The 140172-nt window shown below is 46.0% G+C and overlaps 1 protein-coding gene across 1 annotated transcript; it reads left to right on the top strand.

Moving 5' to 3' along the window:
• The first annotated feature begins 18533 nt into the window (after positions 1-18533).
• Positions 18534-135128, top strand: LOC149348800 (uncharacterized). Its single transcript, XM_089588346.1, has 5 exons — positions 18534-19653; positions 125222-125627; positions 128257-128437; positions 129542-131608; positions 133014-135128. The coding sequence occupies exons 2-5, from the start codon at positions 125348-125350 to the stop codon at positions 133561-133563; spliced, it is 3078 nt and encodes a 1025-aa protein (XP_089444472.1). The 5' UTR covers positions 18534-19653; positions 125222-125347; the 3' UTR covers positions 133564-135128.
• Positions 135129-140172: the final 5044 nt, after the last annotated feature.

The raw sequence follows: 140172 nt of genomic DNA, 5'->3' as shown, positions 1-140172 counted from the left end.
CAACTAATGAATACGCTGAAAAGCCACAAACTTTAAATTTTCAGTCACTATTTTTCTTTTCCATTCATGCACAGTTTATAATTGTCTTCTAAATCTCAGCTTGCCAGCAGCAGCAGGGCACGCTGATTCCAGGCCTCTCAGAGCACAGGCTTCTTTTTCATTTTTTTTTTCTTGAGACACTGTCTCTTTTTTATGACTGTTTTTAGCATGCGCCTTGATAACAAGCAACCAAGGGAAAATCCTACCGATATGTGATATCAGTACTAACGGGCTTTCGCTGATTAGACGTCCTCTTATTCAGTCGTAAATACGAGGCTTGTTAAATTTTTTATCAGATTAAATGTATTTCGTTATATTTGTGTAATGCACAGCTAAATTATCATGTATTAAGGTGACAAAGTGAATACCCAGAGTAAAGAAATGTAGAAACGGTAGCCAAGAACCAGGCTGGGAGGGGAGGCTAGGAATAAAATAGAGGGTCGACACCTGCGCAAGGATCAGCTAATATAAGCTACGTAGGGAATTATTTCATGCCCGTCTCAGTTTTATTATGAAGCTCCCTCCCATGATTATTATGGTAATAAATGCAAAGGCATTTCAGATGCAACACTACGATATTAGATATGTGGTGTACACGCGATATAACACAATATGGGCCTAGAAAAAAATCAAAGGATAAATAGATGATATCCTCAGTATATTTCATGGAACTTCTAGTGTAGCTAGTGTCTTAATGTGAATATCATTATAATAGTTATTATTAACCTAAATTACGTCTTCTACAAGACAAAGGCCCCTCCGACAGGTCTCCAATTTTCCCAGCCGCTGTTCTTTCCCAGCCACTTTTACGTCCCAACAGGCCATCTTTTTGAACTGCTCCTCTCTGTACTATTTTTCCTGCAGGGTCCATCGGCAGCCTGTGTTTTCAGCTAGAATAATATTACCACCCATGTATTGCCTAATTGGCGCTGCTCTCCGTCTTTCGCTTAATGTTGTCTTTTTCTATTACTCCGTAGAGCTGAAGCTGCCGAACCCTAGCGCAAGCTTCCCGAAAATTTACCGGTGACACCAATGTCCTTCCTGCGCTGAAACCGCTCTTTGATCATGGTGGACATCAAGTCATCTCTCGCTCTCTGCAATACTAGTCAGTTTCTTGCACCTACGATTATAGTTCAAAAGTGAAGGCAGGCTTCGCACGACCTTATGTGACTCGTATTTGAAAACGCAGAGGAAAAGTTCAAGTGTATGACGTAAAGTTTCTCAGCCTAGTCATTTTTATGCGACATCATTAGGAGGGCCGCGAAGGCAAAACTGTCCGGCAGTGGCGTCTGTGTTGTGTTGGGTTTAGGAGCACATAAGCATCTAGGGTTATCATGCGCCAAACACAAGCTATTGAAAATTGTTTTGTGCAGGATTTTACAAAATGAGTAAAACCGTGGTGGTGTAAAGTGCCTGAAAAGTTATTCCGTGCCACCTAGTGAAGATAAAGGGAAAAAAAATTGGCTGCGGTTTGACCAATGGCCATCCCTATAGAATTGCGGAAGCAACGGCGCGGCAATCGCCGCGGCGACGGCACCTCTTGGTCACCCGCTCAGCGGAGGAGTCGGCGGCGGCTCCGCGCTGCTCTGACGTCACTCGCTCCTCGCGCATGCGCAGCTGGGGCTCTCCGGGGCTCCGCGCAATCGCTCACACCTAGCATAGTGTTGCTTCCACAATAATAAATTGAAATGGCTAATGGTAGAAGTTTTGGTTTGGTTTGGTTTGGTTTGGTTTTATTGGGTTTAACGTCCCAAAGCGACTGAGGCTATGGGAGACGCCGTAGTGAAGGGCTCCGGAGATTTCGACCACCTGGGGTTGTTTAACGTGCACTGACATCGCACAGTACACGGGCCTCTAGAATTTCTCCTCCAAAGAAATTCGACCGCCGCGGCCGGGATCGAACCCGCTTTTTTCGGATCAGCAGCCGAGCACCATAACCACTGAGCCACCACGGCGGTTTGGTAGAAGTTTTAAAAGAAGGTCAGGTAACCTCAGTGGCCATCCTTGGCTGGGCAAGAATTTTGAGGCTCCCAACCAATGCGTCGGCGTCTGTGTTAAGCATCCACCTGCCATACATGTTATTGTGGAGAGTAGGAGAATTTCTCTCTCTTCCAGCCACTTGCCAGCCGTCCCCACCTCCGCTTTCTCTTTCTCACTTCCTCCTCTCCGCTTGTATAAAAAAGGACGGAGACAACGGAAAAAGATGGTTTGGTTTGGTTTGGTTTGGTTTGTTGGGGTTTAACGTCCCAAAGCGACTGAGGCTATGAGGGACGCCGTAGTGAAGGGCTCCGGAAATTTCGACCACCTGGGGTTCTTTAGCGTGCACTGACATCGCACAGCACACGGGCCTCTGGAATTTCGCCTTCATCGAAATTCAGCCAAAAAAGAATGGCTCAGCAAAAATGAAAAGGACCGAACAAAATGACTCGGACAACAGCAGGCTACGTGCGAAAGAGAGAGCCTTGCGAAGAACTGTCTGGGCAAAAACTATGCTTATGGGAACTGCTGTTCCTCACATTGCTCGTGAAGAGCAACCTGAATTGCACTCAGATTTAGAAGAGAATCCTAATTGGAATAGATTAGTGCGAGTGGAAGAAGAATGCTACCGTATTTCCTCCGCATCTATCCATTTTATCGCACCTTAATTTTTCATTCACGAACTGCGGTTTTCAGATGTTGAGGCGCAGCCTTCCAAAAAGCCTCCATAATTACTTTCTAACCAAGAAATAGTGGCGGCGTATATGGCCAAAGAAGAAATTACATATTTTTTCCTTTCCTAAACCACATTTTACAGTTTCCCAGTAAATTAGCGAATCCTTAGATCTTCGGTGTCCTCCGCTTCAGAATGTCTCCAGTGTTTCCTTTCAGCTCTGTATGCCGACAATTTGTCGTTGAGATGGGTCAACCGAATTTTCTTTGATGGAGGTTTCACCCCGTCTCACTAGTCACATCTTTTATTGGTGTCATACTTATACTGGGAGATAAACTCGAACTTGAGCTAAGGTATGGTACCTGTGCTACATGTTACAGCTATACGGCACAGCCAGGCAGCTGTCACAGATACGCACGTTAACAATGCCAAGAAATTAAAGGAATAAAACTGCAAAAAATGCAGCGGCAGCGATATGAAACCAATTGGGTGGTAACGAGAAAGTATCCGCCGAATAGGAGCGAAGAAAGGTGCACGTGATTTATGGCGCGAAATCATCTCTCGCGCCATTTAGTGGCGCCCCTACGCTTTCGGTTCGACTTGTGAAGAAGGAGCGGCGATTCTCGCGCTACTACTAGCGCCCTCTTGAGACGCGCGTTTGCGCTGTCAGATGGAAAGTAGCGATTGAATGCGTAGTCTCTCGTGAACAGGGCATTGACCGAGAGTTGTACCGGAACAGTGTAAACACGCCGTCTGGAACAAAGGGCTGGGCGCCGGGCTCAAAGCCAGCGACGTGGGTCAAAAGATTGAGCTTATGCTCATTAAGGTGTTCTAGTTCGTGCTGTGGAAGGAAATAGTTTATTCTGGAAAGACGTCCAAAAAGCTTAGAATCGTATTAGAATCTCTCAGGAGAATTACAGATGTCTAGATCGTAGCATTCATTCATTCATTCATTCATTCATTCATTCATTCATTCATTCATTCATTCATTCATTCATTCATTCATTCATTCATTCATTCATTCATTCATTCATTCATTCATTCATCATCAGCCTAACTACGCCCACTGCAGGGCAGATGCCTCTCCCATAGCTCTCCATTTAACCCTGTCCTTTGCCAGTTGCGGCCACTGTATCCCCGCAAACTTCTTAATATCATCCGGCCTCCTGACTTCCTGCTACCCCTGCTAGGCTTTCGTTCCCTTGAGATCCCGTTCGTTACCCATAAGGACCAGCGGTTATCTCGCCTTCGCATTGCATGCCCTGCCCAAGCACATCTCTTCATTTTTGATTCCGACTAGAATGTTATTATTCCGCTTTTGTTCCCTGACACATTCTGCTATCTTCCTCTCTCTAAGCGTTACACCTATCACTTTTCTTCTCATGGCCAGTTCCGCTGTCCTTAGTTTAAGTGTAACTTTTTTTCGTTAGCCTCCACGCTACCGGCCCATAGCCCAATACCGGTAAGATACAGTCGTTATATGCCTTCTTCTCGAAAAATACTCTTAAAGTGCTGTTCATGGCAAATTTTAATATAGAAAATACAGATAGACATGGAAAGCGATGGTTGCTACTGCTGTAAAAATGGGTTCTCAGTGATTTCTCATATACGCCTCAAGATTGCTTTGGGATATCTAACTCTTTCTCTTGTCTCCTGGGTACTTTTCCGACTTCTTTGTGTTCCTTTTTTTCGTGATCTCTTTAATAACACAGATAAACGGTTTACAAGATGGCACATCTAGTGTACGCTGTTCCTGGTAGTATATTACCGTACGCGTCTTCAAAGGCATTGAATGTATCCTATCTGCTAAAAAATTAAATCATGTCCTACAATAATTGTTAGCTCCTCTTTCTGCTAATTTGTAACGTCCGCAGCTAATGTGCGAAGCAATTACATTTATGTACAGCCTTTTAGAAGTGGTGTACAAATTTTAAGGACAATTGCCGTAAAATGCAAAACCCAAAGGCAGCTGACGTCGGCAAATGGGTGATGCGTGAAGCCTGTCTTCCAGCATAGAAGGCGCTGCATTTTTTTTTTTTAATGCAAGAGCCTTTAATGCCTCGTCGTTGTCGACAGAAGGTTGTCAGCAGAGGTGTCACGCTTTTCGGTTGGTCGAAATGTTCATTACGGCGCGGATTCGAAATAATGAGGTCACCCACGGATGCCTGACGCCTCCTTTTGGAGCAGACGACAACTAATAAAATAGTTGTAGTCCGCTTCGACAGAGGGCGTAAGGCGTCCGTGGGTGACCACATTACATGCCTCATTACTGCGAACAGAGCCATGGATACAACCGAACTCATCGAAGCAGAGAGGGAGTCGTGCTAAAGAAGCAGTCAAAGTGTGTAGTTGTAATGTGTAATCAAAGTGTGTATGTAGTAAAATAAAGCACTAGTACAGCACAAACAGTCTGGCAGTCAGTACCAAACAGTGCGCCAGGAAAGGCTTTCGCCTTGCGGCACTTTAGAGAGCCAAAGTGCCCCTGAATTTTTTTCAGGAGAGAGGAAAGGAGCGGTGCATTCGCTGGGGTTCTTCAAAGTTCGCTGAGATCATAGAGCCCGCAGACGTTTTTGGAATTTTGCCTCGATGAAATCGCGACCGCCATGGCAGGGCTTCAATATGGCGACCTCCGTATGACTAGACATACTCCAAAGCCAGAGAACCTCCGTGCCGGTAAAAGTAATTGTGCTGTCGCACGGCGGTGCACTAATGCAGTCCTTACTCCTAAATGGTCCTACGAACAACCACTCACGAAAGAGCAGAACCTCCGTCATTCACTAATGCAATCCGTACTTCTCGGTAGACAACAAACAACACTCACGGAAGAACAGAACCTCTCTAACCCAGAGAGGCATAGTAAGGTTTTTGTTTCTCTTATCTTGTGTTTTTTTTTTTTCAGATACGCGCTGCTCCAGGAAATTGCATGCAGACCATCGCCGGTCTCCTCCTAATAGCGGTAGCCACATCCGTAGAGCTCAGGCTTTGTCCGCACGGAAAACGCGAGGTAAAGGCTGGGTCTTTTTATAGGGATTTCATTCGAATGTCCAAAGGAATATTATCCCTTACATGTGTTGAAAGATACTGGCGGAGGAAATTTTTTTTAATGCCCCGTCACTCGTCGTCGAGGGTAAGGAGAAAGGAAAGGAATGACAGTAAACGTGTAAAATGAACCGAGAAATAGATTGAGAAGAAATGAAGGCAAGGAGGCTAACCAGGCACAATTTCCTGTTGGCTACCCGACACCCTGGGAGGGGGATAAGAACGAAAAGAGAGAAAAAAACATGTCGGTCTGTTTTGTCTAAAGAAAGGGAAAAATATATAATTAGCCTATAGGCAACAGCTAAACTCTGTGGCTTCTAATAGAGAGAGAGAGAAGAAGAGGAAGAAGGGACGTTGATTGATCACAAGACGGCTAGGTTGGCTTTCCCTCACTGGAAAAATCGGAGAAAGGATATAAAGGATAGAAGGAGCCGAAATTAGCAACGATAAAGATTCTCGATACTGCAAACGCACAGCCAAGCTACGATGCGATGTCGCTCGTCGAGAGGTGCGACCTTTGGTGACCAAACTCAAGCACAACGCGTTCCCCGTGTAACTGGCTCAAGACAGCATCCAGCAACGCCACTCTTCATCCTCCTTACTGTCACCCTTCCACCGTCTCCATCGCTCACCCCCCCCCCCCCCCCCCCCTCTTCTAGTCATCAGCAATGATCACCACTGAATCCCAGAAAATGTCTCAGCAGCTGCGCTGTAAGGTCACAAGTGGCTTCGAAATTCAGTTGTTCCGTGTGAAGTCGCGTCTCCGCTGTTAACTTGGCGAGCGTCTTTTCATGTCGCCACGCTTTTGGAGAATTGACCATTTCTTTCCGCCAATGCATGTTTCATATAGCTCGCAACAACTGTCACCAATGACTATCGTTCTCCAATCTGCACAATCGTCATCTTCGCCTCTGTCATTTTTTTCTGTCTTATGTCTGCCCCGTGAAGACGTACGTACACCAGTTACAAATGCAAATAACAATTATTTGAGCACCTCTTGCATGTGCTAGGTCCGGATCTCGGGAGTTTTATGCGAAGCATACTACTTTAGCTACCACTTCAGCCCTTCACCGTGGTTGTGCGCCTCCAAATCACGTGACACGATGATGCCACACCACGTGACACGATGAAGTCACGACAGTGGAGAAACGGGGGCCCACCTCACGCCGTCGCTGTGGTTGTGCGCCTCCAAATCACGTGATACATGACGTCACACCACGTGACACGATGACGTCACGACAGTGGAGAAACGGGGGCCCACCTCGCGCCGTCGCTGTGGTTGTGCGCCTCCAAATTAGAGGACACGATGATGCTTCGCATTCTCCAGGCTTAACCAAGTTAAGCCTCAGCCATTTTTTGATGCCCAATCACAGTCGTTCCTAGTCGCGCCGCCCCTCTTCTTCCACCACCATCACCTCATACCCCGCATATTTCCTTACTCTCTTCCTCCGCTTTCCTCCTCACGCGCTTAAGGCTACAGCTTGACCATCAACGACGCAACACCTGGGAACCGGGCATTAAATCTCGAGCTTAAAAAGTAAGGAGAAGGACTTCATTAAAAGACATGCATTCCTTGAAAGAAAAGCAGGTGTGCAAGCTTGATAAATTCTGGTCGCCCAGGCGCTCGAAATGCTCGGCCTGTAAATTATGGTTGATTAACAGTCTTTTACTACTACTACTACTAAAATGGAAATGTCTTGCAAATATCGAAACCCCCAGAAAAGACACGTTTGAAAGAGACTAGGAAAAAACAATGGTTCGCTTTAATAGAAGCACGCATGTATCCGCGTAGCTGAGCTAGAAGCCCCCCCACCCTTCGAGCGTAACCTGATGCAGCGAATCCTGGAAGAGGCGGCGTTGATCAATAGCGAGGCATGAGTACGCGCACCGCCGCTCCTTGGCTCGCAGGTAATCTCGCCGTCCGTGATGTGAATGCATACTTGGCGTGATTAGAAATACCATTCTCTAATAGCCCGCTCTTCGAGAGGGAAACCGAGCAACCTGAACGCGGCGTTACTGGGCCGGGTTGCATCTCTTTGATGAAGCGTGTAGCGGTTCTGAATCTAGCTTCTTTCATTAAAAAAAAACAGTTCATTTCATGAAACGCTCTAAAGAAATGCAAGTAAAGCTAGTGCTTGTAAACAAGCACAATTTCGTGTAGAAATGTAAGACGGCAAACAAAAAGTGCTTTAATACCACAATGGGTTAGTATTTAAAAAAAAGCAACAAACTTTAGACCAAAAACAACGCTTCGAACTTATGGGTCCTGTAGAAATGTACAGGGTGTATCACCGAATATTTTACAAAATTTTTAAAAACGGGCTTCTTACGTTAGAAGAACGCTTTTTTCGGCATAGCGTTGTGAGTGGTGTTGCACATCAGAATACAGTTAAGACGTGCTAACTTGTAGGCTGGTTAACTAATACTGAGTATAACTTGCGAGTATGCTTTTGCAGGCTAGTTGGTGCCTAAGCATTCTGGGTTTTTTTTTTGCGCAAAAGACACGACACAAAAGAAACGAGGTAGACAGGACAAGCGCTTGTCCTGTCTACCTCGTTTCTTTTGTGTCGTGTCTTTTGCGCAAAAAAACCCAGAATAATACTGAGTAGTTAACTTTTCATCTATTAACGTTAGGCTCTTTAATTATCAACAGGCATGTATGCTATTCCTTGTTATTCTTTTCACATGTCGGAATTCAAACGTAACATTATGTTGAAACCTAAGGGCCCGATACGCTAAGAAATCAGCTCGTGTTTTTTATTCTTTAACAGTCCCTAAAAGTTAAGTATGCCGATTATTCTGTTTTTATTGCGAAACGTGCACTTTCACGCCGTTGCGTGCCGCGGCCGGTGGCCACCATCGCGCCGTGGCGGTGACCACCATTGACCTTCATTTGACCTTGATTGCTTTACATTGGATTAGATTGAATCAGATTGGATTAGATTGGATTGGATTGGATTAGATTGTATTGGACTGGACTGGACTGGGCTGGATTAGATTAGATTAGATTACATTGGTTTGGATTGGATAGGAGTGGATTGGATTGGAGTGGATTGGATTGGAATGGATTGCACTGGATTGGAGTGGATTGAATTGCATTGGATTGGAATGGATTGGAATGGATTTGACTGGATTGGAGTGGATTTAATTGGATTGGAGTGGATTGAATTGCATTACATTGAATTAGAATGGATTCCATTGCATTGCATTGGATTGGTTTGGATTGCATTGGATTGAATTGGATTGGGTTGTATAACCGATGCATCACCACAAGTCTAATCACAAGCACCACCACCAGCTACACTACCAGCTGTACCATGGCGTACGTACGGATATTGCTTTCGCAATTACCGGGCTTAACCAAGCTAAGCCACAGATTTTGATTTCATTATTTTGTGAGATAATTAACAAAGACACGAATGAGTTTTCTAAATCCGGGAAATGACGTACACGCAACCTGGAAAGAGAACAACTGCGAACATAACAAATGAAAAGAGAACAAATGTGAACAAGAGAGGAACGTGGAACAATGGACGATGAATTTGAATTCCCTGATTAGTAGCTCCTTGTTTCCTTCCTACTCTTGAGGATATAACTGCCAACGCACAATGGTTCGCCAAATTTCGGCAAGCGTAGGAGAGGCGGAGGGAAGGGATAGAAAGGGGAGAGGCTGCATTTAGAACGATGCACACAAAGGAACTGAGGACCCTACAGTGGGGAGGAGCTGAGGGTTCGGTGAGCCAATCTCATTAAAGTGCGGTAAATGCTCGGCCCTGACGTCCGCATCCCACGCAATTATGCCTCCCACTTTTCCCGCCTTCATCCCGCCACCTACCGACCAAACTCTTCCGGCGTGCCGAGCGCAATCCTTCAAAGCAAGACATCCCGTCTGTTTCCACGTTTCGTTCGTACGATTAAATACAGCAAACCCCTTCTTGACAGACACCTTCGACGAGTTTTCCCAACTAACAAAGGCCAAATTACGGTGGGGTGGAGGGACCGTCTGTACGTTCAAAGTTAATTTAACCTTTCATTCTCAAGGCGTCCTGAGTCAGCGGGTGTTCGGTGCGCACGCTTTAATTCGCTTGTTTGTTCTCTCTGTTCAAGCCCATTCACGTGAGGTTTTGTTTAGTGTGAAGGAGACTTTGTGTCGATCATTACACAGTATAATCAAATTTACCTCCTATTTGTGTCGGGTGCCAGCGTTTTCAAACTAAGCGCACGGTGGCGTGGCTTAATTTGGCAAATATTGATCTTTCATCGATGGCCCAAAGAGCAATGTGCTTGTGCTTTATGTTCTTCAAGCCGGTCCTGATTAGAGCATACTCCATCAATTACGTCAAGAAGATTCCGTGTGCAAGTAAATATCATAACTATCACCAAAGGATGGCTGAATTTAAGTGAGTTTTATTTTGATTTCTGTACAGTAAAGTAATTGAACCTGGGTAAGAGAGGCGTTACTCACACTTGGTAAAGCCAGAACAAAAAACGGCAAGACAACCATAGCTAACAAACATGTGTTGTACAGCAACGAAACGTCTAGTTACACGTTTACACAACAGGATACATAGAAAATGACACTAGAAAATTGAAAGGGAGCAATAAAGAAATAACAACAAAAAGTCGACACAAATATCACCCAACTCGAGAACCGAAGAGGAGCTGAAAACGAACTGGCCATGATTTTTTAGAAATACTTGAAAGCGTTTTATTCAACGCCAGGAAACAAAGGCTTAAATACATAAAAATGGCACGAATGATTAATATCTTGTAGACAACGAACAGTAGGAGAGAATTATCTCACCAGCGAAGCATGAATGTTGTTAAAGATTTCTTGCTATGAATTGCCACTGCTAGTGTAAGTCAGGGTAAAGATTTTTATTTTGCAGTATATCGTATTATCTTTCCTGAAAACTGCAATTGGTACGAGGTTTTTAACTTTAATAAATCTGGTGGTGGCAGTTATAAACTGCTTTAATTTTTAAGTATTTCTCTTTGAAGTCAAGTTTCCTGGAGTAATATTTTCTAGTCACTTAAGGTACAAATAGCTCCGAGCCTATCGATTTACGTTCGCTCAGTAGGCATAACATTAGTTCTTGCGTTAAGCCGTGATTGCTTGGTGAAGTTTAATGTTTAAAATTAAGCCGGGAGGGTTTCTACGTGCGAAAATCAGTGATGTAAAAAAAAAAAACTACTTTTCCGAGTCCTCGCTGAAGCACCCACCTTGTCATTCGTCGCACTGACGCGAATCCAGGGACGACAGGCGCACTTCACTTCCCACTTGAAGCGCCTGGCGAGGAAAATTAGACCTTCCTCCCAAGCGCGTCTGATTAACGGCTTTAGGTCGTTTTTATTTTCCCGTCACACTGTCAGCGGCTCTTTCACGAAACCTTTTATACGGAAAGTAGGCGAGATTAAACCAACTGCAGCGCACGTAAGTTTCTGTGTGTATGCCTTGAAGGGGCTCCTGGCGTTTCAGAATCAAGGAGCGTAAAGTGATGCGGGAGAATGCCCTTCCGCCCCGTTTCCCTCACTCTCGCTGTAAACTTCTTTCCTGCGATGCAAGAGGGTGTCTGAGGAACAGATTACATTGTTTTATAGAAAATTCGCTTAAAAATTGCGAGGACACTTTGGCAAATAAAGTGTTGAGAGGCGCAAGCCGAAGACACTATGCCGTGACGACTTCCGGTGGATATGACGTCACACCGTTCCCGTGACTATATCGCTACCCAAATTATACATCTTTCGGGGATCTTGAGTATTAATTGCGCTTAATTACACATTTTTCCATCTGATTTGACACAAATCCGACGTTTTTCCGACCATTCTGCGACAATTTTTATTACGCCGTGAGGACTTCCGGTGGATATGACGTCACACCGTTTTCGTGGCTATATCGGCGTCCGCGCTATTTCGACGCAATGTCGATATGTTTGCCTATAATTAATAAACTAATTAATCTACAGTCATCAAAACTGGCTTCTAGGTTCATTTTTCCCTCCTCTATTTGAAGCAACCACTGGTTTTCTTCTATTTTTTTAGTTCCTGAGTTAAACGCGTGTGACACGCTTTGTTAACGGACGAATGTATGAGCCGTTAAAGGCTTTCGCCTTAATAGGCCTAGTCTTATTGGAAGGAGAGGAAAAGGAAGTGGTGGGGTCAACTGCATGTTGGAGAATACAATGAATCTATTGTTAAAATTTTCAGATTTAAACTAAGTTTAAATTTGCCTAAGTAAATAGCCAAAGCGCCTCTCAGTATTAGAGATTTGGCTCTACCGACGGTTCAAGGAATAGCTCAAAGACAAGGTACGAGTAGCGTTGCTGAATGTTCAGAGTGTGGCAATACGCGTTTGGCTCTTGACAATCGACAATTAAGGGAGGCAAATGCGCATCCTGTACGCTACAGCTGACGAAGAGCGTTCGTTTCAAATAAGAGGACTGACAAAGGCAGGGCAATGTGAGTGCGTAGCATTGCACTCACTTCAGAAAAACGAGGCCTTTGATTTGTACAAGTGTACTACAATGCTCATGTCTCAACGGAATAGCGTTGTCACAGTCTGAGTACAGTGTATTTGTCGATTGTTTTTTTAACGTTAGACCCGGAGAGCATTTTTATGTTGGCATGTATCATTGGTTACGTTCCTCTTGTCCAACACACTTATGTTAATGATTTGAGCCTGTGTGTGTGTCCGTCGGTTGTCGTGACATTTTTTTTTTATTTATCAAATACTGCCGGCTGCCCTTCAGCGGCCAAGGCAGGAGGGGGTACAAACAAAAGATAAAAAAAGTACACTCTTGGCGTTCACATGAAGTTACAAAATGAACACTTCATAATCAAAAGAACAACATCAAAAGAAGTTAAGCAATACATGGCATATATGCTGTGCGGAGAGCAGATATGAGCAGCAAGAATTGTGATGACGCACGAAGAATACACATGCACAAAAAAAGACAAAAGGTTGCTTCTATTATCAACTGTGTTTTTGTGCTCATGACACAAAACTGTGAGAACGTCCTTTCAGAAGTTAGTTTGCAAATTTGACGCTAATTTGAGGGCATTCGTAATCTTTGTTTGTGATTTGTGTTTGGAAACTTGTGTTGGACTCTATCTCATTAGGGATCTAGCGAGTGTTCTGCGTTCTGTGAGTGAACACACCCGTTTTGCAAAGAGATGAACAGGAATAGTGCACAAGCCCTTTCCTATGCTATCAGAGCCGTTGCTGCCAAGCATAGGCGGTGATTACCACGTTACAAAGTTCATTTTGCCGTTTTGGACGTAGGTCACTGCAAATGCGGCTGCAAAAATAAACCTGCAAAAAGCGCGAGAACTGATTCGACACCGGATCCTTTTTTTTTCCTTTCGAACTGCGCGCGTGGTTGCTTCCACTCCAATCGAGTGTTGTTTTGAACTTTTTCCGAGTCGACGGCAAGCGCTGCCAACCGTTAACATGCCCTCGCTCCATCTGCTCACTTCTTCGGCCGCGCATGAGTGTGATGCATCGACGACAGCCAAGCTCAATAAAGCGAACTTACGCGACATGACTCACTCCGCGTATTGGAAAAAGCCACTTACTATATATTATGATCGAAGCTTTGTGCCAATATTGTCTACATACACCGGTTGTTTCACAAACTCTTAGTCTCTTCAAATATAACCACGTAATTAAACCGATTCCAAAAATAAAATCGCACCCGCTAAGATATAAAACATAATTTAATGTTTGAATAGTCTTCGCTTCGAAAATAAACAGGTATGTTATGTTCATAGTCCGAGTTTTAGTTTTGTTTCTTTCCACGCTCTGTATTTCACCGGTGCAAAGGTTTTGATTCCTATTTTGGGAGCATTTTCTGATTGATCTGCCAATCGTCCATCAACATTTCCATCTCCTTTCTGTGTTCACTTTCAAAAATCTTTAAAAGCTGCTGCTTATGTTGTACCTCGAATGTTCTTACAAGCATTGTTTGTTTTAAGCTGCGCAACTACTCGACATGCTTGAAATACAGGCCACACTGTCATGACGACATGGCCTTTCAAAGTACGTATCTGGCTATCTACACTGCTCCACAAAACATTTTTGTACGATATTTCTAGCTGAATGTTTGCAACAAAATATAAACTGACATCGTCTGGAACACCTGCGCACCAAACACTACAACGTTCTTATTTGCCGTGCACCTGGAACTAATAAACACTTATGAATTTACCGTATCGATCTAGAGCTATACGTGTTTAAACAACGCATTGCATGAAAATTCTGTTAGCTTTTCTCTTACTGCAAGAAATTTCTCATTTTTTCGCAGAAAGGCACTAAACAGGTTCCGCAGCGCAGGGTCAAGTACAAAGAGACTTCGACAGAAGAAATGCTGTACAGCAAATAAAGTGCGAGTCCTCCATCTCGCTCATACCTTCGCTTTCTCAGTACGGTTGCCTTATTTGCGTAGCAGGGGGCGGCAGAAAGTCAGGTGTCCGGGTGAGATTGAGAAGTCTGCGGAGACACGGTGGGCGCTGCTGGCAAAGGACAGGGTTAATTGGAGAGACATGAGAGAGGCCTTTGCCCTGCAGTGGATGTAGTCAGGCTGATGATGATGATGTGTATGCTGAGGCGTTTTCAGTTCCAGCAGCGCGTACAGCAAACCTTAAAAATTTTCTGTGTTCTGCTCAGAAAAATGTTAAGCCAAAAAAAAAGTGAGAAGGCAATTGAGAAAGAAGTAATCAGACTTCAGAGGATTGAGTTACCCAAAAGAGCAAATGTACGAATGGGCTCATTTACGGCTGCAGTGCTTTATGGGATTAGGGATGTGGAAGACCGATAGAGATTTCATCGCAGAGTGTTGGGTAACTTAAAACGAAGCTAGATTCGCCCCTTGTGCCAATATACAGCCTTTATTGGAAATAAAGAGTCCAAGTGATTTGCTTCTAAGCCGTCTAGAGGAGATCGTGTAGCATCCGTCGAATTCCTAGCTTTCAAAGAAGTGAGAGAGTTCCTCTCACCTTGAAGATATCTGGAACGCTGGCGACGCGTAAAGAGCAACACACCATTTCATAGAAGTAAAGCACTTGGACTATGCACTTTCGACAAGGCCTGTATAATCCACAGCGAGAACGAAGCGTGGACGCAGTGACCGTGGTCTAAAAGTGCTCCGAACCATTGTGCAGGGGATGTCAGTTAGCCTAATAAAAAAAAAAAAACGTAAAGCGTGAACGGCGCTACGCGCTCGCAGATCAGCTGCGCCCTCTATGAGCCCAGAGGAGCTGCAATTTTGCGTAGTCACCGAGAGATGGCGCCGCATGTCGGGGGCAGTGATGCTTGCTCGCATGCGGAGGTAATTCCCCTCCCGGAATGAACGCATAGCGTTTATGGAAATAAAAAATAAAAGAGCCAAAATCGAGGCAGGAGGGCAGGAGAGGAAAAAAGGGGGGAAGCCAAGGGGCGCAGCCGTCGCGGCCTGGAGGGATTCACTCCGAGGATCCTCTCCTGCTTTCCCCACATCCTTCCTCCTCCTTTATGCGCGATCTCCGGGGCCACACTCCGTTCTGCTCCCCAACTTCGAGCGCCCTTCCTGAGCTGTCGCAGTCACTCGCTCGGCTCTACTCTTTCGAGAACCGTCAAAACAGGTTTTGATGTGTTACCAGCGACTCCGGAAGGATATTTGAGTGGTGGCCTAGTCTAGGAAACCTCCTCCCTCTACCGCCGCCTGGGAGAGGAGTACAACGGACCCTTTTTTCTTTTCTGAGGGAGACAGTTTGGAAGAGAGCAGCCGCGGCTTGCCTCGGCAAAGTCTTTCTCTCTCTATCTATCTCTCTGCGAAGAACATCGTGTTGCTCAAAAAAAAATTGTGACTGGATGGAAGTTGGCAAGCATGTTAACCAAACCTTGTTCTCATTTTGTACACAGCATGCTGATAAAAGCCACTAAGAAAGGAAAAGTGCATCTGAATGGTCTGCACGATTCTGCTCAATATAAATGGCAGCCTTGACAGCAAAGAAATAGAATGTTAAAGCCGCCGCGGTGACTCAGTGGTTATCGTGCTCGGCTGCTGACCCGAAAGACGCGGGTTCGATCCCGGCCGCGGCGGCCGAATTTCGATGGAGGCGAAATGTTAGAGGCCCGTGTACTGTGCGCTGTCAGTTCACGTTAAAGAACCCCAGGTGGTCGAAATTTCCGGAGACCTCCACTACGGCGTCTCTCACAGCCTCAGTCGCTTTGAGACGTTAAACCCCATAAACCAAACCAAAAAGAATGTTAAGAAATTAATACAAAAAATTACTGCAAACTTTAGTGTTTAATGAGAAAGGAAAAGAAAACATACTCCTTTCTTCATTAATTTCACTGTTTTATTTTTGTTTAAATTCTTCCTTACGTGCTGCAAAGGAAATGATGACACCTTCGTATTCTTAGCACATGTCTATTCCACACTATGAAATATTTCTACGTAGAATGTTTTTCTCCTTATGAAATACTTCAGCTATTTTTTTTTTTGCGCTTGCGTTATCAGCGATGGGCTTTATCGCACTGTGTGCAGCAGTTTATCCCACTGCCTTCATATTTTCTCCTTCCATATTAGAACAACAGAAATTTTCGCTCGAGAAAACAAATCGATGAACATAAAAAGCACTATTGTACAGCCCTGTTAGCTTTTGCTTCGTTATAACGTTGGAAAGCGCGCAATGTCTGCATTGTTCAGACTTGCGAATGGACTCGAAAAAGGAAAATTAATAATGCCGCTCGGGTTTGATGACAAATGCGCGGGTGTGAATAACGACGCGTCATCCTTTTTTAAAGTAGAGCGCATTTATTATGGCCACTTTTTATTCTCCTTTTCGGTGCGTGAGCCCGCCTTAGCTGTTTCTATTCAGAAATGTGTTCAGCACGAGGCACATTGTTGCGCCTAATGCTCATGAATACGACTTCCAGCTCGAAACACTTAACTGTTTCTCGCGCATTCATCATAGCTAAGTTCTGTTATTTAGTTGCAGTTGTTGCCACTATACCTCGTCCAGTCTTTTAGACGTTTGTGAGCAGGTTAGTAATATATAAAAGCATAAAAAGAGACTAAACAACTCCGGAAAGAAAGGCTGTTTACCAGGAGGAACAGGAGTGAATTAAACTTAGCGAACACCTCTAGCTCATAATCAAAGGAAAGCAAACTAGTACAATAGAAGCAGCCAGGGCAGCTCACAAAATTTTTTCACCTACTTTTTTTTCTCACATCGACCGGGTGCTGTTTGCGAGTTATCTCTGCGGGAAAATGTTCAATTGAACGGGAGGCATCCGTCATCGTGACAACCACATACCGCAACATGTGTCTTGCCTGGCAAATAGTCGTCTCGCTTTATATTAAACCGATTCGACTGTCTTTCAGTATCGCGTATTATTTTGGGCGTGTGGGATAAACCGTATAATTAACAGACTAATTTTAACTAGCAGCTACACGTCATCCTAGCCTCTGTAGACAACCGACTTCCCTCTCGAGTGGTCATCTTACGCTTCTCATCCGGCTTACGACGCTTAAGGCCAGTGATAAAGGCCGCTGTAGGTATTAGACACCGACAAGCTTGAATTGCCGCCAGAGATGAATGTGTTTACTATTCTTCATCACTTTCATCAAGTGTAAATGCGCACATGCCTATTTACAGGAGACAGAAGGTACATGACCAGTTCCCTTCTAATAAACGATGGATGTTTTATGACGAGATAAGATTTGAACTCATGACACCTTCAATGATTCGTTTAAAAATGGTACATTTACTTTCATTTTATGACATTTAGCATTCAAAATTTGGTCAGGCTGTGGAGAGCTCCACCGCAGTGGAGAGCTCCGAATGATTTCGACCACATGGAGCTCTTAACCATACAGTTACATCGCGCAGTACACGGGCCTCTAACACTTCGCCTCCTTAGAAATGCCACCTCCACGGCCGGGATCCAACCTCGTCTTTCGAATAAGCAGCCGAGTGCGCCAACAAGTGAGCCGCCGCGGCGGTTGGGTACATTTAATACAAATGATATGACTCGCAGAACAGGATGCTTATTAAAAAAAACACCCTGTCCCCTTTTCGAAGTTTTCAGAAGGTATTGGCAAGCATATGCGAAAAGTCCGTACACAGAAGCTTTACGCGCATAAATTTTGCTTAAATGCACAATCATCACGTTTGCTTCTGTCAAACTTGCTGTATGCGAGACCTTTAAACAGTGAGCATATTGGTTCTAGTTATAGTCAGTAGCCGTATTCTCTTTAAGTCCTTTATGAAAGCTGAGGTGTTGCATTTCAGGCATCCAAATCGCCTATGAGCAATGCGGCGCGACTGCGGCATCTACATCTGCCTTTTCAAGGGCTTTGCAGCATGTCATCGTTCTAGTTCATAACCTTGTAGTTTTCATCATTCATCTCTCTATCTGTCGAAATGGGCCAGCTTCCGTGAAACCTTCCACTGCGCCCGTCACTGCTACGAGCTGCGCTTCCTCTTTCTCTCCTCCGTTTCCCTCGCTCCCAGCGCTCCGCTTCTAGCAGCCGAGGGAGCATCCTCGATCCTCGGCACTCGTCCCACTCACTCTAAGGCAGCGAGGGCGGCAAAGTCCCGTATCGGTCCCACGCAAAAGCGGGAAGGTGGAGAGGGTGATACGGATAGAGGAAGAGAGAGAAGGGTCGCAGCGCGAGGACGATCTCCCGATTGAGGAAGGAAAGCAAAGAAGGTAGGAGGAGAGGGGTGAACAGCCAGCGCCCTCTCTCGGCGTCGCTTCGAAGCAGGCAGCGCTCCGGAGTCCGGCGCCGGGGAGCCCCAGAACGCTCTTGATGCGGCGGTCGCGCCAGCCTCTCGCAATCAATGTGCCGGCTCGGAAGCCCCCTGACTGCGGCTGAGCGCCGCCGCGTGCCATGGCCGTGTCCCTGCCGGGATTGTTGCCGCCGCTGCTGCAGCAGGAGAAGCGCGTGGCGCCGCAACAGGAACTAACTTCCGCCGCTCGCACCGGAAGCGACGGAACGCAGGATTTCGGGCGCGTCGCTGGTGCCATCGACGTTGCACGGAGCACGGGTATTGAGAAGCAGGATAGCGCGTGAGCGCCACTCACGTGATGAGGTGCGTCGCCTGCGTTTCCTCGGTAGCAGCATACGAAGGGCATGGGAAGGAAGTGGTAGGCGGAAGCTTTCTACGCTGTTTTTTCTGAACCGTTTTGAAGCAACTGTCTGCAACTGACTTCCGGTAGCGTGCGGCTCAAGACTCATTTTTCAAGTGTGGCGTCCCGTGCGTTTCCGTCGTCCCGTAACATGCTGGTGTTTTCGGCAGCGGAAATAACGCTGGTGTGATTCGTCTTTGTGACTTGGGTGTGCATCGATCTGACGAGTAATTTGTTCGTGCCACAGACTTCGACCTACCAACGCAGTTATCGGCAGATAACGTCACCCAGACGTCGTCCAGCTCCCTGCGCGAACGTTTATTGCAAGTCGCACGATTGCAAGTACGTGCAACCCTGTTTACGCTTGAGCGAAGGAAGTGGCCGGAGTGAATCAGAAGTTACTTCCGCTTTTCTTCCACGCTTCGCATTCAGGCGATTATCCAGCGACTATTTCCAAGTGAGTGCACAGTGACGCCGGATGCGGCCCGGAAGCAACAGTTAAACGTTTCCGGTTCCTCTGTGGCGTCGTCCAACAGGTACACAGGAGAGTGGAGTGCCTCAGCGGCTGAAACAATCTAAATAGCATTTCATCCGAACGCTTCTTTTCTTTTTGTGTGTCTGTGGACTTTGGGAGCTTTTGGGAACTCAACGTATCCTGGGCAGCGTATTCAGTCTTGCTCAAGTTATTCGGTCGTTCGAAACGCCTAAGAAAACGCATCAGTGATTCGACGGTAGCGCCATCTCAGCAAGCAAGGCTCGTGCATCTTCTGGTGGATTACTGGCGAAGCATTTTTTCCAGCACAACGGGGTAAGTTGTTTTTACGAACCTCTCGTACGTCATTTGCTCTCGATGGCGCCAAAAAATTCAACCCTTCAATCCAGTTATAAAACTATTATTATTTCACTAACCATCACTTACAATACAAATCGTAGACAACAGAATGAAAAGAGGTACTCTTTATGACATACATGATGGAAGCCAAGTTACCAAACCCATGGAGCGTAAGGGATTTTTTTTTTAATTTGTGGTTTTCAGCGGAAATTTGAATGTCGTGGGTTCCGATTCTACCGGCGGCATGTGGTTGTTTTTTCTTCTGTTTTTATTAAGCTCCAGCTGATGAAAACCACAAATTAAAAAAAGACATCCCCTATGCTCCTTAGTTTTGGTGAGTGTTGGATTCCGTGATGTTATGCAATTTGCAGTAGTATGAAAAAAAAATGTCTGGTGGTCAATCAAAAGTCAACGCTACATGTTGGACGCTTGAAGTCTTCTGCACTTAATAAGGGAGGAATTTCTGGAAGAATTTTGGTGTTTCTTCTATGCTTTCTCCCGTCGACTTTGTCTACACAGCGCGATGGGCCAAAATGACCTCATGTGCAGTTTTTCCAGCAGTGGACACTTAACTTAAAAACTAAAAACTGGTTTCATTTCTTGCTGGTGCAGGCAGGGGCTTATTATTTTTATTTCCTTTTTCGGTTACCCAACCTATACTTTGTCCCTATCTATACTTTGTAGGCATCCGAGTGCTTACTTTTTTTTTTTTTACAAAACCTCATGAACATACATGTCTTAACGCAAACAACTACAGAACATGGTTTTACGTCGAGCCAAGCCCATTCCCTACGTTCGAGAAGTACACATGCTGTACAAAGCCTCTCTCAAGAAATCACAGTATACGCTATCCCTGATACGAAAGCTGGTTCCCGCGTCTATGTGTTCCACGAGATCCAAGACTACAGGCACAAAATCCAGCGTTAGCTCAAGCTGCCAGCAGTGCACGCGTTTTGGAACAATGAATACAAAAAAAAAGCGACCCGGAAATGCAATCATCCCTGCTTACATGCAGTGCACTCTGCGTCTCAAGCGCTCAAAGAAACGCAGCCTTGCTTTAACCAAACATTGCCGGTCGGTTGGAAGCTGCAGACAATTCCAAGGCGCATTTGTACAGAGTTTGTACGGAGGCTTAGAAAGACGCCGGGCATCCGGGGTCTCCGTGCCCATGAAGCCTTTTTTTTGTTTGTTTTTTTTTTGCATAAGTCTGGAATTGTACTAGACTAGGGGCCGCCGCTGTTAGACCGCGTTAGAGGTGAGACCATCGCTGTTAGTTCAGAAAAAAAAAAAACATGGAACGCATTATTTGAAGTCTGTTCTAGGATACTACACTGCAAGCAATTGTGACAGGAAAGAATAAACTAAAACTTAAAAATGAGCTCATACGAAAAGGAAAAACAAGAAACAAAAAATGACGTTTCGGCTTCCGCATGGGAGCCTAAAGGTCGTTTTTTTCTTTCTTGTTTTTACTTTCGGTATGCCTTCATTTTTAAGCTTTAGCATGATTGTCTCCGACCAGACGAGATGGCGTCCAACTCTCGACTTCAGGAAAGAATAAAGAAATGCAATAAATGAATCGGGCTGCCGGACAAAAGGCAACGATGATATAGTACTTAAAATGCTTTAATAGTAGTGCATGACTAAACATTTCAATAGAATTATTTTTTCTTTTTTTTTATTGGACGTCTCCCCTTCTATTTTTAGGGTAGGGTCATCGTTTTATCTTCGCAGCAAGAAACTGAACCACGGCAAAAAGGCAGAAAATAAAAATAAACAAACATAGAAAAAATTTATCGAAATAGATGATTGGCAGGCTGATTTTTCTTTCTTTCGCAGATTCTGCGAACGTTCTGAATATTTAGTTCTAAACAGGTTTTTGATAAAAGGCAAAAATAATAACGATCTTGCATAAAGTTGTAGCCTATGTATGTGTCGTCGTGGTCTGTGTCTGTTTGCGCTAGACCGTTTTGGTATAAGCCCACTCGCCCATAATAAGTTTTAACAAAAGCAACAAATTTACAAACTCAAGGGAGCTGTTTTTGCCGTCTGCATAAACGAGGCGTGCTAAAATGGGAACGCAGCAGTCGTCTGTTTTTAATGCGTTGCTAGGCGTGCATTACGGAAAATATTTATTGCGTAAGTGGAACTGGGCGTCGACGATAATCAACTGGTCTAATTTCTTTGAACTCGGCCGTAATCGATGTTCCGGTCCTTTTCTGACAAACCTGCGATACAGCTTTCATTCAAAAGGAACATAAAAGTATCCATGAGATCAGAGTGCCGGTGCTTCCTTATAATTATTACAACAGCGCTGAATTACGCAATTGCTGCACACCTCGCAGAAACCGATTTAATGTGTGCGAATAAAAAGCGGCGATTTTCATGACGTCATATCTACCCAACATGAACACCCGGCCGTTTCCAGTTTGTGGCGATTTGTCTATATATCCGCAGACTGGATCGATATTAGCGACGAAATTTAGAAAATGTTCTTCCGGTTTCATGAGAGCGATTCGTTGGAGACGTCTGCCTGCTGAACATAATCTAATAGAGAAACGTGCCGCAGGCAACGATTCTAACCTTTATAATCCAGCTAACATCATGCTATACAGCACCTATCACACCGGCCGCCATTTATTCAGTTAAAAAAAGTGCTGTAAAAAGAAGACAAAGGTACACTTTTTAGTGTACTTATTCCCTTTCACGGTACACACGCCTTTGCGACTGGGTACATTGCATATATGTTACAGAGCAAGCAGATGCTAATGATGCCCTATAGAAAATGCAAGGAGTAAATTGAGTTCGACAGTAAACGCCACTCGGAGGTCAGACAACCGCTTCTATACTTTTGCAAGACAGCGGACTTCAAGAGAGCACAAACCCATTCGGGACAGGCAGAAGGAAAGATTGGGAAGTCACACACGGTTTATTGTGTTGGTGTCTGGAACAAGACGGTGGTAATTAAGGCCAGTGGGAAAGCAATTTGTCGTTCAGTCGACCCGTTCGGGCTGATAGTTCGTTTATTTACTTAAAATATAGCTAGTGTGATTGTGAGACCATAATAGGTAGGAAATCATCACAAGTCTAAGCTCGGACAATCCGCCGTGGTGGGTGAGTGGTTATGGCGTTCAGCTGCTCAATCAAAACACGAGGGTTCGATCCCGACCTCTGCGGCCGAATTTCGATGGAGGCGAAATTCTAGAGGCCCCTGTATACTGTGCGATGTCAGTGCACGTTTAAGAACCCCAGATGGTCAAAATTTCCAAAGCCCTTCACTACGGCGTCTCTCATACCGTGGGTCGCTTTGGGACGTTAAACCCCATAAGCTTCGCAGCTCAGAGCAAAGTGCACAATAGGTGTATCTTACCGGTACTCACCCACGGGGAAGAAACGGGGAGGCTAACAGAGAGGGCTCCGCTTCAGTTAAGGACAAGGCAGTGAGCTATGGAAAGAAAAATGATAGGTGTAACGTCAAGAGATCGGAAGCGGGTGGAGTAGGGGAGGGAACAAACTCGGGTTAATGACATCCTACTCAAAATCGAGAGGAAAAAGTGGGCTTGGGCAGGGCATGTAATGCGAAGGCAAGATAACCGCTGGTCCTTAAGGGTAACGGAGTGGATTCCAAGAGAAGGCAAGCGTAGTAGGTGGCGCCGGAAAGTTAGTTCTAAGAGAAGGCGAGCGTAGCAGGTGGCGCCGGAAAGTTAGGTGGGCGCATGAAATCACGAAGTTTGCGGGGATACGGTGGCTGCAGCTGGCAAAGGACAGGGTTAATTGGAGAGACATGGGAGAGGCCTTTTCCCTGCAGGGGGCCTAGTCAAGCTGATGATGATGATGATTATGAAATAAAAATGCATAACAAACACCTTTAAATGAACCAGTAGAGAATTATGACGGTTATTCTGTGAGTATTTTGTAACTCGACACATGCTGTAAAAAAAAACTGCCGCTTCGAAACAGTTAAATTAAGCAACAGGCGCTATCACACACACAGACTGTTCTTACTCTGCCAGATGGGTTTCGCAAAGCGTCAGAGCCGTTTTCAATTCTTTTTTTCTTCCAAACGACAGGCGCTACCGAAACGTTCGGTACTGCCTTCGTGCATTGCAACAATCGTTTCTTCCCAAAAATATAGAGGCCGCCTCAGTGCCGTTTAAGGCTCTCCTTCAAAGCGCCTCTTGCGAAAGACGCGCAGCCATTAAAACAGCCGCGAAAGTGGCCCTATAGACTACCCGGTTATAGTTACTCGTGACGAAACGCGTGCTTAGGTTCGAACCCGAGGCTTTTCGCCTGAGAACCCATTCGATAAACGATGCGAAGCAGCTTATTTTGGCTTCAGTCTTCATACTTGCGAAACGGAGAGGAAGCGCAATAGAGGCTGACCGCCTGTTAAAGCAAAGACTCGCTGGTCATGTCGTTAGAGCCAGTGTAGAAAGCGTTAGCGCAACTTCAAGGTTCCGAGTTCTTCGTCTAGACGGCTGTTCAATGCCAACTGTGTATTTCAAGAAATGTACCCGACAATTTCTAAAAACACATTTTTGAGCGAGAAAACCGCTTATGAAAGCATTTTATATATATATATATATATTTAACTAAAACAATATATCTGCAAACCACCCGAAGAATTTCATGCATGTTTTTTCCGTTAACGTTTTTTATATCGTTAACAGCGTTCCGCATTGGTCTTTATGGCAGTCTTAACTGTTCGATTCGATCGGTGGAAACACCCTAAAAGAAAATTTTCATACAGATCAGACGAATGGACAATTATTTTCAATACTTCTATAACAGTATTGTACAATTTTTCAATTTTAAAAATTTTTGCCCGATAGTTTTGGACATGCTTACGAGGGAGTTATAGAACAGCAGCAAAGAAAAAGAAATTGGGGACACTTAAGCTCCGCCAAAGCGAGTGACGCAACAGCGTTAATGGTTATTTGCCGCTTTCTTTGTTAATTAGTTTCTCTTTTTAATTATACATACTCATCATCAGCCTGACTACACCCACTGCAGGGCAAAGGCCTCTCCCATTTCTCTCCAATTAACCCTGTCCTTTGCTAGTTGCCGCCACTGTATCCCCGCAAACTTCTTAATCTCATCCGCCCACCTAACTTTCTGCCGTCCCCTGCTACGCTTGCTTTCTCTTGGAATCCACTCCGTTACCCTTAAGGACCAGCGGTTATCTCGCATTCGCATTACATGCCCTGCCCAAGCCCACTTCTTCCTCTTGATTTCGACTAGGATGTCATTAACCCGCGTCTGTTCCCTCACCCACTCTGCCCTCTTCCGATCTCTTAACGCTACACCTATCATTTTCCTTTCCATAGCTCGCTGCGTTGTTCTTAACTTAAGCTGAACCCTCTTTGTTAGCCTCCACGTTTCTGCCCCATAGGTGAGTACCGGTAGGATACAGCTGTTATATACTTTTCTCTTCATGGATATTGGCAAGCTACCATTCATGACCTGAGAGAACCTGCCATACGCGCTCCACCCCATTCTTATTCTTCTAGTTATTTCCCTCTCATGATCCGGATCTGCGGTCACTACCTGCCCTAAGTAGACATATTCTCTTACTACTTCTAGCACCTCGCTACCAATTGCGAACTGCTGTTCCCTTGCAAGGCTATTGAACATTACTTTGGTTTTCTGCATGTTAATTCTTAGCCCCACCGTTCTACTCTGCCTGTCTAGCTGATTGATCATGTTTTGCAGTTCTTGTCCTGAGTGGCTTAGCAAGGCAATGTCATCCGCGAATCGCAAATTACTCAGGTATTCTCCATTAACTCTTATCCCAACATACTCATTAGCAAACATCAGTAGGCTTACAAGGTCACGTGATGTACAACAATACACAAAAGGCCTCCCTTTCGCAAAGTCTAACAAACTTATCTCAGTGACCAGATGGTAACGTGTCTGAGTGCTAACCCAAGGATCGAACTCCCGATCTAATATCCCAATTCTCTCTTCAGCGTAATTTATTATTTTACGTCCTACATGCAATAACGACATTTGAGGCGTGATACGACCTCATAACCGCAATTTAATTTAAGATTTAACAGTTTTCACTCCACAGCTCAACCTGTTACCCCCTAGATCGATGAGGACTTTCTCGACGTGAAGCCGCCAAAAACTACGGCGGTTTCTTCGCTGAACTGGAGCTTAACGCTGTCCGGTAAGGCGATCGTTAGACTTTTCAAGATAATTTGAATGCGATTAGAACCAGCTAGTTTGCTAAACCTTGCAGCTGCTTGCTTTCTTTTTTAATTCTCATTCCGAACATTCTGTCTGTCCTTGCGCTGACGTTGTAAGTAGCCCTGCAAACACAAGTCGGTGACAAAGGGAAGTACACCACCGATCACTGCTACTGTGCATGTTTCGGCTCCCAATTTGGGAGTCTTCTTCGCAGTGAAAACGTTCAACGTGTTCAGATTTGAAACTTCAGCTTCAAACATGACTGGTCGAATTTTCTGTTTTCTTTCCTGCTGTATCCACCCAGCCACGCAGTATTCACTGAAATCATCTGCTTCCCCAGACATATTCTTGAAAGAACGCTTGAGTTTAAGCCTACGAGTGTAATATCCATCGGTCTACGTACTGATCACGACTCTTATCACGACTCGCCACTGAGATGTCCGTCCAGACATCGCGTGCAGTACACTATAACCAACAAATGCACTGATGCTCACACCGATTATTGTAAATGTAAAGTTCAGTTAAATGAGTGCTCGGTTTTCGCTAACAAGCCTGCATACTTATCCGATATTATTACACTTCTTGAAAATAATTTCTTCCTACTCTCGAAGCTGGCCTACAATTTTCTAGAAAAGCAACCCCCCCCCCCCCCATCCCGCACAACTAATGTACAATGACACGAAAATGAACACCCAGTCATTACGATGACTAAACTAGTAAGTAATTGTGAGTAAGGAAAGTTTCCGTAATTCACATGCCCCTGTCAATATTGGGCGATTCTGCCGTAGGACACATTTTTCCTGACCTCTGATGCGAATAACTGCTTGCAATGAGTTTTCAACACTGTGCTTAAAAATCTGAACATTTACATAAGGAATATGGTAATTAGCTGCGTTACATGATATGGCATCCCAAAAGCCAATTTAGCTTAAATAGTAAAAACATTGTGGGCTTTCATTTTGCAACTGTTACGAATGTCCGTTTATAAATCTGTTCCTAGCATTAAGTCGATTGACGTTTGCATGGATAATCCGGTAATTATCTTATTTATATTGCACGACATCTTTATATTGCCTAATTAGTAAAATCACGGAGGCACTGCATTGCATATGCGCACCGAGCACCGCTTTGTAGAAAAAAAAAAACTACTCGGAGAGCTTTCTCTATAGAATTGTTCCCTTGTATTCTGCACTGTGTTTTGTACCGCACTGGCGCTGCCCATTAACGCCCAAACACCTACACGTAACCGTATTCTGTCTTTTATCGCCGTTTTCGATCACTTTCAAAACGACCCACAACCAACTAGTCCTTATTTCATTTCATTTCATTTTAATACCTTAAAGACCCACTGGGGGTATTACATAAGGGGTGGGTACAAACAGTCAAATGAACAAGTGTTATGTTGAAAAATGGTTGGTAACAGCTTCGGCGAATGTGGATGGGCATGAGATGGTAGCGATGTCATTGGAGAGGTCGTTCCAGTCTACAGAAACACGGTGAAAAAAAAAGAAGCGGCACAGGTAACAGTACGGGCACGTGGGCGAAACACTTGGAAAGGATGACATTACAAGCTGACATTAAGCTGACATTACAAGAAATCAGTCTTGAAACCGCGGTCAAGTGCCCGAATGCTTCACTTTATACCTGGAAGAGAGGATCTTTCGCCAAGGAGGTACTTCCGCAAAAAACTCCTCTAGACTCATTCCTACACATGTCATGGGGTTTTCTCGGTTCCCTTACTGCTATGTGGCAAAGCTTCACCACCTCTCCTCAGATTTAGACCCTCCAGCTCCCCGTTCTTAATGTTTCAATCCAAGTCATGCCGACAGCGCTGCCCAGTTATTCCGTTACGAAGATCGCCGTATTATATTATCAAAAATTACCTTGCCATGTTTTATGGCTGTAGGAACCAGATGGTATTTAACTGCTACTTCTGAACACCAGCAGAACCGAAAAGCACCAGACATCCAAGAAGAAAACATCGCAGTTCGTACGGTATTCTTGTTTGTTTTTTTTGTCAAGTTGCACGTGATCTAAAAACGCCTACTGCTTGTCAAAAGCTTACTATCTCAAATTTAAATATTAAAGCAAAAATGAATGCACAAAGACCGACAAGTTGGTCTTAAGGTACTTCGCTAACGAACCTTTCTGAAGAAAAAGATTTCGACAATATCTGAAACGGGATGCCCAGAAAACCGCATCTCACTACTGAAGAAAAGCCGCAACAATTTATCCGACGGTTTGAGATTTTGCCCATGCAAGGGCTCTTTCACTCATAATTGCGCAATTTCTGCAGTCTGTCTTAAAGGTACGGTGTTCGGATGCCCGGAATAAGTAGGGCCCGATCTCTGCCAACGTTTAGTGGATTATAGGATCAAAATTTTTTTCCCCATTGTTTTTCTTGAAGGGGCACAACCCTTCCGAGTTAGTGCATGCGCCGTTAAGATCTATTTTTAGAAACCAGCCACCATCCTGAAGGCCTAGAAAAGAATTTATCTTCTGCCATTGTCGACGCTGTCGTTTCAAAGCTCCATTCTTCTGCTAAAACCATTACATCCGTTGCGAAACAGAAACGCATTGGCATCCGTCACGGCAGTAAAGAGCGGAAGTTGAAACGAATTCCTAAGTTTGTGTCTCTGACGCAACACTAACTGCCTTTTACGTGGAAAGTAATGGTATCCTGGTCGAGAAATACCAGCAGCACAAGAGCACTTGAGGCCTGAGCTCTGTATTTTTGTAGTGTCTTCTTTTCAAGGAGAAAGACGACTGGAAGAGCACCTGGAAATAACAAAAGAAGCGCTAAAATGCTTCCAAGTTCTTTTTTTGAAAGCTGAGGACCAAGAACTTTTCCCATTAAGAAGCTCACTAAACAAATTTGAAGTCAATTTCTAGTACCACCGATGTCCCGGTAAGGTAAAAAAGCACGGATAGTTCAAGAGCCATGACATTTAGAGTGCATTTCACATGTGCGTAACTCCGCTTTCTTCGGCGATGTCTTCCACAAGAGAGTTAAAAATTTGTCTTCGAGAAGCCGACATACATTGGAAGAGGTTCCTTTTTTTTATATAAAAGTTCACAGATACATTTCACGGCAAAACCACGCGCTAACTTGAATGCCGTCCTAAAGCTGCAGTAGGTTTTCTAGAATGCAAAAAGCGCGATAGATAGAGAAAAACAAAGAAGTCGCTTTTGTAAAGTAGTCTTTTTTTTTCGTTATTCTAACCGAAGCCTGGAAAGCAGTAACCGGATATTTGACGTGTCGGAGAAACGGGAAGCCCCCAGGAGTAGGATAACAATCCTGGGCAGAAAATGTAAAACAGTAAAATTTCATTTTGAAGCAGTCTCAATAGAAAAGCAAAAAAAATGAAAAAAATCAAAACTTTCTAGAACGGAACTCATTGCTTTGTTTTAGATTTTTCTGCCTCTCTTTTGAGCATGAGGGATGAGACGGGGGTAATAAAGAGCATTACCAGGAGTAAGGAGTTCGAGGGAAATGAAAAAATAAACGTTCCTGACTTAATGTCGCTTTAATGGTAGCCAAAAAAAGGTAGAAATTTGTCGGAGTAGAATCTGCCTAATGAATCGGAAACGTTTCCATTCGTGTTATTGAACGCAGGCTTGTTTTAGTGTTATAGCCTGCAGCGCGATCCCTCTGAGAAGAGTAAGAGAAAATAGTGTCCCATTTTCTTCATCATCCAAGGGAGCCTAATGCTCCATCACAGCGGAACTGAACATCACAGGACCTTGGAGCGACCAGAATTTTGTGCAAATTCAAAGAAAACATCCTGAGCTCCTGATGTTCCGAACATAAGATCGGAAAAATGAATATTACCGAGGCGGTGAGGTTTCAGAAATCACGAACTCTGAACTTCATTCATTACTCTGAGCGACGCAGCGACTGCTGTTTACGAAGTAAAGACATCCAATAATTCGAATCTTTAATTGATTAGAGAGCTTCTGTCCTATTTAGTGAATGCAATAGACTCTAAAATTCCTCGACATTATAAAGGCACACGTGTACTCTATCTACGTCCTGTTTACGCCCTGTCAGCATTTGCCTATGAGGCCCGAACTCGCCGGCTAACGTGCGCTTAAAACGAGACTCACGCTACCACAGCGAGTATTAAGAAGGGAAACGAATGGGTAACATAAAGAGTCAGAAAGTAGAGTAATGCGGATTCTGGAAAGAAAGGGTATGTGTGCCCTGCCAGTTGAAACTGAAAGAAAGAACTTAGCTAATTAAGGTCTGTGCAGCGCTCAAGAATCGAACCAAAGCATTATCAGTCATGTTAAACGACTGCCTAGGGGATGAAAGCGGCGCCTTGGCAACAGAGAATCAGCTGGAAAGATGGAGTGAGGGGATAGCTAATTTACTTTGGTAAAGAACGCATACGAACCGTTAAAAATTTTCATGCTTCATAGCGCAGAGGGCAGGAGAGTCAGAATTTACAGGAAATTCGTAGCGGCTATCAAGGGACAGGAATCACGCCACTATAGATTAGGATGCGGAAGATAAGCAACTGTGCGCAATTCCGGAGCTGACTGCAAAATAGGGTTATCCAACTGGAGTCCTTAAGAATGGCGAAAATTTTACCCTGGATGTGAAAAGATAAGGAACTTAACGTACATTATCAACAGCTAGAATCTTGCTTCTCCCTCATTTATGAAACCATCGATGCTTTTAAAACCCGATTTTACAAACACGTTACAAAACTTTAGAATTTTTAAGAGAAGACAGGAAAGCAGCAAATAGAAGTGCTTACGGGAAAGACGAAATTCAGAGTCAGGAACACACTTCTGCTATATAAAGAATTGCACTACCACTAGACAACTTCTCTGAAAAATAATGAGAAACGTTAAAGCACGCACATATTGCAACTACTCTACCGCTTCTCTTTTGAGCCAACAGCACAGCGGTTGTGAACAAACAAACGAAGTACACGACGTCAAAAGAGCTTACTTTGCAGATAAGAACGAAAAATAAAGCATTTTCCATCCCTTTCCTCATCTCGCACACACCAGTTAGGCCTACGTCCACCGAGAGAGAACAGCAGAGTCAACAGAGCTTTGTACCAGCGGCTCGCTCCCGGCGTGCATTGTTAAGGCAGTGAGGAAGAAAGAACGGCGGACGCAGCGAGCGGAGAAGGTACCGATGATGACACCCTGGCTGTCTGGCTCACACACATCCAGACGCGCGCATGAACGCACACACGCACGCATACACACCCCTGAACCTAATCTTCGCCGGCCTCCGACGGCTCGCCGCTTAATTTGGCGCGCCAACACCGAAGCCTCCCCCGCCGCTGCCGCCAGGGTTGGCGACTGCAGCGCCACCTTTACCGTCGCCCGAAAGGGATGCTTTCATAAGCACGGCGGTCGGTCCAGACGGGCGTAAACAACGCCGCGGTTGTCCACCATCACCGCGTCGCCCCCCCGCGCCATTCTCCTCCTCATCTGCATGCCGTAGCCGACGCCTTGTTCGTGCTCCTAGGTTTGGGAAGCGGGAATGACCGCGGTATGGCCGCCTGCGGACGACGCTAGGACCGGGTTAATTAAATCCCCAAACACACAATCTTTCGGAGAGAGGGAGGGGAAGAGGGGGGGGGGGGGGGGTGGTACGGCAATGAGAAGTCACGCCGGCGTCCCTGCTGCAAGTCAGGAACAAGCAGCGGCCATTTCTTTCTCGCCTTCTAGTTTGAGCATATAGCCCCCCCCGCACCCTCTCTTTTTTTTTACCCCGCCACCAAAACTATTAAGCCTTCTGCCTGGATAGTTTAGCGTAGGATCTTACGGAGACCGGGCCAGCGTAGAGGGGAAGACCGGACTCAGGAGTGCTCTTGGACTCAGGAGTGCTCCCGGGAAGGCTTTTAACCTTTCTTTTAAATAAAATTTATTCTATCTTTCTTGTTTACCACGATGCAAAACAGGAATAGTTTCAGCGTTAGTGGCGTGAAGAATCTGGCTCCTATAGTTGTCGTGCTTCCTGAAAAAAAAACGTATCCTGCATGGATAAGAAAGGGCAGGGAAGAAGAGGGGAGAGGCGTTGAGGATGTTCAGCGAGCGTGTTAGGTTTGTCGAGCGCAGGAATACATGGAGGAAGTTTGGGAGCGACTTTGTTGTGGGGGTTTACGGAGTGAAGGAGTCGTGCGAGGCTGCAAAAGACGGGGGTGCATTAAAGTTTTAATTAAGACGAATGGGAAGTGGACGCGGCCAAGCAGAAACAACTTTTTTTTCTAACTAGGATGTGTAGGTGCCTTAGCGTACGCAGTCTCGGAACAGGGAAGGCGTGGTACTCTAAAGGTTGTACTTCGCTAATAAATTTGTGCAAAGTGAAGATACCACCTAATGTAAATGAACACCGGTGGTGTTACTTAGCCATCAGTCGTTTGACGATTTGTTGGAAGCATGTGGCGTCGTCTGCACTTTCAAGTTTCTGTCCTCTGATGGGAAAATGTTTGGAAGAAGTACGCGTTAATCCTTTCGCGTGTTATGTTACGGCTTCCCGTTTCGAAGCGTAGGAAAAAGTTAAAAATGAAAATAATAAAGCCGTGAATACAGCGCCTGTAACTCAAACAGGATTTAAACTATCAGAGCAGATTGGTCCGCCCGGCTCGCTGTTTGCTGCTCCAACAGAAAGGCCGGCTCGAACACAGAAGGTCACGTGAAACACAAGCCGTCGTATGGGGTGTCCCGACGGGTGTTCTTCTTTGTGCTCCACCACCACGCTGTATTCTAATGGCACGTGGGAGTTTTGAAATCTGCAGTGCAACAGCGCCAAGCGCAATCGAGTTTTCTAAATTCCAATAACCGGCATTGTTTTCATTCATGGAGAGGTACAAATCTCAAATCACAACCACGTCTCTAACTCTTATAGCTCATAAATGTATAACCTAGTTAACCCGTTTAGTATTTAAACGTTTCATCTGTTTTCTGACCTCTTATTCCCCTAGTATTGCTACGTATCCAAAGCCACCTTTGTGCCTCTAGAAAGCGTATTGTGAAACATTGTGGCTAAGCTTCGTTGAAACTCCTTTTAATTCAAGAAGAATGACGACCTTAAGTGGCGCATGAATTTATTCCACCGGAAAAATGAATAATTTTTTCAACGCTATCCTCTAGAAACGCTGTCGTACTTTCAGCGCGAGTTGAAATACCCCAGAAATGATCTCATCAATGACAGCCTTCCACGGGGCTCCTGCTAAACAGGATGACCTCGGAAACTGGTTACGAATTGACGAAATGTTCTCACTGTGTCCGCGTACGAAGTTGGACTTGCTGGTTTTTCATGACTCGGAAATTAGCGCGAATTAGGCACGCATAGAAGTGAATCCATCCGTCTCTTCCGCAGTTAGTCTCAATCCGTGTGTGTAGCGCTCGTGGTGTCTTTGGAACCTCCTGCTGAAAAATATCGTTCCATGTATATCAATTCAAACAACAATAAAAAACCGATTGATTAATTCTCTTCTGTCCTCCTGTTTTTTGCGCTAACTTTATAGTCTTCTCACTATGGTTTACTCCAGCTGCATTTTTCGCTGCACTAGCAGCTGTCCTTATGAAAGAAAAAAATTTATCTCGCGCCTTGTGACTCTGCATATAGAAGTCCACACGTCGAAACTCAGTAAAAAAGTTAGAGTAATGGGTTTAATTTACGGATTTATTGGCAATTTCAAGCAGTGAATGAATGAACATAAGCCTTAACAGAGGCTAGAAACTAAGAGGAAAAACGAAAACTTTCTTCAACGGGCAATCACTTTCCCTCACAAACACCATTACTGAGGCGGTGCACCCTTTACAGGAGAGAAAAATACAGCTTACGGGGTTGCTATTATTTTTGCAGATTTTTCGGCGATTTTTAACGAAATAAATTATTTTCCCTCGACGTGCTCACTCAGCGCTATCTTTTATGTGGGAACCGGTTAGTTGGTTTTGTATATTAAATAGCGCAAGTTATTTCTAAAGCTTTAAGATAAACGGGGCTGCTCCCGCTAGCAACGCGGCTGACGCCGAAGACTGAATAGATTAACGACACATTGCGTAATAAGGCCGATCGATTGTTTCAAATCTTTTTCATTCTTTATTTTCACTGTCTTTCATTGGCGAAAATGGACGACATGACCTCCTTATCGCCGGAATGTGACAGTCAATGGGACCAGTGATAAATATACGGTAAGATATAGCAGAAATATATTACAAAGACCAATGACTTTCGCGCTTCTTGACTCTTAGCAGATGTTGGGTCTGTCTTTGTCCAACAGACATGCCAGATGAGTCAACGTTACAGAAAAATATAGAAGATCAAGAAGTAGTCTCGTCAAAAAATGGCTTGAAAATACAACGCCTGTTGTGAAATGTTGAAACTAATGTGAAGGCGGATTGCTTAAAAAGTACATACATTAACTTAAGGAAAACAAATACGAGGAAGTCGCATGACATAACACAATACAACAAATCTTTTATGAGAACGTTTAATGGTGTGCCAAACTTACTTCCCTAAATTTTCGTCTTTATCTTCATCTTACAGCGTCGACTAAGCTCAGCTAACATCTAGAAGCCCTAAGAAAAACCGTACTAACTTAACGTTACAGAAAGCAACGAATTCCACGAGTGTAAAACTGCTAGGGTGACAGTGTTATAACAAAAATATTTTCATGCTAGAGTAGACTAAAAAGATAAAGAAAAAGTAAATATACAATACGTTTGCGGGAAGCCAGCCACAAATATTTAAAAATTGTGTTTTTGAGGCAAAGAGAAGCTTTTAATTCCACAGTAATACTGGTGTTGGCAGACATCAGAAAACAGGCAATTTATGGTAACTAGTAAAGCGATAAACGAAATTCTTAGTTTACGTTTCAACTATTACAAACAGGCCCCTGGTTAAAAACAGAGACTGCAGCGTGCTGTCAGTAATAACAATACAAGCTTTGAGGTTTTCGAAAACTCGGTTACCTTCACCTCTATGGCTCGACAAATTTGGGCCCTTCCTCGGACAGTTCGAAAACTGCTTGCCTGCGGAGTACGCACAGCGCCGTCCACCAAAACGCGTCACTGGGTGACGCACTTGCCACGTGACATTCTTTGCCCCACCTACGCTAGAACCTCGACGAAGGAGGAGCACCCTAGCTTGGGCGGGGCAAAGAAAGTCACGTGGCATGTACGTCACGCAGTGACGCGTTTTGGTGGACGGCGCCCTCCGCAGGCAAGTAGTTTTCAAATGGAGCGAAAGAAGGCACAAATCGATCTAGCCGAAGAAGTGTGGGCAACCGCGTTTTCGCGACTCCAGAAATACGATATGGCTTTTACTAACGGCCGGATACTAACTTCTAGTTGCAATCAAGTACCTATCTGCTGTACCTTAAAGTAAACTTTTAGAATGCAGTCAATCACTTTACTAGACAACGTGAATCACCAGTTTTCTAATGGGTTCCAACCCTGGTATTACTATGGCGGTAAAGTTGCAATTTACCGCAAAACACCTATTTTTAAGGATTAGTGTCTGGCCTCTCTGGAGCACCTGGTGTATACTGTGCTCAGGAACGCAAGGTTCGCAACCCTATGCTCGGCTGAAGTTAAAAAGGAATAGAATGAAAAGTGAGGAGGAACGTTATGTTTGTTGTGAAAACGCAACATGCAACAGTTCAGCAGTATGCTAACGGCCGCCGTAGTGAGAGAACCGAGGATTAACGTCAATTCCCTGAACTTCTGTGACGAGAAGCGACACCTCAAAGCACCAAGCGCGAAGGATCGCTTGGAAGCAAAACTAAATCTAGTGTTCTTATAACACTAAGCCACTAAGCCGTAGACTATTTACTTCTACAAACCTATCCGGAGCTCTTCGCAGTATTCGTAACACTGACTTCTTCGTTCAACTTCTTCAGTAATCTCTAATCTCGTCTCGACTTACCGCAGAAAAGTGTCGAAAGCATTCCTCAGTGAGCGCTTCGAGACTTCGCAATTCTAAGCAACTCAATTTCCTTCGAATATCTGGGGTATTTGAGTGAAATTTTCTCCGTACGCAGGACATGAACGTCGTCCATATCAGCGTCCTCACACGTGCACCTCTCGAACAACAAGGTCGAGAAAGAGAGAGGAGGATGGGGGTGAAAGAGTGGGTAGCGTTTCCTTGTGCTGAGCACGCAAACAAACCCAGGAGAAAGAATAACAAGGTTTGTGTTTCCACCGTGTTCTCCGTGTTTAGGGAACAAACACGATTGAAAGAGCCCGTGTATACGGCCCTTTGCTCCCTCGGCACTCGGCATCTCTCGCTATTCAAATATTCTCTCGTGCCAAATCGCGTTACCTCGGAAAGAAGTGGGTTGTTTCTCTTTCCAATTCGCCGACTATAGCGGCGAAGACGCGCGCTTCTCGCAAACGCGGCAAATAAAAAAAAAATCACCCGATTCGCAGGGGGCGCTGCGATCGGCTTCTTCTTCTTGGTAGCGGAGATCGCAAAGAGATTCCGAAAACGAATAGGCGACTTAGAAGCGCAGTAGAAAAAGGTGCGGACGTACGGGAAACTCGAACACAGCCGCCTTCTTTGATCGCGAGATGTGTACCTTAAGATAAAAGCTGAGACGATGGGGCCCGAGCGAGGTATAAGGACACACGTACACGCTGGCTCGCCCACTACGCACCAGTAACGCATGATGAAAAGTTACTAGCGGAGAAAAGCCCACGCTGAAGGGGGATGTTGCCGGCCCAAGCAGAATCGCGCAGGATGGAGAGGATGCTGGATGAAAATAGAGAGATCGTAGAGTACAGCCCGCGGAAAAGCGCGCAGAGCGTATGGCGGCGGGATGAAGTGTGCGAGAGAGAGGGTTCCCAAGGGAAGAGAGGATGAGCTCGGAAAAGGAGATATATTTTCATCTCGGTCACACAGAGGGAGCTCCGAGTAGAACTGGAACGTCGCGTATACGCTGTATCCTGCTGCCCAGCGAAGACGTATCCTACGACGATTGTATCGGTTTTGGTTTACGACTTGGTCTTCCCCTTTCGTTCGCTGCCTTTCTCTTTCTTTCTCTGACCTTCTTTCGTCCAATGACGCACGCGCCTCTTTAGTAGTGTCTTTCTTTTCTCTTTCTTTCGCTTATCTTTTCTTTGGTTAGGCAGTGAACGCTGACTGCGTTTCTCCGAGTCCCTCTCTATCAGCGACGCTGCAGTTCTGTCTTCGTTTGCTGTGCGCTGTCTTCTTCGTTTCCGGTTTCCGTGTCGCCACTGGCATCCCTTTTGTTTCCCCCTGTTTTTCTGCTGCCTCCTATCCGGTTCCGTTTTGAACAGACCGAGACCAAGACGACGGCTGCGACTTCTTAGGCGCTGGCACATGACGCGAGTATAGCGTACTTCTCTATTGGTATTTTCGTCAAGCGGTTCCCTTGGACTTGCTCGTTGTCTTGGATGCGTGCTTCTTTCTTTTTCTTTGCTTTCGTTTTCTTCTTTTCTTTTCTTCGTTCTTTCGGCGGAGCGATGTGCTTCCGTTTCCGAGCCTTAATGGACCCCACGCTCCTTTCACAGTCTCGGAGGTGTCAGTTCGCGAAAGCTGCTCGCTTCCTGCGAGGACCTTCGAAAAAGCCGGTGGAAGCGGAGAGCGAGCGGCTGCTTATTCAGAGCCGCGCGCCGTCTTGTCGGCTTTGAATACAATGGAGAAATTCTACGATTCCTTCCGCCGCCTTTGGCGAGGACTGATGGGTTCATTGTCTCTATTGTGCGCTGCGAGCGGCGCCGGGACATTTGATGGAGTCAGCAGAATGCGTTTTAAACCGTCGCTTTTGCAGAGGCAGTGAAATGGCGGTGAATTTTTTATAGGCGTTATCAGCAAAACGGCGGAATCGAGCTCCGAAATGCCTCACTTTCGATATTGTGCTTCGCGAGATAGACAATTTTTATATTAAAACAATTAAATCAGGTAACGGTGCGTTATGAAGGCATAAAGATATCGCTCAGCAGTAAAGAGTCAGTAATCAAAGCACATGTGCCTACGCATAATATATCAGCAAAAATGTCACGACTGCCCACCTTCATCGCGTTATCAAGGGTTATGGATAAATGATCGGGAAAAAAATACAGCGCTTATATTCAAATATGGCACTTGCTTCTTTACTGCCTCCTCGACTGACTGTTTTGGCTGTCAACTTATTTACAACAAATAAAAACAAAACAAAAAGTATCATTGCCCGCAAATATAATAGGTATGCAAAAAATACCTGAAAACATATCCCTCATCCATCGGCATAGCAACAAGACAAGCTAAACTTTTTTTTTAGGGATCAATTCCGAGCTCTTCGAATCGCAGTACACAGGTATGCGATATTCCTCTTCAATTCGTGTACATCGAAACGAACCAGTTCTCACATGAGGCGCATACTCCAAAGTCGTGTTTTGTCATTCTTTGCCCAAGACGGAATTCCCACTGGAGCACCTGAAATTTCTAAGAGATTTGTGTACCATCAAACGTATACTTATTCGATCCAAATCTCTCTTTTTATTTTTTTTTTAACTCGGGAAGTAAACCTTTCTGCCAGAGGGGTTATATTAAACGTCAAAGTCGCGTCTTTCGTCACAAAAGAAAATTATATAACTTCCTATACTAAGACCAAATCAGTTCGACTGCCAGCGCTGTTTTTCTTTCAAACCGGCTCTACAGTGCGGAGCATTCTGCCCGAAAAAGTGATGTACCATTTCAACAACTACAGTCTGGCTACTTAAAGTTACCTCAGAATGGCAGAACCTTCAGTTGAAAAAACGGTACGTAAGTTCAACTGACTGCTGCCTGTCTCTTAAAAGCTAAATCAAGATAGCGAAGTTTCTTGCTTGCAATAAGATATAATAGTCTGCTAGTATATATTGAGGGTGTATGGGTGTAGTGTACTCGCATATTATTATTACAGGCACTTTATTACTGTAGTTATAGACAATGGTAACTTTTAAAACCGTAGGAATAGTCAACTGATTTGAGAATCCACACGTATGCAGTAGTGGCGGATTCGATCCCCCACTGCGGATAATACCCATTGGTTTTCCAAAGACCCAGTCTAGTGGTGAGCTCCTCAGGGGTTAAATCCTTGATAATAGTCGGCATTTTACCATACTTCTAGCTGAAGAAAACGCACGTGTAATAGAGCTCTTTGATCGAGCTGGCTCTGGAGCAATAATTCAAATTATGATAATTACTGAATAGCGTGTCGTTTCTCAAAAGTAAAAGTAATTCGAAACTTTTAGATACGTAAAAAAAAAGCTCATTCCCCACTGTTTTCCACAATTCCCAGGATGCATTAACAAGGTTGAGTCCTTTGCAAGCGCTTCGTTGAGAAGCCTGAAGTCTCCGTTTGTTGAGAGAACGTTAATAGCTGACTAAACAATTTGTCTTCCAGCACAAGACGCTTATTTAAAGCTTTCTTTCTAGCAAAACAAAGGTGCTGACATACTTTTCCTCATTAGCGAAAAATAACTCGCTCTAATACATATTAGGGACTCACATTTTCCAAGACAAATCACATACTACCCGCAACACAGGCAACACCTTCTCGCATTCCAAGTCTCTATATGAGGCGGTCATTTTTTTTTATTGTAACTTTTCGCGTGCTGCAGCTCTCGTTTACGGCATGACATTTTACTTTTGTTTTTCTTATACCGAATTCCATGAGGCCCCCGGTTTGTTCTCCTGCTATTTCTTCTCTTGTGTTGGACGAGTCAAGGAATGCGTGGAGTAGACGGCTAAGGATCACGACAGAAAGAAGTGCGCCACTTTGAATTCCACGCAACGTTTCAGAAAAAAAAGTGCATGCAAAGAAAACAATGTCACCGGTTTGCGGAAGCAGCAGTCCGTTCCTCTTCACCTCTTTTTTTTTCGTTTTTTTTTCGCATTTTGATTCAAAACACGGTGCTCCGCGACGCTGTGCCTGTTTTTTTTCTCTCTCTTCTATTTCACTTTATCTTTCTTTGGCTGCATACTGCCTACTTTCATTCACCTCGCTTTTAATCTAGATGTGGCTTAGAGTTATGTCCATTATGACGCGGAAACATGAATGCTTGAAGAAGTAGTTGTTAAAATACGACGAAATCAAATAAGAAAACGCCTTTCATACATCTTAACGAGTTATAAACAACTAAACTTTCTAAAAATAAAATGTATATGTAAGTGGTGCTGTTAGCACATATTGGCGCGAAGTTTTATAATGTTTGTCGGTTCATAGTAAAAGCGATCAGCATGCTGCTTCATCACTTTGGTTTGACGCATGAGATGCGATCGGAGTTATTTGGAATTATGGTTGGTGCTCTCCGCACCTTATCGCGAAATTTTAGCATTATTTTTAAAGGGTCAGTCTACTCACCGAGATGAGTGTATAAATAATGGCATATTCTGGTAGTTGGCACCCTATAACATCAATAACGAGGGGTCTGCGCCCGGTTTAGGCAGGAATTTATATTTTATTTCGGCGTTAAAAGTTGCGTAAAAAAGCATGGTGGCGACCCCAAACGTTCATTTTGTTCAAGAAAGTGGTAGTCTTTTTTTGTAGAAGCATAAGTGAATATACTACGTACCATTTGTATGCCCCAATGTCAGAGAAACGCACGTTTTGTTCTAGTAAACTGTAGAAAGCGTACCGCTCACTTTTTCTGTAAATCACATGAATATTTATAGTTACACGTACGCAAAACGCAGGCACATTCCCACTTTTAGTTCAGCGTATGCTAGCAGAGACGCAAAAATAGACTCAGCCTATAGTGGCGCCATCTGGTCGTCACGACGGGGACCATTGCTGTAAACAAACCGACTCTCCACTTAAGCCTAGGAGCGGCAGAATCGTCACTCTAATTATTAAAATAAAGCAAATTGATCTCTTATATGTTTTCTTATAGGCGAGATGAGACGAAGCGAAAGACAGGCGCCCCATTTATGGCCAGTGAACGCACTGGAAAAGGCAGCAACAACGAGAATTCAGTCCGAAGCGAGAGGTCCGGCTTCGACGGGCGCCGCCATGTTTGTCGCCGCGCGGCGGAAATCCAGATGGTTGCCAGATGAGACTACCATCTCATACAGATGTGTTCCCACATTAATAAATTCTATTTTAAAATGTTCTACCGCACTCCTTGGCACCACAGCTGGCTAAACGGTAATTTGAGTAAAGAGCTATCGGTTGCCGCAAAGAAAATATGGTCGATAAAATTCAGTAGACTGACCCTTTAAATTTAGCGCGACCGCTAGTAAAACAACCATTTCTTGCCTGAAAAATAATTGGTTGTGCTGTGATCGTTCGACCACGTTCAAAGTGACGCTTGCGGTATAACAGGATGTTCCCAGGTGCCCGCAATAGTCGAGGGTGGCGCTGGTGAACACACCCAAATTTTAGGTTATGTACAATATAAATGCTTTTGACAGTAGTTGAAGCCGCCACCGTAGCTCAGTTGGTAGACCGCCGCATGTGCCATGCGTAGGTTGTGGGTTCGGTTCCAGCCGGCGGCATGTCATTGTTTTATGCGAAGCATACTACTTTAGCTACCACTCCAGCCCTTCACCGTGGTTATGCGCCTCCAAATCACGCGATACATGACGTCACACCACGTGACACGATGACGTCACGGCAGTGGAGAAACGGGGGCCCACCTCGCGCCGTCGCTGTGGTTGTGCGCCTCCAAATAACGTGATACATGACGCCACACCACGTGACACGATGACGTCACGACAGTGGAGAAACGGGGGCCCACCTCGCGCCGTCGCTGTGGTTGTGCGCCTCCAAATTACGCGACACGATGATGCTTCGCATTCTCCAGGCTTAACCAAGTTAAGCCTCAGCCATTTTTTTTCTTGTACTCTCTGAACAATAATCATTAAGACGAAAAATGGTCACGCTGCTTATCCCCCCCCCCCACTCATCAACATCCTAAATTAAAGAAGTGGGAACAGTCACCTATGCTTTCCTCATTTTCCGTGACTGTTGGCTTTGTTCGTGTGGATGTCCACATATGAACGGTTCTTTCTTGGCATAAAGACATATGCATAACTGCGAAGAGAAAACAAAACAATAAACAGGCACTGGCTTTGCTCCATTCGTTGAATAAAATACCTTACAAACAAAGAGGTTATGACTTTCAGTTATTTGCTTTTCCTTTCTGCAAAAATCAGCATTCAAATTGGTTTAAAAAAAATGGCTGAGGCTTAACTTGGTTAAGCCTGGAGAATGCGAAGCATCATCGTGTCGCGTATTTGGAGGCGCACAACCACAGCGACGGCGCGAGGTGGGCCCCCGTTTCTCCACTGTCGTGACGTCATCGTGTCACGTGGTGGGACGTCATGTATCACGTGATTTGGAGGCGCACAACCACAGCGACGGCGCGAGGTGGGCCCCCGTTTCTCCACTGTCGTGACATCATCGTGTGACGTGGTGTGACGTCATGTATCACGTGATTTGGAGGCGCACAGCCACAGCGACGGCGCGAGGTGGGCCCCCGTTTCTCCACTGTCGTGACGTCATCGTGTCACGTGGTGGGACGTCATGTATCACGTGATTTGGAGGCGCACAACCACAGCGACGGCGCGAGGTGGGCCCCCATTTCTCCACTGTCGTGACGTCATGTATCACGTGATTTGGAGGCGCACAACCACAGCGACGGCGCGAGGTGGGCCCCCGTTTCTCTACTGTCGTGACGTCATCGTGTCACGTGGTGTGACGTCATGTATCACGTGATTTGGAGGCGCATAACCACGGTGAAGGGCTGAAGTGGTAGCTAAAGTAGTATGCTTCGCATAAAATAAAGTAGGGGTTGATGCTGTTTACAAAATTCTGAAAAGAAAGGAAGAGGGAACGCGGAGATGTCTACCAGACAGGTGTTCGGGTTGTCTGCTCAGCGTGGACGAAGAGGGAAATAGCTGCTGGCGAAGGGAAAGAGGAGAGTGAAGACTGAAGAAGCAAGTACGTTGGGTAAAGATGAGCGGGCTGCAACGTTCATGAACGCTACAAGGTCGGAGCGCAAAATTCGAACTGCTGTATCATCAGAGCGAACGTCGTAATCGCATGAAACTCGCTAAGGCCGAAATTAACGTTTACAGCGCTTTCACTGACTTTTGCGATTCGTTTCCATACGGCCCGCTGAATCCACGTATACGAATACGCCGGTTTCCTGCAACGCTTCAGTACGTGTCCTTGAAGTCTAATCTCATTCAGCGCTTTAGGAGTCTCCTATGAGATACCTAATAATAGCCTTTCGTTGGATTGGCGGAATTTTCCGACAGGAATATTGAATTAGATAGGATCAAGAGATTGGTTACGTTACAAAGGCCAAGCTTTCTAATTCTTTCAGTTGTGGCTTTAGTTTCACATCACGTGTGACTGTATGCGCAAAATAAAGAGGATCAAAATGATTCGCAGAGTCGCAACCGGAAATTATGTGCATTTCTATGCTGTTGGTTCTCTTCTGTTCAAAAAGAGAGTATATTGGCGAAAATAGTGAGCAAAGATTGCATTTCAGGGACGTACGGGAAATGGAAATGAATAGCAGGGATCTTTTCGCGAACGTCTAGCGTTGTAGGAATAAAAAGAATAGTTAATTTTTGCTCTTTCGAGAAACACGGATAGCTTTCTCAGCTGTCGTGTTTCCACGAATATTGTCGTGTACCGTCGCCGTTCTCTGGGGCCCATGTCAAGCCTGTTCATCCTAGATTTCCACGTCTCGTTCACAGTTGAAAAGGACAATCAATGTTCACTGGTTTTGTTACTTCCTCAATAACTACGTCTTTTTGCTCATCACTGGAACAAACTTATTGATAGCCTTATATTCTTTCCAAACCGTGAAGGATTTGTTCCAAAACTGAAGCCTCTGTTAAAAATATGGCAGACTGGCCGGATTGCTTTTTTTTCTGTTTGTTTATGTATCATTGCCGCTCGTAGAGCCTGGTACGATCTGGCTCGAATTATTGTCCTTTGGGAGAGTATGTAAATAAACACTACCTGAAGTGTTTCAGAACACTGATTTTCATAACACTGATTACAAAGGCGCCTGCACATTTAAACCTTAAATAGCAGATGATAAACTTAGCGAAAACTTTACTAAAGATGGGTCCCCATCTTGCAGCAATAAAATAATTTGAATTTCCTAAAGATATCATTATATATGCTCGAATTAATTTCTGAACGTTACTGAGTACTCCAGCAGAAGCTGCACTCTCGGGAACTATTTGCGTGATCGGACTACCTTTAACGGAGCGCTACCGTTAAGCACGCCTCTCGAAAGGCAGCGAAATTTTCATCATGGTTTTACGTAAACATGTGTTGTGTACATTTAATATTAGAAACACACTGGTGTAATTTCCTCAGCTTAAACGACTCGGACCGGGCTCATTATATCAACCGCAATTTACGTCCGAAAGCAAATTTCATACATCAAAGAAAGGGAATATTTAATAAGTATTTGGCCAAGGCTTGCAATTCATTTCTATGCACTCACATTGTATTTGCATAGCTATGCTTGATCATATAATATCGGACTCTTTAACTTGCTCAAAATCGCTCCAACAAGAGAAAGGAAACTAACAGGCAAGAAACAACACTCGATGTCCACTAAGCTGACGTGAAAGCCGAGTGAAAATTCACCGCGCAATGAGCAAAACGCTCGGAGATCCGAGAGAGTTTTAATCTGTTAAGAACGAGAACGAGAAAAACTTCGCTCTCCAAATGTTTTCCTTTTCCACGACCTCGCCTTTGTTCGCCTGCCGCCTCCGCACAATAAATTTCATCCAAGAAGCACACTTCATTAAAAGGCAACTCTCCGGCTCATGGAATTAACGATTAGGCCCGAAAAAGCCAGGGCCAGCCGCTCGCGAGCGCGCTTTGAAGCTCGCCCGATTCCCAAGCAGAATAATAGATCGACTTTGGAACGCGCGGGCCCGCTTTCCGTCGTCGTGTTAAATTTTCCGTTCGCGCACAACTGGGGCGCACTCTGAATGTTCCTTTAGTTCTTTGTTCGTTTTTACTTTTTTCGAAACGTTCGAGTTTAGAATCGAAGCCGCGAGAGGCCTCGGTTCAGCATTTGATCTCTGCCCTCTCCTAGAGTGCGTTTTCAAATCACGTAATATTTTGCTGGAATTTGGGAATGCGCTTCGGGGTCTCTGCGAGTGGTTAATTGCTTGGAATGGTAGATTATTTCTTACGCAACATCGCGTTTGACCCTGTCGCAAGCGACTCACTCGAACAGGCAGGACTAATTAATTTTGAAGTCCGAAGCAAACAGGAGTTTCCGGCAAATTTAGCGATTGTCTCCTACAGCCTCGCAAGACTCGTTAACTATGCGCTTTTGGCTATGGTGGCGCTTCCTCTCCATGAAAAATTTCTGACAAATTATGTAAATGTTTCAGTGGACATTTGCAATTCTCAACACAGGTGATGTCTTTTCTTATTCGGTGTGTTGCGAAGGGCATATGTGAAGGCCAGGAGACTGGAAGACAGTGCTTAAGCAGCAGTAGTTTCTCTTTGCAAATGCAAAAATTTGCATTGAAAAAAAAAATTAATACTTGCCGTATTGTATGATTTTGTACCTTTCTTTTGTTGCTTTGGTGTTTTACCTAATTTTTGCCTCGCAGTGACATTTTCTCGTGGTTCGATCATTTATGGATCCCATTTCAATTATTGCTGGTTTCGCGAAGCAACAGTCACCAAAACTAGCAGCGCGCGGTTTTTCTTTCTTTTTTTTTCGGGGGCGGGGTGGGGGGGGGGGGGGGGAGGGGGTATAATTTGACCCTCTTTGGAGCGACTGTCAAAAAATTGTACGCATCGCATGGTCGATGGTTCCGGGAATTAGACTAGGGATGGGGGATTCCTGTCTTCTGTCATTCTCTTTGTATGCACACAAGTTGGCTCGTACTTTCAAATTCAAATTCAAATTCAAATTTTATTTGCCACCATGGTACAGATGATGGCGGGGACCCGTAGTAAAAGCTGCCGTTTGACAGCTTGACAAGGCCACGGGCCCCCACTTTGACAGCAATGCAGTGTTTAAAGAAGACATTGTTTAAAGGTTCAATGTGGAAGTGGCTTTTTGGGGCCCAAAGAGACGTTCTCGATTTTGCCCTTTGGTGCACAAGAAATCTGGCATAACCGAACAAGTGAACGTCAAAATGTAACATAAACCAGCAACTATTGTGTTGCTTGCGCGCGGGGGCTGTGTGCTGCATAATATTGCCCTGCGGAAAGCGCAACATTAGGCAAACGGTTGGGTGCGTAAACAAACTCCTTAGAGATCACGAATTGTGACATCCCAACTCCTGGGAAAATATTTCGGAGCTTATACCGCTAAGAACGCTTACCGCTTCAAGTTGTACTGGAAGGTTACTTTGATTATTCTTTCGGAGGTCCTCGAAAATATACAGTGTTGCCTCCACCCTCGACCAAATCTGTTATTCTTGGAGAAAAAAAAAAAGAGGAAACGATTTTCCATCACTTGACTCCTTCTGTCCAAAGCGATTCCACGATAATAAAAAGGCAGCCTTAGGAGTTCCTCCTAAGTGTCGCGGATACATGACACATGACACAGGAAGAAACGTGAGCTTGTCTTTAAAACAAGGCCTAGCAATCCAAGAGAAAAACGCAGAGCAAGGAAGAAAAGAAGTAGGAAGAGTGAGAAGGGATAGAATGGATAATTCAGTGAGGATACGCCCTCCTAGCATGCGTGAAAACCTGGTGCCTTTGCTAGCTCTAATGAGTTAATTAAGCCAAGGATAAGCTTGGTAGAAGACACGAAAGGTAGAATACTTCCAACAGTATCTGCATCCTGCGTTTCAAACATTATCCGCACTCACAAAATGAGGCATATTTATCGCGTCCAGGTCTATTAGGCGACGCATCATATTACTACGAATTAAGGAATATGGATGGATGAATCATATGAGCATCGCCTTTGAACCCAGTTGGTAGCTAGCGCCCCCTGCTGACAATTTCGCACTTCTCTGCCCCGCAACACCAATGCCGCATCCAAGCAACATCCCTGCAACGTTTCTGAAAGAAAAGCGCCCCTTAACTGTAACCCCTCATTCCTTCTTCACCTGTTATCAAGCGCGCAACACGGCGACTTCCGAGGACCACAATAAAACTTATCTGTTTTTTGTTTATTTTGCCTAGAAGAACGTAAATCACGTCGATAACGACCACTTGCCCAAAGCGAAAAGAAGAAGCAATTCCACGAAATAAACAAAAAAAGAACAATGGAGAATCGCGGCGAGCACGGGGGGCAACCAGCAAGAAACGGTAAGGAGCCGAGACGCCCGCTGAGTCCGCTGGCAAATTACGCGCGACCGGTAATTTAACAAGTCGTTAAGGGCAAAACAACGATCCTCCAGCCGTGCATACAAGCTCCTCGGCAGACCGCCTTTCTGGGCGGCGCGATAACTTTTGCGCGTGGCACCGGCACCGGCTGCGATGGACGCAGCGTTCTGCTGAGTGCTATTATCGCTACCCTGATGGGGAAGGGAGGGGGGGGGGGGGGAGTTTCCTTCTTTCCGCATATATTTAGATTTTTCTTAAGTTCTGGACTCGCTGTGACTGTGCGTGTAATGAACGCAATTTTCCGCTTCCCGAGATCCGAGCTTTGCTTTTTACCTTCTTTTGCGGTCATAATTGCAGCCATAAAACTCTTTACTCGACCTCTACGTTGAGTTCTATAACGTGTGGTGACAATGGGGGAGTAGGAAGGGGGGGGGGGGTCTAATAAGAGCGTAGTTGATAAGCAGGCTTGACCATTTAAGATGGCCAGATTTCGCAAAGAATATCGCTACGCCATTAGTGTTTTACTGTATTTCGCCCCCTAAGGTATACTGTAGAGTGCACGCCTAGCTCCATGCCTACTTGAAACATTTACTGCATAACTGCGAAACACGGCTTGCTTAATCCGGTAAATAGACTTTTGTTGCCATGTTAGACCACATTCAGTAGTAGATATTGTGATTCGGAGTTCATTTTTCAGTGCAATGAAAAAAGGTTATGCATAATGTCAGCATCTTCATCCCTTGCATGCGACTTGTGCAGCTCCGTACCATCAACATATAATTTAATAAATGCACAATGTTTGCAAATTACTGACAGGTTGGCCAACAGTGTATACGTGGCTCTCATCGCGTGATATAAAGTCTTTTTATAATTCTTTTTTAACCCAACTTCGCCCTTAATACTTTTGGAGCTTTACTTCTTTCACCTTGCACGCATAAAATAAGTAAGCAGTTCATCCGCTTTTTCATTTCGTGTTGAAAAATACGTAGGGTCTGTGACCAGAGCGCCTGTGTGTTAGGAGGAGCTTGTTAAGAAATTAAGCCTCATCTGGCAAGTAGGAAGTTATAAGTGAATCATCAGCTTCCGCGTAAGTGAAACAGCATTTAAAGGATTATCATTTAAAAACATTTTCCATTTTTTCCTACGGTGTAAGCGCTGCTGGCTTTGATATCTTATGATATCAAACCTTATGATATCTTATGAACCTTATGATATCTTTGAAGATATCATAAGGTTCATCGCAATTCATTTATTGCGTAGATGTGGTGATGTGATCAATATCCGATGATTCCGTCTATCACCGTACAACTCCGTCGGTATTTGCGTTTATGGTAGTTGCATAGTCCGATATCCCGTAACTCTGGGCACACGCCGGCTATCCATTAGGTACAAACTTCCCCCTGGTGTGGTGCTCGGGATTTTGGAATTGAATGCTACGAAACGCTAGTGTTTGAGCCCCCTTGAGCAGACCCGACACTTCAAACATTGCGCTCTCTGGCAGAGCTTTGTTTTCTCCATTATCTCCAATCAATCATCGTCATTATTATCATCATCAACACAACTTTTACGCCGAATGGCTCCGTTGTCAACAATGGACATACTGATTCACTCCATGGTGGTCTTCTTCCACTGCCTTTCTCTCGAATTGTTTTTTTTTTGTTTCCTTCACTTCCTTCAGACGGCTTCAGTGAAGCGAACACTGAACAAACCTAGAGCAGAATGCCCTTGAGAAGCCGCGAATATCATCTATAGCCAGGCTTGCAAGCCAGCCGCTGAGCCGACTCCAGCCAAGCAAAGCCTAGCCGAGCCGTGCCGTCAAGGAACAACGACAGGCTCGTAATGATAACAGATGCGGTCAAGGCAGTGACAAGTCATCTCGAAAAAAGCGAGGAGCGCTGAACTCAGCTCTCTCGCGCCAGCTTCTAACGGTCCCCGCAGGAGCGTACTGTAAATAAACCCACCCTCCCTCGCTCCGTGCCCTCCCACCCGAGAGATTACAAAAGCAGAGGGAACAAAACTAAACACCTCAAACACAACCGAGAAATAAAGAATAATCGAGAAAGAGAAAGAGCTGACGGAGAAGCGAGCGAGGAGTTCAGTATACCGCGGGAGACAAACGATCGCCGCGATAATAGAGAGAAGAGCGTAATCAGCAGCGAAGGAGAAAGGGAACGTCGAAAGAAAGAAAACAGACACGGGTCTTCCGAAGAAGGATAATCGCCCAAAAACGGCCGGCCAACAGTTGGCGCGGACGAAGGGCGAGGAGGAGGAGGGGAAGGGAAACATAGATATCGAGAGAAAGAGAGAGAGAGAGAGTATAAGGCAGGGAATAAAGAAAGCAGTGCATTCAATGCCAGTGGTAGTGGTGCTCGTGGTACTGCTGTGGTACTACGAGTATTGGTGGCGAAGGCTTCTTTCGAGAGAGGAGGGTGGAATGATGAGGAGGAGAGAGAGGGTTCCAGCTCGGCGGGCCTCCGTGGGATCCTCTAATGGAAGCGGACAAGGCATCGCTTCGCTCGTCTCTCCAGCCCACTGCCCCGGCGTCCACGGGGAACGGGGAAGTACTTCAGCCCGAAGAGCCCTTCCTTTCTCTCGGACTCTCAGGCGAATGCAGTGGAGCGATCAGAGAAGGAGAAAAGAAAAGGGGAGAGGAGATGCGGGGCGACGCACCGCCCTCCTCTCTCGTTCTTCCTTACTGCCCTCCATCCATGAGACCTCCCAACGTTTTGACTTTGGCCTGGCATCGCTGTGCCGCTCCTTGTTTTATCCTCTGGGTGGCTCAGGATTTGGTTTCTCCATTTTACACTGTTTATTTGGCGCAGATAGCCCTGTTCGTTTGCAACAGTGCATTTTTCCATTTGTTTAGCGCGTTTTCGCAAGTGTTAATTCTAAGTTCTCAACGGCCCCTCGTAGAACCTCTTCGCCTCTTGTCATTAAAATTTTCTCTCCAGCTCAATGAAGCGTGTTCGGTGTTGCCTAGATTCAATTAAAGTTCTGCTCTTCTTTTATAGCTGCCCTCATTGGAAGCCAGCTTTTTGTTACTCGCCTGAAGTCATTTCGTATTCATCGTGTCCCGCTGATTGGCCGCCTTCATAACGAGCTGCCGTCAAGAGTAGTGCCCCGTGTTAACACCGTTCTTCGTGTTCTTCACAACGGCTTCCCTCTGGGAGACGAGCTCACCCTTTAGTTGGAACTGCAGGGCTCAGGTTGAAAGCTCGAATATGCATACACTTGGACCACATAATCATGCGTTTTATCATTCATTTTTGCATTATGTAGGTTTGCATAATGCAGGTTTGTAATAAGCGGAGTAATTACTCATTGGCATCCACCCGAGCGCAGCCATACGGCTACAAGGGAAACAGCTTCCACAGAAACTTAGCAGTAAAAGAACGATTCCTCCTGGTCCGGGGTTTGAACCCGGGACCTCCTCCTCATCGGATTGGTCCCACTCTACCAACTCAGTTAACCGGGACGGCTACCCATATTGTAGGGCGAAAGCGAATTGATCAATAACTCGAAATGGGAAGAGTGTTGGTCTAATGTTTAGGATTGTAAAAACACAAATGTTTGAAATATAGAAACACTTCCCGCGGCAAACTTGTCATTCCCGGTTGGAAGTGACCATGTAATCATGAGTGAGTTCGCAGTAATTAGCAGCCTTATCAGAAGTGACTTATTCACAAAGTGTCAGAAAATCTTATGAGTCCTCGATCGAGCGTACAGTGGTTCAAACCTGTGAAGTGTGACAATCGTGAATACTGATCAGCGCGGTGGGCACAAAAGGAACACTGTAGAAGCGCTCCCCGCAAACGAGGGTCACTTAGAATCTGGGAGCATCCATAAAAACAGTTTTAACGCGAAAACGCATTGAGACTCATCTTCTCTGTACCCCTTCAGATCTCTTCCCAGAATCCCTCAGTCTATCCCGTGGGTTCGGATCCCACCGGCGGCAGTGGTTGTTTTTTCTTCTGCTTTTCTAATCAATTAGCTTTAAGCAATGACATGTTCAGTAATATTCTAAATTGATCAACACCACAAAATAAATAAATGAATTAAAAAAAAAATCCCCTGTGCCCCTTCGTTTCTGTGGCTGTTGGCTTCTTTCATATCCCGTAAGGAGTTATGGTAACACTTGAAAGACAACCCCCCCCCCCCCTTCCCCCAGCTGCCATTCCAGCGGGAACTTAACAACGCTGAGGCAACAAAAGGAACCAGCGTAGTCGACTTAGACTTCTTAGATTTTCATAATTCCACTTGAGGAATGTTCACAAAGCTCAAGCGTCCATAGGATGCACTCTGCCACCGGAGAAAGCGCACGAACTAAAGCAAGCGCCACGGCGAGTAGTATGGTCACTAGACTACTTCCCCACCACCGCGGCTAAACGAAGCTACTCCCGCCTTGCCTTCACACCCAAGACAGCGACAACACAAAGGTCCTCTTGCGCTATACGAGGACTCTCGGAGCCCTGCGTAGCTTAAGGCCTTCAAGCCGGCCGTGCGCGGCGCCGGGACGGACGCAGCCGAGCGTACCCGACTTGGAACGCATTAATGGCGTCGCTCTTCCCGTTTCCTTGGATGCGCTTCCCGTTTCGGTGGATCCCCCCCCCCTTCCCGCTTCTGGGTGACACCGCGAATCCCTTCTTCCGCGCGCAATTGTTTCCCCATTCCGACCACGCACTCTTCCGACTTGCTTCGCCTGGACGCCAGCAACGAAGCGTGCAGTCTTCCCGGAGAAGTTCCCTTTTCATTCCCTATTTTCCCCCTATGCCGCTCTGCTTAATTCGGCCGCTCGGCTGCTGCTAGTCTACGCTGATTACTCGAGTATGTTTTTTTCTTCACGGCAAGCTTTGTTTTTCATGTCCTACGTTTGACCGCGTCAGTGGGGTTTTTTTGCGACTCAAGACTTGTATCATAAACAGAGTGTCCACTACTTTTTCATCTCTAAAGGCGGTACATCATGATCGTATGAACATATATAAAACAAAGTACAACAAGCAGCCCTTCCAACATTCAAAACGAACAAATCACTAAGTATATAAGGCATTTCCCTGCGTGTTGCAATACGTTTAAGTACCCATTTTTTTTTTTTCATTTTGTAATCCAAGAGTGGAGCAGTCTGCCAGAGGATGGTGTGCATGCTGACTGCATCAAACTGTTTGAAAACGAAATCCGCGAACTTTTCTGTGAATAGATCTGCCTATGAATGCGCAGTGCTCTGTGGCAGTGCTGCTTTACGTGACTTCACTTTAGCTGTTAACCAGCACGTCTACACTTTTCGCAATGGTTCGCCCTTTCCAGCATTATCAACTTTGCAATGTCTCCTTCTGCTGTATATTGGGCTTTTTTGCTCCAGAATTATCGAAATTTGCTGTGCTTTTCACTATTATCTGGACCGTTGTGCTTTAGTTTTTGTCTGGTGACTCACTCCATTATGAACCTGCAGAGGCTTACAGTATTTCTAAATAAATAAATACTAATAAATAAATACGATTACTCGTCGTCCCGCCCGCTGTTCTTCACTTCACTTCACTTTAATACCTTAAAGACCCTCGTTAGAGGGTATTACATAAGGGGTGAAAAACAGAATGACTAACAAATAAGTTGAAAGTTATACAAATATAAGGGTATCACTGAGCAAGTACACGCGTGATTTCTTCGATGAACAATGATTGGCATGTGATAGCAGCAAGTTCTCGGGGAAGGCCGTTCCAGTTGTTCGCGGTCCGGGGGAAGAATGATGAAGAAAATGTAGTGGTGCGGGCGCGAGGTCGTGACACTTGCTGCTGATGGCCGGTGCGGAGGGAGATGCGTGGTGGTGGTGCGCAGATGTAGGGTTCCTGTCGTAGCTCAGAGTAAAAAAACTTGTGAAACAAACATAAACTAGCAATGCAGCGGCGATGAGCAAGGGTAGGTAGGCTGGACTGTGATTTGAGGGATGATATGCTGATATCAAAAGAATACGATGAATGAATGAATCTAGTTGCTCGGTTTTGAACTGCTTCAATTGAATTACAGAGATATGCTTGCTTTGGAGACCAGATGGGAGATGCGTATTCTAATTTTGATCTGACTAATGATTTGTATGCAAGGAGCTTGACATGCTGAGGTGCAGAGCGTAGGTGACGCTTTAAGAATCCTAGTGTTCTGTTGGCGGATGATATGATGTTTGAAATATGCGTATTCCATGTAAGATCATGACAAATATGGACACCAAGGTATTTATATGATTTGACAAGATCGAGAGGAACGTTAGATATGCTGTATTGGAACAGAAGAGGGTAACGGCGACGATGGAACGACATATATTTGCATTTACTTGTGTTAAGTGTCATTAGCCATTCACTGCACCAGTCTTGCACATGAGTTAAATTATTTTGAAGGGATTGTTGGTCGAAGGTGTTAGTGACTGTTCTGTAAATAACACAATCATCAGCAAACATCCGAATATGGCAATCTAATTTCTCAGGTAGGTCGTTAATATAAATTAGAAACAAGAGTGGCCCAAGGACGGATCCTTGGGGCACGCCTGAGGAGACTGGTAGGAGGTCAGACATTTGGTTATTGACAACGACTGATTGGAAGCGGTGAGTTAAGAATTCTTTTATCCATGCTAGTATGTCGGGATGCAAGTTTAGGCGAGAGAGTTTCAGAAATAAGCGGTTATGAGGTACCTTGTCAAATGCTTTAGCGAAGTCGAGAAAAATTGCGTCAGTTTGGAGGTTAGCATCAAGGTTGGCATGCAAGTCATGAACGAAAAGTGCTAGTTGACTTTCACATGAGTATCCCCTTCAGCTATTTACCATCATGAACGTACACCAACTCGACCAAATTTCGGTACTGCTTAATCTGATACTTTATGCTGCATGTTTCTTGAAGGAAAGGTCAAAAACAAATTCAAAGGTTTGAGGTACCGACAACCTGAACCCACGATGTTGTATAAAGTCGGGTGGCTGAGAAGAAAGATTTTCGGTCACTCCTATGCACGATGGTCCAGAGTTGCTACACTTTAAATAGAAAGGGGGAAAAGGGAATAACCTGTCCGCTATAGCGTACTAACATTTGTAAAAGGCAGTGCCCTAGAGGACAGATTACTCCCCTTTTACTCCCATATGGGTGTATTTGTGTTTGAAGTGTATATACGAAAGGAGTAGACGTAGTTCGTTGTCGAATAATAATATAAAAAGGGCCGTCTGAGAACCCGGAAGCGGCAACCAAAGTTTATCCTAGGAGCGAGAAATGATACGCTCCATTTAGCACCATTAAGATGAATCCAGTATGGAATGATGAAATGGGGCGAGAGGCTGCGCATTTTCACCGCTTCTTCGCGAACTTACAGAAGCGCTCATTGAGAAGCAATAATCCCCGTGAATGATGATGCTTCACTTCCCACGAAAAAGAAAAGATAAAACGCGGGGTCTTTCGGATTAAACAATTCAACGCCGTTTCTCGCAACCTCCCATTCTGCGAGCAACCCCTCCGTTCTTCTAAGTATCCGTGCCGAATTGATCACAAAATCTCTGGCCTGAAAGCTGACTTTTCAGATTACTCTAATATTCACTAAAGCGGGGGCAGGACGGCACGACGGTCCGTAAGAATAGAGAAAGAATGGCCGTACAGCAGCGATTTCCGACCGAGTTGGTGCCGGCGCCGGGAAAGAGAACCGCCAGCCCGGGAATTAGGCGAACGAAGAAAAGCCCGGCGGGGGCTTGCGAGCAGCGATGCAGCCTGAAAGGGATTAACCAAGCGGATTAGGCGAGAGCGCCGGAGGCAACCTGACTCGCTAATCCGCGTTCGCCGAAGCGTTAGTCGGGGCAAAACACGCTCCGCGGCGCTGCTGCACGGGTATTAGTGAGAACAAGAAAAAGGGCGCCCGTGTAGTAAGTTTCTCGCGTAGGCAAAAATGTTTGCGTATATATACAACTCTTCGTTAAGCCCTACGGAGGGGGATATTTGCGCGTGAAGCAGCGACGCCCTGCTGAGGCATTAGACCGTATTTTCACGGTGCAATGTTTTCTAACTATACTGAACCAGTTACTCTTATTTTCGCACAGCTTTCTCATCCATTCTAAAAATTTATTTTATCCTTTGCCCGCCAAATGTTAACGGATCCATTTTATCGCATGAATTTCGCGGGAACACTTGGCACGCACGCAACAACGCTGTCCTAGATAAAAATCTCGCTCTAAACTCACATGAAAAAGAATAAAATGCACGTGTTTCAAGCGTATATGCATACATTAGCTTCAGACGAGCTGAGTTTACGGGGCTTAAAACTTCTTTGGAAGAGTGTTACATGCGTTGTCTGACATGACAGCGCATAGGTTATTCCAAAACCAGTTGCGTTAGGTTAAGAAATTAACCGCGTTGTCGACTTCATGGGTATATCTCAAATATTTTCTTTTTTGTCTAAATGTGCGAGAATACGCTCTCTTGTAGGCATCCCTATAATATCGAAAGTTTACAAGTGTTTAAAATTCTAGCCCCAGCGCTTACGATTGAAGCATGACTACGTATGAACATCATTACACTTGCTGACTGATAGACTATTGCAAGTATATGCATGTTATTGAAACGACAGCAGAGGTGATACGGCTTGCTCGCTGATATCAATCTATCTTGAACTGCGCAAACAATGCCTTTTCGTTTAATACACCGCTGTGTTAACTAAAGACAGGGTCTAAGCTATTTAAAACTTTCTTTTTTTGTGTGATTTGCGTGAATGTTATTTACGGTGATTCTTAAGGGAACAAAACAAAAAACATAGACTTGAGTCGAGTTTAAGCTTTAATTTTTTCAAGACAAGTGTTGCATGTACAACTTAAAATTCCTGCGAAAGTTTGGCTGGTTTAAATTAAACTGACACTTTCGTCTCTAGCTATGAGTACACACCAGACGGTCGAATGATCACATTCACAAACCACCTAGACTCACTTATAAGCCTTATCCAAAGATTGCGCGGCAGTTTTTAAGCTCATGGAGCCAAAAAAATAAACAAAAACAGCGATGAAAGTCTGCCGCCTATGTCAGACCAAATCACATTCCGACCTACATGCTCTGAATACCTTTTTTTCTGTCTTGATGTCACACTTAGAAGGAGCAAGAAAATAAAAACGTAACGACAGAATCATGTGTCATCTCGATGGTTTTCCTCAAGGCATGTTAGTTCTGCATTTCATACGTTGACGGAAGAGATTTAGCCCCGTGTGATCGTGATGAATTCCGTCTGATTACGCGAGAACTCTGAGCCGGCTCACTGGATTACATATTTCGCCTCCACACAGAAACCACACAACCCCGCATATACTAAGAAACAGCCCAAAGCTCCGTCGAGAGGGGATGAAAAAATCAAAGAAAACAAAACTGCAGAGCGGGCAGAAAAAAACCGGAACGCTCGAGGAATCGAGGTCTGAGTGTACGTCGAGCGAAGGACGACTTTTCCGGTTGAGCTCAAAAGAAGAAGAACGCACAGAGGACGCAAAACGCAAGCAGAACGCATGCTGCGCAAACCCAGAGAAACTAGAGCGCCTGCAAGGAGAGTGAGGCTTCGGCTTCCTCGTCGTTTGGGGTGCTGTTGCTGCGAAGCATAAAAGTTGGGCCAGGGAGTCGTTCCTGACGCTAATCCCTTAATCCCCTTAGCCCGGAAGGCTCCCTACCCTCATTGGTCGGTGGCCACGCGGTTGGACAGAGGCAAGGGTTGCCGAGGGTGGACGAGGGACGCGAAGGGGAAAGAGGGAAAAAGAGGATAGACTTTGGCGGCGAGGCGCCGACCGAGCGAGGCCGTGCTATTGTGTTCCAGGGCGCGCGCTCTGTGAATTGAATGGAAGAACAGACCGAGGCGGCGATTGCTGGTCGGCGAGGTGGAACGGCATTGTTTCGGGTCAGGTGGGAATGAGGGAACCGGTTTTGCAGGTGGAAAGCTTCGCGCATCTACGCAGGTGTGTTGGAGAGAAATTGGAATGGTGGGAATGTTCACTCGCCTCTGGCTGGTCGGAGGGAACTGGATTTAGAGGAACGAGTTCAGAGCATATGTCTTAGTCGGATCTGAATAGGCGCTGTTTGGAGCGTGACCATGAATAGGCTTCGATTGTATTTTGATAAGGTTTGGAGCATAATAAACACAGATTTCTATAGGTTGAAGTTATAAATGCATGGCCGCGAAACATTACCCGACTATAATATCATCAATGTAGATATTAACGAGAGAGTTGAGTTCGTACCACCGCGGCTCTAGTTTGCTGAGATTCGAAGAGCTAGAGCGCTTGAAGTGGAGTATGGTCATACTTGTTTGAGGCTTAGAGTTGGCTGAAAAAATTGAGATCAGCATCATGTTATAATATGACATGGCTTGTACCTTAAGCGCATGTTGTAAAAAGTACACAGTTACTTTCCTAAAATGTTATTGTTTACTCATCACTGCGTCTGGTGAGTATATGGGAGGATGTTTTGAAAGGAAGTTTGATCACGAATGGAGTGAATTGTGATTTATGGAGCAGTTACATATGAGGCGTATGAGGAATGAATTGAGACCAGACTATGCAAATCGAGTTTAAGGTCTGTCCTCACTTTGCACCCACGAGATTTCGATGCAGACAAAAAAAAAAATTATAAGATTGCTCAATCGGTTTGGATTTTTCTTTTTTATACATCGCCAAGTTAGATAGCCCATCTATTTCACATCATAGCCAATAATTTACGCTATCGATAGACTTACCAAACACTTCAGCAATGCACAAATTCCAAGGGACACTCACATTAAATACAAATCCGTGTCTGGTCGCCTTGGAACTAGGCATTTTGCATTATAATCATAATGTTATAACTTAGATGAACAAACATCAGGCTTGTTACTTTTCACGAGGGGAGCAAAAAAGATGCCCAGGCTTAGCTTGGTTTGTGGGGTTTAACGTCCCAAAGCGACTAAGGCTATGAGCTTGGTTAAGCCAAGAATGCGTTGCATATTGCGCAGTCTTTTTGCGCCAGGTATTGCTTGGCAGCACTCGATTTTCTCAGCAGCTTTTCCTCCGTGACGTAAGGATGGATGGATGGATGGATAGGAGCGCCCCCTTTGAAACGGGGCAGCGGCAACCGCCACCATGCTCAGCCTTTTTTTTTCTTCTTTTTTTCTTTTTCTTTTTTTTAAGTGGTTTGGTGACGTCACGTCACCAGGTGACGTCACGTCACGTGGTTTGGTGGCTGCCCGGCCGCGCCCAAGGGCTGAACTGAGTGATTGCAATATGCTACGCACAAAATCATGAATTTCGCTTTGGGATGCTTCCGAGAGTTCTTAGTAGCGTTTTATTTGCAATGTGACTAGGCCAAACATTTTTCTCTGATGGGAAGTTAACACGGACCTAACAATTATTACTACCAGGACCGGTTCCTATAGTATTAAATGGATAATGTTAGTTATGTTGTTAAGAATTATAGTTGTATATGCTGGAGATAGTTCCTATGAAGGACAAGACGGAATCATTTTGACATATACTCCAATTAGGCCTAAGGAAGTGTAAAGTTTTTGCTGAAAAAAAAAATATTTAAAACTTTACCTGAAAGTCATGAACTTCTCGCGCTCTCGTCAAAGTGATGATGATAATGGTGAGTTTCAATGGCGCAAGGGTATCTCATTTCAAAGAGCACCAAATACAATTTGAACGGTCCACTCAGGTTAATATCTTCGAGAGTAATAAGAAACTGAACGGAAAAGCGCTTGCAAGAAAACCTCCAAAGGGAACAATGCTGCGTACAACTAATAGCATTCAGAAGCAGGAACCTCAAACAACTGGCTACTGTGTATGACCTCCTCCCTAGCACCCGACAGTTGACGTATTGGTCAAGTCAGCTTGTATTTTTTGACTCAAAAACAAGCTTCCCGTTTCCGACGCTTTTCATAAGGCAAGAAAAGCAGTTTTTTTGCGCTTAAGTCAATAAAATTATCAATTAAAGTAAAACGAAAGGTGTCCTAATTAGCAATAGGTGGCGAAGAAACAAACAAAAATACAAATTTACTAGGCCACCTAATTCCATTAAGTGTTAGCAATGCGACAACATGTGCAGCTGTTGATGCCTTTTGCGGTAGTGACGTCACTTCAAGTCAGGTGACGTCGCTGCTCTCCAGCCAATGGGAATGCTTCGTTCTGTTGACTTCAATTCGCTTTAGCCAATAGATTTATTTGATGGCCGACGCAGCATTAAACATACCGAGTGCAATAAACAGATTGGTCATGACAGAACAGTGGGCTGTTAAAGTTTTAAAGACATCATATCTTTTATATTTGGGGAAACGCAAAACATGACGAAAAGTTGAAAACAGCTGCATCGTTGTAGCCGAATTCAAAAAGAAAGCGTTTTGCACTTTTGAATCGTTCGAGTTAATTCACCTTATGGTGTTATGTGCGCGGTGCGCGATTGTGAACTGGCTTTAGAAAACGAGTCAACCGAAACGTACCATTCGCAGCCCCGGATCTTTTCCCCCACTGAACTAGGAATTGCCCTAGGCATACTCTCTCCGAAAGGCTTACAAACACCGCGTCGGCGTGGCAGTAGCCAGCCACGATACATACCTCCCCTGCAGACGCCAACCCAGACACAAGAGTTGCTCGTCAAGCAGGCCCGATAAGTGGTCCTTGTGTCCTCTTTTCCTTGTGTTACTTGTTCTCCATCCCCTTTCAAGCTGGCCGCCAATGGAGAGATCCAATAAGGGTCCACGCTACTGAAGGCTCAGCGATAGACGCGAACGTCTAATCTGCAGTGTCTCTCCTGTCTCTCTTTCCCTTCATTCCCCCTTTCTCTCAACCTCCACCAGCAGCTCCTCCCGAGCCCGCGCCCAGTCTCGAGTGGATTGCGATTCCAAAAGATGGACAGAATGAGAGTTGCAAGAGACAGATGTATGAGAGAGGGAAATGATGGAGGTTGGGGGTCTAGTTGAGTCGGCTTAGGAGTAAAGGAGGAGAAGAAGAGATGCGAGGTGAGAAGCGGAAAGGTGTGCTCATCAGTCTAGTACAGAATGCATGCAATAAGGAACTCCAGGTGTCGTCGCCATTTTCTAGATTCTTGTCTATTCCGTGGGCAACGGCACGAGCATTGTTAAGAGATGGTAGCCAGGAGGAGGGATGGGAGACAGACCTGAAGATGAGGATGTAGAGCAGAGAGGGGGGGGGGGGGGGGAGTCAGGGGGAAAACCCAATTTGTTTCTCGGACCAGATACCGCAGCAAAGGGAACGAGAGACGACTGCCAGCACCGCCACCACACGACGTCCGTCCGTCGCCGCACGAGCCCGAGATAGAATGCGAGTGAGACATACCATGGGGGTGGAGTAAGTGAGAGGGTGGGTTAGATGGAAGTAGCAGCGTTGCCATACCTGGTCGGCTTCAGCTTGTCAGCCGGAGTTATTCTCATCGTCGCGGACAACAGCACCGGACAGGGAGGGGCGCGGAAAGCAAATGAGATTAGGCTTATCAGCTCCACAGGGAGGTGGACGCCGAGGGAGAAAGGAGATAGGGAAGCGAAGAAGGGAATGGAAGCGGAGTAACTTTCGGCGCGTCCAACTATAGAAGACCGCGGAGGATGCGTACGCACAAAGCCCTAGTGGGTCCACAGCCTGGCTTTTGTCTCTGACGCTCGCCGGACACCAAAAACTTTCCTAGCCCCCTCCTCCCCCCTCCTTTTTGGAAACGGGCGCTAGTGCTTTCGCTTTGCGTCGCGACAATTTTACGGAAAGGGTCGAGGGCTTGCGAGCGTGAAACTGCATGCGTTGGTCTTCATCGGAGGTGATGTGAATGACCAGGCGACAATTTGCTTAGCGTATGGGGCAGCATTCGTACTGGTGTTGGATTATGTCGGGCTTTTAGCGCTGGGAATGTTTTCAATACTTCAGTGTTGCGAAATCTCTGTGCGTGGATTTACGCCTGAAAATCATTTAAAATACTTGTCCGCAAGTCGTGGGTTACTTCTGGAAAAGATTCAAGAAAAAACTCTCGTGAAATTGTCGGTGAAATGACCTCATCTATGTTAACCACAGTTCTACAAAGGAGCTGTCTGATTTAGTCCTATATCGCGTAGAAGAATTGAAAGCATTTAATTTATTTCTATGCTGACAGATGAAGAGAAAACAGATGGAGAGCTGAAAATTAAAAAGAAAGAAATTGGAAAGTATTACGTCATAGCCACTTTTCAACGACAGCCGTTTTCCCCAACAATACCTCCTGCCTAACTGCGCTTCACTGTCAAACCACATTACGTGAGAAAACAACCCGACAAGCCCGCAGACCACGCGGAGTGTACGACATCCCGTTCTCGCGTGCAGTCCCCATTTCACACCAATCCCCGCATTTCCCCGTCGCTCTCAAACAATAGCCGCAATTTACTCCCCACCACAAGCGGCCGCCCCGCGTGCCATAGCCGGAAGTGGACGTCAAGATCACAAAGGAAGCTTAAACGCTTTTTGAATGGGCCAATCAGGACGGCTGGTTTCCCCTGCTCTCTTTCCCGTTTCCCATATTGCTCCCTTAAAGCCCATCGTAGGGACGCTACGCGATGAGGGATCTCGCCTCCATCGCTCTTCCCCAATTTCATCCTTTACCTCTCGCCAAAACCAAACACCCTCTTTTTCTCTTCCCTATTTGACTCGCCCGCCGTGTCAGTCACTCACCCTGACACCTCTTTCGTGTCTCACAATGACTCCCTGTTTCTCCTTGCTCACTCCCCAACGATATCCCCATTTCCGCGGGCGCCCGACGCTCTCCACTTCAACGTAACTTCATTTTCACTTCGTTCTTATTTTTATTATGACCCCGAACTTGCGACACGGCGTCAGTGGAAACGCGCCGGGTTATGAATGACCCGAATGGGATTTATTGCGACGTAGATAGCGTTATAACGTCAGCAGACATCGGTCCCCACAGAGATTTTTCCTTTTTTTTCCCCTCCCTAGCAAGGACTTACAGTCAACAAAGGCAGCGAACAATGCCTGGGTTCGCTCTGTGGGCTTGCAGCTATTTTCTTTGTTGATTGTTCCTCATGTATTGCGTCCTTTATTGTTCAGCCTTAGCTGCCTTTTTGGCTTGCGGTTTGTATGAAAGCTAGGGATAAAATAAGGGACGCAGGGGAGCGTAGCCGGGAAAAGAAGGACGGGAAGTTGCGGCTATGAAAAGGCCGGAAGCCAGCCATCAAAAGACCTGTCGGTCGGGGCCTTCTCGCGAGTGTAGCGCCGTCTCGCGGACGCCGCCTGCATCGAACTCGAGCTTCTTTCAGGCGGAACTTACGTGCGTTTAAGGCTGGCTTTCAATGGAAGCGCGCTCGTTCATACCGCTTTGTCTTTCCATTGCGAGGAAACCGCGTTTTTAAGTGCCTTCCCGCTTCACGAAAATGCCAGAGCCAGGCTAACTACCTTCCCGCTTTATTTGGTCGACTAGAAGCCCTCGAGCTAGACATACTACTCGTAGTTTTCTTCAATACGGCTTCTCTGAGTGGCTTTATTCACAGGACTAGCAGCGTTCATGCTAATTAAATATTACAATGTTCTCTTCCACCTGACATTTTTTCTGATTATGCATTCATTTTACAGAGTATTTTTTCGAACAATGAGTCGGTAATGTTCAACTACTGATCATTAATTTGGAACGTTTTCTCTGTTATCTGACACGAATCAAGCAGAAAGGAATTTGTTTGACCCTTAAAAGACCCATGTGATACATTCTAAGGCTGGCGGGACTAAAGAAGCGTCATTCAAGCATTTGATTTTGTCACTTTTTTCGTCTTTATGACACTTGTATACCGCAAAAGCCTTTTCGACATGGCGATGCTCGCGATTTTAAAGACTTTCTTTGGAGTTTAGAGTGGAAATTTTCTTTTTCATAAATTCCTGCCTCTTCCTGACTTGAGTTATCATATCAGTAACTGGCATTTGTTTCCTAGCCCCCAAAGCTGCTTCCTGTGTTCCTTACAGGCGGTGAAATTTCGCTAATTCAACCCCCGTCCATTAATTAAAGAAAGCGGACAATGCGGACACCCTGTCCGTTTTCGTGAAGCGTATGTGTTATTCTAAGGCTTGAAACTCTCGTGAGTTCGGAGGAGTCTTGCAGCGCTTCGATTAATTCGCACAGGGGGCGAAGCTCGCATGTTTAGCACGTGTGTCGCTAGTGTCCAACCGAAATGTCAATGCGCCACTCATCGCTTAGATGTCGGTCGGGAGGTACACTCTGAACACAAAGGAGTAAAAAAGAAGTAAACATCCCTCTAGTGCACATTCTTTTACAAAAGGGTGTGCGCTAGAGGACAGCTTACACCCTTTTAACTACCATATCCGCGTATTCCTGTTTAGAGTGTACGATAGGATCTTTTTTAAGGCGAAAGCCTTTAATGGCTCATACTGGCGTCTGTTAGCAGACGGTGCCACACCTTTGGCAGCGTTTAACTCGTGTTGTCTCGGGAACTAAAGAAGACAGGAGACAACGGATGGTTGCTTCAGATAGAGGAAGAAAAAAGGAACCTAGAAGCCGGGTTTCATTCATTCATTCATTCATTCATTCATTCATTCATTCATTCATTCATTCATTCATTCATTCATTCATTCATTCATTTTATTTCTACTTTTGCCATACAAATTACCAAAACACTGACTGAACCCATAGCCAGAGGCTAGTGTGGGGTTCAGAAACAAAATATATGATGACTGCAGTTTAATTAGTTAATTAATTATAGGAAAAAATGTCGAAATTGCGTCGAAATTGTGCGGACGTCGGTATAGCTACGGGAACGGTGTGACATCACATCCACCGGAAGTCGTCCCGTCATAGTGAAAATTGTCACAGAATGGTCGGAAAAACGTCCGACTTGTGTCAAATTAGGCTTAAAAATGTGTAATTAAGCGTGATTAACACTTAAGATCCCCGAAAGATGTATAATTTGGGTATCGATATAGCTACGGGAATGGTGTGACGTCACATCCACCGGAAGTCGTCACGGCATAGTGAAAATTGTCACACAATGGTCGGAAAAACGTCCGATTTGTGTCAAATTAGGCTTAAAAATGTGTAAGTAAGCGTGATTAACACTTAAGATCCCCGAGAGATGTATAATTTGGGTATTGATATAGCCACGGGAGCGGTGTGGCGTCACATCCACCGGAAGTCGTCCCGGCATAGTGTCCTCGGCTTTCGGCTCTCAACACTTTAGTTGCCAAAGTGTCCTCGTAATTTTTTCTTTTTTGTTTCGCCCTGCGTTACGCAAGTTTGTGCGTGTCGCGGATGGTGCTGCCAGCGTTTTTTTCAGTTATCGCGGAAACTACGATTGTTTTAGAATATGCCTAGTGCGTGTACGTGGGACATCTTTTTTTTTTATCGGTGTGGGGTAAGGGCTTGGGGATATGTTTTTTGAAGCCTTGAGTGTACTAGAGGACGTTTGTATTGGTTTATCCGACCGCGCACGGGCACCGCATCCTTTGGCTTAACTACAAAAAAAAATAGTTTATTGCCGCTCAGAATTTTCGCGCGAAGCAATCAATAATACTACTGTGTCACATATACAAAAACTTTTTTATTCTACAGAAAAACACTCTATGGATCATTACAAATGCTTCCTATGACGCCCCGACTCGCCCCATAAGACAAAATTATAAAACTATTCCGGTTAATAAGCTATTGTAGTAAGATTTGCCTGCTTTTATAAAAAAAAATCACGGCACGAGATGACCCTTTTTTTGAGCCGCATTGTTCCTCTTGTACCATAGGCTACACCCTATGCCACTAGAGACCATGGAATGTTTGCAATACTCAGATGCAGAACAAACTACGGTTCTGCGATATTAAAATATATTCTACCGAAATGTTTGAACACCCCTCTCTATAGCAATCTAACAAAAATGACTTATTCTGCACTTAGGAAACTGTTCATTGACTAGGAATTATTTTGTTACTGTGTTGAACTGTTTAGACCAGTCATTTCTCTTTTTTTTCTCCCCTTTCTCTGACAATGTATAATGATTCTCCTGCTGACTTCTACGGGTGGCGAAGCTTGTCAAGCGGTCAATGCGAACGGCTTTTTTTTTCGTCACCAACGGTTTTTGTATGACAAAAGCTAAAATAAACTTGACTTGACTTGACATTTTTTTTTTGAGAACCAAGGGTATTTTTTATGTAGTACATTGTTTCGTTTTTTTTTTTACTATACCCCCGGTAATTCGACATTTCGTTACCACGGACATTTTGTTCAGTCCCACGAAATGCGAATTAACGGGGCTTTACTGCGCAACAACAAAAGCAAATGTCACGAATATAAAAACACGTCGCCCGGTTACCAGCTAACTAACCGCGAAGTTTTATGTTCTCTTCCCTGTCGTGAACTTGTTCGGAGTTTTCTATGCTTAAACACTCCCTCCGACACTACTTCGATCCCTGGTGTCACCAGCTCCCAGGATGCCTCGCTTTGACTGCGTATAGCCTTCTTCACAGCGATTAGCGCGGCGCAGTCGATTGAGCGAGCGAGCCCTAAAAGTTAGACGCTGTGAGCAGGCGTCGATGACAGCATGTCGAGAGTAGGAGAGTCGAAGAAGGGGAGGAACGACGCTCATGGCATGGTCGATAATCTCATTCCCGCCTAATTATGGTTGGGAAGAGTAATTGATGACGCGTTTAGGGACGGAAGCAGGATTGGAGGGGAGGGGGGGGGGATGGGTATAAGCGACATTCCAGATTGAGAGAGAAGATTGGAAGAGAAGGAGGCACGTGACGATTATGTGTTCACCCCGCGAAACAGAGCGCAAGAAAACAAGAAGAAAAGACGTGTGTCGTGTCCCTCTCCAGGGGCAAATCCGCTTGCCGCCACGACGCATTACAAACCGCGACGGCTCAATCGCCGATCGTGCCCGGATGGGTCCTCCAGACAGACCCCCCCACACTGGTTCGTGTGAATGGCCTTGCCTTAACGCATGTAGTACTCTGGCATTTAGGTGATGTTCCTTGTGGAGGCGGAATGTCCACAAAGGTCGATTTGTTTAAACAGGACATTAAATCTACACGCCACAGGGCGATACGTTGCAATGTGCAGTGTGTAGCGAGCGGGCTGCGCATTTAAAAGGAGTAGGACCAGACGTTTTGTACATAAAGGGACCACTTTTTTTATGCGAAGCATACTAAAATAGCCCAACCCAGCTTCTCGAGCGCGGCGGTGTCGTTACCATTGACCTTTCGTGACCTCCATGTCATACCACGTGATGCGTGACGTCACAGCAGATGAAAAACGGGGGCCCAGGTCGCGCCGTCGCGCGAGGCGTCGTGACCAAGGAGGACCACGTGATGCGTGACGTAACGACATAGGAGAAACGGGGTCCCAGCCCGCGCCGTCGCGCGAGGCATCGCGACCAAGGAGGACCACGTGATGCGTGACGTAACGACATAAGAGAAACGGGGCCCCAGCTCGCGCCGTCGCGCGAGGCGTCGCGACCAATGTGTTTCCTGCTTCTGCCGCTAGGTGCTCTGTAGTGAACACGTGATGCTGGAGCGGCGGTGTACAAGGGAGTGCGCCTGCCTCTGCTAGGCGTACACGGGATAGAGATGCCTCCTGGAGACAGAGCTGCTCGTTGGAATGAGAAGCAAAAGTTGCGGCGTGCTACAGAGACTGATGAAGAGCGTGAAGAACGTCTAGCCAAGCGGCGTGCTCGATATGCAACTCGGCGACAATATGCTTCGCATCTGACTAGGCTTAACCTAATCTAAGCCTCAGCCACTTTTTTTTATCTATTCGCCTCGAGGTGAAGCCATTCGTAAGAATTTTCCAAGGCATCGCCTGGTTAACCTCCCTGCCTTTCCGTCCTTTTCTCTCTCTCTCTCTCTCCAAGGCAGCTGAGTTTTTGTGAAAAGTGGTTTGTGCATCCGCCTAGCATATGGGAGGTGGAAAGCTCACCGTACGAAAGCTTGCCGTACTAAAGAAATCCCGTCTGAAGAAAACTTATTAGCCAAGAGGTAGAAGGCTGTGTGCTCAAAGTTGGCTCCGTTTGGCAGCGCTGTTTGCACAGTCCGGCCACGCATGACAGGAGCGCAGAATCGTCTGCGCCCCTGCAGACGACAGATGGTGCTGCCGCTGCCCTTCGGCGAAAACCGGCTTTCGTTCCTTGTATATCGACTCTGATGCCGTAGTGTCCCGCATCACGCCGCTCGGCGTAAACATCGTCAATTTTTTGTTGATTAGATCTGTGGGCTGAGACTTGCGGAAGGTTTTGGTAGCGTGCTTTCTGTATTCAAAGCACCGCATATTTGAGGGCTCTCGGCTCCCGGCTACGTGCAGCATCCGAGATCTGTTTTTATGCGTTTGGCGATGAGTAACGACAACAGACACCTTTAGCATACCGTGTACCGTGTTAGTCTTACTGGACTACCGGAAGCCCGCCCACTACTGGTGAGCATGCGCTGATTGGTCCGCATGCTGCAGGCGCGGTGCAGCTGGCGGGTACCTGGCGCCATCTGGCGCCGTCGAGGCGATTTACGCATGCGCACTGACTGCGCGCGAGCTCCCGGTACTCCGGTACCGTTAACACGGTACACGATATACTAAAGGGGTCTAACAACTCAAGGTACTGGTTATGACCACACGTTTCTCCCGATAACGACAGAAGCTGCACGAAACGCGATGAGGCTGGGGATGCGTGTAGAGGGCGCTCACGTGATCATGGGTGAGCGCGCGCCTACCCGAAGACGACGAAGGTAGCCTGAGGCATATGCAGGGGGTGGTCACGTGACAGCGGTTAAGCGTCGTGACTGGTGGGGAATGACCAACATACAGCTGTCGCTGTAAGAATAACTATAAAGCGAGACCGGCGACAACGCTGGCACGAAGAAACGCGAGCCAGCTGTAAATAAACGAAACTGCTCTTGCATGTGGCTGTTCCGTCGGCAAGGAAATAGGGCAATCATTCAGTGACGTCACGATGACTATCTTCGCGTCATAGAAAGCTGGGACAACAAGCGCCTAACATTCTCGATGCGAAGGTAAAAACAAGAAGTAATAGAAAGGGTACATGGAGGATAAATTTCTTTCCAGCAACATTCAGGTCCGTTTTACGATGCCGTTTTACATTTGAGCCCGCTACTGTTATATTCTTTGTTTTTGTTTTTAATTTTGTCCTCTCCCACCCTTTGCTTGTGCAGCTGTTTGATTCGACAGGGCGCACTTGAAAGCCGGGAGTGGCAGAGGATGAAAAAGCTATACATGCGGTACAACAGTCACCGGTTCACTCCAACTGAACCCGACACTGCGGCATTCCAATGGAAACTTTTCCAGTCCAAATGTTATGCCGCGCGGCAACTGCAGCCATCAAGAAAAGTGCAAAGACAATAAAACTCCTGTTCGAATTCCCCTCGCTGTAGTCGGTAGGTTGAACTGCACGCTTAATTTGTCGTGCCGGCAGTTGAAAACGCTTCGCTCGAGAGTCGCATCATTGCCATTCTTTGCAAGAGCATCCCCCGGACCCCGACCTGACGCAGCGAAATTCCTTTTGCTCGCCGGTGCGCGAACCGAACAATTAGCAGCAATGAGTCAGTCCAAGCGTTTCCTTTCGTGTGGGGTAGGAAGTCGTAGCATGCGCAATTCTATGCCATACAACGCACAAAGCTCGGGCGGAAGGATTGCAGGAGGCATCGAGTGGAGTTGAAAGGGGTCGGCCGTGCGTGAATATCCTTCGCTGGTGGGGTCGGGGATGAACCTTGTGTCGTGCCCACTCACAATGACACACCGGCCGTTTCGTTCGGGGAACGGCAAGCCTAATGTACTGTGTGCTACAATTGGTCCTGGCGTTCCTTTTGTCTTTAGAGACGTCCCTGTTTCTGCATCTGTGGATCCCCAGGCTGAGTACGCGCAGCCTGTAAACAATGAATTCAGCACGCAGCAACCTTACAGTAAAGAAAAAAGTATACGGGCCATCGGAGTCGTGAGCAAAGCCGAATTCCAGCTCCATCTATGCGAGACGAGCGTGAAAATGAAAGCTGTGCGGCAGGGGTTTGATGGCGTCATTCCAGGCAACATCCCCAAGCGGCGAACTAAATCGGCTTTACTTTTGTTTTTTTCCGCAACTGATGTTGCCTGTAAGGATCTTGCTCTTCTGTAGCAACTTCAATTTGGCCGCGTAATTCAATGAATTCTGACTCTCCTGGAAAGTTCATTCGCGGCAAGTTATAGCGACCTGTCTTTACAAGCAAGGATGTGTTACCAAGAGGTAATTTTCGCAGAGTTCGAGTAAGTTTGAATGATGCGCTTTGTTTCACTCCATCTTGAAAATTGTCCAACACTTTGCCAGAACTTCACGCAGTTTTTTCCCCCTCTCGTATCGAGGCATGTTTTTCAGCCGCTATAGGCAAAAACAAAGATTTGACTGTACAAATTTCGAAACTTTTCACAGGGACAACAAATCAAATTCCAGCACTTTGATTTTTCCAAGGATTGGTGGTTAGATGACTTTCGCGGCACGGACTACCGACACTGACACAAACTGCCCAGCCCCATTCAGTACACGAAAGCAAAGCTTGCAAGCCTCTGTGGGGGGGTGGCATATAGCCCCCGTTAATCTCCAAAAACACGCTGCGGAATGCGCACGAAATTCAATTATCTGTTTTATAGGTGTTTCAATTAATGAACTCTGGACGGAAGTGGAAGAGCATATAGGGAAAAAGATTAATTTCTCTGTGCCTGGCAGAAAAACACCTCCTATTAGAAATGTTTGCGTATATTCCACAACCTCGCCTGTCACGTAATCATCTAAACCCTTTACTTTGTCACGTTCAACACAATAAGCAGAAATTAACATCAAAGTAAACATAGCCAGCTGCCTTTTAGATTTTTTCTTCTTAATTCAATTGGGTTAACTTACGGCACTTCCCGCGATTCTAAATCAAACATTCGAATCAATCGAGTAACATAAATGATGTCGAGGAATGAGATAGCCGTATGAAAGCTAGCGAAGAAAGATACTTTAACGACAAACTAGAGCAATTAAAACTTCGGCTGTGATCTTCAGCAAGTTTGTGTGTGTATTCAGTCGACTGACTTTAAGTTACTTCTAGAGCAGAATTACTGCAGCTGTCGACCGCGGGTGCCAAGAACTTTGACCGTCGCCTCCATTGAAGTCACAGTTTTGGAAACCAAAGATTTCTCGCATCTTCTGAAAGCATTGTCTGCTCCCCCGCTCAACACGGCCCACAATTTCGCACCACCGTAAACTAGACTACACAGCGCCAGTACCATCTCTTGTATCGTCTTTGTCTATTTTGCTCTATGTTTCCAAGAATCCCAAACCAACCAGTCCAAACTAAGCTTCTGCGAGAATACACTGCGCTGACATTAGACTGTGAATTTCGCCAGCTACTTTAACCACTCATGAAGATCAGTTTCATTTCGGAGTGATGTAATAATATGAGGAGCCGCCGAGCCTTCTTACTGACACAACCACACGCAGTCAGTAAACCGTTTCCCTCACACTGTTATATATGAACGTTGCAAGTCTCTGCGCCTCGGCCGACAAAGTGTTTCCCTCTGGGGAAGCAGAATCTCCAGCTCCGGTCCGAAAATGCGCTAAGTAAGTTGTTTGTGTTTTCACATTCCTTACAACAAAACTCTATAGCGGAACGGACAACAAGCCCGAAAGCGCATGCGCTCTTGAAACAATGGCGTTGCAATGTGGCGGGCGCCGGCGTGGGTACAGCCATTGTTCGACGCCATTCTAGTCTGACGAAGCTCGAGGAAGGTTTTTTGTCTAGATGAAAACGACGACAAAAGATGGCGTCACGCAGACGGATGATGGCACGCACAAACGCACTCGCTCCGAGAGCAGACGGCCGTTCTGCGCTATAGCAGACGACACACTCGGAAAGCAGACGACGGCGCCGTGCATTTAGATTGCGAAAGCAGCCGCCGGGACGACGGTTAATTTAAAACAGGGCCTCCACTCCCCGACGCATCATCCTGCGGACAGCAATCTTTGAGCGAGCCAACTGCCGGAAAGAGGCGCCCCCTTCAGTCCTTCACGGAGAAGCCGGTTTGCGAAGGCCCGCAGGATGTGGAAGTTTCGAGTTTCCGCTGGGAGATTAATAAAAAAAAATAAGAAACGAGGAAAAAAAATGGTTGCAAGATTTTTTTCTAGTTTCCAGAGTAGTGACAAGGAATTATGTTACGTGGTTGAGAAACAGGCACGATATTCGAGACGCTAATCACTATATGAGCCTGGCAGGCGCATTAAGCTGAAAGGGTTCTACTTGTGCAAGCAGGCAAGGGAAATGCGCATTTTTCGCTGGATATAATAGCACGGAAGGAATCGTTTCATCAGCAGTGAAAGCTTTCGGCTTGGCGGTTCAGGACTGCGAATTTTATGACGGGTCCTGCGCAGACAATACGAGAGTGCACGGATAATCATAACTCCGCTTTCATAGGGCCTCGAATCTGCACCATAATTATTACGTGTGTACAAATACTCTTGACCATGAACAGGAATCAATACCACTCTTGATTCGAATAGCGTACAACCTCAAAGTAATCTTCGAAACGCTCCGATATTTTGATACCACCTTATGCTTGATAATATATTTTTGACCATGATACGCGTTTAGTTCAAAATTATCGGCTGACTAACTCATGCGAGTACCATGCATAAACCTTGCCGAAGCCAACACCTGATGTGACGCAAGAACGCTTAGAAACATCCCGAAATTTTCCTTCCGAATGGTATTGAGCAGTAAAAACTTCCCAATCCCAGTGGTCGCAACAAGTTTCATGCCAACTACTGCGCAAACAGAAGCCTTGCGCAACTATCTACACTAGCTCTTATCTTAAGGACGCCTCTGGAATTCCAGCCATGGATGTTACCATTAATGGAGGGGCTAACGAAAGTCGTTCTCTAAAATACCCATTACCCCGTAAATGGGATGATACCTCCAGCGCAGTTTCAGCTAGGCCTGGCTCCCTTTCACAACAACCAGAGAGCTAAACACTGAACAGTTTTTGCAGGGGAGAGCGCAAATCAAATAGCTGTAACTACCACAAGCAATTTATTTTTTTCTTTCTTTTCTGTTCGTGCTGCAGGCACGTATTGATTTCCTGAAGTGGAAATTTTGTTTAGGTCTTGAATTCGTGGCGGCGCGCGATTCCACTCCCATTGCTGAATGCAGCCAGTCTGCTAGCACACACGGAAATGCTCGGAGACACCAAACCGCACCCGTACACGGGACGCTCAGCGATCGATAGCTGCGCGTGTTATTGGAGAGAGCGTATTTTCCGGGCTGCGTGCGTTCATAACGTGTTGCCTCGCTCCGGCGATCGATGCCAGTCGTGCGTCTTTAAATGCAAATTGGCCAACGCGACTGGCATGTATAGATCGGCGCTCACTGAAAGGCTTAGTCGATATCTCCCGAACTGGATCATTGTAACGCGTACGTTATCGCCATAATGATTAGTTTAGCGCGAGTTTTTTTAAAGGGCCTGCAATGAAGCTTCGGGCAAACTACAACACGGATTTCATTCTCCTGAAAAACTGGCTGTACCTTCAGTATCTCCGAAATGCATTCAAAGTGCAGAAGGGCACAAAGGTCTCTGGATCACGTGATCCAAAGACGAAGCCTATAGCTCTATTATAGGTGAAATAAGGTGATTTTGACTTTCACGTCCACAAGTGTGGACTCCTACCGGCGGATAGTAATGGAACTATATACTTCGTTTGCAGATCACGTGACCCACAGACTTTTGCCTCCGAATGTACCTTATAAGGCCTAGAATAAACAAGGAAATGTGGCGCGAAAGAAGAACACAAGGCTGGGCGCAAGGCGGGTTTAACTTCTGACATGTCTTTCGAGCAATCTTTCCACGTCTGAACGAGTGCGCCAAAATAGTTTGACATCGTGTTCTACATAAGGCCTAGAATAGGCTCAGATATCTTGCACCTTGACTGCGTTGTCCAAAGCTTTGCGTTCACAGCAGACGCGTTGCAGGAAATGAAGCCTCCCACATCTTTGAGTTCAACCTCGCCACCGCATTTGTCCGGGTCACATTGCCACAAAACGCTGGGTTTTTTTTCATGTTTTTTTTCTTTATCGCCATTCCTGCACGGCTGTATCACTTTGCTGCAATCTGGAGTGATAATGCTCAAGCGCGGTAGTATTTACGACTTCCTGCACAGTTGTCGGCGTTTTAGGCGCCTTATCTCCAAAAAGTTCACTGTCTCCTTCAAACTGATCACGGCCGAAGACGACGGACATTATTGACCTCACGAACGGCGAATGCATGTCTTGCTAGGGCCAACGCCGATTTGATTTTTTTTTTATGCGCAGCATATTGCAATCACTCAGTTCAGCCCTTGGGCGCGGCCGGGCAGCCACCAAACCACGTGACGCGACGTCACGTGGTGACGTGACGTCACCAAACCACGTGAAAAAAAGAGAACAAAAAATGACTGCTGAGCATGGTGGCGGTTGCCACCGCCCCGTTTCAAAGGGGGCTCTCCTATCCATCCATCCATACGTCACGGAGGAAAAGCTGCTGAGAAAATCGAGTGCCGCCAAGCAATACCTCGCGCAAAAAGACCGCGCAATATGCAACGCATTCTTGGCTTAACCAAGCTAAGCCTGGGCATCTTTTTTTATTGCGATATCCAAAGAAATCTGGCAAAGAAAAAAATTGCCGACGATTATGTTACTTCCTAATGCGAAATATGAGCGCAGCTGATCAGCTGTTTCAGCTTTTCGATAGATTTAGGCAAAGAATTCGAGCAAGACATGTATGTACAATTACAGGCAATTTGTTATTTTTAACACATATTCCTTCTTCAAGCAACACTCCGGTAACAGTTCTTGATTGTCATGAAAGAAGCTTTGTGGACGAAGAAATAGATGGATATATACTCGACTTGCTGCGCCAATGCCTCATTCTCACAGATGGGGTCTGCGCAAGTATTTCACGAGGTTGTCACAGCTGTGGGAGCCGTTACGAGCGAGAGGAACGGGATGTTCTCCCGCATAAGTGGTAAGAAATTCCCGCTTGTCTTTACATTAAAGTCCCCATCTACCCTGCCACCCTGGCGGCTGGCAGTGTTTCTGGCACAACGTTGTCAATGCCAAAGCATGCAGCGCACATTTGTCACTACCGCCACGTAGCTTATGTATCTTCTTATGTATCTTATGTAGCTGCTTATGTATCTTCTGGTCCAATGGCTCCACAGTAACAATCACACAGAGGCACTGTTATTTTTTTTTATGCGAAGCATACTACTTTAGCTACCACTTCAGCCCTTCACCGTGGTTATGCGCCTCCAAATCACGTGACACATGACGTCACACCACGTGACACGATGACGTCACGGCAGTAGAGAAACGGGGGCCCACCTCGCGCCGTCGCTGTGGTTGTGCGCCTCCAAATCACGTGATACATGACGTCACACCACGTGACACGATGACGTCACGACAGTGCAAAAACGGGGGCTCACCTCGCGCCGTCGCTGCGGTTGTGCGCCTCCAAATCACGTGATACATGACGTCACACCACGTGACTCGATGACGTCACGACAGTGGAGAAACGGGGGCCCACCTCGCGCCGTCGCTGTGGTTGTGCGCCTCCAAATTACGCGACACGATGATGCTTCGCATTCTCCAGGCTTAACCAAGTTAAGCCTCAGCCCTTCTTTTACTTCGTAGGTGCCCAGTGAAGGTTGCCCAGTGAAGACTTATTCAAGTTTTAGGCCAGTTATCTTGTCTACTACAGGTCGTGTCTGTGGCCGTCTGCTCCATTTGGCATCGAATGAAGTTGAGAGAAGGAGATGGTGATGATTATGACGATAGTCACGCATTGGACTCGGACGACAGAAAAAAGTTACGGTTTACGCACTTCACACTAATTGTAGTTTTAGCTGGCTTTACGAGAACGGCACCGAGGCGAGCTCAAGGAAAGCATACGTCTCCTTGTCAAGCTTTCAGGAAAAATGGAATAATGGAAAAAAAAATTTTCTTTGAATTTTTTTCCCGCTGAAATGCACATTTCCTTTAAGCACCAGTGCGGAGCGTATGACCCCGGCGTTTTAACGGCACCTAGGTAGTACGCGCTTTTGATCACTGTCAACGGCCATGACGTGCAGTGCTCGTTGCCTTCTCGCGGGCTAACTGTAGCCGTATAATTATTCATTGATGGGAATTATGTAATGATTTCATTAATTAGCTATTTAAACTGATGAATTACATACCTTTTCAAATATTTTATTAATTATATATTTATATAACCGTTTATTAAAACAAATAATCAGTTTTGTCAATTAATAATCAATTCGTTTCATTGTTCTTTACTGTCCGTGCAATCCTAGAGGTATTACTCGGAGTGATCAGCGGTGTCAGTAGCCTTATTATTTAATTAATTATTCTGTTTAGCGATTCGGTCATTTAAACTTTCCTTTCAACCAGTATTAATCATTACAATCATAACTACACTCTTACTTGACGATCGACAGTTCATGAGGACACCCTTTGTCCACAAGCAATAGTCGCACATCCTCTCCACGCCACTCATGACGCAAGAAATGCTTTCGCATTAAAAGTGACCAGCGAACCACCCTTGCTACCACCGACGAGGGACTCAGTATTCCCCCAGCACTCCGAACCACTCCTTGGGAGCCCAGACAGCGGTTCCCATTCTGAGTCATCGCGATGCACAATCCGCACCCACGCGACGGCGCACATTTCTCCTTGATTATCTCCCGCGACCCCTGCGCGAGCTCTCCTTGTAATCCCGGCACGCGAAAACCTCCTCTCTCTCTCTCTCTCTCGCATTTATACCCCCTCTCTCTCTTTCCGACATACGCTGGTCTCCCGGCAAGTTCCAGATTGCATGCTGCGAGTTCTTTGCATAACGTTTTCGCCGTCTGGGCAAAGAAGGATTGTCGGGAGAAAGAGGATGCGTGAGGAAGGGGAAAGGAGGAAGGGAGAATCTCTCCCGAATATATCCCGACACCACCATCAATCAACCAGACGACGACGCTTTCCGCCCGCTGCCACTGCTGCTCCCGAAATTTTAAATCGTTTTCTTTTTATTTTTTCAGTTCACGTCCCTACCCATCCAAACCTTTCCCACATCCCTAAACTGCGAGCCAGACGGACCGTGTGGAACATGCAAAGGGGACAAGTGTGCTACGTCTGAGCAAACGGAGCAAAGACAATACAAGATTAGAGCGACGGTTAGGGCTTAAAAAAGGAAGGCCGCGGAGAGAGAGCGGGTTTTTGCAGACGACCGGTCGCGTTCAAGAAGGGTTAAGGACAGGGAAGCGTGCGGGGAAAAGAGGGAAAGAATGATTAAGAGCCCCGAACGATGGGGAAAAAGGGGAAGTGTTCTGAACGAATGGCGGTCAGAACGCAAAGGAATATGTATGCATGAGAACACGCCTGATTACAGGGACGACCATGATTAGGGATGTCGGGAAGTTGGGGGCCGGCCGGGTACGAGTGAATGTTAATGAGCGTGAACGCTTTGAATCGGCGCAGAAGAATGCTTTGAATTCAATTATTACGGGTGCCATTGTCGTTTCAACGGCAGATGCGCACCTGTCTCCTTTATTGCGAACGGAAAAAACAGGACCAAGAAACGTCCTTTTACAATTCGGACCCGACGGTATAAAGTGTAACTAACAGCATCAGGCGAAAGAACACGGTATGCGTACGCCTTGCAGATGGTATTCAGATGCATTAAATTATTAGTAAAATATGTCTGTTTTATAAATAAGTTTAAGAAATCAGAAAATTTGTTTATTTTTAAATTCAGAACAAGAAAGGTGAGACATAGCAAATCGACGTGCCTGCGTTAATTCCCAAAGCATTCACGGACAGTCACGGTCCATTTTTGTTTTGTCTACCTTGAGGGAAAGCACCACCAACCTTGAAGGGAGCATTTGGTTGGCGCCGCAGAATATTTTTTTTTGTGTGTTTACGCTGTAGTCATTCTGCTTTGTCTTTACATAGTTTAAGACGGTAGAATATCCAATATGTTCTGCCAAATTATTATCTGCATTTTCCTGCTCAGACGCCTCATCTTTTGACGCGTGTTTCTCCCAGTTGACAAAGATTTCGGGGCCAAGACTGTTTCTGTATGTGTGGTTCACGACGCTTTGTCTGGCGTTCTTTTCCTCGTTACATAAGAGAAGCAATACTCCTCGACCATTGAAATAAGATGTAAACCATACAGTGCGCTGTTTACTTTTTGGGTAAACATGTTTCCGCGCAGCTGCTAACATTTTTGCTGACGCCAACATCAAAAACATGTATGTTGCTAGCGGAAGTGCACTAAGATCTCGGTTTGTGACTAAAAAGGTAAACACTTGCTCAGAGTCTAGATTATTGGGAAAGAAACAGAAACGTATTGAATCATGTTTCCTAAAACTAGGAAGCTGTGTACTCTTTAGACGCATTTTGAAGGATGCGACTGCTTTCTTCACACTGCTTCGCAGCCTAGGCTATGTCTATGGATTAAACTAGCTTAAAAATGCAGCGTGCTCCTCCCTAAACTAACACTGCGAACATCGTTCACCTTGATGAATGGAGCTTCAAAAGCGACTCAGAACAGTGCTCCGAGTAATAAACGCGGCACTGCAGAATCAAAGATACAACAGCATGGATTATAAAACTTCAGCCCTTAAGTGGCATTAAAGTTGAGATCAAAGAGTAGATTAAAGCCAGGAATGTGATGTGCTTAGCGAATAGCCGGAGGTTTGTTAGAGTGACAGACTGGTTAGAGAAAACATGTTAGTAGCGGCAGAAAATGAGGAAGAATGAGAATAGTGAGACCCGAGAATATTTTCAGGATAAGTTGGCAGCGGCTGCCGCTTGGAAGTAGGGAATAGATATCCCTACCGGAACGTTAGGGAGGGGTTAGGGAAAAACATTCCCTGAAATGAAAGAGGCAAGAAATAAAAACGTTCACACAAAATAAAGAGCCTGTCATAAAATTTTAAAGCAACATTTAAGGTTTTGTTAGAGAATTCAAGTTTTTTTAATACGCTAATGTCTTCTCGGTAACGAAAAATAAGTACTGTGCCTTTCCTTTTTACGAGGGGTAAACGAAAGTATCCTAACTGCTTTCCAGTGAATGAATTCGTGCGTTCGTCGGTCGACGTATCTGCGCTAATTGAGGCGATGATACTGTACTGGCAAATATCTCGTTTACTTGGGCCTTGATTTAGATTAAGCTAAGCTGTGTAGACGAAAGTAATCAGGATCCCTACCGGACTCAGTCCTTCACAGGTGTGGTGCATGTCCGAAATATTATTATCCTTCATACAAGCACACTAATTGCGAAAGCTTGCTAATGAAACGCAATTAAATGCATCATCCTGTGAGCCACTACCGAGCTGAGAGCCTTCCCGTTCACAACGTCTAGTTCTGTTGAAAGTTTCCAACGAACCTTCCTGTCCCATCGCTTTTCCCGTTTTTTTTTTCTCCAATACGGACTGCGCGCTTACGCAGTTATCCCGGCTTTATAAATCTGTATAAAAAGGCATCACTCGCCGTCCGGACCGTCACGAGTCCTCGACATTTATCACTGTTGATCTTACTTCGCGAGATACATTAAAAAACGAAGAAGGGACTATCAAGTCAAAGGCACTAAAGGAATATTTATGCTTCTCGGACCCTTCCGACACGAAGAAGCGAGCGTATATATATCTTTACTTTCTTTACACTCCTTTCGTCTCAGTTGCCCCACTAACTTAGATAAATTGCGAAGGCGAGGTACGCACGCGAGGGACTAGACTGCCCCTGGCACCGCGAGTGCTTCTGGGAACGAAAAAAAAAGTAATAATAATCTAATTTGCCCTGGCTCTAAAGCATTACTCTCCGAGAGCAGGAACTATAAAGTATTTTACTCGTTGCCGTGCTCTTATGTGTGTTTTTATTTTTTTCCCCATTTTTCCCCCAACTCTCACCTTTATATTTCGTAAAAGAAAACACGGCCCCGGTGTATTTGCGCAGGGCCAGCTCGGAGTTGAAGCCCTCTTCGCTTCAGGCATCGCCGAGCACCTTGCGTTGCGAAGCGCGAGCCCCGTGAAAATGAAAAATAAAAAAAAAGAAAAGAATACCCCGCACGGTTCGTGGCGCGCCAGATGATTCTCACGCTGAGCCGGGAGGAAGAGCCTTCGTGGATTATCAAGCAGCTGCCGCTAGCCGGAAAGGAAGAAGAGGAAACAAAGAATGAAAGAAAGAAAGAGAGAGTGAAGAGACGATGAAAGTGAGAGCGGGCTCTATACAGCTGGATGGGAGGAGGCTAAAGCAAACATGCGCGGCCGCATCAGACAGCGCATGGGGGCGCTGACGGTAACGCCCGCATCGCTCCGCGCCTTCAAAAGACGAGTCGAACGGGTGCGAACAGAGGGATTCAGGGAGGGAAAGGGAGTCGTCGAAGCGTAATAATGATTACTGTTTCTTAGCGATGGCGTTATTACCGGCTGCCTTCTCTCTACATGAAGCTTTTCTGACGATGCGGAGCTGATGGGTTCGGAGTGGGTAGTAGTTTTGTGCAGTGGAGAAAGCGATGGGTCTGGAATGAACAAAGGGAAAGTAAAAGGGTATATTGCAGCGCCGAGAGTTCCGAGGGTGTTAAGTGAGCGTATAGCACCAGTCTGACACCTATGACTTATACGGCGTTGAGGTGAGAGTGAAGAACAAACCTTCACGAAAATAACGCGAGCACATGTGTGACCCGGTTGGCAAACAAGATGCTGCTATTTTTTCACCCCCTCAAAAAAGGGAATTTTCAGTGGTTTGGTTTAGTTTGGTTTGTGGATGTTTAACGTATCAAAGCAACTCAGGCTATATGGTAGGCCGTACTGAAGGGCTGCGGAAATATCGACTCCTTGGACTCCAAGACTTAAATCCATTTCTAGGAAAAAAAAAATATGAAACACATGCAAACGTTAGATGCGAGGCTAATTAGTCCTGACCGGCTACGTATGTGCACTGAAACAGGTGCGGACGTTCCAAGAAATAAAAACAAATTGGAAAGGATTTTGCAAATTGTTTATATTAGAGACAGCGCATATATCACACCTCTTTCTCCCCTAACGCTTTGGTAATTCACCATTTGGTGAAAGCATAGTGAGCTGTGGAATGTGTTCTTTCACATGGTGCTGTCATTTACTTAGATGTGTGCTGCAGTAGTTGAGGAAGATGCGAAAAGTGAGACAATGTAACTAGAACGTTAAGTAACTACGGCGTAACTAGAATGTTAAGGCATTCTGTGCAGTTACAATCTTCGCTCTACCTTTTTTAACATGAATGGCGCGAAAGTTAGCCGGCAGTCAATATTTGACGTACAGTTATGATACGCGTGGTTTAGAACCAGTGTTAAAGAGCATTGCTATCTCTGAAATAGAACGAAAAGTGGTTGGGAAAAGTGTACACAAGGCATCTGCGCAGCGTAGAGTTTGTCCAAGTGCGGTTTTTCAAGCTTGCGCACCTTCGCCTGAACTAATTCTCTTAAAAACCTGTCTCTTGAAATGAATTCTACCGCAGTTTTCAGGCCGGTAACCCTTCCAGATCCGCTCGGAGCAACTGTCAGCGTAACGTCAAAGTCACTGCGAGCTAGTCGTAAAAATGATGAATGTAAAAAACAAACATCGCAAATACACAACATGTTTTGATTCAGAGTGCCCTAGATTTCTCTTGTGAAAAAATGTTTGAAACAAAGAGTGGATGTGCTTATCATAATTAATACACATTCAAAGGCAAGTTCCCTTCAGTGAAATTTCGCATTTATTCGGGTTATTTATTATCTTGTTGTAAGTGTTACAAACGACACACCTAGATACAGCGAGGCTGACGCTTTTTCTCCTGTGAAATTTATTATACTTTTCTAAACTCAACACAGCTTTGCGGCGTGCGGTACATATCTTTTCCTTGTTATAAAGGGGCTACCAAAAACATGTAGTCCAGATTTCTTATACTCAACATATGCAGAGCTTCAAGAAGAGCTTGAAGCCCTACTCGGCGCCTCTTAGGGAAATATATAAACGCTTCAACAGCTTTTGATAGGTCGGTAGTCTAAGTGGTGAACCACAGCTTTCAGCGAGAGAGATTTCGCAGCAGGACAAGGAAAGAGGCAACAGAACGCGTACATTCTCTCACAAAACTCTGTCGAAAAAATACAGCACAAAATATTCTGTCATCACAACAAACTCTGTGACGCATTTTGGCCACGAAGTTGTAGCAACTGCAGAAGTATTCGTAGTAACGCCATCGTTCCCTGCAGTACGTGCTTTCTCTGGTCGAAGAGAAAGTACTAAAAAAAAACTACAAGACTACAGAAATATCAGTCGTTACGACAAATTATCTCTCTCTAGCCATGAGCCATCTTTTTGTTCTTTTTATGTCAAAACATTGCCTGTTTCATCCATGTGATTAAAGTCTAACAACCTGCTGATAATCCACCGTAGGCTCGACTACATACCTTACGCTTTGTTCGCTCTAAAGAGCCTTGCAAATATCCGGTTTTCCTTGACCAGATAGTGTTCTTGTAATAGTGTTCTTGAAAAGCACACTACCATTACTACCTACCATTATGAGATTGTAGGCTCCGGAAAACCTCAATAATGCAGCTTTGTTTGCAGAAGTCATTTAAGGTGCTTTCAACAAAACGCCTGCTTCCGAAAAGGCTGCCTTGCTGCGCAGTGAAGTTGAGTCACAGTTCCTTATACATATTCGTTCAACACTCAGACTGAAAATATGGGCTTAACCTGTGTCAAGTCTTTGAAGGACAGGCTTTATCGGCATCCGCTTTGCATCAGGGTGGTGGCGAGTGACACCTTCTCTAGTAACTTAAAGTGCTTGTCTTATATATTAGTTACTTTTTTTAAGTTAGCAGACCCAGGCGCACATCTAAGCCAAGGAGTAAGTGACCGCTTGTGGCGCGACTAAATACCTCCTTTGACGTCCCAACCTGTTAACCCCGAAATTTTCCACCGATCAGAGCGCTGGGGTTCTGACATGCAGCCGTATCGCAACTGAAATTATCAAAAAGTTCAGAAAGATTAATAGCCTTCTCCGAACTGCGCGGATCGCGCGACAGATGGCGCGCACGCCTTCAGAAGCCGGAAAGCGCGCGGAGCGCTCTCATTAGGCGCGTTCGCGCGGATAACTGTTGAACGCGAGCGAATCTAGGCCGAGGGGGATGTGGGGGAGTGCCTCCACCGCTCGAGGCTGTAGCAGGTGCATTGAAAGGGTTGAAAGCGAATCGCAACGGCAGGGGATGCGTTACGCTCCCCGGGGATTACGCCGGGGACAAAAGGCTAACGCAGGCGCTTATTTCGAGAGTGCAATCAATCTCCGATTTGCAGCTGTTCACAATAGGAAGAACGGGTCGACGGAGATAAAGGGCAAGGGCGTATTGGTGGAGAAGAAAATAGAAGGTGCAGACGTCGATGCGAGTTCAGAATAAACAAGCAGCGTTCCTGGAACAAGGGTACAACGACGACCCAATAAGAGGAAACGCTTGGATTTCACTAGAAGAAGTGATTGCGAATCCACGACGCGGAAACAAAGAGATAGCAACGATATGACTCGGTGAGGTGAAAACTACGGGTGTTAAAGCACAGGCCCGACTTCGAAAGCACTAGTTGCTGATTCGCGCTTTGTAAACACTTTGCGTCTCTAAACAAACAATGGCAACGGGAAGCAGAACAATGCAGAGTTTGCTGTTTGGCGTTTGATTGTGGCACATTGAGCACTATAGACAGGGAATCAGATATGTTGCAATGTCTGCTCTCTTTGTTAATTCATTGAGGGTAGAAGACGGACTGGATAAGTGGGAAACTGACAGAAATCAAATGAGTTTATTGGTCTGCGAACGCATGAATAGGAAATTTACTACAGAACAGGTAAAGGAATAGAGTGAGTGAGTGTCAGTGAGTGAGTGAGTGAGTGAGTGAGTGAGTTAGTGAGTGAGTGAGTGAGTGAGTTAGTGAGTGAGTGAATGTGAGTGAATGTGAGTGAATGTGAGTGAGTGAGTGAGTGAGTGAGTGAGTGAGTGAGTGAGTGAGTGAGTGAGTGAGTGAGTGAGTGAGTGAGTGAGTGAGTGAGTGAGTGAGTGAGTGAGTGAGTGAGTGAGTGAGTGACTGAGTGAGTGAGTGAGTGAGTGAGTGAGTGAGTGAGTGAGTGAGTGAGTGAGTGAGTGAGTGAGTGAGTGAGTGAGTGAGTGAGTGAGTGAGTGAGTGAGTGAGTGAGTGAGTGAGTGAGTGAGTGAGTGAGTGAGTGAGTGAGTGAGTGAGTGAGCGAGCGAGCGAGCGAGCGAGCAGTAGTCAGATGACTTCTCGGATAAACGAGCCAGGCAAGAAGGATATGGCTAACCGAGTGAATTCGAGTGTTGACTTTAACAGCCATTACAAAGAGGCGACTACTGAGCTCAAGCAAGGGAAATGCAATACAAACTAGGTCTTGAATAAGCAAAAAAAAAAGCATTAGGAGGATACCCAGGGAAGACATGCATATTTTTCAGCAAGAGCAACTGTAAAAGAGTTATGAAAACCATAAGTGCGCCGCATTTGAAACAAGACAGAAGAGGTATAAACAAAAGAGTTATTCACCCTGCATGCTACGGTGTCAAGCAGATTCACCCACTCCACACGCTAACTCTACTGCCTCACCGTCCAATGCAACAAGACGGGAAGAGGCTCCCCCGTTCATTGCGTGCACGTGGACGCTTATCTACCCCACTTATCGTGCACGGGGAAGGAATTCCAACAAAGGCCCGAGCGCGGCGCCACGGAAAATCGCATAACGGACGCAGCGGACGCCAGAATGTTTATGACCGTTGCCGAGATCGGGGCCAAAGTAAAAGAAAGCAGTGACCTGTAACAAAAAGTTCGCGTAGAACGACGGGCTTCGTTTATGGCTTCCGGCTTCTTCTGCCCGGAGTAGCATCGGCCATTGACTGAGAAAAGATAGACTTGATTGATGAACCCGGGCAGGGGTAATACTGAAAGCTTTACTTCTCTTTTTCTTCAAAGTTCTGTTTATATTTTCTTTCGTCGTTAGTCGTTCCGAAGTCCGTATAAAACGCATAGGCCTGCTCCATCCGCCTCTCGCTTCGGCCCGGAACGGCTTTCCATAGATTTCGCTAGGGCCCGACGAAACTCGGGCTCCTCTGAACCCGTGGGCATCGCTTAGGCAAAGGAAATCTCCAAACCGTGAACAGAATCGCGCTTGAACGTCGTGGCTAGAAAAGAGGCAAGTAGAGAAGGCTTGCGATGCGCCGCATGAGGCGAGGAAAAGTTGGAGATTCCGCGTTAAAACGCAAGAGGTCGCCATTGGGCGTTAAAAGGTTCATGGCCTCTACCACTCCGAGAGCATATCGGCGAGGTAAACAGCAGGGAAGTAAGTAAAGAAAGGGAGAGAGAAGATAAGCAGATGCTGGCGGAAAGTAAAGATAGGGGAGGGAAAACAAATTCCCTAAAGAGGGAAAACCTTGGCTCCGTAAAAGGAAGCCCATCCAAGTCAATGACCTCGAGAGCCTTTGAAGACGCGGCTGCACATGCGGCGATGGCCGTTGCTCTTTTGCCCTTTTTTTCTCTGTTTTTTATTTGGAATCGGAGCCGAAAGCAATCCTTTAGGAATAGAACTCGAGGCGGGCATAGCAGAGGAGGAGATTTTTTTTTTTCATGCTTTCGCAGCCATACAGGGTGGTCGATATTCCTCTCCCGGGAATCCCCTACCGGAGCTCCACGGGTACGCTCTTTTCCGTTAGGGGTCATCATCTACGACGCTGCACATTCGCGCCACGCGCCCCGAAAGGGAGACAACGGCAGAAAGGGCAGCTGTGGCGGCGGCGCGGTTCGAACGGTTCGTTGGCTTAGGGATACGCGGAGATCTGCATGGAAGTGCCGGACGTTTTCCGGAAAAGAAAGCTTGGCTTAAAAAAACTCAGATTGAGGAGTTGGACAGTGATGCACCGAAGACGATAATAAAAGGTTTTTCTCGCCTCAGTATCAGTATAGCATTTCAATATTCCCCACCTGAAGTTGAAAGCCGCTTCACGTGGGTGGCTTTAAATTACGGAAATTTCAATCGCGGGTTTAAGATGAGCGAGCCATTAGGCCTATAAAGGCAACGGTAATCCACTGAATTCCGTGGATGAATATTGACGCATTTTTAATATTGTGATGTTGATGGGCTGACAGCCCGTATGGAGACGTTGACGGAAAACAATTAATAGTAGCGGTAAATTCTAATTGCTCATTGTACGAACATGTAAAAAAAACACAAACTTGGCGGCGGGTACAGAAAGAAAATTGCTCCTGGTGGCCCTCGAAGATCACAATCACTGGTCCCTCTCGGAAGCGTTCAATTTACAGACAGAAGGCAACTTTCAGGCAAGGTCTGTTAAACTCCGGTAATGAACTAGATCACCGTGGGAACAGCTGATTTTTATCAATTTTGCAGGGCGCTTTATTGCGCATGTTGTATCAGGGACATTCATGAGGCCACGGGCCGTCGGCTATGAGAAATAACTCGCACAAACGATACATTATGCTTCGCGACAGGGAAAGTCGCTGTGGAGTACATTCCTTGCTTTTTGGTTTGTATCTTCGGGTGCCAAATTTTGCGAAAAAAGAAATGGGCATTATATGTTTGGAAGCACCAGAAAACGGTATTTATGCATAATCGCATTTTGTACCACTCAGCCCACTTGCCGCTTGGGAGCATTAAACCCGCATACCATATCATACCATACCATCCCGGGCCGCACCGTGTTGTACCCTACCACACCATGCCACATCATACCATCCCAGATCATACCTTATCATACCGCAACATATAATTCCATACCATAGCGACCCGCTTCGTAGCGTACCCTACCATATATCATACCACATAATACCGCACCATATCATACAATCCTAAGCTGTACCGCGCGGTACCCTACCACGCCATACCAAATCATATATTACCATATCATATCATACCATACCAGATCGTACCATAAGGTACCATAACATGCCACCAAACCACATCATACCAAAGCAGATCATAACCTCACCAAGCTATGGTATGTCATACCATGCAATACGTGTCATATATATCCGGCCGCAATATGCCACACCATACCATAGTATGTCATGACATACCATACCATAAGCCAACATTTACTAACCCTGATTACAACGAACTGGGGTCAGTAGTTCTTTTTCAGATCTCTTTCAGAAAAAGCTAAATTTGTTTTTTTTTCCTGTACCTTTCATAGACGCGTGCAGTGAAAGTGTTGGCAAGTGACCGAGTGATTGAGTTAGGATGCGAACTAATTATTTAAAGACGTACTAACAAAGGTAGTCACCAGTGAACGCTTCGCGCCTGTAGGGTCAGTTTTTCGAATCATGTAGTCAAAACAGTCACTTACCAGTGACATCTGAGTCACAGTTACAACAGCGACAACGGCTCCGTGTCTTCCTAAGACACTTAAAGAAACGCCGAAACTTGCCTCCGACAGCAATTCGACTGAAAAGCCTAACAATTTTCAAACTTCCATCGTCAACTAGAGTTAGCGCCAACACGACTTGTACTCGCACAAAATTCAACCCGAGGGCTCCTAAAAAGCACTCGCTCACTGTTTGAGATTCCAATACGTAATCTATTTCATACTGACGGTGGAAAACTATGGCATAATGCGATCCGCGACAACGTCTGTCTGCCTTTTTACGCAACTCCCTTTCCTCCGAAAACAGCTGTTCTCGTAGCAAAGTCTATTTGTATCGATCACACACAGTCGAACCGTAAGAGTCCAGCGCATGCGGATAACGAAATTTAGCCTTCTACGTTGGGGAGACAAAAAGCTGCCTTGCACTTTTCTTTTTTTTCTTCCCCTCTAATTTTCAACTCTCCCTCCTCCTTTAGATGTCCTGATCAGGTTTCCGTAATTAGTTTACAATAATAGAGTTCCTGCTCTCAGACGTCCGCCAGCGCCAGCTAGCGGCTGCAGGAAAAGTGCTGCGTTGTTTTTAAAAAAAGCCCACCGCCGTTATCGTTACCAGGACCGGGGCTGACTAGGGCCGCGCTGCAAAGAGCTTGTTATCCGACACCGTCGCTTCCGAGACTACGAAACAGCCTGCATTTCGGCGGCGATTACAATGCGGTCCTACGCGCACAGCTATAGTCCTGAAAAAGCAGGGTGAGAGAGAGAGAGAGATGTTTGAGGAGGAGGGGGAAAGAGTGGGTTGAAGTAGACGCGTGCTGCGCGACTCCCGTTTCAAACGGGTCGCCCCTAATCAGCGCATGATTTTTAATAAGCGGCGAAGTTGTACGCTCTCCTAAAGCGAGACCACCCGACTGCGAGGGGGGGGGGGGGGGGTTAGGGGGAGGAGGAGATGGGAGTGGGCACTCTGCAGCAATTACGCATCAAGTTACCACGCTGTGTTGAACGTCGGCGGAGCACTGGGAGCGTCGGGCAACCCGCATGTAGACTGTGCAGTCACCTGTTGAAAGAAAGCGAATGAAAAACCGAGTCGTTGTCTCCGCTCGTAGTCATCAAGGTACATACGCCTCGGAAACGCTTCGTTGCGTTGTTTCGTGCGCACACTGCTCGATAGAGGGCGCTATTCCGAAACGGTGGACGACAATAGTTTAGAACTATCGTTGGTATGAAAGCGATGAGGAACTTAGGCAAATGTTCATCCCAGAGCTCTCATTACCAGGAAGTCGGAACAGCGCCCTTGTTGGGCTAATGGCCTAATGGCCTATCATCTTCTGTTCTCTAAGTATTCGGTGATTTTCTTTCTTTATTAACGAGAGATTTATATGGCTCTTTTGCGTCAGCAAAAATTGTCCACAATTTTGTCTGCACGATTACGTCGTTCTCTGAAGATAAATGTGTGGAAGTTTGGTTTGGTTTATGGGGCTTAACGTCCCAAAGCGACTCAGGCTATGAGGCACGCGGTAGTGAAGGGCTCCGGAAATTTCGACAACCTGGGGTTCTTTAACGTGCACTGACATCGCACAGTACATGGGCCTGTAGATTTTCGCATCCGTCAAAATTCGGCCACCGCGGCCGGGATCTTACCCGCGTCTTTCGGGCCAGCAGCCGAGCGCCGTAACCACTGAGCCACCGCGGCGGGTCAAATGTGTGAAAGTGCGATTGGCACAGATAGTGTGTAGTGTGTGATGAAATGTTGCCGTGGAAAAAATTCGGTTGATGATGTACAGTCAGTTGATTAATTAAACGCGAAAAAACGCGAGAAAATGCACTTAGACTTCAGAATACCCATGGACGTCGATATAGTACATGGACGTCAAAACAGCCACAGACGTCAATATAGTACGTGGACGTTTTGCATTCGCATTGCTCTAATGTGGGTCGCCGCAGTCATCCCAAAGTTTTTAGATCACAGACAATGTCAATTTGTTATTCTTTAATGTTTAAAGCCATGCGCCACATGGTGGCAGCTAAGCAAACTAGAAGCGGTTGCCCCGAATTCCTTGTAATTACGGGCGGGGTTGAAAGTTGGCTCTTGTGCCCACTGACGTCATTGGGGTAGGGGACACGCTGTGATATGTGTAGACCTAATCGGTTGCGAGCTACTGCGAGCTTCGATTTTTAAAAAATTATTTCTAAATTATAAGCTCTACGGAGAGCTTTCGAACTTGTCCCGAATACCCGCAAAGACCAAGACCGCCTCTACGGACCTGTTGAACTAGAATATGCTCATCGAAATTATTTCAGGGTCTCTCCAACGCTGTGGTTTCAGCTGATCCTAGAGAAGCTTCATTTGAGAGAAGCACTACGTGCGTGGTCTGTGGTAATTTTGTTTTGTACCCGGTCTTTGAGAAAAATATTTCAGCAATTATTGAATAAGCAGTTTTACGATCAGTAAGCATTTTGTTCAGTATAATGTTTTCAACGGTATTACGCATCCGAAAAATGGTGAAATTTATTAAGTGGAAACACGGTTAGAAATTCTAGAATTATATCTCCCCGTCGACCAGGTGTAAAGGGGACATGTTTGGCAGGAAATGCGTAAATACATTCTACGACAGCCCCTATAGACAGCAGGACCCCTTTAATGGGATTTGGACAGGTCCCTCGGCTGCATGACATTCCGCTGCCTTCGCTTCCGGTTCAGCAGGACGTTCGGCTACAGAGCAGAAGGTCGCGGGTTTAATCCCCGTCCAGGTGGCCGCGTTTCGATAGAGGCGAAATACAAAAGTCCTCGTGTTGCTTGCAATTTCATTGTGCGTTAAGATTCTCAGGTGGAAGAAATTATTGAGGAGCCCTTCACTGCGGCACATTTTTCAACGATTTTCTGTCTCTCCCATGCTACTCCCTTCCCTCACGGTGCGGTTGACGTGTCCACCTAGAAGTGAGACAGTTACTGCCCCCTTTCTTCAAAAGCAGTTTTAATTTTTTTTTTTTCGCTTTTGTTCTGTGATCTGGCCTTCGCGCCTTAGCACCACAACGCCTGTACGGGCACTCCCTTATAAAAACGGTCTGTAGGCAGTCTATAGACTTCTTATATATTATTGCCTTCCTCTAGATATTTCTTTTTTCTATCCATATTCTATAGACAGTCTATAGACAAAAGCGACAAAAAGTGTATGGCCATAATTCTATAGATAGTCTATAGACTGTCTATAGCATTTGTATTGCCTATAGGGTGTTCTCTAGGATTTGTCTACAGGGAGTCTATAGACTTTATAGACAGTAGTCTATGGACATGTCTATAGACTGTCTAAAAAAATTTGTAAGGGCCAATATACGACGCTGATGATGATAGTATATAGATTCTATTAAACCCTAACCGTTCGCTTATACTTTTACACACTCAACAATGGGGTTTGACCCACTTAGGCTTACCACGGTACTCCCATTCCTCTAGCAGAGAACAAACTTTCCCGCATCGTTAGAAGTTTTGCCCATAAAATCCTACATTGTTAAGCGTTTACCGCTCGATCTAGCTTCCAGTGTTGGTTCGAGAGAGAGCCATTAAGGATTTCGTGACGACTTATTTTTCGTTCGCTAGTCCGGGCCGCCACACACAACCCGGAGCTAATCGGAGCTTCAATCTGCAACCGGGCAACAAGGCGCCAAGGAGCATCCGAGTACAGAAGAAAATAAATATAAAAAGATAATGATACGATTTCTTCCGACGTACTTTCTCCCTCAGCCACAATATCGATTCATTCCTGGGGCGGCGTCTGCGCGGAGAACAAAGAAACAAAAATTGAACGAGACAACCAAAGTCAAGCCGAGAAAAACGCAAAGCCAGAAAGAAAGACGCTTGGCGGCCGGCCGCCGCTAGAAACGAGCAAATTAAAACCGCCTGCAAGCGCGCAAGCAGACGAACCGAAAGCAGACGAGGCGGCGGAAGCCTCGCAGACGAGAATCCAAAACTAGACAAAAAACGAAGGCAACTTCGAAGCCGGGATACGAAACTGTCGTGGGAGAAAAAGAGAACGAGGATGAAGAGCGGGAAGAAGCGAGACGCATTCCTTTCCTCGCAGATGCGGGGCACGAACGAAAGCAACAGCCATTTATCTATTTTCCTGCTGCTCCTTTCCCCCCGTCCGCCATTTACTTATCCGGTTTCTTTTTGTTTCGCGGCTACAGGCTTAAACTCCGCATCAGTTTCTCTTTTTTCTCTTGCGTCTACGCTGATACTTTTTCTCTTCTTCTTTCTTTTTCGTCTGTGCCCGTCGTGTTCGAAGCCGTATCGACAGATAACCCGTCTTCGTCGTCTGTCTTCTCCTCTCCCGGCTGCCTGGCTGTCGTGCTGGATAGTGCGGCTTCACGTGTCTATGGATTCTGCCTACCCGTCGTTCTTTCTAGTGCGGATATTTTGTCGTCCCCGTGTTCCTCCCGGCTTCCCTATCCGGGAGTCCAGAGAAGCGCGCGTGGTATGTCCGATGGACCGGGGGGATACGTTATGCTCCGCCAGGAATGTGCACTCCTGGCGTTTGTTGGTCGCTGATGGTCGTCATTAGGTCGATAGGCGGCTGAGAGGCGAGGAGAAGATAGGCCCGTCACAGCGAAGCAGAAATACGAGACCGCACGAGTCTATAGTGCAGTCTGAAAAAGACGTTGCAGCAAACAGATTGAAAACGAGCTGGGAGATACCTCGCATTACCAGAAACAGCACTTTGTTGAAACAGTCTGCAAACACTTCGTGAGAAGATCTCGACTAGTCTTGAGTTTAAATGCTTTGAACAATTTCAAGTTGCGTAGATGCCTATTTACTGTGGAAATTATTTCATGGAAGCATTCTGTGCTTTGAAGCAAATACTGCCGTAATAACAGTAATAGCAGCAGTAACAGGAACAGTTATAGGCGTACCATCACCAGTAGTAGTTGCAGTAGTAGAGGCAGCAGCAGTACTAGCAGGGGTAATAGCAGTAGAAGATGCAGTAACACTGCCAGCACCGGCAATAGCAACCGTAATAGCAGTATCACTAGTAGCAGCAACAACTGTTGCAGTAGTAGTAACAGCGATATTATTTGTAGGAGCTGTAGTAGCAACAATATCAGTAGTTGTACTAGCACTGCTAATAAAACAGCAATTGTAGTACTAGAAGTACTAGTAGTATTTATTAACTGGTTTGGTTTATTGGTTTATTGGGTTTTTAACGTCCCAAAGCAACTCAGGCTATGAGAAACGCCGTAGTGGGGGGCTCCGGAAATTTTGACCACCTGAAGGTACTTTAAAGTGCATTGACATCGAACAGTAAACGGGCCTCTAGAATTCCGCCTCCATCGAAATTCAGCCGCCGCAGTAGGGATCGAACCCGCGTCTTTCGGGTCAGCAGCCGAGCGCCGTAACCACTGAGCCACGGCGCTCGGCGGCTGACCCGAAAGACGCAGGTTTTTATTTTATTTATTAACTGCAGCAGTGGTACCATGAACATTATTAGCAGCAAACGCACGCCTCTACATTTGTAATCGACGAAACTACCGTTCCAGAAGACGTGGTCACCTTTTCATCGGTGATGTCTTAAAGAAACAGTTGGAGAATGAGAACGCAACACCACCTGGGACAGTATCGTGGTACGTCGGACTGGTAGCGGAATCTGTCGGTGGGATGGGCCCGGATTAGAGCCTGACTCATTTTCCTCTGTGAAGTCACGACTTTCTATCAAAGGTGCAGAATGGTATATCTTCCTCCCAACCCCAGGCTGACGCAAGAGCAAGCAACCCGTCGGAACGCGCAGCACATCTCTGCTTATTCCACAAGTTCTTTCACAACTTTCCAGAAGCCAACCGATTAATTCCACGTGTGCATCGCATTTCCCGCCATAACCACCCGAACGCTGTTTGCCCTGAACGTGCACATACCACAACATTCCAGCATTCAGTTTTCTTAAAGACTGCCCGTGACTGGAATGACCTCTCTGCTCAAGCGGCCACCGTCATGAATCATCGACTGTTCAAGACCACTATCGAGGAAGCCTATTCAGCAACGTAATTTTTGTCCATTTTTTATTAATGAATAATATTTTTTGCCGTGTTACCCCACCCCTCATGTAATGGCCCAAAAAGTTTTTCTAGTGAAGCAGCGCAACGGCACAAGGCCAACGGAAGAAGAGGACAAACACAGCGCTGAACATCAACTCCATCCGAAACGCACCTGCTGGCATCTGGTTCATCAGCTCGTCGGGACACGCGCCTTACCATTGCCAGTAGTTCCGGTGGCCTCAACTTAGGCTCAACAGCAAACTTTGGGCCAAGGCGTAGGACTCGTTGAACATCCTCCGGAATGTAAACTCCATCCACATTGTGCAGTTGGTTCGGCATCCCTCCAGGTTTTCTTGGGACAAGCCCTCGGAGGCTTGGGAGAAGCTGCTGCCACAAGAACTCGGTGGTGCTATTGATGATGCGGCTAATTCCGTGCCACTGCCGTATCCAGACACCCGGCTCGTTGCGGAACTGTAGAAGAAGCTTTAGATGATCCTTGCACAGCCTCACTTGTCGTTGCCATTCGGTCCTTAGAAATTTGCACATCCTCATGCCGTGGCTAACAGAAGGCAAAAAGCCTCCAAACAACGCCAGCACTTCAGGAGGAAGGATCCGCTTTCGAATACAGAAACCAAGCATTCGCGATTTGCATGACGCATTAGCAATGGCTGGGACGAAATGGGACGGTTCAACAACAGAGGACGAATAGATAGAGCCCCTTGTACAAGAAATAAAGTTGTACAACATGAACTGGTGGGCGAGTTGGTCTGACATATTTTCTAGTGAAGCAGCGCAACGGCACAAGGCCAACGGAAGAAGAGGACAAACACAGCGCTGAACATCAACTCCATCCGAAACGCACCTGCTGGCATCTGGTTCATCAGCTCGTCGGGACACGCGCCTTACCATTGCCAGTAGTTCCGGTGGCCTCAACTTAGGCTCAACAGCAAACTTTGGGCCAAGGCGTAGGACTCGTTGAACATCCTCCGGAATGTAAACTCCATCCACATTGTGCAGTTGGTTCGGCATCCCTCCAGGTTTTCTTGGGACAAGCCCTCGGAGGCTTGGGAGAAGCTGCTGCCACAAGAACTCGGTGGTGCTATTGATGATGCGGCTAATTCCGTGCCACTGCCGTATCCAGACACCCGGCTCGTTGCGGAACTGTAGAAGGAGCTTTAGATGATCCTTGCACAGCCTCACTTGTCGTTGCCATTCGGTCCTTAGAAATTTGCACATCCTCATGCCGTGGCTAACAGAAGGCAAAAAGCCTCCAAACAACGCCAGCACTTCAGGAGGAAGGATCCGCTTTCGAATACAGAAACCAAGCATTCGCGATTTGCATGACGCATTAGCAATGGCTGGGACGAAATGGGACGGTTCAACAACAGAGGACATGAACCGTCCCATTTCGTCCCAGCCATTGCTAATGCGTCATGCAAATCGCGAATGCTTGGTTTCTGTATTCGAAAGCGGATCCTTCCTCCTGAAGTGCTGGCGTTGTTTGGAGGCTTTTTGCCTTCTGTTAGCCACGGCATGAGGATGTGCAAATTTCTAAGGACCGAATGGCAACGACAAGTGAGGCTGTGCAAGGATCATCTAAAGCTTCTTCTACAGTTCCGCAACGAGCCGGGTGTCTGGATACGGCAGTGGCACGGAATTAGCCGCATCATCAATAGCACCACCGAGTTCTTGTGGCAGCAGCTTCTCCCAAGCCTCCGAGGGCTTGTCCCAAGAAAACCTGGAGGGATGCCGAACCAACTGCACAATGTGGATGGAGTTTACATTCCGGAGGATGTTCAACGAGTCCTACGCCTTGGCCCAAAGTTTGCTGTTGAGCCTAAGTTGAGGCCACCGGAACTACTGGCAATGGTAAGGCGCGTGTCCCGACGAGCTGATGAACCAGATGCCAGCAGGTGCGTTTCGGATGGAGTTGATGTTCAGCGCTGTGTTTGTCCTCTTCTTCCGTTGGCCTTGTGCCGTTGCGCTGCTTCACTAGAAAATATGTCAGACCAACTCGCCCACCAGTTCATGTTGTACAACTTTATTTCTTGTACAAGGGGCTCTATCTATTCGTCCTCTGTTGTTGAACCGTCCCATTTCGTCCCAGCCATTGCTAATGCGTCATGCAAATCGCGAATGCTTGGTTTCTGTATTCGAAAGCGGATCCTTCCTCCTGAAGTGCTGGCGTTGTTTGGAGGCTTTTTGCCTTCTGTTAGCCACGGCATGAGGATGTGCAAATTTCTAAGGACCGAATGGCAACGACAAGTGAGGCTGTGCAAGGATCATCTAAAGCTTCTTCTACAGTTCCGCAACGAGCCGGGTGTCTGGATACGGCAGTGGCACGGAATTAGCCGCATCATCAATAGCACCACCGAGTTCTTGTGGCAGCAGCTTCTCCCAAGCCTCCGAGGGCTTGTCCCAAGAAAACCTGGAGGGATGCCGAACCAACTGCACAATGTGGATGGAGTTTACATTCCGGAGGATGTTCAACGAGTCCTACGCCTTGGCCCAAAGTTTGCTGTTGAGCCTAAGTTGAGGCCACCGGAACTACTGGCAATGGTAAGGCGCGTGTCCCGACGAGCTGATGAACCAGATGCCAGCAGGTGCGTTTCGGATGGAGTTGATGTTCAGCGCTGTGTTTGTCCTCTTCTTCCGTTGGCCTTGTGCCGTTGCGCTGCTTCACTAGAAAATATGTCAGACCAACTTGCCCACCAGTTCATGTGGCCCAAAAAGGACCTTCGAGGAAAAATAAATAAAGAAAGAAACCAGTCTTCAGGCACCTCCAAACACACTTTCCCATGCCCCGCAATACTAGTCAAATTCACACAAAACTCACACACACTGCAGAAAGCAAAAGCTGCGGAGAGTGTGCTAACCTCAAACACATCATGTGGGCCTGCAGTAAGAACCCTTTATGCGGAATAACCACAGAGGAGCAGTGGGAGACCGCTCTGCGCAGCTCGGACCTGTGGCAACAAAAGCTGCGCACAGAGAGAGCTGACCAGGTCGCCGAGATCCAAGAGATCAAGGCCACCAAGCGACAGTTGCCCGCCTGCGCCAGAAGGGAGCCTTCCTCTTCAAAGACTGAAATAAAGTTCATTATCTCTCTCTCTCTCTCTGTCTCTCATTTCCCTCTAACTTCCTCTACAGTGCAGGAAAGAAGGTTGTGCTATTCTCTGTAGTAGTCTTCACGAAGTAACACGGCACAAATTAAACACGTTCTTGTGCGTGTGACTAAACTGATCATGTTTACTGAAAAGATCTGGCGGGTTTTGAGTGCTTAAAACCTGAATACAAGCTTGACAAGCGAGACGTATTAGACTGCTGAAACATGCCGAGCGCTATGACGTGCATGTGATGAATTGAAACACCATTATTTAGCTGGCGTTCAGTTGTTTCAACAAACGAGTGTGATTCGATGTGTTCTTTGATTTTAATGAAAGGACTTCTGCGTGTTTCACTTCTGTTTTTCTTTTAACGATTGATATGTCGAGGTACTGAAGTCGGATTGGTAACAAGATCGTCTTAGCAGTACTGTAGCTGATAGCAAGAAAACTTAAATAGGAGACTGCTGAAAAAGAATGCTCGAATGTCAAAACTGCTTAACTAATTGTAGAGTTTTCCTATTAATTTTACATCCACGTTCTCTCTGTGTTCTTTAACTTCGACTTCATCATTTCCCTCGAAAAGCGGTCAAGATGTCAGCCGAGAGTGGAACAGTTAGTGAATGTTCCTTTCCTATTCTGATATAAGATTAGAATTTTTTCGCTCCATTCAGCGAACTGCATTGGCAAAATGCACGCATGTTTACAAGCAATATAAGAACGGTAAGCTAAAGGGAGCTTAAAAAACACCCTTTCGCTCAAACTCAAGCTGCACCTCAAACAATTTTTTTTTTTTTGCAAGCGAAAACCTTCATTACACCCCTTTGAAAATTTCACACTTACTAATGTATGGAGCACAATACAACAAAAAAAAAATGTAGCGGTACTATTCGTTGGAAATCTCGTTGAGACATGGGCTTCGCTTGATCATACTTTTACACATTTCTTCCGCGGTACAGACCGAACGAACTGGGCGTAAAGTAGTTTCTAGGCTTTTCTCAAACCCACGAAATGTTCTCAACAAAACAGGAAGCAATTCAAAAGAAAACAACAAACTATAAGAAGCGAATAAGTATTTTAACAAAAAGAAGGTACCCGTTGAGACGAAAGACGTTTTCAGAAGAGCGAAGAAGTTATTAAGCAACGTGCTGGTCATCGGCGCTTGTCAACGCCGGGTGTTTTAATTTGCCACGGTGCCTACGTGCGAGGATCGGGAAGTCCGTTCAGGACTCACCTCCTGCGAGGAACGTCTTTAGAGCTTAAGACTCTATACCTGACAAGGGTGCCTTACGGTCCGGTAATGACTTTTTAAACCTTTGTTTTATTCACATGAACAACGGTAGTTTTAAAAAAAGAAACTGAAAAAAGGCTTAATAGGAGCATGTTCTAATTCTCTCTTTTTCTGTGTAACAAAAAATTTTACATTCGCTTTCGTAGATGGGGATAAGTGGGAAGAGTCTGAAACGGAGCAGATGAACGAAATGCAGTGCAGTTCAGAATTATGTCAGGGAAAGAAAATTTTCCGTTCTTAGGAACTAACTTACGGTTGAGAATTTGGCTATGAATACTTCTTCGTGCATATGGAGAAGCATAGTTTTATCAGATTTAATAAGGATGCGGAGTTCTTGTTCGCTACCATAACCGAGCAATTCGTGCGCAGAAGAAGTAAAAAGAAACTAACAAAGTTAAAATAAGTTTCCGACTTTACAATTAATTCTGAACACAGCGCGGAAGCCCTAAGCCTCGTGTAGCCCCGCAGGTGGCCTAATGTTTGTGAAGGAGCTCAAAACGTGCACGATAAATGGCATTACTGTACGCGGGCAAAACTTCGCATTGGATGCAGTAATATTACTGTGATTGAAGCAGTAAATTACTGCCATGAAACAAGAACTCTTTTATTCCAGCAGCGGCAACCCAGTATTCAAAAATATGCAATTATTGCCACTCTATATAGAATTGCTCATTTAAAATATCAGCAATGCCTGACAGTCTAAATTACATACCGCTTGATAGTGCCGAAATAATTAACGAAGATCCTCTCAATACAGTCTTCAGTTTTCTTTTCTTACGACGATTCAGATTCACTGCACAGATCTTCGTAAAAGAAATGTTACGGGCTCATGGCCAACGTCAGTAGGTACACGTACTAAAACCATTTCCGACGCTGGAAGACAGGAGTTCATGAAATATTGTTTCAGTATTGTTTCTTATCGGCAAAAAAAGAATGTTAAAGCTCAAATCAAAACAAAACAGCGATCAAACAACGCTCCTTCGGTTACCGGAAACATAAATCACACAAATATTTTAAAAAGCAAGAAATCGACCGAGAGCCAGGCATATAATGCCCGCGAAGCTCATCCGTATTTAATTACGCCCGCCGTCGAGCGAGCGTAAAGAACGATATCCAATGTCGCGGCCTGTCCTAATACCACCGTGGATCAACTTATGGCAAGGCGCTTTTTTACTTGATAACTGCAAACACGCGCGTACGACAACCCGATGAAAGGGACAAGAAAGGCCTGGGAAGAGGAGAAAGCTTGCTTGATAACGAGAGACAACTTTCTGTTTCGAGCCCTCGCTTCCAAAGCACCCCTCGACCGATGATGCTCTGCCCCTGCCATTAATATAACCCTGCGCTTTATAACGTTAACGACGCGTATTGATGCCTTCGGCTCAAAACAAAAGAAGGGAAGAAGGGGAGGGGAGGAAAATAATCGGGCGTGCTTACTAAAAAGGGCAGGAGGAAATAATAAAAAAACAAGTGGTGAATGGAGAAGAACGGCTCGTTTTGTGGATGCATCTTCGCTGCGTTGAGTCCCGGGTTCAAGCAGGGCTGGAGGTTCGGCAAATAGCGTGCGCGCTGAGGGTACAAAATGATGACGGCTGCTGCTGCTGTTTTTGGTTAATGGCGTCGCATCGTTGCCTAGCGAAGACGACATTGCCGCGGGTGATTGTTGCGTTCGTAGCGAATGAAGGCAATCAGTTTGGAGAGGGTTGGCGAGGGAGGGAGAGGGTTGATGCTGAAGAGCTGCTCTTTCTGAAATGAGAACTAGCCGGGCAGCGGGTCAGTGAGAGAGTGTTTTATTTTGCCTTTACTCGGGCTGTCCCTGGGTTACTCAGTCACGCTACGCGTAACGACCAGCGATGATGAGGACCTCTCGAGCCCTCCACTGAGGCGAGCCTTCCGTGGGTCTAGAGGGGACACAAATGTTTGTCTGCTTTGCCAAGTAAATTCATCGAGTGTTTTATTACGTGTGAAAGCCGAACGAGCGCATGTGAAACACGGTGTAGGGGAACGTTTCAGATTGATAGTTAACGACGTGGGGTTTATTTAACGTTCAAAGATGTGTCTTGATCTATGAAGCAGTTTGGCTTTTAGCCTCCATGGAAATGCGGCTGCAAAAGACATGATCAAAACCGCGACATAGTTTTCGGCCGCAAAAAGCAACAGCCACTATTGATCATGGTAGTTACTTTCATCATTACCGTAATTGTCACCCCAACTATGCCACTGCATTAAAACGGCATACTGACTCACTGACCGACCGAACACAGAAATGAACAGCCGCTTAATGATCATGGCAGTTACTTTCCCCATTACGCATAATCATCAGCCAAGCTGTTTTACTGCAGTGCGAAGGTATGATGACTGACTGAATTCTTCAATGATTGTGATTGGTTGGTCGACTGACCGACTCACTGATTTACGAACTCACTGATTGATTTATGGATCGACTGACTGATTGGCTGATTTATTCATTGATTGATTCATGACTGACTGACTGATTTATGGATTGACTGACTGATTGATTTATGGATTGACTGATTGATTGACTGACTGACTGATTTATGGATTGACTGATTGATTGAGTCATGACTAATTGATTGACTGATTGATGCATTGATTGAGTAGTGACTGATTGAGTCATGACTGATTGAGTAATGACTGATTGAGTCATGACTGATTGAGTCATGACTGATTGAGTCATGACTGATTGAGTCATGACTGATTGAGTCATGACCGACCGACCGACCGACCGACCGACCGACCGACCGACCGACCGACCGACCGACTGACTGAATGACTGACTGACTGACTGACTGACTGACTGACTGACTGACTGACTGACTGACTGACTGACTGACTGACTGACTGACTGACTGACTGACTGACTGACTGACTGACTGACTGACTGACTGACTGACTGACTGACTGACTGACTGACTGACTGACTGACTGACTGACTGACTGACTGACTGACTGACTGACTGACTGACTGACTGACTGACTGACTGACTGACTGACTGACTGACTGACTGACTGACTGACTGACTGACTGACTGACTGACTGACTGACTGACTGACTGACTGACTGACTGACTGACTGACTGACTGACTGACTGACTGACTGACTGACTGACTGACTGACTGACTGACTGACTGACTGACTGACTGACTGACTGACTGACTGACTGACTGACTGACTGACTGACTGACTGACTGACTGACTGACTGACTGACTGACTGACTGACTGATTGATTGATTGATTGATTGATTGAACAAATTTTATGGACTGTTAAGAAGTCAAGGTGTGGTGGATAGGGATGTAGTCGACAGCATTACGCCAGTTACATTTTGTCTCGTTTAGAATATCTGCTTTTTTTTCGCATTTGTCCAAGGTGCCACTAGGCTTTCTTTGGCGTGTCGTTTGGGGTGGATCCAGTCCTGGAGGCTGCGTTCGCCTGGTGCTTTGTTTGCGGCCCGGCCGTCCTATCACCAGAAATTTTCTAATCTCATCTGCACCTGATTCTCTACCACAACTTGTGTTTTTCTGCTCTATGAATCTGCCCCGTTACTCTCAATTGCCATCGGGAATTGCTCATATGCTATTTATTCAGAATTCCGTACCCTTTCAGGTGTTCAGTTTGGTTATAGCTTTATCTGTATCCTTGTTGTCAAACTGTGGCCTGTTGTGGGCGCTTCAATATCAAAAAGAAAGTGCTACATCAAAGTTCATTTCAGGAAGCATATCCCAACAGTTATATATTTTAGATTATGAGGAACTTCCCTGTATTGCTTTTAATTTCGATAATTCTACCTTAGAGCGCCACAAAACAGGATGCATTTTATATTAAGTTAAATTCTTATCGTAAAAAAAACAGTTTTTTGCTTTCACTAGATTCATTTTTCTTTTCAGCAGCTTCTGCTGGTTGGGTTGGCTTCGGACGAGTTTTCATCTGTGCGTAATTTTGTGCACATTTTTACGAAAAGCAAAAATTAGCGCGGTCAGGAAAAAACATATCTACAGTTGACTGCGCGAAGAAGGTCCATAATCTCACTTTTCTCGTTAAATCCCCCTATGAGCGCCACGTTGGAGCAATTGGATATGACGTGGGCATAATCTGGGGTCGATTTGATTTATAGCATCGAACAGACACCACTCATTCCGTATGGAAACGTTCATTCTCGTCCCAACTTGCACAATGTACGATGTGCGACAAAACATAGTTGAGTAAAAAGGTCAGGAATTATCAGTTACTCCGTGTTTTCAGTGGACAACAGTTTGGAAGAAAAAAATTTCAGATGCCAACTCGTGCGAGTGTGATTCCCTCTTTGATTTGCTAGACACTCCTCCACACAGCTCATTACTCTTTTCCCTCACGCCCTACCCCCGGATTTCCTGACCACAGTCCGCATGAAAGAACATCACGTGGAAAAGCAACGATACCCATGACCAATGATGATACCCATGATGTCTTGTGACGAATTTATCGCGTGACCAGCACTGTACTGTGAAGCGCCATTTGTCAAGATGTTATGTGAGTCTTTAATCATTACATTTCACCAAGACGCTCTCACACACAAATGGCCTCCAAGCGCCCCTTAATACTACATGAACCCCTTGAAAAATGACGTAGAAACTTACGTCATATAACGTGAATTTATTCTTTTTATTTACATTTTTATTCTTTAGAAGACACAGCACTGTCGTAGCCTACTTTCGGAGATGCAAGTACCTAACCTACATTCGGAGACGATGTCCCACCGTGGCGGCTCAGTTGTTACGGCGCTCGGCTGCTGACCCGAAAGACGCGGGTTCGATCCCAGCTGCAGCGACTGAATTTGGATGGAGGCGAAATGCTAGAGACCCGTGTACAGTACGATGTCAGTGCACGTTGAAGAGCCCCAGGTTGTCGATATTTCCGGAGCCCTTCACTACGGCTCCCTTCATAGCCTAATCGCTTTGGAACGTTAAACTCCAATAAGCCAAATAAACTTTCGGAAAGGTACTCAAGTAACACTGGTTGCTGGGCTAGTCGGTGCATTATTCTTCGTACAAAAGTTAGCGCAAAACATGACACTCACAAGAAAGGTGGACAGGACAACGCGCTTGTCGTTGTACTGTCCACCTTTCTTGTGAGTGTCGTGTTTTGCGCTAACTTTTGTACGAAGAAAAACTTTCGGAGATGCCGCAGAAAGTTGCTGCACTTGTCAGTAATCTTATAACGATGAATGTGAATGAATTCATCCAGCGGTGATAACAGGTACCCGATAGGTGTCGACCACAAGGGGTCGTCTCGACCGTCACCCCCAGGCACTTGACCTGCGGTGGTGGGCACCGCGAAATCAGCCAAGCGGGCCAAAGCACTGGGGAAGGCACGGGAGAGGTGTTGAGGCGACGACATGTCATATCGATCACATTCCCAGTGGCGAGAAGGGGCAACGAGGCGGCATCACGAAAGGCATTTGGCGAAGCGCCGGTCCAGAGTGGGGCTTCTGGGTGCAAGTACAGCCCTCAAACACACCGACGCGCTATAGGACGACAGAGAAAGAGACGGCAGGGAGGCGATCCAATCCAATCCCATCCGAGCGTTCCGAATCGGCCAGCCGAGGGCGATACGCCGATAGCCATCGCTGGGGAACCTCGAGCTTAGCCAGACGAGGTGCATCCAAGACTTGTGCCAAGGTTCGCTTTTCGGAAATGCCCTTTTGAGACAGTTCCTTTTGACAGAGTTCCCCCCTTTTGAAGGTGAGAATCGCCGGAGGCACTGGAATTTCAATGCTCCATTCGAAATTGGAGGAGTGCGGGTTGAAAGATATTAAATTGGAGACGATGGTTTTATTGAGCCAGGTCGCGTCTGAGACGAAGAACGATGTCTGTAACGGCGTCGTCGGTTAGTGAGTTGAAGGTGTAGCTTACTGGGATGGAGTGGCTGCTTATAAACAGCATTAACGACAATCATCATGAATGAATTGGTCTCTTCCCTTCTGCAAGGCTTGAAAAAACATTCACTGAAGTCATTATGATGGAATCCCAGAGGTAGCAAGAATATCTTGTTATTTAATTGAAAACAAGACGATAAAGCGTGATAAATGTTTGCTCTCATGATAGCTTCCAGAGAGAGAACTGCGTAATGCAGGATTGTTTCCTTTTGTTTTTCAGAAACGCAGTCATGTCCCATCTAACTACTACTATTTCTGTGTACAGTCTTCACTGCTCGTTAAACGCACTACCGCCATCTTATATCTAGAAAATAAATATTTTGTATAGGTTCTATTGAACAAGTAGGCTGTTTCCAAATATACCTTATTATTTAATTGAAAACAAGACGACAAAGCACGAAAAACGTTTGCTGTTGTGATAACTTCCAGACACACAACTGCATAATGCAGGATTGTTTTTGTTTTTCAGAAACGCACTCATGTCAGATCGAACTACTATTATTTCTGTGTAGTCTTTGCTGCATGTTAAAAGCACTACCACCGCTTCATATCAAGAAAAGTATTTTTATAGGTTACATTGAACAAGCTGGCTATATGCAAATATTTTCCTAAAATTCATTAAATTAACGATATTATCAAAAACAGCACGTGATTGAGTGCAGATGCGGCAATGATGCGTAACGAGGACTCTCAACTATGTATCGGTCATCCGCAAGAAAATAAGAAATTGAATAAAAGTTAGCTAAATAATTATTCTTCAATTGGCTTCTGAAGGAGAGGTAACATTGCTTATACCCTGAAGACTACGGGCCTTAAAGGACAAAGGACTAATCTTCTGATGTCCACTTCATGGCCAGTTCTCGCAATGCTTCAAATCACCGCGGCTACAGAATCTAGCGATATGAAGACCAACCGTGATATCAAGTCTTTTTATATCTTCCTGGGCCATCGAAGATACTCAAGCATCACGCAGTGCTAGCCAATAAAACAATAAAAAATCTATTTGGCGTCATTAATAATGTTTATCGCTGAATAATAAAGCTCCAGTTTTTTAACCATTGCATAAGGACTACTCAGAATTTCACACACTTCTTTCAATACACCCACACGAAACTAAAGCCGGTATTCCCACCTTCTTCTAACTTCTTCGACACAAGAGAAAGTAGGCGGAGGCAAAAAAAAAACTGTTACGAAAGCGATTTTAAACGGTATGTTTTCGCCGTGACGCTAAATACAAATACGGGCAAAAGGCCTTATCATAACCACTTTCTCTCCAGCCTGCCATTTTAGAAGCCAGCCGCGCTGTTTACGTCGGCAAAAGTCGAGCGCGCATCGCTCAGGCGAGATAAAGGGGGAGACATATCTTTCCAGCTTCCTAAACACCTTTCACTGCACGCCCCATTAAGGTGGTGATTGAATATCGCTCTTAAAACACCACGACAAAACGCTCGTTGATCTTGCCTCTCCCGCCTGGCGAGATCGCGCGCGCGCACTCACGGGGCCAAAAGCAGCGAAGAAAAAAGGCCGCGTCCGCCTCCCGTACGAGTGATCGAAGGCGGCGATCAAAGGCCCCAAAGGGCCATATAACTTGCCGTAGCGCACTCCTTCCCTATATCCTTTCCCCTCCGTGGGGAAAGCAGCACGGAACGCTAAAGGCAGTGGCGCTACGGAGGGGGACTAGGGAAGAGGTCAAGCGGACACGGGAGTGTCCCGAAGAAACAAAGAATAAAGCGGGAGAAGGATGCTTTTGGCGAAAAGGAGGTCGAAGATAGCATAGGAAAGAAGGAAAAGGAAGGAGTGTCACGAGACTCACGTAGGGAAAGACAATCCCCATTTCCCTTTCGCTTCCCCTCGTTTCCTCTTTGTTCTCTCCTCCAGAAAGCAATGCTGAGCACTGCAGAGGTTGTTAAAGATTCGGCAGGAACGGGAGACCGAAGGAAACAAAAGGGAGTCACGAGTGTCACGTGGGGATAGACGATAACCCTTTCCTCAATTCTCGAGTTTATCTTTGCCGCTTCTCCTCTGACGACGGGGAGAAAGGGAAAAGGTTAAATATACGGGATGGACCAGTCAGTGAAACGAGAGGAAAGACGTTTCACGCAATACATCTCCTCTCTCAGTTTCCCCTCCCTCCCTCCCTAGTCTCCCGCTTACGACATCCTCCAACTTCCGCTCTCTCGTCTCCCTTCGGGAGGAAACTCCCGACGTCGCCGCATTTAATTAGAGTAGGAAGGACACCTCGCTTTAAAATTACTCTGTGCTTCCCCTTTCCCCGCACTTTTCGTTTCCCTCTCTTTCAGTCCGCCTCTTTCCTCCTCGCTTCCACTTCCTGCCCGTCCTCCTCGTACTGCGGGTGACCCCTTCTCCCCGACTTCCGTGTCGGCGAGGCCTAAATCAATTTGAAAAACGGCCCCGGCGACGAGCCAAGCGAGCGCGATGCGAAGGCGGATTGAAGAGGCTTCGGAACAGGGAGAAAGAGGGGGAGGCTGAGGAGAACGGGGCCGAAGAGTTTTTCGAAAATAGGGAGACAGGAAGGAAAGAGGGCGGGAGACAGGGCCGCAGCTTTGGTCGTAGCTGCCGCGCAGCAAAGCACAGACCCGTGAAGCCGATAGCCTCACGTCGTCACATCTACCAGTGAGGATGTGATGGGACAACCTTCCATCCCTCCTCCTATTTCTTCCCATTTTTTTGTTTTGTTTCTTTTAAACCCGCCTACTCACCCATGCCAAGGCGGGGAAGATCGAGATAAAACCGCGACGATGCCGCTTTACGCTTCGGCGCTGTAAAAGCCACGTTGGCGTGGTGGCGATTCCTTTCGTGTTTCCCTAAAAGGGAGCAAACCTCCTGGAGGCACGTGGGCATCACCGAGACAACGCACGTATTGAACCGCACGACGAACGATGCCGGTGAATGTTGCAGGGATAGAATGGAGCGGGCGGGGGATACGGGGTTCTCAGGGAGGGAGGTTGGGAAGGGGTCGCTACATGGCCGGGAGTTAGGGACCTGGGAAATTCGGGAAGGTAGAGGAGGCAGGAGAAAGGGCATCGATAGCCGGGATTGGAGCTTTGTCGAAGCTGTTGCCACGAGACGCGGCTTTGGCGCCGATAATGCCACCCCGACGCTTCCTTCCTTCTCACTCTCATCACCATAGGCTGCTGGAACAAAAGCTTCACGCAAGAGCGAGAACGTACAGCGCCTGAGCCGACGTCGTACGCGGCGCAGAAAGAAGGCCCGACGAGACGAGGCGCTCACCGGGATGCGTCGCGCCCTTCGGATGGCACGCCGAGCGTTAAATGTCGATGAAGTCGGAGCCCCTGTCGCCGTGTCATTTAGGGGGAGAAAGTTTGCCGCCGAAAGGAAGATTTTATCAGGCTTTATGGGTGTCGGGAGCGACTGTCTATCGCCGTCACATTCACGCTGATAGGGCTCAGCGCTGAGCGGTTTCGGGAGATGATTTAAAGCGCACGTAATGAGTTTCTGCGCGAGTTTGGGGTCAAGTTAGTGGCGTGATAGTAATCCTACATGTCATCAAAATGGCAAATAAAGTTTGAGCACATTTTTTATGCTTTGAAGAACGAGGCGTGAGACGAAGAAGAGTCGATGGCGTAGTTTTGTCGTTTTATGTCCTAATATAAGGACATAATATGAAAATAATATATAGGCAGATGTCCTAATATATAGTAAGTACTGTTTAATAAAATAGTTCTGCTTAAGCTTGCTCTATTCGCACTCGACCACACTGGTTTAGACCATATGCTTTTACTTTGCTACTTTATTGTTCTTTGAATGCCGAATTAGCCAGTCCCGATCTGCACGGCTTCGTTTTTACGGGAAAAGGATCAATTCTCCAAACGCCTGCCCTTTTCCACGTCGATGTTTTAAGTGACAGTGAAGTGCCAATAGATAAATATTTTTGTTATGATGAGCATAAGAGAAAGCATAAGTGTGAATTGCCCTTTCTCTCAAAAAACAAAATGCACGTCAGGTTCACAAAGTGAGGCATGATCAAGTTGGACATAACAAGACATGACTCTTGACGCCACCACCGCTGATGCCTCCTTCAAAGTTTGGTCCTTAGAACTAAGGCTGGGAAGCAAGAAAAGTGAACTAGAATGACACGCAACAAACGCGCAAAATAAAAACATGTCAGTGTGGTTTGGTAAAACAATTTTATCGTTGACATGAAACGGAAAAAAAATGAAAGTATGTCTTACTCTTAAGTTTTAACACTTACTCGACAATTAAAGATAAAGGGCCGACTAAGAAAAAAAAAAGGTGCGGAAGCGCAAATTTCGTCTCTTCAAGCCTCAGGCGAATGTGGCACAGGGCGTCCCCGAAAGCGAAAGTGCCGCCGTATAAGACACCAATAAAACTTCTTATTGAACACGCAAAGATTGTGTACGACTCATACATGGGAAAAAATTGTCTTAGGCAAGACTAGACAAAGTTGAGCGTCCAGCTCCGTGGTTCACCTTTCATAAATTATCAGCCTTAATCTCGTGGACCGTTGGGTAGGTGTGGAAGTTCTTTTGATAAAACTATGAAGATAAATGCATTTAAGTTTATTTATGAAATGGCAGATAACGATGGCAAAATTTGCACGTTTGACTTTGCTGCCAATTCAACAAATGATAGTTCCAGAAGCAAGTATGATTTCCATATACCGCAATAGATGGGACAAAATTATGCATTATGGATCCTTTTAAAGAGGAAAATTACAAAATAATATTTGTCTTCTTGTTTTCTCGACAGTTTCCCCGTTGTTGGCACTTTTCGGACTGCTTTAAAGGCATCTATTTTCTATGGTAGCCAAGTGTTCGCGGTGAAATTTGACTGCGCCGCACAGTGTACGATACACGCTCATAATGTTTAGTTCTGTGAACTTCACGCCACTTTTTCGGCATTTGAAGAGCTGTCTTGTACGGGTTTGTCGCCCAAATACAACAATTAGACTTCTGTACTCCAATTTATTTACGAGCCCTCTCCTGTTTAGCCTTTTCAGAGGGGTTGACGGTATGAATAAAAACAGCTAAATTCAAGTCAAGCTGATTGGAAGAGTAAAATACAAACACAGACTCGAAACATTACATGAAAATCGTAGAGCGAGGAGTGGTCACTCATCGCACTGCTTGACTCGGCTTATTCAGCGGAAACTGCGATAGGGATACAATTTTTGTATCTGCGTTGGCTTCTGCGGGGTTTTTGCACTGCACGAGCAATGTGTACGCAGATAGTAATTGCGACGCACCCAATGTTTGTTGTCGTGTAGTCAATGCTTTACTCGTTTGTTGTTTCACTCCTAAGTACAGACACCCACAGACTACACGAATGACGGAATACGTGGCCTGGACTGCCGTCAGCGCCCCGAAGCGATAGTCATTGGTGCGGGATAATGCTATCTCTATGTTTGCGGTGGCTGACGACAGCTGGTGCGAAGCTCGCTTTGACTGCTTTTTCGATGCTGCCTGATCGCCGCGTGGACAGCGCGTTCGTCACGGGGGCGTTTCTGCGGTTTTTGCTCGCCGACGCGGCCTCCACGGCCCCGCAACGCTCTTTGCAGTTTTCTTTTCGCGGGTACCAAAAATTGCGCGGAAAGCTGCCGCGGTTCGCACCAGCAATCGTCAGCCACCATAAACATACCGAGAGCATTATCTCGCACCCGAATACTATCACTTCGTGCCGCTGACATCAGACCAGGCCATGCGTTCCGTCATTCGCGTTAAGTCTGTGGGCGGCTGTACATCGCCCAATCAATGCTTTATGGTGCTTCTTTCGTTCCATCGTTCATTCTTCTCTTCTTACTTTTATTCTTTCCTTTTCTTATTCACGATTATCCCATATATGTCAAAAAGCTTCTGCTTTTTCAAAATGCATTTAACAGGAAAGCTACTAAAGAACAAATTGCTTGAGAGACTGCAATGATTCAGGAACAAAAATATCTTAAACACATTTTTTGCATACCAAACATGTACTCAGCTTATAACTTCTTAAAAATCTACATTGCCGAGACAAAGCACTAACAGACGAGCCTAACTACAGTCTTCATTCTAATAAAACAGTTTTCCGTCTTCGCCCTGTTTCGTGTATGTTGACACAGCAAGAAATTGGCCGAAAAACTGTCGTCTGAAATTAACAAAATCCCAACAAGCTTCCCATTTCGTTGTTAGGAAACTTCGCGGAGTCCAGGAAGATCGCCATTTTCGCATCGACCGTTCGACGCAGTGGTCTTAAAGCAAGGTGAGGTAATATATACAAGTAGTTCCGTAAACTTGACCCGCGGCATCACCTAACACACAGGACGGCACGGAGTCTATTTAACTAGAAAGGAGTGACCATACAGCTGTGGTCTCTTCTACCGGAGCGACGGGGTGACTATTCGCGAAACTTTTTTTTTTCGAACGTACTGCTAGATCACAGGTGGGTTGATTTTCGCAGAAGTGTTCCTCGACACTTAACTGGACAACTTCAACAAAGTGTCATTCAAAGTTGCGTCGCTTTTATGAACCAGGATGAACACAGTGGCGGTGGATACAAGCACTGACGTGATTAACTAGGGTGATCCAAGTGTTTGCAACAAAGACACACAGTTTAGAGGTCATAGGCGCAGATTAGAGCTCACGCTTACTCTATAATGTCGAGACACTTATCGTTCCTTCGACCATTAAATCTCCAATGCTTCTCACTTCTTCCTTTTCACCCTTTTTAGCCAATCCTTTTGAATACAATCATTTTTTTTTCAACTTTGGTAGTATTTTGTTTAATAAGTGGAAATGTTAGATATTTGCATAATAAAGAATATAAAGCAAAAAAAAAGAGGAGTAATAGCGACATCTGTGAATAATAATTATCGTTTGATGTGAAGGATTCATCTCAATTTGGCGCGCGACTTCCGAAGGAATCTCAGCTTTCCCTTGGCTGGTCTTCACCAGTTGCCTTAAAAATAAAAAGAGAACCGACGGAAACTCCTCGATGTTTGACTTTCGTACACAGCCTTTCATTTCGCTTCAAGTTGCCCGCCGATTCCCGTCTCGAAGTTCTGCAACCGCCAGCACACTGCTTTTACCCAGTGCCTATACAATAGCGTGCACTGCAGTTCAAGCTTCAACTGGTGTCACCTATTGGGAGCGCTGAGCTTATGCTAACACACACCAGCCTTTGTCGTCTGCTCTCCGAAAACAAAGCAGACGACGCTTGCAGCGTAACCATCAAGGCAATCTGTGTTTTGTTGTATTGTCTGTCACAGCGAACGCAGGTTCTGTCACGTTTCTTATGAAACGGTCAACACACATCCCGACATGTTCTGTCCTGTGCGTTTTTCTTTTTGTGCCGTGCAATGAATATTTCCAGCAACCTAGAAGTACTTTCTATAGCGCACCCCCAGTAAACGACCGCCTCAACGAGCTCAAAAGCTCCAAGAAACACTGCACGCTTTTGTTATACGGCAGTACAGAAGAGACGGGCCTCCCGCACGAGCGAGAATTCGGTTTCAAAAAGTTAGGACAAAATCGCTAAAGACTGTCCCTAGGGAACGGGACGCTATACGCTCTTTATAATGGCTCTCAGGCTAACAGCGAAAGTTAGAGTTCATAGGAAGAAAGGGCGAATGGAGGATGAAAACGAGAAGAAAAGAGCGAAAGGAGAGTTGATGCAAGAAGGAAGTTCGCGGAGGAAAGCCTTCTCTTCGTCTCGCAACGTCCCGGCTTTTCAAGCCTCGGTTATCGAATTCTGCGCGCCGAGGGAAGACAAATGGACGGTTTGGGCGACTTCGATGGCGAGCGACGACGTTGAGTCCCGCGAAACCCAAAACGTCGCCATGGGGAGAGAGGAAGGAGGAGAAGAGGATAGAGCTCAGAGGAAGTTGGGAATGAGGGTAAAAGAGCGCGTAACTAAGCGGGGTAAAAATGAAGCCTGAGGAAGATCGGGTAGCCGGATCGAATCCTTCGCTACGCGAAGACCACGACGTCGAGATATCGCCACGGATTGAGGCACGCATGAACGGTGAATTGACACGTTAGGAGTTACATAATTCGAGGTTTGTGCGTCGCCTGAATAGGTTTGTGCTCGGTCGAATACAAGCGAAGACGCCCGAGAGTGTAGTAAGAGAGAGAGAAAGAGGCTGCACATAAATGCACCAAACTTGCACTTAAGTGAATCGAACCTGCACTGAACGTGAACTGAATCTGAACTTCGTTGAACCTGAATTGAACCAGACGACCTTAACGCCGATGATAGGAGTGAGGTGTGAGAGAGGATTTAGGAGACACCGGAGTGATAAAGAGCGACAGAGAGTTTTCTTGCTGACGACTATTCACGGCAGAAATGAAAGATGGTTCGTAAACGAGAATAGAGAGAGGATGCCTGAAATAAAGCTCAAGGATATTTATTTATTTATTTATTTTACAGGTACTGCCAACCTTATGCAGGGTCTTGGGCAGGAGTGGGTGGCCGTGACCGTACAGAATATATGCACATGACAAGAAAACGCACTTCAAGATAACAGATGGTCAACAGCGACAAATTCGCACGGTTCTTTGTACAGAGTTTGACTGTGGCCGGGGGAAAAAAAAGAGAGAGAAAAAAAGAAAAAAGGAAAAACAAAGAAAATGTGTCGAGAGCGTAAGAGGTGAACACGGGGCACAAGAACAGGTTCAGAGCAGGTTACCATACATTTCGTTGTTTACTCAGGAGTGCGTCTGTGAACGCATCAAGAGTGGGGCATTCAACAGTTTGGGCATCCAGCACATTCCAGATACGTGTCGTCCTTGGGAAAAAAGAGTTCTTGAACACATTGGTTTTGCACGTGAAATCCTTACCTTTGTGTTGTGGAGTGATCGGGTCGCACGCGCATTGGCGGGTTGAATATATCGGTTTTTATCTATTCGAGTTTTTTCATTGTACAGTAAATAATAAAACTTTAATCTTTCACGATACCGGCGTGATTCCAGTGCTTCTAAGTTAGCAGTCCGTAAGAGACAGGTGGGGGACATGCGCCGACTATAGCAGTTGTAAATGAACCTCGCTGATTTACGCTGAACGTTTTCTAGTTTCGTTAGGTTTGTTGTTGTGAAAGGGTCCCATACGATGGCTGCGTATTCCAAAATCGGCCTAATGTATGTCTTGTAGGCTAGTAGTTTTATTTCAGGTGGGGATTTTCCGAGGGTTCTTCTTAGATATCCCAGTCGCTGCATTGCTTTATTTTTAATGTAGTCTATGTGCTGGTTCCAACTAAGGTCAGGCGTGATTATGATTCCCAGGTACTTAAAACTTGACACTCTTGTTAGATAATGATCTCCGATTTGGTATTTAAAAGTTAGCGGTTCTTTCTTTCGCGTTACAGTCATTGCAACTGTTTTTTTGGTGTTGATGGCCATTTGCCACGTGGAACACCAGGTTTGTAATTTAGCAAGGAATGAGTTTAAGGTTACCTGGTCATGTGAAGTAGATATTGCATGGTAGATTATGCAGTCATCTGCAAAAAGCTTTATTTTTACTGGTATATCAGCAGTGATATCAATAATGAAAACCAAGAACAGGAGCGGTCCCAAAACGTAGCCCTGCGGTACGCCCGACTCAACTGGTGAAAAATTGGATAGCACATCGTCGATGCTGACGGCTTGGTATCGATTAGAAAGGTATGCTTCAATCCAGGCAAGTAACTTGTCATGCTTAAGAATTGGCTTTAATTTACGGAGAAGTTTTTTGTGGGAGACGCGATCAAAGGCTTTTTCAAAGTCAAGAAAAATGATGTCAATTTGACCTTGCTTGTCAAGGACAGATGCAAGGTCATGAACTGTTTCTAGTAGTTGTGTTACAGTTGATAGTCCTTTGAGGGAACCATGTTGAGCTTCAGTAATAATCTGATTTTCTTCGACGAAAACTGAAACATGTTTGAATATGATGTGCTCAAGCATTTTAGCGCATGTACAAAGTAGTGAAATGGGCCTGTATGACGCGAGAAGTGAGCTACTGCCTGTCTTTGGTACGGGAATGATTTTACTGTATTTCCAGTCCTGTGGCAGTTGTGCGTACTGCAGGGACTTGTTAAAAATTGGGGTAAGGTATTTTGCACACCATTCGGCATAGCGTACGAGAAAAGCGCTTGGTATCATGTCGATTCCTGGCGATTTCTTAATGTCTAAGCTTAGTAGCAAAGATAGGACGCCTTCCTCGCTGACGGTCAAGTCTGGGATAGCCGGGATTTCTTCGAAACAAGCAACGTTGGGCGCTGAGCTATTGTCTTGGGTGAATACAGAACAGAAATAGTTGTTCAGCGCTTCAGCGATTTCCGCTTTGTCCGTTACAGCGACCTCATTTACGCAAATGCTAGGAGCCGTTTTCTTTACTGGTGCAATGTGACGCCAGAATTTAGCTGGGGACGATAGAAGAAAGTTTTTTAGTGAGACGCTCTGGTAATAATTTTTCGCTGTCTTAATTTTTTCGTTCAGTATTGCCCTCATGTTACAAAGTTTCGCTGCGGTAGATGGGGAGGTGCGCTGCTTGTGTTGTTTCCTAGTTTTCTTTAGTTTCCTCTTCAAACATATGACTTCTTTTGTCATCCACGGATTGCTGTTTCCCTGTTTTTTGAGTTTACAAAGAACGCACTTCTTAATGCATGTCAGAACCAGGTCCTTAAAGAAGCACCATACACTGTCAATGGCGTGTTCATTTGAAGCGCAAAGGGAGGCAAAGACAGAATATGAGCTCTCAAGTGTGTCTAAGATGTTAACATCGCTGGCACGCGTGAACACTGGAACTCGCCGCTCTTTTACAGGGGGTTTGTGAATGGACTTGATGTACAGGGATAAACACACAATTTTATGGTCTGAAATTCCTTCAACTACTTCAATGCGCGGGTTACGGCGAACGATTCCATTATTAGCGAGAAAAAGGTCAAGGATGAAACCCTGACCTGTTTGAATGCGGGTACGTTCTTTTACCAGCTGGCTCATGCCGTGGAGTAGAATAAGATCAACGAAGGGTTCAGAGGAGCTAGAAAGAGCAACTGGAAAATCGCCGCTCCAGTCTATAGATGGAACGTTAAAATCACCAGCCAAAAGCAAACTGCACGAGTGGTTCCCGTATGCGCACAAGAACTCGTTTACTTTATCACAAAATGCACTGTGCAAAGTGCACAAAATGCATAAGTCGCGGAAGCGCCTGCATGCTGCATAGTACAACGGACAGTGTAATCGCGACGCACTCAGAAACCTGAACACCGCCGGCAGGTCCTCAGGGCTGGCAATTTATTTTGTCAATTTCCTGGAATTTTTCTTTGCTTGAGCGTCAAAAATCTAAGCTGGTCTATGTTAATCCGAAGCCCTCCACTAAGCTGTTAACCATAGCTCGCCCGGTCTCTCTGATAAAGAGCCTCTCTCTGATAATCTCTCTAATAAATAAATAAATAAATAAATAAATAAATAAATAAATAAATAAATAAATAAATAAATAAATAAATAAATAAATAAATAAATAAATAAATAAATAAATAAATAAATAAATAAATAAATAAATAAATAAATAAATAAATAAATAAATACTTTGTTTACTCCAAAGAAACAATACAAGATGCGGACGCGCCAAAGCCTCAATTGGGCTTCTTCGTCGTCCGGCAGCAGCAACAACCTCTGTTACCATATCAATTCTTTGTTTTGTGTAGATTAAAACATATGCACTAGAGCTGTTCAAGCTCGGCAATAGCATCCCGTAACTGTCTGCGAGTGTTCAAGTTGAAAACATTATCAGGCATCTCATTGAATATACATGGGATAATTATTGGTAACTATTTTTCGGGTGAAGAGAATTGAATTTGTGTTAGAGGGCAGTTATTAATTAATAGGTATTCCATAGGTATTCCATAGTTCTCAGGCTCGCCGTAATGAGGGCCTCCTGGTTAATTTTGAGCCGCATGGGTTTGCAATGTAACACTGCCACTCACGTAAAGCTCTGCTGAGAGATTTCTAGCCGCTTATAGCTCTTAATGACAAAAGAACAGCACCATCGCATCCGCGCGAGGCTTTCTTCTCGGCTCTGGACCGTCTTGAATTATTCCATCTAATAACTATTTCACTCAGCCTTCTTTTTCGGGTCTGGAGAATCGCACAACTGAACGATGGAATGCACGAAACAATGGAGAACGGAAGTTATTGCGTGGGGTCCTTGGTACAGGAATTTGCCCTGCGCTTCGCATGGTTTTGCTAAAGCAGAGTAGTTCGTTGCATGACTAGAACTAAACAGCTTTCAATAGGTTAGGTTGGCGCTCTAAATAGAAAAACAATTACGCTGCCATGGCAACAGGAATATGCGCTTCTGGCAAATAAATATGGCGTCTTCGATCCTTCGCTTTTCGCGGAGTTATTCAAGTGTGTGTCACCCTGTGCTCCGGCGTAGTTATTATCGTTCTTTGATACAAATAAATAAAAAAAGTTCTTTGCGTCCTAAGTTGGCAGCAGAAAGTCGAAAATTTTTAGCACGCACAAAAACAATTTAGGATCACGAAGATATCTGTGCTGGTCCTTTCTCTGATTTGCTTTTGCCGAAATGAAAACCCTGAGGTTTGGCGTCAATGAAGACGAAAATAAAGTGTTACGGCCAACCTTTAAGCACATCGAAACGATTGGCACAAATGCAAATAATAGTCCTTTTCTGCATATTTTTCGGTGCGAGAGCTATAAAATGTATCGCAAAACCCACAATCAATGACATAAGGTATGCCTTTAAGAAAGCAGCGCGCGCAGAGTGTTTAATGCACTGCTGCTGGAGGTAATTCCCCGCGCCTGTGCTCTCTCGCCTTACATTTTAATGTATACCGTACAGCTATCTAAAATAAGAGAGAAGAATCGCTTACCTCAAAATTGAATCACATTATTTACACTGAGGGCATTACTTAACTGAGCGCACAGTAAAATTTAAGGAGGGCACTTTGTTGACCTAAAGTGCGGTGAGCCGGAAGCCTTAAGCGCGGTGTTGCTGCTTGTGTCACTGATGTGTTAAGATGTTAAGCTTCGCCCCTAACAGTGGAACGCGACAGCGTCTTGCAACGCTGCCAGGAAGTCTACAGAACGCCATCGCCCGTTCGGCTTTACGCCTTGCTCGTCCGTAAATTGGTTTTTGAGCAAAGGAAATGTACCTGTCTCGCATATCTCGGTGGACACCTGAACGTCGCCGTAACTGGAAGGAAGGAAGATGGGAGTGAACGAAGACACCGTATTCACTAGACGCGCCTTTGTTCATTCCAAACCATCGAGCTGGCATGGCGGAGTGGTAGCGTGCTCGTCTCGCAGTCCAGAGACCGGGGTTCGATTCCCGAACTCGACCAACTTCCTACTCGGTTTTATTTATTTATCTGGCTTCATTAGAAAGGTTAATTAGGCTACTTGGTCAATGTAAGGACTCTGTGAGATTGCAGGTCTTATTTTCAACAAACACAAAAGTACAAACAATAAACGAGGCGGCTTTTAACGGAAAGGAAACCAATTACAATATGAGCGAGAAGAAAGGAAAGGAACAAGAGAACAACGCAACAATACACGGGAAAAACACACGGGGGAACAGAACAAAGTGCTTATGATAAATGCAGGAAAAAGAGTCAAAGAGGAAAGTTCACACTACTTGTCTTATTCGAGCAACGAGCGGCGAGGACTGGCTGCGTGTCGGGTAGTCAAGGAGTCTCTTGGCGTTCCAAACGCCGATGCAAGGCTACCGCAGCGGCAGCGTTCGTGGGCTCCCGGCACGGTTTCCAGGTCTGGTATCCCGGAAAAGGTCACGTAGGCGCCAGAAGCGGCCTGCGTGGAGCAGCTGACGGATGGACGGAGAAGAGTGGCGCCTGGGCCTGGTGGTTGAGGCTCTCGACGATGGATGTCCAGGTCTGGTGGCCCGGACGTCTGCGGCTAAGGCCCAAGCCCGGAACTCGGGGAGCCAGCAGAACTCGTCCACGTCCGTCGCCCACCGCGCTCTTCTCTTCTCTGCCACGTAATCCTGTTCGACCTGCCCCGCGTTCCCCTCCGCACGCGCTCCTCGTGCTTTGTCTTCTCCACACGAACGCCGCTGGGTGGCGCTATCTCCTTACAGAAGGCCCCCTCTTCGGAAGTTTTTTCCAAGGGAAAGAACTCAACTTCAGGAGAGCGACACCAGACGCGTTCGACGATCGCAACACAGAACACCGCACCACAGCGCGCACACTACACACCACACACAATACGACGGTCGTCAATGTTCGAAGCGTTCACAGACCTTCGCACACACAGCACAGAGAGCACATGGAAAGTCAACGTAAAGCGTCCATAGAGGGCGAAGAAACACGGAAAGCATAAAAAGTAGATAGCCGACACTCAGAAACAAACATGAACAAACAAAAACAATTCCAACAACAGGTGTGGGCTACATTCTTCCGTATTCCATTGTTCACATCAAACCACTTCACCGTCGCGAGAACTTTTTCGGCTAGTACTTCCGTTTTCCTTTGTGAAACCGTTTTCTCCAAACCGACCTCGGTTTCCACCATGATTTTACATGTTCCCGTCCTACGATGTTCTTCACTCTGTTCTCCCTTGCCTTCGACACAGTTTGCTGACACATATCACACGATCTGACATAACTCTTAATGTCAGCCTGTACACCGGGCCAGTAAAACTCACTGAGCACCCTAGCTATTGTTTGCCGTATTCCATGATGGCCGGATAATGCACTCTTATGTGCCAACTTAAGAACTTGCGTGCGTAAGCCCTTCGGTACCACCGCTTGCTCAACGACCTGGCCGGGACACACTTGGTATGTCCGGAAGAGAACACCGTCATCAGTATCAAAGGAGTGGGCAGTCTGTCCCTTGCCATGAAATATTTGCCCCAACTTCCTGCGACACACCTCTAAGGTCGGGTCTTCTTCCTGTTTGAGGCGAAACTCCGGTCGTGACAAGTGGAGTGTGTTCAGAGTGGGGCTTTTACTACTCACTGAAACCTTTGCTGTCACCATACGGGAAGGAACATCGACCGCACCCGTCATGGCAAGGGAAACTGCCTGATCAGTGAGAACTGGCGGGTCAACCGGGAATGGAGGTTTAGCCCCGGGGACATTGCCTATTATAATGTCGTATAAGGGTGTAGACAAGCAGCGCGCGATGGCCTTACCCGAGAAGTATGGAGAAGAAATCACCACCTCCGCTTCCGGAACTTCTACACGGGTCCCATTGGCCAAGAATAATGTAGCCTTTTTCCCTGTTAGTGCTGCTGGCGGTACAAGGGACTCACGCACAACAATGCCGGTGCTGCCCGTATCCCGTAAAACCGAACCAGGCTGGCCGAACACCTCACCGTGCGCCACGGGCATAGCAGTTTCCACCGGGTTGGAATGACAGACCATCTCCCCCAACTGGCCCTCTACGCGCGTTACCACTGCAGTGCTATCGGGATGTGAATATCGAGGTGTCATGCAACAGGCGGACTCCTCACGGTCTCCTGGCCTCTTAGCTTTGCATGACTGGGCATCATGTCCTACCTCGCGACACCAGGTGCAATACAATTGCTTCGGCTTCGTCCGACAATCCGACGCCTTGTGCCCAGTCTTGTCACAAAGAAAACATCGAAGGCGGGATTGTGAACCTGAAACCTCGTCCTTGGCTTTATTCATCGTATGCTCCCCCTGTTCTTTGAAGAACAACAAGTTATTTTGCCGCTGCGCTTCAAGAAAATGATCGGCAGCCTCCGCCAGCTTGGCAACTGTCTTGCCCTCCCGCTCACGTAAGAAAAGGGCTAAACGAGAATGACAGTTGTTCAGAAATTGTTCGCTCACGACCATCTCGCGAACCACCTCAAAAGTGCGGCCTTCACCCCGCATCTCGACCCAACGATCAAAGAAGCTGAACAACCTGGCAGCATATTGCGAGGCCGTTTCTCCATCCTGGGGCTTGCTCTGACGAAACTTCTCTCGGTAACCTTCCGCGGTGAACCTAAACCTCTGAAGCAAGGCAAGCTTCGCTTTGTCATAATCCACGGAATCCTCAGGCGAGAGCCGACCGAAGACCCTAAGTGCTTCGCCACCAAGGCACAAGCTCAACGCCGTTGCCCACTTTTCTTTTGGCCAACACTGCCCCGTGGCCACATGCTCAAATCTCTTTAAGTAGGCATCGAGGTCATCCCGCGCTTCATTGAACTGTGGTATGAGGCTGTGCGGGTTAATGGAGCTGGTCGATGAGACGCTACGCTCTCCACGGTCACTCGGAGGATTTGCGCCACCCTCCATGAGCCTTATTTGTAGCTGCAAGTTCCGCGCCTCTAACTCCAAGCGTTCCTTCGCAGCCTCTCGCTCAGCCTCTACATTCCGTGCCTCTAATTCCAATTTCTGCTTCGTAGCTTCTCGCTCTAACTCCAATTTCTGCTTCGCAGCTTCACGCTCAGCGGCTCTCTCTTCCCGTGCCTTACGAAGCTCGTCCTCCACCCACGCTCGTAACTCCGCGCCGCACAAGCCCATGCGCTCGCCCAAAGCAACCAAATCTGAAGCGCTCATATTGTTCCTAAATTAACACAACAGGCGAATAGATAAAAACCGACCTCGTCCTGTCCTGTCGTAGTGGACGCCAAATTTGTAAGGACTCTGTGAGATTGCAGGTCTTATTTTCAACAAACACAAAAGTACAAACAATAAACGAGGCGGCTTTTAACGGAAAGGAAACCAATTACAATATGAGCGAGAAGAAAGGAAAGGAACAAGAGAACAACGCAACAATACACGGGAAAAACACACGGGGGAACAGAACAAAGTGCTTATGATAAATGCAGGAAAAAGAGTCAAAGAGGAAAGTTCACACTACTTGTCTTATTCGAGCAACGAGCGGCGAGGACTGGCTGCGTGTCGGGTAGTCAAGGAGTCTCTTGGCGTTCCAAACGCCGATGCAAGGCTACCGCAGCGGCAGCGTTCGTGGGCTCCCGGCACGGTTTCCAGGTCTGGTATCCCGGAAAAGGTCACGTAGGCGCCAGAAGCGGCCTGCGTGGAGCAGCTGACGGATGGACGGAGAAGAGTGGCGCCTGGGCCTGGTGGTTGAGGCTCTCGACGATGGATGTCCAGGTCTGGTGGCCCGGACGTCTGCGGCTAAGGCCCAAGCCCGGAACTCGGGGAGCCAGCAGAACTCGTCCACGTCCGTCGCCCACCGCGCTCTTCTCTTCTCTGCCACGTAATCCTGTTCGACCTGCCCCGCGTTCCCCTCCGCACGCGCTCCTCGTGCTTTGTCTTCTCCACACGAACGCCGCTGGGTGGCGCTATCTCCTTACAGTCAATTAAGCAATTAACTAACCTCAGTCCCACTTACTTGGAGCATCACTATACCATCCCTTTAATTGGTTGCATGGTTACTAGCCAAGTACAATTGCCCCGTTTGAAATTCGCGCACTGTGACGTCACGACCATTTCGACCAATTGAAAAGCATGACATTTCTGTCGACAACTTCTGCTTACAACGATGAAGCATTAAAGGCTTCTGCCTTAAAATTTACTGGTTTCGTGAAACTTCTAAAAATCACTTGATAGGCATACAGTATTTGGCCACAGCGTTCATTGCCTAAACCTGCTTATTTTAGGCATTATCGAGTGCAAAATACCTTGCTTCAAACTACTTAAATTTTAGTAATAGTTTCTGCAGAGTCCCCGACAAGAAGTTGAAAATTCTATTTTTTTCTTCCTTGTGCTGCCCATCCTCACAGCTTGTTTCAAATAGGAAAAGGGAGAGCTGGGGAAGGCGTTATCAATTTAAGCGGCTTTTATCCCACACGTTGCTACAGGCAAGCCAGAGAAAGAAGAGTTTACGTCGGAAGCCCTGCTTTTGAGCTGCGAGGAGAAAAATGGAAAGTTTAAAGCAGCACTTTCGGCAAAAGTTCAGGAAAGACGGCCGGCACGTTGTTAATTTTTTTTCGGAAGTTTCGAAAACCCGTCGCACGAGGCAATGGAGAGACTTCCTTCAACAAATGCATTACAGCAGCACTTAAGGCAGTGCTCCCAGCGCCAGCACTAAGTACTGCCCAGTCTACAACACCTCACCCTCGCATCTTTCTGCCCAGAAACTATCGAAAGAAATTGCTCTAAACCAATGATCTGCACGCTGTGCACGTATCTATGAATGTCTACGGCTGCTCATTTTGGCAGATAACGTAAACAATAAAGGCAAATTGACAAGTCTCAAAGGCGTTGAGAGTGAAGCCTTAAATTCGTAATGCGGAAATTCAGCCGAGGCTAAACCATCTCTTTTTTTTCTTGGCGTCCAAAATTTTCGTGGGAGTGAAATTTTGTGGCTTTAGGCGTAAATATTAGAGCGACGGAGATAAGCTTCCTATGCTTCTGGCTTGACATGTGGGAAAAGTGAACGCCGCGAAAATGGCCTTTGTCGAACGCAAAGGAGTAATACGATTGAAGCTTCCCAACTGCAGTCTGTTAGAACCAGAAATACTCTCCAAATCGAACGCCTTTGTCGCATTGCCTAAGCATATTTGACTTAGATTCGACTTGCCAGGACAACGTGACTAATTTTCGAAGTCTCTGATGGAGCTCAGTTAAAAAAAAATTCACCTGAGTTCGCGAGCCTCATAAAATGCTCAGCTACAACGCCTAGGACAGGGTTAATTGGAGAGACATGGGAGAGGCCTTTGCCCTGCAGTGGGTGTAGTCAGGCTGATGATGACGACGCCTATCCATGCAGCACGCAGCTCCGCTTTAAAGGTCCTTTACCCGCGACAACTTCCCAGGAGTCGCGGATAAGCACTCATCGTAACTGTTACTACCGCCTCCTCCTTTACACCGGTCTTCTACAAGACGTCGCTCTCAAAAGGCCCGCGCCACCATTAATACAATGAGGCATGAGAGACTCTCTCAAGCACCGTAACGACGGCAACAAAAGGTCGTGCGTGCTCCCCTTTTTCGTGCTCCGTCAACTCCCCGTGAAGTAGCTCCCTCATTTCACGCCCATCCGAGCCGAGCTGGATTCAACTTAGCCTCCCCCGGACTTGAGATCTCCCGCGGTGCCTTCGCCACAGGCACCGACGCCGCCCGGCTTCAAGTGCTCCCTCACAAATGAGAACTGGAGAACGTTAAGGCAGCCAGTGACGTACAGACAGAGAGCCAGAGGAGAGGGGGAGGGGGTTGGGGAGGGAGTTAGGGGTTGGGGAAGCAGAGGAGGCCAGCATAATCCAGCCTTAATGACGCCCATTTGCGATCTCCGGGACTGCCATTAGCGATGGCGGCGGAATGACTTAAAAGTGCTCGCCATGATGGCACTCTACCACGCTGGCTGCTACCGGAGGACTAGGATGCGCCGGTCCGTCCTCCGCCGACGGTTAATCTAGCTCCTGTTTCGCTACTCTAGGGAACCAGCGAAGCTTCTTCAAGCTTTCACTTAACACCGCGGTGGAGGAAGAGGGCGCCACCTTACACTCGTAGCACAATGTGTGGGGAAAAGTAGCCGCTGCATAGGGATGGCACCGGCACTAACCCTGGTTGATAGCGGAGGAACATTATTAAGGTCATCATTGTTAAGTGTTGCTCCTATCATCATTTACAATGTCCGCCGGGTAGAGAAGAATGGGAAATTAGCCTGAGTGACCACCTTTAAGTTCAATACTTCTCACTACGCCGTGAACCGTGAAGTTAAAAACGAGCGTATCGCTCTCTGTCCCGTCCTTTGCGCTTCGCTATAAGACAAGGCAATACAGAGAATGACCTCTTTTAATGCTCCAGTTTCAGTGATGCGTTCGTGTTTAGCACATTACGGCCTAATGTCGGAAATCAGAGGATGATTTCTCTAAACGGACGGGATAAAAGGTGTTGGTGAAGGCTAGAGGCTCGAAGCAAAAAGATACGCAGTTGCGAAAGTATAGCACACAATTACATAATGCTTCTGCTCACACGGTTTCTCACGCGTGCATTCATTATGACAGATATCGGTAGGAAATGCTAGAGTACAAGAATGTCTCACTTATGTAGAACAATTACTTCTAATAGCCCCGTTATTTTGAAATTCAAAACTACCCGAAGGCGACGACGTACCGAAAAAACGATACTTCAACTGCACACTCCACTGCCATCGTCATTATCGCGCCGTTTCAATTATACAATGTATACGTACCAAATAGCTCAACCTACCTTGATTTTGGAGTAGGTTCAGTTACTCGTCGGTGGTCTGACTGCACAAAGCGACCCATGACGCGTTGGCGTCACTTTATATTCCTCATTTACTACATGGAAGAACCTGCCAAATGAGAATCGTGAAAAATATTTTGTAATACGTTTGTTTACTTTACCTCTTTTTCGCTTCGAATACATACTGTGTAACTTTTTACCAAAGCTAGATCAAGCTATCGCCACGTATTGATTTTACGATAAGAAACAGACCTATAAACTTGATCTTCATAACTACCGTTTGCCAGAGATTCATAATGAGCCCTTGTTTCGAAACGAAGGAGGTCAACCAATTTTAAGGTTCCAAAAATAGTTGCAATGAAAAGCTACCGACTCGCCCAACAAGAAGTTCTTTCAAGTGGATTAAGTTAGCAAAGGGCCCCTATTTCTAAACGAAAATTGATTATTATTGTTACGGCTAGTGTATTTTCTTAATGGCAGACAGAGGGCAACTTCATTCAATTATTGTCCAAGGTAAAATTGATTCTACAGCTCTTTTGGTTGAGTGGAGACTTATCTGGCAGCGAAATACGCACTTACTGCTGAGGAAATCGCATTCGAGAATCTTAACCCCGTGATGTGTACACCGAAAAAAAAAAGAAACGAGATCACCGTGCTTGTAGCCTAGCCTCTAGCATGCACCACAAAAAACTGCGTCAACGCATCGCAGTTTTCTTGCTAAATCGGCTGGTGAACGGGACAACTATATTTCATTTCTTGGTTTTTCCTAGCTTGTAACTTACTTTTTTTGTCAAAGTAACCTCTTTGTGACGAATATGTAGTTATCTGATCGAAGCAGGCTAACTTCCCTTTTTTTCAGTGTCTGTCTATGGAGGTTCGTAAAACCTTCTAGCGAAAGCAACAGTGTACCCCGCTGAATGTTTGGTCAGTATAGTACACTTGATTTCTACATGCCTCGATATCGTCAATGAGTATTTTCTCTTCTTACTTAATTCTTTCTTCTAATGAACGTGGCAATGAGAAATAACTGTAACCATGTTTCCAGATACAATAACGATAAGAATCTTTTTTTTTTACTGCCTGTAAAGCGTGCATCACTGCACTAGTACCCTTAGCGTGAGAAAGCTATTTAACGAAAGACACGCTAATCGGAAGTGTTAGAAAATAGCGACCAAGCGCGGAATAATTTTGAGGTTCTATTCCATCTCAGTTGCTTAGTAACTGTCCGCGCTGTTTTTCATTTGTTCAAGAAGCGGCATATACTTCTATCAAGAGGATCAGCCAGCCAGCGCGGTATGTGATAAGGATTTGATTAGAAAGAAAACCATGGAGAGGTTATTCCTCTGGAACAGGATTATTTACGTATTAAGAATTCTTTGACCACCGGAGAGAAAGGGGAAAGATCGGAAGGCATAGGAAAAACAAGTATTTGCTCAGCGCTCTGTGTTTGCAAATTATTTTAAAATTAGCGCCTCTGATCAACTTTCGCTTTGCGCTTTGCGGTATCTTGAATTGTTTTTAGAATTTTTTCGGAGGATATGATTGTCTTCCTTTCCATTAGTAGCTACTTTTTTCTAGAAGTATATCTCATTTACTACTGTAGTCCATATGTTTATTATTTTGTGTTCTTGGAAGAACTCCGAAGAAACAGGAAAATTTCATCGGTCGGAAAATTTCATTGTCCAATAAAAAAGTGGTAAGGTATTAAACAACTGATTCATCGAACAAGAAATTAATTAACTGATTCATTATTACATTGATTGATTCATTTATTGATAGATTAATCAAAAATTTATGGATTGATTAATTGATAAAAATTATTCGAATGATTTATTTATTGATCGATTGAATGGGTGAAGGATTGTTGATTGATTGAAGGATGAATTGATTGATTGATTGATTGATTGATTGATTGATTGATTGATTGATTGATTGATTGATTGATTGATTGATTGATTGATTGATTGATTGATTGATTGATTGATTGATTGATCCAAGTAGACGTGCGAAAGCAAGAGACCTTAAGGGTGCCAAGGTCACCCTCAAGGTCGTCCTATTCGCTGCAGCTTGCGCGATGCTTCTCCGAACTAACCCGAGCTTACCCAAGATACTCAGAGGTTTCATACAAGATTTTTGTTTGTAATCGTATTACGCAGTTGTTTCGCACCAAAACAAATTGGTATGTCCTTTTCACAGGACCAATAGATGGCTGTTTCTCTATTTTCCTATTTGTTTTTCGTTGCGCAGGTCCACGCTGCACTACATCCTTCCGTTTGTAAGGCAGTGCTATCACCCGACCCAGCAGAGTACAGACAACGCAGTGCCAAAGTCAGCCGCCGAATCCGAAGCTGAGTCGCAGCCGTAGCCTGAGGAATGGGATGGCTCGTCCCTACCGGCTGGCGGCCTCCCGTCATGGTCTCCTGGTGGACCCTGCTGGTGGCACTGGTGGCGGCCATCGGCGCAGCCTCGGCGACGAAAGATGGCGCTTCATTATCTGCGACGACGACGTCGACAACGGACGCACCTCCGACTCTAGTCCCCTGCCGCCTGTCCGAGCTTACGTGCGACAACGGACGCTGCGTGGCGCTGTCGAGGTATTGCGACGGCTCAGACGACTGCGGAGACGGGTCGGACGAGCCACTGGGTTGTTCAAGTAAGAACGCTTGAAAGTTATAGTACTTAGTTTACATGGGCTCAGAAATTCCACCACCAATCTTTTTTACTTTATTTCCGCGGAATTTTATGTCATACCCAACAATTGTGGACAAAAGCATTTTTGAACGGGATAGAGTTTGTCAACGTGCTCTTTTCGTATATTGTAAAATTTGAGTATGCCAATCAATATATCCGCAGCTCTCAGTTAAGAGGCTTGCATTTTTTTTTCCTATTAACGTTTTTGCTGTCGTCAAAAGCATTCCCATTGGTTTTCTTTGAAAGTCTCAACTTCTCGATGCAAGCGATGGAAACATTATAAAAGAAATTTTTTGCTGCATATCGGAAAAATTGAGAATCACTTCTAATACTCTGATGCCAGTATCTTACAGTTTTCCAATATTCATCAGTTTTATCCAAGAATGTTGGACATGATTGCGCTTTGCGGCTCTTATGCATATTAGACACTTTACTATCAACTAGTTTTATCAGAATACTCAAATTGCGTCATTTTTGTCCTTATATTCCTCCCCTGAATACTTCTGAGCATAGCTGCTGCCTACTGAAATCATTCCGAGCAAATTATAACACTTATTGAAGTCCCGTGTTTGGTGGTTATCTATTTAAAAACCACGTTACCAGAGCACTGGTTTTTATGCTTTATAGCTGCTTTCTTGATCAAGTGGGACGTGTTCTCTAGCACATGCGCGTTAAACGGTACTGGTTATAAATGAAATGAAATTTAAGCGCACACGGAAAACGCACACAAGAGGAGGATACACACAGGACAGGCGGTAACTTCATCTGATTTATTCGTAGGTAAGAGAGCGAAAATATATACATAAAACGAGACATGCGCAGTAAAGAAACACATCGTCATATCACAATGCGTGCTCAAGGTATCTGTATTCTGCCTGCAAAAGATTAACTGATGTGTCACTCACACAGTCATGCCCCCTCTTCCTGATGTGAAATGCTTCTAATAATTCACGTGCCGTATTATCACCGCTCCTGCCAAGTATCTTTATCTCCTTCAGCCGCGGCTCGCACGCTCTGCAGTTCGCACAATGGTCTGCCAAATGTGTCCCTCCACCCCTTAATGCCCGCAAATGTTCCCCCGCCCGGTCATTGACACACCGCCCAGTCTGGCCTATGTAAGCCCTACCGCAGGTCAAAGGTATCTCGTAAACGACACCGGAACAGCAGTCGACATACTTCTTTGAGTGCTTCTTCCTGCAGCCACTCTTTTTTTCCGCGCACGAAATGCGTGAGCATAGTTTGGCAAGTTTCTTCGGTGCGGAGAACACCACAGGAACGCCGTGTCGGCTTGCCACCTTCTTCACATGATGGGCAACCTTGTGGATATACGGAACCACTACTGGTTTAAACGAGTTCCTTTCTAGTACGTTCGCTTTGGCGAACATGACCTGCTTGGTTTTCCGAAGAAGGGCCTCGGCTACAGGGCCTCGACCATTTATAAGCAATGCACCATCTAGCCCAAACAGAAGTTTCGTTAAACGGTACTGGGTCGATTGCAAATATTCCTGATCACTTACGGGGCACCGACTGGATTATTCATTACACCTTTATTGGCGAGTGTATAGTGACCCATATGTGCTGTTTGCGATCCGTGTGCTCATTACTGGCTTTCATAAAAATATTGACGCCAACATGTGCCCTGCAGACAGATCGCCTTCTGGTCAGAATGTTTGGCGTCACTGCGAGAACGCTGGGTGAACAGAAATGGGCGCGCTAATGTGCGGCTCTCGGTCAGAGTCCAGCAATGTGTCGTCCCTCATTATCTGACATTTGTTGCCTGGGATGTAGCAAGCCATTTGTTGCATAAAAAAAATCTTCACTACATCTGGGCCTCCCAGCTGGTTTGAGGCCTTCAATTTGATTTTTCACACAACTTGAACCAGCTGCACAAAAAGTGCTGAATTCGTATTGTTGCTAGTTGACGTCATACCGATTGCTCAAAATTTAGGGGTGCAAACAACATTCTGATATTGGCTTTTGAGTGTTGGCAGATTAGATGGCAACCTGCGTACATAATTATTTTCGATCCCTTAATAAATAGCGCATCAAGGGTTAAAATTATTGGACCGGTTGCTTGCATAGTTCACAGACATGGCAAAACAGAGCTCGGCCGGCAGTCTGAGCCATTATTTTATCCATGACTGTCAAGAATCACAGAATGTGGTTGTGACATCTGGGCTCAAAGGATGCCTCTATCTGGTTTAATATCATATTCTGTTTTTGTCAACTATACGTCCTCTCGCAAATTAAAATAAAATGCAAGTCATTGACGCAGCTCGTCGGTATCTATTAAAGAGAAGACGTATATTCGATCGTAGTGTAGTGTAGGAATGTGTAATACTTACACTATGGAGTATGTGTAGTATATTTTGCACCATCCGCGGGCGCAACTCGTTAAGTTCTGTCAGGCCACCTCGTGGGAGGCAGACTTTCGGCGAACCCGGCAAACCTACTTGTTAATAAACGCTGCTTAGTTAATAGCTAGCACAACCCAGGCTCAATACAGCAGTTCAAGTGCAGCTTCCCTGCTCGCCCAAAATGGCGGCTTCCACATCGTTCAAAGCATTTCGGCGTGAAAACTTTTCGCGCAGACTGCAACCGCACCCTGTTCGGCGAAGTGGGTGCCAAGAACTCGCTGCGCATCGCCGAGCCCTTTCAGAGGAACCTGCCCTTCATCTGCACGCTCTACTTCATCGCGGCCGGCGGAGAGTTCGGCGACATCGTCGAGCTCACGTTCCTCAACTTTCAAGTGGGCTCGCTCGAGATGGACAGGTGAGGTCGCCAGGCGTCGGCATTTTCTCTCTCGCGCACGTGCCTCTCTTCGTGAAGCCGCACTCGCGAACTGGTTATCAACACTTTCTGTCGGCATGAAAAGAGTTAACTGGCGACGCATGAGTGTAATCAGTAAATAAAATCTCCACTCAGAGTGGGTTTAAAACACCCTGTTGGGTTAACAAGGTGAAAAAAAAGAAACAGCGCAAAATATATGGAATAAACAACAGAAGGAACACACCAATCAGCCAATCAGCGCGACTGATGTCTTCTCTTGTTTGCCCCGGAAATTCCACGCTGTTTTTTTTCCCCGTGTTTTTTTACCAACCATACCAAATTTATGGTTTGCTTGGTTAACAACATGGTAATGACCTCCCTGTTATTTTTCACTGCTTCCCCACTGCTGCGTAGTTTCAAAGGACAACAAAGCCGCTTCGCTGAGAAAATTCCCTTAATACTCGCAGATTTATAACCACGCTGTCGTGTGGGTACATTACTGTACCAATTGCATAACTCAACGCGTTCATTGCGGTTGCTCCGAAGAACAGCCCGCTGACGCACTGAGCCATCCCGCGACAGCCTCATTTACCTTTTTATTGAGTGCTTTTAGGCTGTCTTACTAAGCCTTCTGTTATTATTTATCTACAGTGAGTGCCCAGCATCTCTGTTATAACGCACATACGCTGAATAACAAGATTGCAGGTTCTTTCTCTGGTTTTAATCTTTTCTCTTCGTAAATAATATAGCAGCACTGTAAGCCTGCGTTTACTCCGGTAAAATCCACATGGCCGAAAGAACATGATCTTATTAAGCAACACTAAAAGTTTACCGGCACCTCGATACAGTATAGTTGAATCATTCACTAACAGTCCAGTTGTGTCTTACAAGAACCAATATATTTCATGAACTGTTCGTCCCAAACGGCGTTGCCCAGTGGAATTATATGCCTACTTCTTCTGCTGAATACGCTAAAGTAATTACCTTCAAACAGTCGGTAATGGTGCCTTTTGTGTGCACCATCTTGCTGCCCTGGCAGCGTCACCACGTGCTGTTGTCCAATGAAAAATTTCTTCCATTCTTTCTTTGCCTCCATTCAAAACACAGGAACCAGTCGGCAACCTGCTTCAACGGTCACCTCCAGGTCGTCGAGCCAGCAGCGTCAGCGCCCATAGCCCGAACTCCGCAGACTCGCGGCTTCAGCCAGATCCTGTCCGCGGTGCGCGGCGAACCAGCCACGCCCCACTTGACCTCCCTGTACGACGGCACGGGCAACGAGCCCGAGTTCGGCCACTTTTGCGGAGACATGGCGACGAACGGTGCTGGCACTGGAGGGGCTACGTTCTTCTCGGATCGTAACAACGTCACGCTCGTCGTGTCCGTGCCTAGCCGGGCGTCGCTGCACGCGTTCAGCTTCAGTCTGTACCTCACCTTTCGTTTCCACCCGAAGAGACCCGCCAGGACCCGATACGGCACGGCCGACAGCCCTCACGACGTGGGTGTCGCGACTGCGGCCACCTACTGCGACCGGGTCTTCGAGCACTGCGACCGGAAGGAGTGCAAGATACGCTCGCCGAACTTCCCGGGCTTCTACCTGCGCAATTTCACCTGCACCTTCACCGTGCGCCAGATGGTAGCTCCTGCCAGGAAGCAGGCCCAGATAGTCCTGTACCAGGACAACGAGTACAAGATCTCCATCTACACGGGCAGGAGTGCCGCTACCACCTTCTCCCAGAGGTCGCTAACTGTCGACTGCCTGGGTGACGTGGTACGAATCTACGACGGTCCAAGTGCGGACAACTCACCGCTTCTCAGTGAGTTCTGCGGGACGGGAGTGTTACCGGAAGTAGTCTCCAGCGGACCGGAAGTGACGGTGGTGCTGCGAAGCGTGGCGGCTCAGCATATGCACAGCTCGCGACTCGAGCTGAACGTCAAGGTGCGCTTTGTAGACGTAGACGAATTTCGCCTAGGTCAGGGCCGGTGTGAGTTCCACATCGATGGAAAGGTGGAGCGCAGAGGTCTCATCCACACGCCTACGCACACCGTTCCACCAAACACGAGCTGCAGGTACAGATTCTACGGAAGGTCACCGACCGACAGGGTCTGGATTTACTTCCTGTCCTACTTCGTTGAAGATAAGCACCGCTGGGCCAGTGAAGAGAAATGCGACGTCTCGAGCGTCGAAGTCCTGGACGTCTTCGGCCATAACTCTCGCTTCGGGAGCAATGCTTCCAATGATGGCTCTAACACCAGCGCCACCGTAGACCTTCCGAGAATGGCCTATCGCTTCTGTGAGAAGAACTCTCCGCGTATTTGCGCGAGGGCGGCGGAATATCCCCAGTTCATACCCCTGCGTCCTTGCCGACACCCGGACGAGTCCTATCTGTCCAGTGGGCCCGAGCTTCTGCTACAGCAGCACTTCTATAAGACCGTCGAACTGCCCGTTCGCAGAAGCTCTTTTTCTGCAAGGTACGAGTTTGTGGATACTGAACAGCAGGGCGCCGACATGGGACCACGTCATGGACCGTGCCACAGACACTTCCAGAGCAGCAGTTCCAAGTTCGGCATGGTGTCCTCTCCGAAGAACGTGTTTCTGTACGGGCGTGGAGGACGGGAAAACGTCACTTGCTCCTACTATTATTCTGGCATGTCCTCCGAGAAGTTGCGACTCTATCTCGTCACTCTGAACCTGCCCACATCTGGCTGCGAACACTACTACGACCAAGTCACCCAAAGGTACAATTGTCGCGTCACCGGTCGGTCATCTGGGCGCCTGTCGTTACTGCACGTCATGGACCACTGGGGCGACACATACACGCCGATCGGGTGCTTCTGCAACGTCACTTCGCAGCCGCGCAAGCCAATTCTCATCGAGTCTGTGGGCAACAATGTCACTTTGACTTTCACCATAAGCGGGATGACGTCGCTCGAGGACTTCAACAACTACGGCTTCGAGGCCACGTACGAGTTTCGGCCGGCCACCTCGTGTGACACAAGCACGGAGATGAGGAATGGTTCGCAAGGAGAGCTGACGTTCATGGCTCCTCCGAGCGTGGCCGACCAGGAGCTGCCGTTGAGGTGCCGGTGGTTCATTGAGGCTTCGCCTCGCAAGTATCTGTACCTGAAGTTCCAGGGGCGTGACGGGTCCCGCGGGTGTCCAGACTCGGGAAACAGGTTCGTACGCGGCTTGTTTTGCATATAATAGCATAATCCACGGTATCTGTTCCTTCAGAGGGTTTTTCTTGTGTTCCTCATGAGCACAATGAACATAGCAACACTATCCAGGGGAAACATTTCACAGCGTTGTATATACTCGTACAGCTTTTCGTGCCAGACGGCTAAGGGCAGATACAGCGATCTATGCTACTTACATATATCAGCCTCATATAAGATGCTCGTAATCATCTGATAATTCACCTGATAATAATAATTTAGAAACATATTACAACGTTGTATACTCGAAAAGCTTTTCGTATCAGAGGGCTAAAAGCAGATACAGTGACCTATGCTACATACATATGTCATGATGAAGTTAGCGCCAAAAACGAGGACTAAGGTAGAAGAGAAGACACAACACGAGCGCTTTTTCGCAACTAAAATTTTAATGGAAGAACAAATGACATATATATCCATCTCGTGAAGTAAATCAAAAAGAAACATACATGATATCGTCAAGAAAAACCTTAGAGGGCGATACATCTGAAGAGTGCTGAGGGTGCAAAAGGTACATAAAAAGTGCAAAAACAGGAAACTTCATGGTGACAATCACGAAGGGCAAACCAAAATACCCCAAAAAACCCAAAGAAAGGAGGGAGAAGGAAATGATATTAATTCCACGTGTGATTACCGAGGCTTTTTATATTTCGCGACAGGGAAATTCATGCATAAGCACACCGTCCATTTCTTTAACAGCAAAGGAGCTGGCATATCTGGATCACACGTGGAATTAATATCATTTCCTTCTCCCTCCTTTCTTTGGGTTTGTTGGGGTATTTTGGTTTGCCCTTCGTGATTGTCACCATGAAGTTTCCTGTTTTTGCACTTTTTATGTACATTTTGCACCCTCAGCACTCTTCAGATGTATCGCCCTCTAAGGTTTATCTTGACGATATCATGTATGTTTCTTTTTGATTTACTTCACGAGATGGATATATATGTCATGTGTTATTTCATTTAAGTTTTATTTGCGAAAAAGCGCTCGTGTTGTGTCTTCTCTTCTACCTTAGTCCTCGTTTTTGGCGCTAACTTCATCATGAATAAGATTCAACTCGCCCAACTTTCCACCTTACTACACTACATATGTCAGCCTTGTATCGAATCATGATGACAACCTGATAATTGCTCTTAACCTCTGTTAGCCGCGAGCATGCAGTGAAGACCTACCCTGAAAAGTAGCTTGCTAAGGTAGACCCTTTGTCTTGTCAACCTCCAGTTTGAAACGAGAGTATCTTTAGGTCATCATGAACCAATGTGAATACCACAGACAATGCTCTCACTGAGTGACGGTCACTGCCGTAATTAACCACGACCGGGGACGAAGTAATCAAGTGCCTTCTCCCCCCCCCCCCCTTGCATGCAGGTTCGTGGTGTATGCCGATGGCATCATGCAGCCCGTGGCCGTCGTCTGCTCCGGCGGCATTCACGAGGAGACGTCGCTGTCCTCGTCCACGGACTTCGACATCTTCTCGGCCTCGTGGTACAACGAGACGTCCGAGCGGCAGCACCACGCCCTGGCAGACCGCGTCGTCATCGAGGTGGTCGCCTTCCAGGCCGCCCAGTTCCGGTTGCGCTGGCTCGAGGTGACGCGGCCCTTCCTCAAGACCTCCTCTGGCCTCACACTGCGCAACGTCAACTGCCTGTACGAGTGTCCGGAGCTGAGCGCCTGCATCTCGCCCGAGCTCTGGTGTGACGGTACCGTTCACTGCCCGTCGGGACACGACGAGAAACCGGAGCACTGTCGCCGGTTCCCGACCTTCTACGTGGCGCTCGGTGGCGGCGCGGGATTCGTGGTCATATGCGCATCTCTCGCCGCTGTCCTACTGTGGTGCCGCAGCAAAGACAAGACCAAGGAAGAGCCGAGGATGCGTGTCCCAGCAGATGACATGCCGCTGGAGAGTCCGGACAGCTGACCCTGGCATTCGATTCTGGACCCCGCGGTCGACGGTCCAGAATCGCAGGAGACGGCCGTGTCCGCTCCAGCACCCGTTGTGCCCATGGACGTGGTCATGTCCATGATGCCAACCGCTGGACTTACGGGGACGCTGCAAGGTACCCTACCCTCGAGGACTCGGCGTAATGACGTGTCACCACCGCCGGCCTACACAGCCGACGCGGCCACGGACATCTACGTCATTAAGACGATGCGGTCGCCTTGCCTTTAGCACAGTGGTTTCATGAAAGACCTGCCCTTGCTCGTTACAACTTTTTTATACTTGCCTTGCATGTGAACTACTGAAGGCCTTGGAACAATTCGACAGGACGATGCGTGTGCGTTGGTGTTTGCAAGCACTGGAGAACTGCCTCATCAGGCTCTTGGCTACCCTACAGACTTCTCGGTGAATCGTGGTAGTGACACCAAGTGCGCAATGACCTGAATCGTGGCTCCGTGAAGCAGTGTAACAAAAGGTGCGTCAACTCCAAGCGTGCTCATCATGTTTTGTGATCTTTAATGTCGTCCAGGAGTTCTTACTCTCTTATCTGTAGCGTTCTATATTGTGAAAAGAATATATATACACCGTCGCAAAGAGAGTGACGAAAAAAAAAAACGAAACTTGAAACGTGTTATCTAATGTTACCAACGCGTTTATGTCTTGCGGGAGACAAACAAAAATGCTCACACTTGTGATGTAGTGTCTTATACGGCGCGTACTTGGTGAAAGAGTTTATATTTCCCTTAGAGAACTTAAGAGACGTCTCCTGTAGGTACGACAAAGTGAACGACTGAGAGTGAGGTATTATCCATTTTTGTGTGTGTGTCGACGGTATTCTGTGTTTTTGTGAAGTGCACATTTCAAGGTGTAGACGACGTTTGGGTAAGTGTCTGTGTATGACCGCTCGAAATTGAAACGCGACTTTGTACTTGAGCTTGCGGGAGAGTTCGCAACAAATATCTCGAATACAGAATTGGAGACTTCGTTGTTGTCTCTTAAATTTATCTCGAGCACTTTAGAAACCTTCTGGAACTTTACGTTTTACTGATAACTAAATCTACCAGGGAAAACTATTTTACATTAAACATAGGCCCCCCCTGTATTTATGTAAGCAAAAGAACAGCTGTTTTGCTGGTATAGTTATAAAGCTATTTCCAGTGAAGATCCGAGGTTTTACATGAACCTGCAGAGTAATGTAGTGACAGTGTCTGGTTGGCAAGATTAAACGAAAATTGTTCTTAATTATATGGCCCACTAATGAGGTGTTACCTAATCTATCATGAAACACAAATATGTCGGTGCATACCATCACTGTAGACATTGTGCTGTTGCTAACAAATTAATGATCATAAATTGATGGTTTGGAAGACGTGATTAGACTTGCTACTTCATGTTCTGATCGGAAAATTACATAAAAAAGAGAAAACTGGCGCGCCAGTAACCCTCCAGATCTAAACATGGTACGAGATTAACCTGACTCGAATGAGCTCTTTTGCAAGATGTGATATCTTTTTGCAAGAATTACACAGAACGTAGAAACAAAAGGCAAAATAAGCTCACCGCCTCGTTGTCAAATGCAAAGGTCTGTCAACCGTTCGTGACACTCATTTTAGTGTAGAGATCTGACTGTTCAGCACGGGTCATGAAAATGCGTGCGCATTGCGCAATCTTTTGTACGAGTGGTGTGGATTATGCCGCAATGAATGCGAGTTTCTTGTCTTCGAAGAGGAACGAACAATTTAAAGCAGCCGTATGGATTTCTCTTTCAATGTGTTTCTCTTTGACGGAAATGCATTAAAGTGTCGAATTTTATGGTTCCGTGCCAACTGTCTCACTTAAGCAGGTCGAACTAAGCATGCTCTCCTGTTTTCCACTACACATGATCATCATCGTCATCAGCCTGACTAAACCCGCTGCAGGGCAAATGCCTCTGCCATGTCCCTCCAATTAACCCTGTCTTTGTCCAGCTGCGGTGAACATATCCCCGCAAACATCGGAATCTCAAAAAGCATATCTCATCCTGAAAAAAAAATAAAGAAAACTAAAGGCTTCAAAGGGTTCGCTCGTTATGAGCCTTTTGTTCGGTGTTTTTCTTGTCCTTACTTTGTGTTCCACTTCCCGGCCAGAAATATTTCTTCATCAGAAAAACATTGTTATGGTTACTTTAAGGAAGATTGCAAGAGAGAAGAAAAAATTTATTGAAAACCCGTGTTACGATCGACAGAGAAAGCGAAGCGTGCAGTGCTACAGTGAGAAAAGTTGAGAAAATAAGACCACCGAGAGAGTCAATTATTACAATGAAAGCTGTTTTTGAGACCCACGGAACTGGTTGCACCGTCAGCAAGCTCCTCAGCTTGGGTCATAATCATGTGACGTCACTGGCGATGCGCAGTTTTTGGCTGACGGCCAACAGATGAAGCCACGGCGCAGGTAGCGAAGTATAGATGAGGCTAGTAGAGGAGCCGCAATTAGGTTCACTTTGCTAGATGAGGCGAACACAAACTTTCTCGAACAGCTGCGAAGCGTCTGTGCCAAAACGACGCTTGGATCGAAGATCACAATCTTACTGTTCCTGCAGTTGCACATACTTGTTGTGCCAGTACGGAGTCAAGGCTCTCGTTTTCAGCCATCCATAGGGACCGACATGATGGCCTGGAAGTGGCTTTGCTCGTAAATAGCTGCTACTTGCGCTGTTCAGCCTCCTCTCAGGACACCCACACATGCACTCGTTCAGTGGGTGACCCAAGACAAATTTAAAAAAAAATTGGCAGTGGTTTAGCTCTGGTTAAACCTAGAGAATTGCGAAAGCAACGAGGAGAGAGAGAGAGAGAGAGAGAGCGCGGCAGCGGCCTCGGCATGCTAGCTATGCACCGCTACCGCGCATGCGCAACTGGCGAGCGCGGCGGCGGCACCTCTGAGTCACCCGCGCAGCGACGGCGGCGGCGCGCCAGCCGTGCGCCGTATGACGTCACTGCTCCTCGCGCATGCGCAGTACGGCCTTTTCTCGGCTCCGCGAAATGGCTCGGCGACTAGCGTAGTGTTGGTTTCGCAACAATAAAATTTCGCTGCCTGCACCGCCTATAGTACACCGGGCTACTCACCCATATAATCGGCGGTCTGGTACCACTCTCTTACCAGGAGGGAGCTGAGTCCATAACGAACATTTTCGAGGCAGTTTGGTGGCAGAAACTGCTGCATAAACCCGAGGGGACCACGCCTCTAAACAAGAATAGGCACGACACAATGTGGTCCAGCGGATGAAGTCAAAGCCATTTGCTGACGTAACCAATCACGTAACAGAATCAATGATAAAGCTGATCGCATGTTCACATTTGGGCCAATGCTAATTTCAGTGGCAGCTGAATGGCTTCACAGGTAATGTCCTTATGTTCAGGCCAACCAGCGTGTGAGTTCTTGTCAGTCAGCGTAGAGTGCTGTTATGCTGTTGTCACTAAAGACTCACGAGTCATCGTGGAGCGCTTTTATGACGTCTACGTGCCGTCACTCTAGTCCAACCATTCAGTGAGGTGCATTGCCATGAAGTGGTGGGTTACGTCACTCATTTTGACAAATGAGCGTGACGCACTGAACTTGATGTGTTACGCCGGCAACAACGCGGAAGAAGCATGGCCTTAACAGCTGACGCTGAAAAATTTACCGTATACAAGCGGCATTTGAAGCCCATGTTGGTAAGTTCTGTTGCGCTCACTCGGTCGTAAACCACTGCGACTAAATTTTCTTTTGCATTAAGCTTCTGTTATGCTTTTTGAAATCTTTTTAATAGACAATTTTTTGCTGTAAAACAAACAGCTATTCCTGAAAAAGCTCGGGACGTAGAGCTACCGGGCAACCTTCCTAAAATACGACAGTGTGACGTGTGAAAATCGAGCGTTATAACTATGCACAGACTACAATGACTGCATTTACTCCAAAAACTTCTATAGAAGTTACATAGTGAATTAGTAACGAAATGCGACTGTAATTTTGTGCCTGAAGTGTTTTGCAGAAAATGCTTTTCCATCTTTGTTACAGTTTTCGATAATCGTTCATTCCTTCAACTCCTGACTTGGTCATTTTTACAGAATGCACAAAAAAGGGAAAGGTTGTACTTTGTTCATAGGTAGTGTTCGCGTCTCAATGCGCCTCTATAGTATACAACGTTTATATGATTGAAACGTTTCTATGGCGAACGTGCAGATGGCCGTAATGATTTCAGAATTCCAAAACCACGCGGAATTTTCTATCTTTCTGTAAGGGCACGGAAAGGTGTTCAAAGCTGAATTGTGCAGGCTGCTAAAAGAAGGGCAAAACACGTCCCGCAGTTGTTGGTCGCAAGCATTGACGGCTAAGTAATCAGGCTTTATCTAAAATTTTCAAGTTTCTAAAATATTTGTGAACACCTCCTTTACTGACAGCGGATACAGACACTCTCTACATCCCCTTTGTCTAGTCACCAAATAAGTATACGCCTCAATTAGGACGCCACCGATTACTCATTTTTGAGAATGCATTCTTTAAGGCCCACACGTTTATGGATCATGACCCATGATCCATATTCAACTTCGGTCCATCGAGGAAACTGTCTCGAACCAATCACAGATTGGCTGAAGCAGAGGAAACTGATTTAGCTCTCATCTGCCAAGCAAAGCTTCAGGAGAGTCCGCTGATAATTTAACCATTTTCGGAACTATGTCTCGTGCTGCATGACCTCCGACACTGTAGACGAGAATGCTTAGGGACAGTCTCGGATGTACGCCAACGTTTTTTCAAGTCCAGTGATGTTTATTGAACCTCAAAGGATATAATGAAAATGGAGGCAGGAAGTTATTTACTATTATTACTAATAGTAAATATTACTAATAGTAGTATTACTAATAGTAATACTATTATTAAGTTATTACTACAAAACCGTCAAGGGACCACCTAATGTACAACAGCATGGTTTCAACAAATACCGATGCAGTGGTCACTAGTTGCTGCTACGCAAGTATACGAAGGTCTCAATACTAACGAAAGCCGCCGTGGTGGCTCAGTGGTTATGCCGCTCGGCTGCTGACCCGAAAGAGGTGGGTTCGATCCCGGCCGCGGCTGTCTAATTTCTATGGAGCCAAAATTCTAGAGGCCTGTGTTCTGTGCAATGTCAGTGCACGTTAACGAGAACCAAGGGGTCGAAATTTCCGGAGCCCTTCACTACAGCGTCTCTCATAGCCTGAGTCACTTTGGGACTTTAAGCCCCATAAACCATCAATAATAACAAAATCGTTAGTGAACAAACACAAAATAGCGTACGTACAAAGCGTAGCAAGGAGCGATGATGGAAGTAGAGGAACTTGGTTGGGACCCGAACTGCGTAGCGGTGCGCTTGCAAGGGGCCCAGTCTTGCATTATTTTGTATTTTTTCGTGAATCGGTGAAATCATATTTTCAGACTGCATACCAGGATCATATTGATTTTATTACGACGCGTTTCATTCCTCAGCCTGGCGTAGTTTTCTTCGGAAGGTTCGGTCGACGCGACTACGGGGTTCTGCAAGCTTTGCATTCCACAAGCACCGACGGCATGAGTGTGCTAGTGCATTTTTTGGCTGCAACTGAGCGCCAGAGCCACTTCCGCTCTATCAGCCAGTCGGTGAGCTCTTCGAGTCCATCCAGAGTTCGAAGTTGAGATAGGAGCTCTAAAGTACACCGGACGCGTAATTCGGAGGCCGTGGGTTTGGATCCCACCGGCGGCACGTGGTTGTTTTTTTCTGCTTTTCTAATCAACTAGCTTTAAGCGATAACATATTCAGTAATATTCTAAATTGATCAACACCACAATATAAATAAATTTTAAAAAAATTCCCCTTTGCCCCTTGGTTTCTGTGGCTGTTGGCTTCTGTCATATTTATAACGAGCCCTCATTCCGCTTCCCTTGTTTGCTGAATTGCTTAGCGAGGGCCTCGGTTCTGGCAGCCTTGACGCCATGGGAAGCATAAGAGGGTTCTCACGCAGCTTCCATCCTTTCCGTTCGATGACGTTCTACGTCACACCTGCGTTAACTCAGGACGTTCTACGTCCGCCGCTTATGAACGTGGGTGGCGCTGATGAATACTCTCAAGGTTAGGTTACTTGTAAACATAAATACCCCCGAAAGCAGAAGGTTTGACAGCCGTCGCCGTAGCTCAGAGGTAGAGCACCGGTCGCGTAATTCGGAGGTCGTGGGTTCGGATCCCACCGGTGGCACGTGGTTGTTTTTTCTTCTGCTTTTCTAATCAATTAGCTTTAAGCGATAACATATTCAGTAATATTCTAAATCGATCAACACCACAATATAAATAAATATTTAAAAAATTCCCCTTTGCCCCTTGGTTTCTGTGGCTGTTGGCTTCTGTCACAATATCGATCGACGTAATACGCGAGTGTTTTTCGTTGCTACTCGGTATACTGCCCGGTAAAAAATTGCGTGGACAGTTTGGCAACTAAAGTGTTGAGAGGCGAAAGCTGAGGACACTATGCCGTGACGACTTGCGGTGGATGTGACGTCACACTGTTCGCGTGGCTATATCAACGACCCGATATTTCGACGCAATTTTGACATTTTCGCCTATAG

This window comes from Amblyomma mixtum, chromosome 4 (genome assembly GCF_055824585.1).
Source record: "Amblyomma mixtum isolate Tamu chromosome 4, ASM5582458v1, whole genome shotgun sequence".
NCBI classification, from domain to species: Eukaryota; Metazoa; Arthropoda; class Arachnida; order Ixodida; family Ixodidae; genus Amblyomma; species Amblyomma mixtum.
Note: the sequence above shows the minus strand (reverse complement) of the source record. Positions and strands in the feature narration are given on the sequence as shown.

Bases quoted from the DNA above. Each gene is read 5' to 3' on its own strand.
- LOC149348800 (XM_089588346.1), top strand. From the start codon at position 125,348: ATGGGATGGCTCGTCCCTACCGGCTGGCGGCCTCCCGTCATGGTCTCC. The intron at 128,438-129,541 runs GTGAGGTCGCCA...TTCAAAACACAG, and splicing joins GGCTCGCTCGAGATGGACAG to GAACCAGTCGGCAACCTGCT. The intron at 131,609-133,013 runs GTTCGTACGCGG...CCTTGCATGCAG, and splicing joins TGTCCAGACTCGGGAAACAG to GTTCGTGGTGTATGCCGATG.